General features: G+C 42.8%; 1 long non-coding RNA gene and 3 pseudogenes across 1 annotated transcript; 1 reads left to right on the forward strand and 3 right to left on the reverse strand.

Moving 5' to 3' along the window:
• Positions 1-11,445: 11,445 nt before the first annotated feature.
• On the reverse strand, positions 11,446-18,457 carry LOC148754402 (uncharacterized). The gene is made up of 3 exons (XR_016020112.1): positions 18,312-18,457; positions 13,643-13,752; positions 11,446-11,640 (listed from the first exon to the last, which is right to left on the reverse strand). It is a non-coding gene; the product is annotated as an uncharacterized LOC148754402 (long non-coding RNA).
• Positions 18,458-36,136: 17,679 nt separating this feature from the next.
• LOC148754403 (large ribosomal subunit protein bL33m-like) lies at positions 36,137-47,827 on the forward strand (annotated as a pseudogene).
• On the reverse strand, positions 39,846-41,361 carry LOC148754404 (high mobility group protein B1 pseudogene; annotated as a pseudogene).
• Positions 47,828-49,568: 1,741 nt separating the features above from the next.
• Positions 49,569-102,464, reverse strand: LOC148754405 (ribokinase-like; annotated as a pseudogene).
• Between the last annotated feature and the right edge of the window lie 41,715 nt (positions 102,465-144,179).

Genomic DNA, 144,179 nt, shown 5'->3' on the forward strand with positions numbered 1-144,179 from the left:
GAGTAAGATTAGGGGTGGGGATTGAAAGCTGTCAGGTTTGAAATTTTTCAATGACAACATATTCATGTATAATTTATGTATTTAGAATTTAAAATTTTAAAGGAAAAAGCCATGGAAGCATTCGGATTGGTTCAACTTGGTCATGTGACTCTTCCTAGCCCAATCCTAGTGGCCCAGGGGCCCCTGGGTTCTATGACTGACCCCACCTGGGTTACACACTCACCCCTGTGAACACTGGAGCAATGCACAGTGATTCAGCTCCTTCCATCATTACATGTTGGAGTGGGAACAGAGCAGTTCCTCAAAAGAAGGGGCTGCTGTTCTGGGCAAACAAAACAATACATCTCCTCCATAATGAAAGCACTTGGGCCAGCGAATGTGGTTTTCTATATGTCATCCAAGGCTGAAATACTTGGTTTAATATATTTCTGTTACTCACAGTAGGGTAAAGATTTGTTCTGCTCACTTTTATATCCCCAGAATCCCTGAGGTAGGTGCTCAGCTGAAAGATAGTGATTAAATGGAGACATCACTACTACAGTTTATGATTGTTTCATAGTAATCTACGAAGGGACAGCTGACAAATGCAACTCCTCCCAACGCTCTCGGAAAGGGGCAGAAGGGAGAAAAGGAAGAGGAGGGCAAATCACCAGCTCTGGACTCCTGCCAAGGCCAGGGACCTTCAGGACACACACCTGGGACAGTGTGACAATGACCTGGGTGAGGCGTGGGGTTGGACGGGGGGCGTCTTCAGCCCAGTCGCTCCCATGCTCATGATTAAGTGGTGCTTTCCAGGCTCCTGAGAGTTGGCACATCTTCCCTTAGCCGATGGGATAGCCTTGCAGGTCGAATGTGGGAGATGTGGCCACAATGGAAGGAAGATGGCAACAAGGGCCAGGTCACCTGAGGATGGGTGACCTTTGGGGGAGTCACCTAACTCATCTGAACCCTTTCCTGTTCTGCAAAGTGAGGCACATATCAAAGTCTCTCTCCTTACCCAGTGGTGAACATGTCCCTCTACCGTCCATTATGTTGTAAAGAGAGGCATCAGCCAAAACCCTGAGACGGCTCGTGAGGGACCCCACCCTGGAGAAAGAAGAAGCAGAGCCCTGAGTATTGAGCCTTGGGAAGTAACCCTAGCAGGGGAGGAAAGGGTCATAAAGGGCACAGTGAAAGAATAAAGGTTGATCCAAGTGGAAGAACAATTGGGATCTTGAGGTCAGGAAAGCCAAGATGCAAAGGGTTCCAGGAAGGGGGCACCTGCAGTGTTAACACTCCTGCTGTTGGAAGGAAGCCTGTGGGGCTTTGGAAAGAGAATGGTTCTAGAAAACAGGTGAGGCTGGAAGCCAGCCCGCAGACAGCAAAGAGAAACCTACAGGCCTCTCTTCTCCACCACCCGTCAGGTCAGTGGTCAGGCGCTCCCTAAGAGCTCCTCTGCCACCCTGACCTCCCCAACTGGTTCCCCCCAGACGTCAAGGGAAATGTTCTAGAGGGAACAGGATGTGTTTTCCTGCAAAATCATTTGTCTCATAAGATGATTTACATACTGGTGGGGACACAAATGCCACTCCCTGCCCATTTCCTCCCTAGAGAAAGTGTTCCCATCACAGCTTTCCCCTCAAGGGAGGAGGCAGCTGTGTGGGCCCAGTCCCAACCCCAGGAGAACACTTCCTGACCGGGGGAGTCAGATGTTAGTGAGGGCTCCCGGAAGTAAGAAGGCTCCTTTCTGACCTCTCCCCACTCTCCAGGGCTTTTCTGGAAGGGAGCTCCCAGCTCCAGGTTTGGCAAACAGCCAACTCCTATGATTTCCCAGGACCCTGGGCACCTACCTTGGTCTTTATTACACTTTCTTGGAGTTCAATTACTGAAGATTCAGCTGCTAGAAGAGAGGCTTGAGGTGGTGTTAGGTGAAAAATAGTAACAAATACTTATTTTGTTATGACTTAGTATGTGCCATACATTGCTCTAAGCAATTTATTGTAAATTCACGTAGTCTTCACATCAGTGTAGTGAACTTGGTTCTATTTTTTCCATTGTCAACATGAGAAATCAAGGTTCAGAGAGGTTAAGTAACTTGCTCAAGGTCACACAGCTGGATTGACACAGAACCAGGATTTGAACTCGGCCTCCTAAATCAGGATTCTAAATACTGTGTTACAAGAGGAAGAGTTAGAAGGTTGGAAGCCTGTTCTAACCTGGAAGGCGGTGCTGTAGTCCAGAAATATTGGCATGACATTTAAGGCCCCTTGGGATGTGGTTCCAGCCACACTGCCATCCCTCCTTGCCTCTTCCCATGATCCACTACCGAGAGTCCAGGAACCTGTCCCAGCTGGTCTGCATGGACTGTTTCCTCTGCCCAGACAGCTCTTCCCCATTTCTCTGTCTGAATCGTCTCTTTATCCACTAAAAGCCTCTGAAAAGCCCTTCCAGCATCTGTAAGGGCTCTTAGTCAGTCGGACTATCTTCATTTTTCCCCAATGTGGCTCTTACCAAATTGTCCTCTAATTATTGGCTAATGTAAGTCTCTAGATTTTAGATTTCACTGCTCAGACAGGCTGGGTGTGTGTTATTCATTTCAGAATCCTCAGCACTAAGCCCAGCACCTGATATGCGAATACTCAGCAGGTATCTGTTATGTACAGTGAACAAAGCATGTTACAAAAAATATGTATGAAATGCTAAATGTTGTATTGTCCATACTGTAAATATATCACAACCCAGATATATCCCAAAATGTTAACAGTGATTTTCACAGAATTTGGGGGTTACAGGTGATTTTTATTTCTTTGTTTGTATATCTGCATTTTCCAAAATTTCTGTAATGAACACGTATTGCTTTTGTAATACAAATGAAAAGAAATTGTTTAAAAATTGTGTATGAATGAATAATAGCTACTATTTATTGAGCACTTACCACATAAAAAATGAAGAGCTTTGTGTGTTGGACTCTGTCTCACCACACTTCTCTTTGGTAAATACTATTGGTATCATTACCATTTTCCAGATGAGATAACCAAGGTCCAGAGAGGTCAAGAAACTCACTCAAGGAGACAGAATTAGTGAATAGTGGAGTTGAACTTGGAGCTGAGCTTGTTGGACTCCAGAGCCTGTACTGCAATCTCTCTGCAACCAGCTTCTGGATGGAAGATGGATAGATGGGTAAGTGTCTCTCTGTTTGAAAAATCAACTTTTTATTGTGAAATGATTTCAAACTCAGAACAGATGTAAGAATTGTATAATGAACTTCAGAAGATCCTTCTTCCAGATTCAGCATCATTAATGTTTTGCTGCGTGTGCTTTACCGCTTACTTTCTCTCTTGTCTTGATCTACCTTATACATATTATTTTTATAACAGCTTTATTGAGATATGATTCATATTCCAGACTCCACCTGTTTAAGATGCATAATTCAATGGCTTTTAGTGTATTCGTAGATAATGTGCAACTACCACCACAGTCAATTTTAGAACATTCCATCACCTCAAACGAAACCCTGTACCCTTTAGCTATCTCCGCTCTATACCCCACTCACCCCAACCCCAAACCATAAATCTATTCTCTGTCTCTATAGATTTACGTATTCTGGACATCACATAGAAATGGAATCATATAATACACCATTTTGGTGATTCACTTCTATTACTTAGCGTGTTTTCAAAGTTGATCCATATGTAGCGTGTATCAGAACTTCATACCTTTTTATAGCCAATGACTGACATTGAAATACATAGATATATGCTAGATTTCACTATCTGTTCATCAGTTGATGAACATTTGAGTGTTTCTAAGATGGCTGTTATGAATTACGCTGCTGTGAATATTTGTGTACAAGTTTTTGTGTGGACTTATTTTCATTTCTTTTGGATATATACCTTGGAATGGAATTGCTGAGTCATATAACTATATGCTTAACTGTTTGAGAATAATAATGTAATTATTATTATTATTATTATTTCTGAATCATTTGAAAGTAAATTAAGACATGCCCCTTTATCCCTAGAAGATCTTGAGAGAAAATAAACCAAAGACATTCTTTTTCATAACCACGTTTCAGTGATCAAATTTAGGAAATTGAATATCGATACAATACAACGATCTATTATGTAGCCATATTTAACGTTTGCCAATTATGTTCTTTAAGGCAGTTTTTTTGTTGTTTTCCTGATCCAAGATGCAATCCAGGATTACACATTGCATTTACTTGTCATGTCTATTTAGTCTCCTCCAGCCTGGACCAGTTTCTCCAGCCTTCTTTCTCTTTCTGTTGTTTTCTGCTGTTCCTCAGTGTAGGCTGAATCTGATGTGGGGAAGGTTAAGTCCACTGTCCATGTGGCGGGCAGGGAGGTGAAGTTGTGCAGCTGCCGACTAGAGGAGACGTGGCTGGGCGCACACCCAGACCCCTTCTAATCCAGGGAGGGGCTGAGGGGATGCTCTGAAGTTGAAGGGACCGAGTTGGTCCTGGACCCAGGGAGGGGGAACGGCTGTGGAAAATTCCCCACCTGGAGGACTTACTGGGAAGTGCCATGAGAAAGAAAAGAGGCTCGGTGGGGCTTCTTCCACACCCTTTCCCAAGAACAGCGGGGAGAGAGCGAGAGGGTTGTCTCAGGGCCAAATGCTTCTGGTTTGGGCTTCACTGAGGGCCCCTGAGGCCTCCACTAGCCTGAGATCCTCCTGGGAATGGCTGTAGTGAGAGACATCGGGATGTCCGGGAAGGGCGGGTGGGGGGAGCCCAGCAGATCCAGTGCTAGGAAGGAGCTGCCTCTTTCTGGGAAGGATTTTGATGCAACATCCCACCCCTTTTCTCCCCCTCCTGTGCACACTGCACTCCTACTTCCGGCAGCCCCAGCTTGATTCTCTGGAAGGCACTGGGGAGGAGATTGTGGCCTGATTCTAATCAGAGGCAAGGGATGCAGGTTGGAAGCTGGAAGGCATCTTGCTTCACTTGGCCCTGAGCCGGTTTGCTTAGCAAGGACTCGCAGCCAGAGGCACCCCCCCCCCCCGCCCCAACCTTTGCTAGAGGCCTTCTGGGCTCTCAGTCAACAATATTGAGAAGAGCAGAATTTTTGATCCCACCCTACAACTGCCAAGGGAAGTTCTGCCCGAGGCAGCTGTGGCTCGTTCATTCGTTCATTCATTCATTCAGTGGCTGAAGATCCCTCTGTTCCTCACCCTTCCGTCTTCCTCTTGAGGAAGAGGCTTGGTGGTGCTCCCAGGTGGCAGTCCTGTACCCAGCCTGCTTCTGACTTCAGAGCACCCTCCCTCGGCCTCAGGCCCTTGGGTTCAGGCCACCCAGGGCTGAGCTGACCTCAGCCCAGTTTACAATGTGGTGACAGAAACCACCAGCGGAAGGAGGCTCCAGCCAGAGAGGCGTAAAACGGGGAGAGGAAGAAGGAAAATCTGTACTTCAGGCATGACAGACCTGCAGGAAGGTCATCATCAATGAGCTCATGCTCTGATGATGACATGCTCTGTTCTGTCCCCACAGGCTTTTGGAAATTGGAGAAGTTACTAAAAATCCATGTTTCTACTTTTCTTGACAAAATAAGAGATCTAGCAACCCTGAGCCTGAGTTCCACATGGCAGCCATGGCTGTCAGGAAACCTTATTGTGGAAGCTCTCTTCACGAGTTCCATTACTTGCCTGCTCCCCACGGGTACCTATGATCTTATTCAGGGCTCACCATCACCCTGTGAGGCCAGGAACATTAACCCCATTTTACACATGAAGAAAGCAAAGGGAGAGGTCCATAGCCTCGCCCAAGGTCACAGCCAGGGAGAGGTAGAGCTGACACCCTCACCCCGATTATCTGCCTCCAGGTCCATGCTCTTTGCTCCCCCTCAGCTTTTTCCTGCTCAGAGAGCTGGTTCTCCCAGAAACAGGATGGCCTGGATGAACCGCAGGTGTGGGCAGCACGTCAAAACTTGGCTACCCCAGGCTGAGGCCTCTTAGGCCACCCCAGTCCTGAGCTGGGCTAACCAGCTCTCGGCTGAGGCGCCACACGGAGCAGGGAGTGCTCGGTCAGGCTCCGGGTACCTTGGCCTGGGGACACTGACCTCTGGTCAGTCTAGCTGGTGTCGCCTTCCTGGCTTCTCTCCCTTTTGCCAAGCAGTCTCCCTCTCAAATTTTGCTCCATTTGGCCTTCCTGCCACACACTGGCGCAAACTGATGGCACAACAGTCTGTCAATCACAGCACAGTCCAGTCCAGTCAGGCTCCTCGAGTCTGGCCAGTCATCCATTCTCCTCCTGGCAAAGGCTTGCTGACCCTTTTCCTGCATGGGCTTGTCCAGTACTCTCTCGTAGTTTCTAGGAATGAATGCAAGGCACACCTTAGGGTCAAAGTGCCGGAGGAAGCAGGGTAAGTGCTTTCTAAGAATAGCTCAGCTATGTATGGTACTCTATAGTTTATAAAACCCTTCCAGATCCATGTGTATTATTTGGTTTTGACAACTTTATGAGCCAGACAGAGCAGCAATTGACATATATATATCATCTAGGAAAGGGCACAGAATTCTGAGTTCCAGTCTCAATCCTGCTACTTACCTTGAGCGCGTTCACTTCATCCTTTTTGGCTTGTATTTCCTCATTGATTAAAAAAGAGAATAATCTCTTCCAGACAAGGCTACTCTGCTTTAACCCTATGTAGTGCTCTTCACATCGACCGCCACGTGATGGGTCCCCTGGAACTGTGCAACGGGTGAAACTCCTCATGTACATGTCATAAGGATTAAGTGACAGACTTTATGTGCTCACACAAGGTGACTAACAAATACTTGTCAAGCAAACGAGTTGCTCACTCAGTCATGATGGGTTCTGAGGGGAGCTCACAGGAAGAAGGAAGTAGTAGTGGCTCCCTGTGGCTGCTCTTCTCTGCATTTCCTGCCCATTTTTCTGTCTCTTGTCAAGTTGCCCTTTGACCTAGGCCTCTGGGCCCCCAGCCGGCTGGATGCACAGACTTATCTGTGGGGCCTGGAAAGCTGGGTAATGACCAGCCTTCCGCTGACTCGCACTTTCCTGCTGGGGCTGGAAGCTACAACATCCAGATGGCTAATTGCTTTGTGCCTGTTTCTGCAAATCACAGTGATTCACTGTCCCTGCTGAAAACATGCTCTCTTTTCAAAGATTTAATGGTTTCCAAAATTAATTTAGCCTCATCTGTTATCCCCCTGCCCTTCTGCACTATTCCCTCCCCCCAACACCCTCCTGCGCCCAGGATGGAGCTTTCTGCTCCAAAACCCCACTGTCCCTCTGCAGGGCATAGTGGAGAGAGGTGGGCAGCACAGATCCCTTTCTGGGGTCACCTGAACAGCTGCCGAGTGTGGAGTTTGGGGGTAGAAAAGTCCAGGAGGGAAGGGCTGATGTTGGTGGCACGCTTATCTCCCTCCCTCCTACCCGCTTTTCGCCCCCCAGAGCACGTCTGACACTGCTCAGATGAAAAACTCCAAGAAATTCTCATTTGCACGGCTTTGTTTATAAAACTTCCAAGATTCATCTGTGTTTTACATTTGAGGGATATGGTTCATTTTGTTTGCTTTCGACAGCCCATTATGGGTCCATGAGACCTGGAGGGAGAACCCTGCCTGACAGGCCAGAAGTTTACGACTTTACCTCCATCTGATTCTAACTTGTTTCTTGACCACCTGTGGACCTCTGCTCATCCCCAGTAACAGAAAGGTGATAGAATTCCTCCCTCTACTGTCTATTCACTTATTTATTAAACATTTATTGAGACTCTCTCAGTAGTGGGCTTGCGCTGGGGCCTGGAGCGGCAGTGGTAAAAAAGCACCACAATCCTGGCCCTTCAGAAGAAAAGGCCTTAGGCCCGAAGCCGGGTCCACTGCATGTTGTCATTGGTGGCTTCTTGCTCTAGTTCTATTTAGCAGTTTTAGCAAAATCTTTGCCCCAAAGCTGTATCTTAACTGGCCTTATTTTCTACTGATCTTCCAACCCTGCAAGTCCTCAAATTCTGGATTCCTTTTACCCTTCATCCCCTCTTACAAAGCAGCCAGTTCTTTTCTAACCCCTTTTCTGTCTTGTAGAATGTTGTCAAAGGTAGACAGCAATGAGCAAGGCACTCTACTAAACATTCTGTTTCACAGCCTCTTCAGCAAATCTACAAGTTCGCTGGGGACTAAGCCTTCCAAATGTTCACAAATGACAGTTTTTCAAATGTTGCACCACCACAACACAGAGGTCACCATTTTTCCAGCCTCCAGTAAAACTGTCCTCACCATTCTCTGGCCAACACCAAAGCCAATATCCCATATTATGGCCATTTCCTTCTTTATTTTGGCATGGCAGTACCTCAATTCTGTGTCGCAATTTCTGTTCACAACGATTTTCCGTTAGAGCATTGATGCTGTTACTTCATTCTAGCTTCTGTTGTGGTAGATGAGAAACCTATCATCAGGCTGATTGTTGTTCTTTTTAGGTAATCAGTTATTACTCTTGCTTCAACTTCTTCTTTACTGAGGTTCTCTAGTTTCATTATAATGCATCTGTATTTCCTCATTCCTGAAAAATTCTCAACTGTCATCTTTTAGAAAACTGCCTTTTTACTACCTTCTCCACTTTCCCCAGAATTCTTTTTTGTTTCTGTTTTTGTTTTTCCTTTTTTTAAAAATGTGTGCCATTTATTTTAAGGAATGGAACACAGACACATCCCCAAACTGGGGGTGGGGTGGAGACATCCCCAGAATTCTTGTTATAAGAATGTTGGCATGTCTTTTTGATCCCACCTCTTATATCTTTAGATATGATCTAGGAAACTTTCTTACTTCTATTTTCCAAATTATTAATTCTCTTTATCTGTGTGTATTCTTATTTTATAGTCACCTGTTCCTGTTTCATATGTAATATTCCCTAGTTTACTTCTTTAACGGTTTTTAACATATTTATTTTAAGTTCCTTTTACAATGCTCTTTATCTAATTCCTGGGTATGTGTCCTTCAACTTTGGAAGTTGTAGATGGTCTTTCATGGTGATACACTTCTGTATATATTCTGTATTTCTTGTGTTTTAGTTCATATTGACTAGAAATTATTTTCTGTGGGCATTTTCTTCTGAATGTGCTCTGGATTGAGGAGGCCTCCTTATGGAGAAATTAGTGAATATCTTTGCCCAGATACTTTCAAATACACTGATTCTGGAAAAATGATGTCTTACAATATTGTTTAGGTTATTGGTTTTGCACTATTTGGAAATTACAAATTTAGACCCCACACCTGTGCACACAGACTGGAACTGAAGGTTTCATTCTTCTACACGCAACTCTGATTCTACCCCAAGCCATAGGAGGAGATACTGTGGTCTTAATTCATGGATGGGTCATGTGTTCCTGACTCCTGCCTTTATGCAAAGGATCAACTTCCTAAGAGAAAGTGTTTGTCAGGTAAATGTTTTGAATATTTGCAGGTATTGAAATTGTCTTTATTCTTCTCTTGCATTTATTTGATAGTTTGAATGGAAGTAGAATTTTGGGGTAAAATTATCTTCCCTCAGAATTTTAGAACTATTGTTTCTAGGACCCACTATTGCTTTGCGATATCAACTGTATTTCTGATTCCCAGGAATTTTTTATTAACTCATTTATTTTTCTTCCCGAATCTCCTCTTTTAGAATTTCGTTATTTCCCTGTTATTATGGAATTTCATGATACCTCAGTGAATGTTTTCCATTCTTTATTTTGCTAGGCACTTAATGGTCCTTTCAGTCTGCAGTCTTAGGAATTCCACTTCTAGGAAAGTGGGCTTTAGGCTTTGGAAAGTGACAAAGATGAGATGGGTATAAAGCTTCAAGAGCTGTAGCTTGAGGCTTCCAATATCACTTGCCAGGTGATGGGCCAAAGTGGCCAGAGGCCAATCCCTAAACCCCACCACCCCTTTTAGAAAAACTGCTTTCTATCTTTAGCAAAGTATATAGAAAAAAATCAAATATAACCTTTTTTAAAAAAAAATTTTTTTTTGTTTTTAATTGGGGAAGGGGAACAGGACTTGATTGGGGAAGAGTGTGTACTTCCGGGACTTTTTTCCAAGTCAAGTTGTTGTCCTTTCAATCTTAGCTGTGGAGGGTGCCGTTCAGCTTCAAATTGTTGTCCTTTCTGTCTTAGTTGTGGAGGGCGCAGCTCAGCTCCAGGTCCAGTTGCCGTTGTTAGTTGCAGGGGGCGCAGCCCACCATCCCTTGCGGGAAGTAACCGGCAACCTTGTGGTTGAGAGGACGGTCTCCAACCAACTGACCCATCTGGGAGCTCAGCGGCAGCTCAGCTCAAGGTGCTGTGTTCAATCTTAGTTGTAGGGGTTGCTGCCCACCATCCCTTGCAGGAGTCGAGGAATCGAACTGGCAACCTTGTAGTTGAGAGCCCGTGCTCCAACCAACTGAGCCATCCGGGAGGCAGCTCAGCTCAAGGTACTGCGTTCAATCTTAGTTGCAGGGGTTGGGGTTGGGTAGGGGGAGCCCACCATTCCTTGCGGGACTTGAGGAGTTGAACCAGCAACCTTGTGGTTGAGAGCCCACTGGCCCATGTAGGAATCGAACCGGCAGCCTTCGGAGTTAGGAGCACGGAGCTCCAATCACCTGAGCCACCGGGCCGGCCAAATAGAACCTTTTATATTAAAAAATACCTCGTATATAAAAGCCCTCCCTATTTGTTTGTAGTCTCCTTTCATAGATACTTTCAATTCTTTTAGCTGTTTTCTTCTGTAAGTTCTGTTTTAAAAAAACATTCTTATGGTTATACTGATATTTCATGACACTACATGGGAACAGCTCTGCTATGGTAGCCTTGCACATATCCAAACAGGCCACAGAGACTAAGGTTGAACCACAGCTAACCTGAGTCTTGGCATAATGCCTAAGGATCGTCCCAGAACAGGGGAGGATGGGAGACTTGTAAGCCGCTGCTAAGACGCTATCTGCGGCTGACTTGTGTCTTCCCTGGCAGGCCCTTAAGAGATTGGTTTCTCCTTGCCTTTAGGTTCTGATGAGATAAGGGGCTTTCTGCCTTGCCCCCATCCTCAGGGCTTTAGGTAATTCTTTTTTTCTCTCTTGACTTTCAAACATTGAAATTTATTCTTGACGTTCTCTAGTTTCACTGTCAAGTTTTTATAGTATCTCGTTTCTGGAAAACTCTCAAATATTCTTTGAAAAAAATTACTTTGTATCATTCTTTCCATTTTTTCCCAGCATTCTTATTATAGGACGAGTACTTCATTCACTTGGCTCAATTTACTGCTGAACAATGGCATTGCATAACTACGTTCCCTCCGACTATGTTTTTTCCTGCAGTTAACAGTTGCCATAGTTTTTCTTTTGCTTAGTTTCTTTTCAATAACTATTGCAAATAGGTATTTTCAAAATGTTCTATATGTATCTGTTAAACATCTAGTGATATTTTTTCTAAATACCAAGAATGTATCAAATAATCTTTCGACTCATCCTGCCCCCCACCACCTACCTTCTATAGTCTCTGTTATCTTGCTTCAATTTGGAAGCCTTGCTCTGTACACCTGGGGCACAGGTGTCATCTTAGGACGTCCTTTTATCCGTCTTCTCTTTTGGGTTGCTCCTTTGTTTTCTGAAGTCCCTTTGTTCCTTGTTCTTGGCTGAGTCTTTCATTTCACTGAATCACATCCTTCAGTATGTTCCTAAGAAAAGGTGTGTGGGAGGTAACATTTTTGAGTTCTTACATATCTGAAAATATCTTTATTCCACACTTATCCTTTTTGGATAAGTATAGAATTCTAGGCATAATAATTTTCACTCAGAACTCTGGTTTCCCAACACTGCTGTCCTCCAGCATTCTCTCCTGCTGTTGAGATGTCCGATGCCATAGCGTCACACTCCTTCACACATGATGTGATATTTCTCGCTGGAGGCTGTGAGGTGATTTCTTTTATCCTGGCATTCTTAAAATCAAAATTATTGCTTTGGTATTTTCCCCTTCATTCTACTGGACATTTAGTGGGTACTTTCAATTCGAAAGATTTATTTATGTCCTTCATTTCTGGGAAATTTACTTAAGTGATTATTATTTAAAAGAAAATAATTTCCTGTCCTTTGTTCTCTCTGTTTTCTGAAACTGCATATAGGTGCTGGAACTCCTTGAATAATCCTCAAGCAATCTCATCTCTCCTATTTTTCATCTATCTTTCTAGTCTACTTTCGTTTTTTTTGGGGGAGGGAACAGGACGTTATTGGGGAACAGTGTATACTTCCAGGACTTTTTTCCAAGTCAAGTTGTTGTCCTTTTCAGTCTTAGTTGTGGAGGGCGCAGCTCAGCTCCAGGTCCAGTTGCCAGTTGCTGGTTGCAGGGGGCGCAGCCCACCATCCTTTGCAGGAGTCTAACCAGCAGCCTTGGGCCTGAGAGGACATGCTCCAGCCAACTGAGCCATCTGAGAGTTCAGGGGGACTCAGCTCAAGGTGCCATGTTCAACCTTAGTTGCAGGGGGTGCTGCCCACCATCCCTTGCGGGAGTCGAAGAATTGAACTGGCAACCTTGTGGTTGAGAGCCCAGTGGCCCATGTGGACTCTTACCGGCACCCTTTGGAGTTAGGAGCATGGAGCTCTAACCACCTGAGCCACCGGGCCGGCCCCTCTATTCTGCTTTCTGGAAGATTTCTTCCAATTTTATTTTCCTACTCTTTTGTTGATTCCTTTTTTGTTTGCTATCATGTTTTAAAATTTCTATTGCTGTTGTTCATTCTCTGACTATTTCTTTTTCATGCCATCCTATACTTTTTCATGCGTGTGCATCTTCTTTTAGATTTCTGAGGCTATTAGTTAAATGTATACATAAAAATACAAAGAATTTTCTTCTTCTTACATTATCTCTGTTTTCTGTAAGTTCATTTCCTTCCTTCCTTCCTTCCTTCCTTCCTTCCTTCCTTCCTTCCTTCCTTCCTTCTCTTTCTCTTCTCTGTCTCTCTGTCTCTCTGTCTCTCTGTCTCTGTTTCATTACGTTGGTTTCTTCCCTGGGGGATACGTTTTGTGGTGATCCTGGGCCAGCCAGTCCTGTGTGGCAGGCAGTGATCATTAACATGATTGGCAGCTGTGTGTGTGGACAGGGATTTGATTGGTGGGCTTCACACTCAGGCCATTTCATTGGGAGACCATGAAAAGTCAACACTTAAGAGGACTTTTCTTTGGGGCTAGTAAATTTTTCCAGAGAAGCTCTTCCAATCTTCTTTCCAGGGGACATATATACCTGACAACCCCTTTCTGGGAGTGGGTAAGGAAAGGAGTCTGGCAGAGGGCCCTACTATTCACATGTGGACTTCCACTTAATTCCCCTGTTTTCACCCAGGCAGCTGCCCACTACTGTTGCCGGAATCTTTGAATTTGGGATGCTCTGGTTCGATTTCTCTAAAGAAAAAAATCTCCAATGTATGGCAGGGACACAATTGCCTGACTCTGTGGGATTGGGAGGGAATCTAGAGTTGTAATTTCTTCATATATTTCTTTCAACCTCTTCCCGAGAGTGTAAGCCATCCTTTAAACTCACTTCTTGCAGAACTTGCTACTTACTCCCCAGCCCCCTGCCTCTCTGTAGCTTATTGGGGGAGAATCTGCTGACTCCTCACCATCGGTTCCCTTTCCAGGCTCTTCCACGTCTTAGTTTTCTCTACTCAATTAATTCATTTACTGTACCTCCAGCCACTTTCAATCATCCAAAGACTGAACTCTCTTGTCCACTGATGTCCTCAATTCCATTCTCTGTATTCTCATGGGTCTATACTTTAAAAAAAATTTTGTGGGACCTGTGGAGGGAGAGGAGATAAAGGCATATGATCAATTTGTTATCTCTAACTGGAAGTCCTTACTTTAAAAAAAAGTTTTCAGATTTTATAAATAGCACACACTTTATATAAAATTTGAGCAGTACATTAAAGCAAACACTTAAGGACTGACCATCCAGAAATAATCAATATTGACATTTTGGTGTATGGTACAATCACCCACTTTAAAAAAAAAATAAGCTTTTTAATTTAGAATAGTTTTTTGAAAAATTATAATGGTACAGAGTTCTCATATACCCCACACCCAGTTACCCAGCGTTTTCTATTAGTAACATCTTACATTATGTTGATTGACAAATATATTTATAGTAGGTGTTTTGTCACCATAAAGGATTTATTTGGGAAAAAGAAAAGGTTGCAAGCCAATGCATGTAGACATGGCAAGCCACGTGCACACTCTGTCCTGCATACCATGGCGGGGCATTTATAGGAGGGTAAAGGAAGTTAAGGGAAGGGGAAGTTAGAGCCATAGAGCTTTATTAAATAGAGTTCTTCCTGTAGGGTTCTCGTGATTGCGTAGGTGAGAACTTCCATAAGCCCTGGCTCCTCCTGTAGAATTTTCCCGACTGATTATGTTTGCTTAAAGTTCCAGTTAGTCTTTATCAGTTAGTATGGTTACGTTTGTGATAATGAACCAATGTTGATACACTGTTACTGTTTTCAGATTTCCTTAGTCTTCCCCCAATGTCTTTTTCCTGTCGCAGGATCACATCCAAGATACACACATTATTTAGTTGTCGTGTCTCCTTCAACTCCTCTTGGCTGTGACAATTTCTCAGATTTTCCTTGTTTTTAATGACGTTAACATCTTGGGGGAGTACTGGTCAGATCTTTTGTAGAATGTTCCTCAGTTGGGATTTGTCTGATGTTTTTCTCATGATGAGACTTGGATTTTGGGGGGAGGAAGACTACAGAGATAAAAGCACCATTCTCATATCACACTATCAAATTCACTGATTACTTCTGATGTTGAACTTGACCACCTGGCTAAGGTGGTATTTGACAGATTTCTGCCCTGTAAAGCTCCCCCTGGTCCTTTCCATATTGTAATTTTTGGAAGGCAGTTGCTATAGGCAGCCCACATTTAAGGATGAGGGAGTTATTCCCCACCGCCCTGAAGGCAGAGTATCTACACAAATTATTTGGAATTCTTCTGCATGGGAGATTGATCTATTCTCCCTCATTTATTTCTTCGATTATTTATTCATATCAGTATAGATATATGGATATTTATTTTATACTTGAAGTTTTAATACAACAATACTTTACTTCTTTTCTTGCTCAAATTGTTCCAGCTTTGGCTATTGGGCAGCTCTTTCATTTGGCTCCTTTGTTCTTTTGTGTTCTTTCCCCCCATCGTTGTGGCGTTTTTGAGCACTTCCTTACTTTCTGGCACTATAAGGTACTCCTAGATGATCCGGTATATTTTCAGCCCCAGTTCTTGAGATTTATCATTTCTCCAAGGCTACCTAGTCTTTTTATTGGAGAATGGCATTAGAAACCAAGATCTGGGCTCTAAGCGTGCTTATTGCTACTGGGATGTCTAGATCCTCTCGGTTGACGCATGCATAGCAACGAAATAGATGTCTGTATAAGTAACTGACACATGTACACATATTTATAAATATTTGCATATGTTACCATCTGTAGCTATATTAAGTTCAATATAAATACATGGATCTAATACACGGATCATTCTAGCCTTCTCTTGTTTACCTGTAAACATCTACTCCAACAATAAGAAACCTGCCCCCCACCACCTACCATCTATTCACTTTATTATTCAATTCCAGTATGTATATGTGTACTGTCAACCACACATTTTTTAAAGTAGGAATTCATTTTAATTGTTCCCAAACTACTTATTTCACATGCCCAAGATTCCATATATGGAATGTGTGACTATATCTGTGACTATATGTCACACATGTGTAACTATATATGTGACTATATATGTGACATATATCACTCTGTTCTTACAGTCTCTGCTGTGTCCCAGCCTTCTATTTGCCAAACTAAAATGCCAATTCTTTTTTTTAAAAATAAATTTTATTGGGAAATATTGGGGGACAGTGTATTTCTCCAGGCCCATCAGCTCCAAGTCATTGTCCTTCAATCTAGTTGTGGAGGGCGCAGCTGAGCTCCAACGAAAGCCTGAGTTTCCTATTTTCAATCTTTAGTTGCAGGGGGCGCAGCCCACCACTCCATGCAGGAATTGAACCGGGGAATCTTGTTGTCGAGATCTCGCGTTAACCAACTGACACATTCCTGCCGCCCCTAAAATGCCAAATCTTGCGTCATGTCCTCTCCAGGTTTTGGGTTGGTTGTTTTTCTCTGGCCTCCCTGCTGTTGAAATGTCCTTCTGAAGTCCACTGACAAGAAATGCATCAACCCCAGGCACTCCTGGAGTGACAAACTCTTATCTACCAAAAGTCATCAGACCTGGATGGTTGCCCAGGCAGTGCGAAAGGCCGGGCTTGCCTGTGCTGGGAGAGAGGAGTGTGTTCTCTACCTTCCTCCTCACTAGACAACGTTCTCAAAAGCCACTTTGGCTGCAATGAGAGAGAACAGCAGCCCTTAAATGTTGTGTCCCCATATCACCACACACCACACGCCCAGGGAAACACTGCTATAAATAGCATTATGTCGCCTCACAAGTCCACCACAGCTAGCTAACCCAGATGTGACGGACACCTGGTCAAGAGGAGAGACCAGAAAAATGGATCAAGACGAGGAGAGGAAGAAAGACAGTAGGGAAGGGTGGTGATCATATTAATAATATTTATAATTAATGATTTTAATACTTACATTTGCAAAAAACTTCTCCATGCATGGTCTATTTATTTCATTAAATATAACAACTCAAAAAAGTATACATTTAGTTCATTTCAATGATCTTATGGGTTAAATTGGCTTTTGTGGGTCCTAGTTTCAGGGATAGGCACATGACCCAAGGCCAGCTCTCATGGGCCCAGCGACTGTTGCTAGAACTATTGGAAGCATGTTCTTTTTCTTCTGGGATTGTAAAAGAAGTGTGGGTGCGTGTTCAATATATCTAGTTATTTGTTTGCTTATTTATTTGTTTATATGAACAGAGGAACTGGAGGAAGTACCCCAAAATGAATGTTAACATCAATTTTTGGTGGTAGGATAATTGTTGATATTTATGTTTTTTATACACTTACATATTATATATTTTTCTATAAAGTAGTATATTATATTTATATTAACATACATTTTTCTGTTATAAATTATTGTTTTTAATTAGAATATATTTGTGTTATAAAATATAAATATATGGTAACATATTTATATGTTCATATTATTATATAAATAATAGATTAGCATAATTATTACACTAACATAAGGCAGAAGTGCTTTAACGCCAAATGCCCATTTATTCCTTCCCTTGATTACTGTCTATGCCTTCCTGGCAGGACATATGTCCTTAAGCCCAGGATGATCCAGTTTCCGAGAACAGCTTCTTCAAAGTACATTATTTTACCTTTCAAAGTAAAGTATTTAGGAAAACGAAAATTTTCAAAGTAAAACACTTAAGAACTAAGAGGTTCTGCTGCTTTCGTGCACGTCCCATCAGACCTTAGGCCTGCTCAAAGCACAGAGTGGAAAAGACCGGTGAGGTTCTGCTCTCTTGGAGGCCTGGCTGTGGCAAGGACCAGGCGTGGATATGACAGTCGTACCTGACTTTGTAGTCCTTTTAGAAAGATCTCAGGGGGCTTAAGAGTGGCTTTGGCGCTCCAGGTATCCCTGCCAGAGGAAGAGATCACAATCCCCAACAAAAGAGAAACAGCTCAGTCCCAGCCCAGCCCTTTCCTGGGCTGCCTCCTTCAGTGTCAGTGAGGACTCCTGGGAATTCCACACAGATCAAGCCTGCTCCCCCCCACTGTGGACACGGCCCCTCCCCTCAAAGCATAGCTTAGGCCAGGCTGCAGCATGTAAGCAAGCCCCGTAAACCCTGAAGAGATGCCATTCGTTCTGAAGAAAACCACTTTTTACAATTGCAACCAGCCTGTAGCTTCATATTGCTCTGAATCATGTTGTCTCTTTTCCAGAATAGGTTTAAAGTTTCTCGAAAACTCCTTTGCATAACCCAAAGACCTATTAAAATATTTTCCAAAAAAACAAAAGGGATTATTCCCACAAGAACAATTTGCTTCCACCTCCACAGGAAATAGAGGAACTGGGATTAAAAACCCAAATCCATGCAGTTTAGAAGAGCACTTTGTCCCCCTTTCTCACCACTGCAGTTTTCAAAAATAGTGGAGACCACTTTCTGTACATTCTAGCATGTACCTATTTGGAGATGAGACTGAGTCTGTGAGAGGCCGGGAACCATGGGAGAGACGCAGGGGGAAGGAGGTCAGTGGACACCGACACCCCCCAGTTTTCCCAAGACTGGCACGTTACATCCTGGAATCAGATGGGTGGAGAGAGGCACCTGCTCAGCTAACTGTGCGGTCGTGGGCAGTTCTCCCAACCTCTGAGGCTCGTTGTTTTACCTTTAAAGGAGGTACCCGGAATAGATGACTGTTTAGGCCGCTTCCAGCTCCAGAACTCTCCACAGGTCAGGAGGTCAGAGAGGCAAGGGGCTCGCTCCCCAGGTATAGGTTTCTCAGCAGGTCTCTTCTCTTCCCGAATTGCATCACCACGGTGCTGCCAAGAGTGCTTTCCACCCCCACAGGCGACTACATCTCCCTCCTCCCTCTCCCAGAATCTTAGTTCTGAGATAACACCCTTTTGTTCTCCCTGCCACTCCACACCCAGGGGCGAGGGAATGAGGAAACGCTGGAGAAAGTGCTGCCTATCTGACGAAAGTACTAGGTGAGAGGCTGCCCCTGTGCTCCTCTTGCCTCCCAGGGCCCCCACCCAGTTCAGGCGGCCTTTCTGGGCTTGGCTTCCTGGCAGGGGAGGCTCGCTCGCTAGGAGGGTGGGGAAGGCCCTTGGTGCCTAAGTCTTCATCTTGTGAATTTATTAGGGATTTCTCCAAAGGAATCGTCCAGGGAGGAGGTGGGCATCCTTTAGTGGCTTCCTACCAGACTCACAATCAGGTCCAAACTTCTTAGCGCATCCGGATTCTGCAGAATCTTGTCTCCGCCTTCCCTGCCAACCCCCTTCTTGCTCTCCTCTCCCACACGCACTGAGCTCTAGTTCCGCAGAACCACTACAATCCCCATAACGTGTTACGCATCTTCATACCTTCTTTGCATATGCCTACTTTCCTCTGCCTGGAGTGCCCCCGCCACTTCTCTTCTTAAAGCACCCCTCCTCGTCCTTCAAGACCCTACTCAAAAGTCCGACACCACTTCAAAGCCTTTCTTGCCTCCCCAGACAGGTCGGCGGCCCCGTGCTCCAAAGCACAGGGTTCCTTCCATGGCTCATCACCCAGTAGGATAATTATTAGGATTTGCGTGTTTAGCATCTGCCAGTTGCTGTGTCATTCACCTTTGGAAACCAGGCCAGGCCCTGATAATTCCTCAGGAAATGATTGTGTAAGAATGCACACCATATCTGCTGGATTTGTGGGATTTTGAATAGCAATAAGGGAATGCTTCTGTCACCATGGACATTCCCTGGCCCACAGTGCCACCTCTCCACTCAAGGGTCATATATTTGTGAGTTTGTGTATTTCACATCATTAGTAGGGCACTCCTCAGGTAACTTTACATCTGATTTATTTATTTTACACATTAACCCGTGGGGACAGAGCCAGGAGTGGCAGTTTCCAGGCTCTCGGCCTCACATAGAAAGGTGCTGGCTCAGGTAGTAAATGGCCATCAACTGTGATTGGATGGCCATCCGCTGTGGCTAGTTGGCTGCTCAAGTGTCAAGTGGCTGTTGGCCACTAATATAATTGCTGTGGCTACGCTAGCAGAAAATGGGGGCTAGCAAGAAGATGGTGGCTGAGCTGGCAAGGGCGGATTGCCGTTAGGATGGCGGGTTGCGGACAGTGTGGATCCAGCCTGCAGTGAGAGTATAGTGCTGCCAGCGAGAGATAGTAGTATGACTCCCCCATCTATGGCTCCGTGGGCGTTCCCTTTTTGGCCTCGCCATATCCTGTGTTCTTGTGTGGGGAGCAGGAGCTGAGACCCCGCAGGCTGCTCAGCACGACAAACCCTATGGGTGGTTCTTATAGTTACCACCATAAGATAAAGAAATTAAGATAACAAGAGATTAAAGTTTACAGTTTACATGCATGGTTAGAGTACATGCATGACAAAGCTGGGACTTGAACCCAGGTATTCTGGCTGCAAGATCCACAAGATCTCTGCGGACACCAGAGATTCTCAGTAAGTGGTCTTCAAATCAGCCGATCAGCATCACCGGCAGTCTGCTTAAGAAACGCACACGTTGGGCCCCACCCCACCTCAGGTCTACTGAATCCGAAACTCCTAGGGGGGCCCAGCAACCTGTGTGTTCACCAGCCCTGCAGGTGATTCTGTTGGAGAGGAGAGCCCTGGCCTGCGCCATAGCTGCTCCAGTGGCTGCCCAGAGCCAGAGGAGGGCGCTCCAAGGCAAACTTTCACCCATAGGCAGTCATGGCAGCTGGGATGGGAATCCAGCAGGGAGGGTAGAAGGGAAGAAAACACAGTTAGGAGCCAGAGTTCTAGTTCTAGTTCTGTTCTGCAATCATTGGCTGAGTGATTCTGAGTCCCTCTGGACCGAGTTCTCTCATCTGTAAAATGAAGATGTTGACTAAATGATCTCATCTCTAATTTCCCTTTACGTTCTGTTATTCAGCCTGCCTTCTTTGGAATAGTATGTTGTCTATGCTAGGAATGGAATGGCAACAGAGTATGAGGGCTCATTTTTAATGGATTTTTGCCATTCTTGGAAATTGATAGCCCCCAAATTCTAAATCCTTGGACCAGCTATCTTCTATCTTCTTCCTCAGGGGCAGAAAGTCAAGCAAACATTTGAGTTGATGCATGAAACTTTATTAGGCAAAAAAAAAAAAAAAAAAAAAAAAAAAAAAAAGAAAGAAAGAAAGAAAAAGAAAAGAAAGAAATCATCTGATGATATTTATTTGGACCTCCCTCCACTGCCTGAGGCTCTTCACCCGGGCCTTTTCCTGATCCTCTCCTGTCACCTGCTTCCCCTGTGACTATGCCAGACCCTCTTGCTCACAGGACCTTCTCCCTTGTGAGCTCAAGGGCTTTTCCTGCCCCCTCCCCGTGGGATTGCCCAATTCACAGGCTCTTGCTTACCAATCTTTCATCTGAGAGAGTGGCAGGGCTTGGTGCCCTCATGGGGAAAAAAAACCACGGACACACTGAAGTCCTGTCCTACTGGTTTCATGTGGACCTGTGGGCTCTCCCAGGAACCCACCCAATATTGGGTGGGGCTGTGCCCATAGGGTACCTGGTCGGGCCCAGCATTTAACTGGCAGCTAGAAAACCTCCTGTGTGTACCAGACTGAAAAGAAGGAAGCAACATTTCTTGTCCCTTTGAGATGATTATGAACGTTTGAGGCAAGTTGCACTGTAAAAGTGGAGCCCCGAATCAGAAAGGTGGAACAGAAGACCTGGGTTTCAGCAAGAGAACATGGCTGACCTCTCAAGTCTGGAGGGGCTGTGAGAACGTGGACAGTTTTAGAAGTTGGTCAAAGAAGATGTTGCCTTCAGCAAAACCACGTGCAGCTAAAAGCTCCAAGCGTCTGTCAAATCAGTATCGAGCGCAGAGGCAGACGTTCCGCACAAAGGTTTCTGGAGTCCAGGAAAAGCCTGAAAGTGCAGGACATCGGGTGTCACCGGCAGCCCTTGGGTTAAACGCCAAAGTAGGTGGTTATTAAACGAGGTCCTCGGGAGAGCAGGAGCCAATGTCAACTCTTCATCAGCTGAAGTTCCCTGAGGCTCACACTTACTAAAGCTGCCAGTGACCAGGGAAGCTGGTTACCTCCTAGAATGAGCTTCAGTGGAACTACACATTCATAAAGAAAATGTATGTGGCAAACTCACAAATTGTATATATTAAATATCTCTAGCTTTTTGTATGTCAATCATACCTCAATAAAGTGGTTTAAAAATATATGTATGTGAGTTTGTATGCAGTTATAGTTTTTAATATACCCTTTAAATCAACAATATAGTATCAGTAGTTACTGATTTCAGTAGGTACTCTGGACCCCCATGTTAACGCTCTCTTTTGATTGTCACTCTCTTCTCAGCCCCCCACAATGGGCCTTGTAGTTGAGGTCAACCTGGAGCCTGCTGACCTGCCTCAGTGAACCTGGGACTTCCCGGGATCCAGGGGGCTTGAAGGCCTGGGGAAGACCCAGGAGGAGATGAGTTCTCTGGGGACTGCTCCAGAATGCGTCCCTCTCCCCCACAGTCTGCTCCTGTCCCAGCTCAGCCTGAGACTGGCCCACTTTCCTACAAGACTTGGATTAAAGAATTCTTCTGTATACGTTCAGAATGGATTTCAACCTCACTCCTCAGAATTTCCTAAGCATCCTACTCTCCAGCTTATATGACTTCACAGACCACTGAGCGCTAATATCTGGTGCCGTCTTCCATCCAAAGATTGGCCAAGTCTGAACACTTTGGTCCTTTAGCTGCTCCGGAAGGTTGTGCAGTAGAGAGGACATGTGGGCTGTAGTCTGAACGAGCTGATGCAATCTAGCTGCGGGCCCTTTGGCAAGTCATTTTGCTTCTCTGGGCCTCAATTTTATTATCTGTAAAACGGGAATGTTGCTTCAGATACTCTCTGAGGTCTTCCAGCCCTACCATTCTGAGATTCTGGAGCCCACCTTGGGCAAAACGGAAGTCTCAGAGGTCCTGACCATCACCCCACACATGCCCAGGTAGAGGGAGAAGGGAGTCCATGCAGTGTCATGACAGTGGGTAGCACTTTGGGCCAGACGAGTACTTGCTCTTCATGGACTTGGATTTGAGGTGTGCCTGTTGGGTGGGTCTTGATTGGAAGGAGTGAGACAACCTCCCCCACACATCCCCCTGGCTGAGTGGTTGCCTCACAGGCTGTTACTTAACTCTCTTTACCACTTTCCAGGGTGGGGCAGGGAAGGGCAGATGCATAGCTGCTGATGCAATAAGGCAGATGCTCTTTACCACTTTCCAGGGTGGGGCAGGGAAGGGCAGATGCATAGCTGCTGATGCAATAGGCAGATGCGAGCCTGTGTTGTTCTTCGAAGACTGAGCAAAGGTCAGCTGGGCTGGGCCAACCTGGGCTGCAGCTGCAAGTCCCTGCTCTTTGCAGAGTTTCAGCTTTGTCTTCCTCACTCTTCCCCATTGTTGTCTAAATGGTTCATTCTTGTCATCAGAGGCAGTAATTGATACTTTGTGTTAGGATTTACCCACATCCAATGCTTAGATGCTCTTGAATGGTAGGGGCAGAGAACATCCTGGCCTGCTAGGAATGCACTGTGCATGTGCACACATACACACAAACATACACACATACCACACACACGCACACACTACACACACACCACACACACACACACACCACACACCACACCCCCCCACCACACATACCACACACACCACACACACACCACACACTACACACACACCACACACACCACACACACACACACACCCCCCCACCACACACCACACCCCCCCACCACACATACCACACACACCACACACACACACCACACACACACCACACACACACACACCACACCCCCCCACCACACACACACACACACACCACACACCACACCACACCCCCCCACACACCACACACACACAAACATACACACCACACACACACACACACCACACCATATACACCACACACACACACACCACACATACACACACCAGACACACCAGACACACCACACACACACACCACACACACACACCACACACACCACACACACACCACACACACACCACACACCACACACATACCACACACACACACACACACCACACACACCACACACACACCACACACACACACAGTAGGGGCACCCAGAAGTGGGATGATTGTTCTGAGAACCTGCTCTTACCAGACCATGCCTCCCATGAGCTCTTCCAGGAGGAAGTGGATCCAGTCCGAAGGATCAGAGAGCTCACAAGATCTGGAAATTTCCTCTGTATAGCCAAAGCCTCAAAATATACTCTAGGGAGTGCCATTTCTACTCAAGGTCCCACGTATTAAATACAAATGAGACTTTGGACTACCTTTCCCATCTCCCAGGGATCTGGATGCCTAGAACACAATAACTCTTTTAATCTTTTAAGTTAAAAAAAAAAGGGGGGAAGAGAAGGTGCCTCAGCTCTTTGACAAAAGGAAAGCTGCTGAATATTGTACTCAAACTAGCTTGATAATGAGCAACTATAGTTCTATCATAAATTGCAAAGAACTTTGTGTTACAAAATCCATGCTTCAAGGCTACACACTCGCTGCAAACGGCTCAAGAAGAAAGTCTCAATATAGTTAGGCCCTATGTCATTGGTCATCATCATTACTTACTTTGCACTTACTATGTGCCAGGCCCTGTCCTAAGTGATTTACATGAATTATCACATTTCATCCTCATGAGAACCCTATGAGGTTGTCTCTTATTATCCTTATTTGACAGAGGTAGAAACTGAGGCACAGCAGTTTTAGTAACTTGCCCAAGGACATAGAGCTAGTAAGTGGTAGAGTCAACGAGTTAACCTGACTCCCGACTCCAGAACCTATGCTTGTAACCATCTGGAAAACCCACATAAACAAACAGAGACGTTACACGGGATAGAATCCTTCAAATTATAAAAGGATTCACTAGAATGTTCTCTAAATCCCAATTTTCCCTATAACTTCGGTCAATAAAATCCATAATTTTATTTTCTGGAGTTTGTCCAAATTTTAGGAACATATTTTTTGGAGTATAACACATAGACTTTTGCTCTTTGAGAAGGGTTGCTCCTGAACCTTTCATCAAATCAGTTATTTCTGATAATATGATTAATGCTGTTATTAGTTCAAAATGAACTTATTTTCTTACTGGTATTGAATAACTAAATTTAGAAAGGAGCTTTGGGCAAGGTAGTTTATCATTTAGGTATGAATTTTATAATTATACATTTGTTTGTATATGTTTATACATAATCAAATTTAATCAAATGGACAGCCTGAAAAGGGACATTATAGTGTTATCATGGTAGCGCAGGAGTTGGGGGCTTTCTTCTTGCATCAGCCATCAACTTGATTTATAGATGTTTTATCTCATTGACCTGTGTGTCATGGAACTAATTGGTGACTCTGGGAACTGCAAAACACACTTGAAGTAATCTCTTTACTTCATTGTGCGCCAAATTAAACTGGACCCAATTATTCCAAATCATAGAAGACATCTTTTGAAAGGCTTTGCCTCCTTCATTTGAAATGGCTCACTGGAATGGAAATCAAACTTCATGTGGACCCTGATTTTCTCTTTTGGCTGCTCAACATATTACATCAAAACCATCTGAATTTTTTAAAAGCTCTTGCTTCACAGAGAGACAAACATACAGATGGTTGTGATTATCCTTGTTTGGGTAAAGTTGTCCCAGGACCCTGTGGAGTGTCCTGAGGATCTCTCTGCCTGCCTTCCACCTGCTGGTGAGCGCCAGGGCAGCCATGTTGGAACTCAGCCCTGTTCTGGAGGCTGCCACCTTGAGGATGGAGAGGGTCCCTCAGGGACTAACAGCACTATGGGCATCCTTTTGTTTGCCTTCCCCTGTTCTCACTTCTGGAACCATAACCCTGAGGCACAAGTAGTTACAGCCTTTCTCCTTTTGCAGCCTTGTATGGGAGAATTCTGGGATGCTACCCCCCACCCCCCAATTCTTGTGGCTTGATTAAGGTGAAGGCTAGGATGGATGATAGAAATCAAACAGGCTAAATTAATTTACATGAGAAAAAGCACAAAGCTACAGTCTAGAGAGAGAATGGACCTAGGTACAGTTGTTAAGTGGGGCTTTGGGTGAGAAAAACGTCCACTTTAAGAAACTTAGTAAAGATTTACATTATTTTTAAGGCATTTGAAGCTCCACTTACATTTCTTTTGACTTGAACACCACATGAAGATGGACCTTCACATAAGGGAGAAGAAAAAGGCTCAGTCTTATTCAAGTTACATTTCAAATAATTTTCTGAGAGAAGAAAGTCATTTGAGTAAAAAAAAAAATCTAATAAGATGATGACGTACAGTGGGCTTTCCTGAATTTGTATGGCCTTAGAACAGGACTGTGCGATGTAAGGAGTCGTAAAGAGGGGCCTGTGGGATGAAGTATTAGCCCTTTCCCTCCCTTGGATTTGTGGTTAAATGAAGTTTCTTTTGGGGTGATTTCACATGAAGAGGAAACCCCCGTGCTAGAGTAAGGTGACACCAAGCTTCAGTTTCTCTCTTTGGTTTAGTTAGAAAATGGACTAGATTGTTAACATACAGAAGAATTGTTGTGTGGGTTCTCTTGCTCTCAAAGTGCCAAGCTGATGTTCTAATGCTGTTTGATATGCCTCCTGGATGAATGACTCAGCCCTCGCCCCACGGACCCTCCACAGGCTATCCCTCCCTCAGGGTGCAGGTGTGTCCCCACCTTTGTCAGAGGCCAGGAAACTAACCAGAATCTCCTGGCTGTGATACTTAGGCTCTTGCCTTGGAGGCAAAACAGGGTGAAACGCAGGCAGGCAGGCAGGATCCCTAAACCACAGAAGCTCAAGTTAGGTCATCCTTGTGAACTGACAACTTGCTGTCTTTCTGGGTCAACAAACAGAACATAGACCCATTGAAAAATGGCTTTCAAAGACAGAATCTGCATGACTATGGTGACTTGCCATCGAAAGCTCTTCCAAAGCAACCGAGAAAGTTAGTCAGTCCTTTTCACAAGCCAAAAAAGGTACATTCACACCAGTTTATAGCAGGGCAGTTGAGTAGAGGAGTTTAAATCACTTGTCTGGTCGCCAATGAGTACAATGTCTGATTTCTTCTCTCCTCATGAGGCACATGGCAACTGGTAGGTCGGCTTGCTGGGCAGGAACCATCTTTCTGAGCCTCTGGAGAAACTGCAGAGACATGGGATGGCCCCTCGGTGGGACCAGGCTCCCTGGCAGTTAGAAATCAGGTTGAGGGTCAAGTTAGGGGAGGAGGAAGTTGGAATGGAAAATTATCATTCCTTTGAAAATAGTTCTTCATGGGTACGCTGCCGTGACTGTATGACCCTTAACACGGTCATTTCATGTGACCTTAAACGTGGGACCCAGCCCAAGGTGGAGGTAGATGGGCCCTTGGGAATGTGAGTTACTATTTGTTCAGTTTACTTGTAAATGAAATTGCCTGATAAGAAAAATGACATTGCTTTAGAAGGCATTCTGTCATGTTTGCAGTGTATTTAAAATAGTCATTGGGGAAAAGGGCCTAGCATGAAGAATCGGTCAGAAATCTCCAGCCTGAATTTTTCCTAGTGCAGGATGAGAATGGATTTATTTTGGCTGAAATCCTAACTTCTACTGTCAGGGTTCTCCAGAAACTGGATAATGCTACACACAGGAAAAATAAACTGGCACCCCTGAAGACTAGGAACAGTCATCACTTCAGTTATGAGTTAGTGATCCATTCCTCTAGGCTGGTTCATAACAAACGCTGCTTGTTCCCCAACTGGCTTATTTCACATGGGATTTGGACTTAATCCACAAGTGTCTATACTGGTTGCCTCAGGAGGAAAGAGGGGAGTACTAGAATGGGTGCTGAGTGGATTCAGTTCTACCCATTAAAAACATGTCTGAGGCGGCTTCATGGGATCACTCCTACAGACAAGACATTTCTGGACCTGGGTCTTCTCTGGCCACCTACCTCCCTACTGACTGGTTTGTTTCCTGGTTCTTACAGCAGACCTACCTGAGAAGGCCACTGTATTTTCTTGGCTGCATTTCCATGTAGCCTTTTAATCGTCACAGATGAGACAACTTAACATGCTCCTGCCTCCCGGGGTCATGCGTCCTGCTCTGTACCAGCCTCAGGACAAACCCCGTCCTGGGCAGAGGGCTAGAAAGACCTTGGTCCTAGTACTTAGCATCAAGCAATGGTGGTTACTGGCCCTACTCTGGCCTCATGGCCTGGCTCCAGGAACTGGACTCTTACCTTGTCCATTCACTTGACAAATATTTACTATGTGCCAGGCCCCCAAATATGACAGTAACTAGAACAGATGGCAATCCCTACCCTCTAACTTCTTCATTTTAAGGAACTGAGTCTTATCCTCCCATTCGCAAGTATCAACTTTGGTTCCCTGATCAGTAACGTCCAAGGGTTTCCCTGTTTCTTCTAGGACAGTGTTTCTCAACCCTTAATGTGCATACAAATCACCTGGGAATCTCGCTAAGCTGCAATTCTGATTCAGTGGATCTGGGGTGGGGCCTACGATTCTGGGTTCTCAACAAGCTACCAGATGATAACTGCTCCTGCTGCTGAGGCTAAGTTTGCTGCCACTGGGGTGGCAAGGATGGGCCGCCAGCGACATCCTCACCATCTTCGAGTTGGTTAGGAAAGCAGAATCCTAGGCCTCACCCCAGAGTGTCTGCTCAGATCCTTCCCTTTGACAAGATCCCCAGGAGTTGGGAAACAGTGATTCCCAAAGCACAGGAAACATCAGGAGCAGCAGGTGAGAATTATAAAGCACCCGAGGACCCCCCTCCCTCACCCACCGCGTCACATTAGCTGGTGGAGAGCACCCCAGGTGATTCTGATGGATACCAGATCTGAAAACCTCAAAGAGCATTCTCGAAGGGCACTTTCCTAGGTTCACGGGACTGCTCGATGGAAAAAGCCTTAGAGATGATTTGATGATAATTATCTGAGATTGTGTGCTCCTCCCAAGTTATTATCACACAGGTCCCAGGTAAGCTGAGGCCAGGTTCTCGTCCAGGGTCACCTGGTTAATTGGGGTCGGGCCTCCAGTGCACTCATAGTTTTTCCACTACAGCTGCCTCTCCTGCTGCTGCCATCAGCCCAGCTTCCCACCCACCTCAGGAATGCCTCTCCTTGCCCATGACCCAAACCTTCCCCTCCCCTATCTGAGCGTTTCAACCCATTACCTGCAAACTTCCACACCCTCACAGCTGCTTTTCTTCAGCACCCTCAGATGCCATCCTCTCCCCACCCACATCACACACCAGCCAAACCACACGTTTGATTGGTCGATCTCCCCCAAAGCCTGATTCTGTCAGCCTTTTGATAGTGTTTGCTGCTCTTCTTGGGGCAGGTGAGCTATGTGGGCGGGAAGGGTGTTGTCTGCTGGACTCCCATCCATCTTTCAAGGAAGGCAATTAAACGTCCTGCTCTTTGTCTTCTGTTGCAGCTTCATTCCCTAAGTGTTGTCCCTGGAGCTCTTCTGGAATGTATGCGAGCACCTCCTCTTCTTTCCCTGACGGCTTCAAGACTTCCTCATTCTTTCAGATTGGCCACTTTCTCCTCTCCTGTCTCTACCCAGGTAGATGCTGCTTACTGTGCCAAGTTAAATGGACATCCCTGTAATTCATGGTTTAAGTTAGGGGCCTTAACTTGGAGTCCACAAGCGTCTAGCCCAATACTTTTCAATCTTGAGAGTACACTAGCATCTCCTAGGGAGTTAAAGACAAACAAGCAAGCAAACAAACAAAACAACATCATCCAGACTGCACTCAGATCAATTAAAAACTCGGGGTGGGAGGCAGGCATGAGGTTTGCACAAAAGTCCCCAGGTGATTCCAATGTGCAGTCAAGGTTGAGAACACTGGAAAGTCCAGGTGAAATTGTTTCTGGATGGGCATATGTGTATTTCCTGGCGAAGCTAAGACATAGTTTTTAGCAGATTCTCAAAGGCTTCCATGACACCTTTCTTGTTCTTTCTCCCCCTCAAAAAGGCTCAGTGACTGGGCTAAGATAATGAATATGCGGGAGGAACTTACCAATTATTAAGGAAACACCAAATACGTGTGTTAACTAAATAAATAGGCATTAGCACGCAGAGCAGAGGAAGTGCCTATTATTGCTTCCCACATGAAGGGAACCTTGGGAGTGCTGTGTTTGGTGGGATGGAGAGTCACTGCCTCTCTTCCAATTAGCCAGGAAAATGGTGTGATTTCAGATGCTGCCACTAGAGATCTGATCACATCACTTAACTCCCCCACTGCCCACAGAACCAAAGGCCTAACCCCCAGCTATAACATCCTGGTTCCTTTCCTACCTCGCCCCAGTCATCCCTTCTAGCTCATCTCCCTCACTTTTCACACACTCTAGCCCTAGGAGGATGCTCACTGTTCATTTTTAAGACTCTTCTGTGCCTTTATTTCTATTCTTTCCCCAGTTCCTCCCACTCTTCCTGTCTATGGTGACTTGGGGGTGGGGGGAGGTAGGATGAAAGAGACACAGAAAGGCTGGAGGGGCAGGGTTCCCAGAGTACAGAAGGTGCTCAGTTCGTATTTGTCAAAGTGCGTGGGACCGCGTCCTGGTGTTAGGAGCTCCTGTCTGCGGGGATGATATACAGAGATTCAGAAACTCTGGCCCTCAAGGGACTTAGATGCCAGGGGGCGGGGAGGTGATCCCAGGAGTGCAAGAAGTATAGTAGGTGCTCGGAGAGGAGTGTGTGGAGGGGAGATGTGGGTGGGGTGGGTGGGGAGTGGAGATGGGGCTGAATTAAGAGTCTGAGGTCAGGTTATGGAAGGCAATTGAATGCCTTCCTGAAGATACCTCCTGCAGATTGAACCTGGTTGTTGCCCTTTGGTCTTGCTAGCTTTCAGTCTTGCTCTCTCAGGAAGTTTTTGCTGTAATGTTAAGCTGTTGAGGCAGAGGACTCAATTATGAAACTGGCCTATCTCCCTGGAGGTGCCTGAGCTTATGAAGGTGTCAGCTTTTTGCAGGGAGCCCAGCCTTCTGCACAGTCTGGAAACTCTGTGTTTCCCCACTGTCCGTATTCCTGGGACAGGTCACGAGCGCAGGATCACGACTGTGGACAAGAACAGTCGGGTGGGACATAGGTATGACAGTGGGCTGGACAGCAGAGGAGGATGGGGGCAGCCTCCAGATCCTTGGGCTGGAATTCCAGGGCTAAGGCCCGGGGCTACAGTGTGGACCAACACAGGACTGTGTCTGAAGCCCGCAAGAGTCGGCATTCAATAAATGTTGTCTCTTCCTCCATCTTCTTTCCTGGGCCGAGAATCCAGGTGTCATGCGGGAGACCCTGCTCGCTGCGCCATTTGTCGTGCGGGGAGGCCTGCAGGGTCTCTGGTCCCGCTCCCCATACAAGAACGCAGGATATGGTGAGGCCAAAAGGAACACCCACGGAGCCATAGGTAGGGGAGTCATACCACTACGGTCTCACTGGAGGCTGGGTTCACTGGACGTGCGACCTGCTGTCCGTTTTGTCTGCAACCCACCGACAACTTCTCTTTCACTCTCACTCTCCGTAGCCGAAGCAGTTATATTATCGGCTAATTGGCTAACTGGCTACAGCTGACGGCCAATCAGCCACAGCTGACGGCCATCTACTACCCGAGCCAGCACTCCTGCACGTGAGGCCGAGAGCCTGTAAACTACTTTCTGGGGCTCTTAGCTCCCACACCAGGTTAACCAGCTGTAACTGTTCCTTCCTTCAGTAGCCCCCCTCCCACAAAGAGGATGGGTGCCCCTCCCCCAAGGAGCACACCCTTTCCACTTGGGCTGCCAGGACACTCTAATTATTCTATACTTCAATAAGGCGTAGAGGGCTCATTATGGAAATTAGGTAAATAAAACCCAAATCACGAATTACATCTGTATTAATAAACGTTTTAATTAACACTTACCAACTGCCAACAATGTGCTCGGTGTAAATATCAGGTGGATGCAGGTTGAAGTAATGAGAGTAGGAAGCCACTGCTTCCTTTTTACTCCAAGAATTTCAAGAACAGTTCCGTATACTAACTCTTTTCAAAATAAGTTTATGAATTCTTCTGAACCCTGAAACTATGGACAATACACGCATGCTTATCATTGTTTGCCATTGAAATGTAAATATTTATTAATAACTTGCCATTTGAATGAGACCTCTCATCTCAGAGTCATTCATTCATCCATTGAACCAATAATTAATAGCTGTGGCAGGCATTGTTCTAGGCGTCAGGATACAGCAGTGAGTAAGACAAAGTTCCTGACCTTAAGAAGTTTACATTCTGGTGGACAATCAGGCAATCAGCAAGTACAAATAATATGAAATGGTGGTAAGTCCTATAGAAAATATAACGCAGGGTAAAGAGAATAGGGTATGTGTGTGTGTGTGTGTGTGTGTGTGTGTGTGTGTGTTGCTTTTTTACATAGAGTGACCACCGATGGCCTCATTGATTAGGTGACATTTGAGTGAAGGATTTACTGATGGCTTAGATTTAGGATGTGAGAGAAAGAGGTGTCAAATTGGCTCCCAGGCTTTTTATTTGAGCAACTGGAAAAATGGAATTGACATATACTGACATAGGGGAAGCCGGGAGGGTGGGGGATACAGAGGAAGTTTGGGAATTTTGAACATGTGATGTCACGTAGGCCGTTAAATACACCAGTGGCGTTCAGAGGAAAGGTTGGGGACTGGAGATATAAATTCGGAAGTCTTCAGTCTGTAGATTTTTTTAAAACCAGGAGCATAGGTTGTGACCATCAAGAGAATGAGTGTGGACAGAAAAGAGATCCAAGGCCTGAGCCCTGGACACACCTCCACTGAGAGGTCTGTGAGGTGAAAATGGAGAACGAATTGCTCGCTAGGTACGAGGAAAACAAAGATAGTGGACACCTGGACATCACATGAAGAAAGAGTTTCAAGGAGGAGAGAGTGAGCAACTGTGTAAAATGACAGTAGATGATGCTGGGTAAAATGAGGCCCAAGAGTTGACCATGGGATTTGGTACCATGGAGATCGCTGGGGCTGTACCGGAGTGGTTCTGTGGGGAGGAGGAGCAGTGGGGGCACAGGTTTGATGACAGACTCAGGGAGAGATGCTGTCTTAGTCTGTTTGGGCTGCTATAACAGAACACCATAAACGGGGCGGCTCAGAAACAACAGAAATTTATTTCTCAAAGCTCCAGAGGCTGGAAGTCAGAGTGCCAGCATGTTCCAAGGTTCTGGTGAAGACCTTCCTCCAGATGGCAGACTGCCAACTTCTTGTAGTATCTGCATATGGGGAGAAGGGGTGAGGGAGCTCTTTGGGGTTTTTAGATTTTTATAGGTACGATCCCATGCATGAGGGCTCTGCCCTCCTGACCTAATCACCCCCCTACAGACCCACTTCCGAAACCATCACTTTGGGAATTACATTTCAACATATGAATTTTGGGGGGACACAGCATTCAGTCCATGGCAGATACGCTATGATCTTGGTCCTAAATTATTTCTGAAAGGCTGTTTGCTGTCTCTGAGGCAGTCCAGGTCCCAAGTGGTCTTCCAGGCTATTCCTGCTGTTGCTGATAAGGTGCTTGCAGGGTGGTCTCCTGCCTGGACCAGGCCTCTGCATGGAAACAGTGTGGGAAGGAAGTACATAGTGGGAAGTATGGCAGGAAGCTCCAGGGCCCTGTGGGTGGGGTTCGTAAACCGCAAACTAGAATCCAGAGCAGTGGGGATGGAAGACCATTGTATAGTGCAGAGCTTCTGTGACCTGTGGAGTCCAAGGTTCTGAGAACGTCCCTCAACACATGAAGCTTTATTGAAATCTGTGATAAAGATTTCATTTGAATGACAGTTCCATGGTATAAAATAAGCTTGAAATCCACTAAAATCTAGTCCAGTGCATCAGATTGTTGTTTCTACCTATCACCATTTACAGAAAGGAACCAGAGTACTTTGGAGAAAGCACTGATTTGGGAAAATTTGACCATCAGAAAAAAAAAATGACCATGGTTGATTATAAAACGATGAATAAAAATCCATTACAGTGATACTAAAAATCAAATTACAAAAAGGGGAAAAACCCCTTTGTCACCATTGGAAATGGCTCGTGCCAATTTCTTACTTATATATGGGTAATTAAAGAGGAAAAAAAAGTAACATTTATCCTGCCTTTTTAGGAGGAATAATAATTCAGCCTCAGTTAATGATAGAAAGCTCTTTTTTACAGAAGAAAACTAGCTAATAAGTGAAGAAGGATTATGTTAGAAAATAGCCATTGTGCAAACCAAATATAATTACTGAGTCAAAAAACCCCCCACAAAACATCAATGAATGCTAAAGCTATGAGGAAAGGTTGTTGGGGAACAGGATATTTCCATATGCCAAAGTATCACCCCACAGAAAACTGCAAAGGGAAAACAAAATCTACTTTTACAGTGGAGAGGTCTAGAGATCATCCAACTTAGCACTAGCAGTGGGACCAACCTCACATTCTGGACCTCCTGATATGTTGCAGTATGAAGTTGAGAGTATCACCTATGACGTCCTCTTGTCAAAATGTTTTAAGTGGAATCTACTCAAGCCTTTAGATTTGTCTTCCAATTTACAGAAAATACAGGGAAGAGAAGAACAAATAAAATGACACCATAATAAAACAATCAGACAAATCCAAAACATGGGACACGCCACAAGAAACTAACTCAGTTTCTTTAAAAATTCAGTGTCATTAAAAAAAAAAGAGAGTTTTTGTTTTAGATTTGAAAGAAATTAAAGATTTATCACAACTAAATGTAATATATGAACCTTCACTGGATATTGCTTTTGAAGAATCCAGCTATAAAAGATAATTTGAATATGGTTTAGATATTAGGAAAATATTATTAGTTTTTTAAAGGAATGAAAATAGCACATATTGTAGTTATAATGATCTTATTTTTGAGAGATACATACTAAATAGGGGTGAAATGTTGTGATCTACAATTTATTTTCACACAGTTTAGCAAAAAACACTGACTATATATACTTATATGTATTTAAATTCAATATACATCAATATACATAGATACAGAATGTTAAATTAGTTGACTTAGGTATATGGTTTGTTTACTGTACTATCCTTTCAGCTTTTTGATATGTTTAAAATGCTTTTTACTCGACAGTTGGGGTTGAGGGGCAGGGTGGATATTGTATGGACTCTTGGCCTCAACCCTGACATATGGGTCTTTCAAAAGACCTCAGGTGACTGATGTACCCTCAGGGATGAGAACCACTGATCAATGCCCACATTGAACACGAAACTGAGGTCTAAAGAGTTGAAATGACTTTCCAAGGAGAACAAAGACTAGAATTCATGTTCCTAGGCTTCCAGTCCTGTGTTCTTTTCTTGTAAGGCCTCTAACAGAATTTCCTAGATTAGAAACCTTACCCTCCTGAACACCTGAAGTTCTTGTTTGCCAAGCAGGTGAACTGCCCAAGGTAAGGAAGGATTTGGGTACCTACAGAATGCTCGGTTGTTGGAGTCAGGTTAGGGGAGGTGAGGATGAAAATTATTACAGGAGAAAAAAAACAATGGCGATACTAAGGGCAAGGACAGTCCTAATTTTAAAAATTGAGTTGAATTACACTGGAGAGCTAAATTTTCTGTTATTTTCAGTGAGGATAATTCATTACAATGAACCTTATTTTACATGTCTGTAAGACATAATATATTGATAAAATCACAGATTAATAAAAAATTCTACAAGTCCTGATTATTAGCTGGAAAGAGTTTTCGGATGAAGTCTGTGGTGTTGAAGGAGCCCTGGTTCCTTTCAGAAACAGAAAGAATTGAAGATGGCAAAGTGGTTGGTCCCAAAGTCTAGTGGGAAGGGCATGAGTTTTTGCAGTCAGACAAGATCTGGGTTCAAATTCTGACTCTGTCACCAGTTTTGTGACATTAAGCAAGTTATGTGAGAACGCCCAATGTCAGTTATGCGTCCCTATTGCCCGGCACTACGCTAGGTTCTTAGAGAGCAGTTACCAGGACGCACAAGGTTCTGCTCTCCGAGAAACCCAACATTTAATTAAGAAATAGGGATATTCAGGTGGGCTTCCTAACTCTGAAAGGACTTAGAGTCGAATCCTACCCTGTGGGAGTTGGGTGGGCGGAGGCAAAAGAACGAATATTTTAAGGAAATATGCAGGAGCCTGATAGCCTGGAATGGCTCAGGAAACAGAATTCCTGTGCCTTTAACGTAGGTGGTTGCGATTATTTAGTGAAACTATGGAAAGCACCTAACTCTGAATCAGATGCAGGAATCAGGGCCGGGCGCGAAGCCTGAATGTTAACAAAGCCTCCCTCCAAAGGGAAGGGGATTCAAACATTCCCTAACCACGAAAACAACACACCTGGCGTGTAAAGAACACAGGTAAGAAGCGAGGGAGGGAAGCGAAGTTTACATCGGAGAGGGCGTGGCTGCAGGCTACTCCGGACGTCCTCTTCCGGACTTGGCCCGCGCCCCGGAAGCAGTTGTTGTTGAGGGACTCTGGGCCCGTTACGGATATTGTGGCGCGTACTGTCGCAATGTTGCTGTCCGCGGTCTCCTGTAAGTGGGGAATGGGAGGCGGCGGCGGCGGCGGCAGGGCCTGCGGCGAGGGCGGGAGTTCGTAGCAGGCAGGTCCCAGGACCATGCGGGGTTGGGTGTGCGCGTCGGCCGGGAAGTTGCTGCTGCGGCCCTGCCTGGCTTCAGGACTACAGCGTCCGGCATGCCCCGCGCCTCACTTTGGGGCGAGTGGATCTTGGGGTCTGCTGGGCTAGTTGTGGGCGGGCATCCGATTGTGGTTCGCAGGGACCACAGAGTCTGGACTGCAGGAGTGGGGCGCTTTTCCCACCCTTGGTAGAGACGTGTCAGAATCACTGGGCGTGCGAACTAGGAAAAACCTTAGACCTTGTAGTCGACTGGTTTCCAACTCTAACGATAAGAAAACGGCTTCCGCGAGAGGGGCAGTGATTTGCCCTAGGTCACACAGCTGGGCTGTGAAAAGGAGTGTTCTGACGCCCAAGACAGTGCTCTTCCCTGCACCAGTTGACTTCCCGGTTAGATTTAGTTTCCCTTCTCCACCTGATGTGATGGTTGCGGTTTGCATAGGTTAACTTGTCAAACGAGACTTGTACCACCAGTGCGAGTAATTTGCACCTTAGAAGGGAAACAAATGGAGCAGCTGTTACTCAAGAAAGATTTAAAAGGTAACCAGTCCAACTGAAAAGAGATTATGCAAAGCATTACATCCAGAATTGTGTTGGTCTGATTGGATCTTTTTATCTTCCTTCTATAAAATCCTAAGGAGATTTCCAACGTGTTTCCCCGAAAATGAGACCTAGCCGCACAATCAGCTCTAATGCGTCTTTTGAAGCAAAAATTAATATAAGATCTGGTCCTATTTTACTATAATATAAGACCAGGTCTAATATAATATAATATAATAGTATAGTATAGTATAGTATATGTAATTAATGTAACATAAGATAATACCGAGTATAATATAATACCGGGTCTTATGTAATACAATACCCAGTCTATATAATATAAGACCAAGTCTTATATTAATTTTTGCTCCAAAAGATTCATTGGAGCTGACTGTCCAGCTAGGTCTTATTTTCCGGGAAACAGAGTAATAGCTAGGGCATAGTTACTTGAGTGACAACCATGGCATACTTCATGATGTAAATGTTTTTTGGTTATTAATGACATTTATATGAACTTTCATTAAGAAAGATACTAAATTGATTTTTTCTTTCCTCTTCCCATATTTCCTTGCTACAAAAAAGTTGCCAAGAGCAAGTCAAAGTAAGTAAAAGTTTTCTTTTCAACTTGTTTTAAATTAATTCGTTAAAAGTCCAGCCGCTGCCAGTACATCTGTATATTAAACTAAGCCTTGATTTGGCCTTGATTTTTCTGAAAGTTGGCTTGAGGGCTACTTACTTGATGAATCATTTTGGCCCTATGAACTCTTTGAAAAAGTATTTTTCCTCCTGTCCAACTGACCTACTTAAGTGAGCATTCAAATAATTCACTTAAAGGAGCTCTTGCTATCTTATTCCTAAAGAAACCATCAGGGTCCCCGTGTTCTCTTTGGATTACCATTATATTTCTTTTTATTCAAATTGAGGACCAAAGGCCATTTGTCTGGAGCTCACTACAAGAATCTTGCAGAACAAGCTGTGATTTGATTAAACCATAGAGCCTATTTTAATGAGTTTTTTAATCCTTTGCATTCATGGTATAAGCATTTAAAAAATAGCAAAGATTAAAGAATCTATGATGTACCAGAAAGACTGTAAATACCCAATTGGTATCTTAAAATAAATTTTATAGATAGTAAATAAAGTAAGATTTGTTTGTGTTTAAAATAGGAACATTCTAAAGCAGCCTTTGCTTACCATCCAAAGGCTGGTAAGACATATCACAAATCCTTAAAATTAGTTTTTTTTTTTAGATTAAAGTTAATGAAAAATATATATACTGGAGTCCCCAACAAAATCTTTTACTGATTCATATAGCTTTTCCCACAATCTAGTTATTTATGTTAGAATCCTCCACCTCTAGGTTCTGTATGAATCTCCCATGTCTTCGATTTCTCTAGAGCTACTCCCTGCCTCTCATTTCTTTGTATATTTCTTATGACATTTGTTACATATTTTGCCTTATACAACTTCTGTACACAGCTCACCTTCCATACTATACCGTTAGTTTCTTGAGGGTGCACACGCAGTGTTAATAGAGTTTTGCAGGTCCCATTGTGCTTTCCACAGAGTAAGCATGTAATAGATTTTTGTTAAAGCTTTTTGAATGAATGACTAATTATTGTCTCTCTTAATCAACAAATATTGTATGCCTCTTATGTATGAGGCACTGTGCTGAACATCGAAAGGGATGCGAAGATGTGTAGATACTTAGGTGCTTCCAATTCTTGTTGGAATTAGATGACACATAAATATGGTCCGCATAGTGACACAAAACACATGAAAAAAATACCAAACAGTACAAGGTATTAAAAGGTCCAGTGAGGCAAAACATGACTTTGTGCTTCGGAAAACTATAACTTAAAGGAAATATGAAGAGGAACAAGATTTTGCATGTTAGCAATGTAAAGCTTCCAATCCCTTAATTTTGTCCCTGAGTTTACTCTTTTCTTTTTTAAAACCTCTGAAATTATTAGTTTATTAGTTTATCCAGGACTCAGGTGTTCAGTATTCCTCCTGAAATTACATAAACAAATGCAAATGGAAAGAATCCAAATCAAAATTATATAACAAAACAGCATTCCATCATAAAAGCATGTAAAATTACAAGAATGCCATTGTAAAATACTGGCACTTTAAGAGAATGATCATCTCAAAAACCACAAAATTGCCACATTGTCCCCTGAACGGCTCAGCAGATAAATATATGACCCTAATGAAAGAGTTTGAGTTTTGTAAGAAAAATCAAGTTCAAATAAATTGGACAATTCATACTGAGATACAATGTTTAAGTGTCGTCTTCCCTCATGTCTCTTTAATGTACAAAGGGCAAACCACAATATAGGAAAATATGCTGGATTTTTAATGTTGTGTACCATTTTAAAAGTTGGCCCAATTAATTAAAAATACCTTTAAAGGAGTCTCATTTCTAAGTCTATCCATATTCAGATAAATAGAAGACATTTACAGCCAGCACTTTTGTTTTTTTAATCAGAGCCTTGCCAGGACTAATGTCAACAAAAAGTTTAATACGGCAGTCTTGTATTTTAAGCTCACGCTTTTGGGGATACATTCTCAGGTCTTCTTTAATGTGGGAAGTGCAAATATAGCTGCCATTGCATGGTAATGGGAGTTAAAAAATGTAGAGTCCTCACGTAAAGATTAGAACATACTTTATTAGTCCTTCAAGGACAGACTTTCAAAATGTTTGATTCTGATAATCTCATGCTGTGAGTAGACTGGTTACTTTTTACTTGTAGATGTAACTGGGCAATGTGAAATTTGATATCAACTGCTCAAGATTTTAGAGTTTCAGTTATGGATGAAAACTGTCTCAATTCAAACTCTCTTACTACCCTCATCATGAGTATGCAGGGTGTGTAGACAAAAGCTTTCTATTAGCTATCTATATGAAAAGATAAACACTGTAATAAATCACATGATCCAAAATGGGCAAAAGCAAAAGACTAGTTTCCCCTCAAGAAGAAAATTTCAGACCTCTGAAAAGGACAACAAATACTAATAAAAAAATTATATTTACTTAGAAACATTCAGAATGTCAACAAAACAGCTGCAATATTTTTTGCAGTTGCAGAGTTGTATTTAGTTACCAGAGCAATGATTTTGTATAAGCTGCATCAGAGACAACTGAAGATGGAAAAACTACCATCCCCATATATAACTAATTTGTGCTGTGCACCAACCGGGACTGGCTTTAAATTTCCATGCCAATTTACAACCCCCGTACGGTAGCAGGCAAGGTTAGTGGCTACTGGAAATGCCACCAGAACAGGGCTGTCTGAAACACATTCGGTGGTGTGTTAACTGTACAAAAAGAGACACTGTACAGTTTAAGAACAAATGTTACACAACCTTACATTTCACCTTTTTTCTTTAAAAGGAGTGAGTTGTGTACGGGAGGTTAAATGCTTTACAGACAAGAAAAACACTGCACTGGAACCAACTTATTCCATCGTCTTCTTCATCCTCCTCTTCCTCATCCTCTTCATTTTCCTCCTCTTCCTCTTCTTTTTCTTGCTCTTTTCAGCCTTGATAACTCCCTTTGTGGCCGCAGCAGGCTTTCCTTTAGCTCGATATGCAGCAATATCCTTTTCCTTCAGCTCAGCAGCCTTCTTCTCTTAAGGCCGCTTGTCATCTGCAGCGGTGTTACTGCACGTATCGCCCAGCTCCTTTGCAGCATCCCCAGTGGATGGGACGGGATGCTCGCCTTTGATTTTTGGGAGATACTCAAACAAAACAAGAAAAAGCCTGGTTGGGTGCATTGGATCCTTGAACTTCTTTTTTGTTTCTCCTTTAGGAGGATATAAGTTTTCATTTCTCTTTCCTAACGGGCCTTGTCTGTCTTTGCCTTGTCTTCAGATTTTCCTTTTTCCTTAGCAGACATGGTCTTCCCCCTCTGAGCACTTAGAAAACTCTGAGAAGTAACTGAAGCGTCTGGGTGCTTCTTCGTGTGCTCCTCCCGGCAGGTTTGCACAAAGAATGTGTGTGGTGACAGTTTGCCTCTCTGCCTCTGAGTTTCTCCTTTGCCCGTGTTTATTGTCCTCAGTGGGCACAGAGCTGCTCCGTACCCGTCCGGCCTACACTTGTCCCTGCGCTGTCTCTGTGGAGCCCAATGTACTGCAATGGCTGTCTCTGATATTACTCTTACTGCTCATCCCTGGAACATAGAGCTCTTTTAGACAGCCGTCTTCATGTTTCCTGACTGGTCAGTTAGGGGTAACAGTACTTTTGTATTTTCCTCCCTCCTGCCTTCTGCTGCTTCTGAGAGGTGGGTGTGTCAAGAATCCTTCTCACAACGTAGTTTAATTGTTCTTGTTGCTGTGGTTAGGTCATTACCAAGGCACTGCGTACAATGGAACAAACCTTGGGAATCAGCCACTGGAATTGTTATTTATGGAGAACGTAACCTGTCTTAGAACTGAATCTTCTTAGGGCCAAGTGGTGTCCCACAACTAATACACTGCACAGGGCTCTCACACTGTGCCATCCCCTGTAACTGATGTCAGTCTATTTCTTCAGCTGTAACAGCTGACCCTTAAATCCTAGGACTATTCTGGTGAAAATGGTGAGCCAAGCGGGGCAGGTTTCTCCTTCAACACTAAGAGAAGCCGACTACGAGAGAAACTGACTCTGCTGCATTATGATCCAGTTGGTAAGATTCAGAGAAGTTACTCTGTCATAAAGTCAGATGCTTTCAAGGCCTATTACTCTTTCCAGACTGATGCTGACTATCTGGTGGCAGTTGTGTGGCCCTTTTGACAGTGTATCATTCATACAGCACATGTGTATTGAATGTTGACTCCGGTGCCACTTACTATGCCAGGTGCTGGGATGGACTAAGACATAAGACAGGCTCAGGACCTGTACTCTTGGCACTTACAGTCTGATTTGGAAGGGAGAGAAAAAAAGGACAAGTTATGCTAAGTGCTACGAGAGAAGCAAGCTGGATGCTGAGATACAGGATAAAGTTGGAGTGGGTGTAGCTCAACTTTATTTTGTCCTTCAGATAGGATAGATCAGGGAAATTCTCTCTAGTAGGAGATCGTTAACCAAAGATCTGAAGGTGAGAAAAGCCATGTAAGGAGAATAGGCGATCTTGTTCTGGAACCAGAGAAGCGTGTCTTGAGAAGGGGAGGGAGTATTCTTCTGTGGGATCATCTGTCCCACAGTGGCAAGTAATTAGGTCCAGATTTGAGAAAAGGAAGTATGGTGTCTCTATATTAGTGCAGGCAGGTAGGAAATTTCATTTTCTATTTTGAACCATCTGCTAAAATACTATCATAAATGGTAACTTTAAACGGTCCCAGTAATAAAAGTGCTTGTCCAGAAGGGCAGGTGTGCCCAAGACCAGATTGGCTGCTTACAAACAAGAGTCAGCACCTGATTGCTATTGGTGGAAACCTATCCTGTTTGGATTTCATGAGCAGATTTATGCAAAATAAACTAACAAACAAATTACTTATTTTAAAACTTTGGGCCATTCTTTTCATTTTTCTGCCCTTGCTTTGCTAATTACAAATAGCCCTTGGTTATTGCTTGTTAATGAGGGCTGTACTGGAACTTCTGGGTTGGTGAATATGTGGAGATTCTGGGAGAGTGGCATGCTGGGAGAAGAAGGCCTAGAAGCTCTGGTCTTTTCCCATGCGTTGCCCTTGCGTCTCTTCCATCTGGCTGTTCCTGAGTTACTGTCTCCAGGTAGATAGTGTCAGAACTGAAATGAATTATGAGACACCCAGTTGGTGATCAGAATTGAAATTGGTACCAGAGTCTTCTTTCCCGAAATCCATCCATCATGTAATGAAAGATAGGCATTTAACCTCATAATCAACTTTCTCATTAACTAAGAACAAGAACTCATAGACTCTACTTCTGGCCAAGATGGGTATAGGGACCAAATTTACCTTCCCACCTGAAACAACAACTTAAAAAGGACAATATAGGCAACAAAAGACAGTGATCCCTGACACAAAGGAAACAAATTAGTGCTTGTGAATACTCAGAACAGGAAAATTCTGTCTTCTTTGCTCACCTACACAAGTCTTCATGTCTTCAGATGCTATGAATCCATCCTAACACAAGCACCTGTATTCTCCAGGCGAGCTGTATCCCATTTTATAGATGAGGAATCTGATGCCAAGGATCTTAATCAAGGACACGCAGCTAAAATATGTGACAGAGTAAAGATTTGAGCTCAGGACTGTCTGAATCCAAACCTCGGGCTCTGAACCAGTCTGTGTAGGGACATGTTATTGACAGATTCCACAGGAGGCTAAAGCTTACTTAACGCTTCAGGACCTCGGGCTGGGCATTAGTGTGAATCCTGGCTGCCAGCTACGTTGATAGATGCCTTCAGGGTTTGTTAAGAAGGTCTTACAACCACTGTTCCTTATGCTGCATTTGTCAATGTCTAAGAAATATAAAAATAAAGCACCTTCAAAAGAAAAGGGCTATACCAGTGTGAGGAGGCATTTTAAAAAGGCTCTGAGACACACAGTTGTCAGCTTAAAATTGTGTGAGTTCCATTCTTTAAGAAGATAAAATAAAATTTCCTGCTACTTTTATGGTGTTAAGATTTCCGGTCATTCTTTACTGTAATAAAAAGGGAATTCTAGGTTTGTACCTGGTGATTAGGAGTCTGAATTTCAGGATGATACTACTAATACTAATGGTGAAAAGTTACGATAAGGTGTGTGTCTTAGTCCGTTTGGGTTGCTATAACAAAATACCTCAGGCTGGGTGGCTTATAAACAACAGAAATTTATTTCTCAGAGTTCTGGGGCCTTGCAAGTCCAAGATCAAGGAACCAGCACGGTCGCTTTCAGTTGAGGGCCCTATTTCTGGTTCATGGTCTGTGCCTTCTTTCTGTGTCCTCACGGTGCAAGGGCAAGCAAGCTCAGTGGGGGTTTCTTTTCTAAGAGCGTTAATCCCATTTATGAAGACTCCACCATCATGGCCAAAGCACCTCCCAAAGGCCCCACCTCCTAATACCATCATCTTTGGGGGCTTAGGATTTCAAATACAAATTTGGGGTCAGGGGAACACAATCAATCAGACCGTGGCAATATGATGCTGGATTGCTATGGTGTTTTTCTCCCTCTGATTTCTTTGCGTCAGTTGGTGAAACTCAGTGGTGAACTTTATAATAAAGTACAGGCATACCTCGGAGACATTCCAGGTTCGGTTCAAGACCACTGCAATAAAGAGAATATGGCAATAAAAGCGAGTCATGCGAATTTTGGGGTTTCCCAGTGCATGTGAAAGTTATGTTTATACTGTAGTCTATTAAGAGTACAATAGCATTGTGTCGAATAAAAACAAGGTACATGCCCTAATTTAAAATAATTTATTGCTAAAAAATGCTAACCCTCATCTGAGTATTCAGGGAGTTGTAATCTTTTTGCTGGTAGAGGGTCTTGTCTTCCATCGGTAAAAAACACCAATTATCTGCAAAGTGCAGTAAAGTGAAGTGCAATAAAATGAGGTATGCCTATTGTTTTCCTAGCATTTTAGTTTCTGTAGAGTTTTTAAGGAACTTGTATATTAAAAAATGATGATTAAATAACCTCTATGATATTCTAAGTATGAACGTATTGAATTCTTCATCCTTACTTAGACCTGAGGAACAGTTGGCCCTCGGTACCCTTGGGTTCCACATCCATGGATTCACCCAACTGTGGATTGAAAATATTTGAAAAAAAAGTTATATGTTGGCTGACATGTACCATGTAGTTAGGCCTCTTGGTGGTGTCGGTACTGAACGTGTATGGTAATTTTTTCCTTTTCATTCCCTAAACAATACAGTATAACAACTATTTGCATAGCATTTATATTGTATTAAGTATTATAAATAATCCAGAGATGATTTCAAAGTATACGGGAGGATGCGCGTAGGTTATATGCAAACACTACGGCATTTTATAGAAGGGACTGGAGCGTCTGTGGATTTTGCTGTCTGGGGTGGGGGTGGTGGTGTCCTGGAACCAATCCCCATGGATATCCAGGGACTCTGTTCCTAGGAACTTAGTATTTGTTAGATGGATTTTAAGTTTTGAGATTGGGGAAGGATACAACCATAAACAGTTCTGACCATAAATTGAAAGTGGCAGAAGAGATTCATACATAAATTTTAAATAGACGATTAGAACTTTTCTGATAAGGAGTGGTCTGAGCTTTGACAGTACAACTTTGTTTTTTCTGAAGAAGAGAATGTTCTGGGACAGCACACTGGCTGCCTGCCCACCTGCTGCGTGCCCTGCAGGCTTGCGTGCTGATGTCTGTCTTGGGGCCTGCCCATTGCTCAGGGTACCAAACAGCTTGGCAGTTCTCCCAGCAAATTTTACTGCTATGAGTAAATGGTTAGTTTAAGGGTAACGTTTTGTTAGTTTGCTTTATGAAGGAAATCAGGTAAGGAAACACAGAAAAATTCCCAGTTATTTGAGCTTTTCATGGTATATCCCGTTGTTTCCCTGAAAATATGGTAGCCACACAATCAGCTCTAATGCGTCTTTTGGAGCAAAAATTAATATAAGACCCAGTATTATATTTATATTATTATATTATATTATATTATATTATATTATATTATATTATATTATATTATATTATATTATATTATATTATATATGATATGATATTATACCTGGTCTTACCGGGTCATTCTAACTTTTGCTCCAAAAAGTGCATTAGAGCTGTTTGTCCGGCTACGTCTTATTTTCAGGGAAACACGGGACTCTGGCTAGAACTAGCCTCTGTCCTTCCAAACTTGTTTTCTTCGTATAAAACTAGATACGAATTTCTGAGGTGAAGGATTAAAGACTGAAGCATGAGCTTATTAAACTTTTTTAAATATATGAAGGTTTATCATAATAAAATGAAAGCTTGTCAGTTTTAATTCCTTGGATGACCAACCAAGACAATATAGACGGTAAAGCAGAATTGATTTAGGTTAAGATTGGAAGGAAAGAGCTTGACAGATTCATTCCTGTATGAGTTAAGCAGCAACTATTTTGACCAAATTACATTACGTTGTGATTGTGGATAGTGGAGTGTCACTTCCACTCAATTTGCACGTAGTGAGTATTCATTGTATATCTGGCAACAACCCTGTGATGGGGGTGGAGTTATCCTCTCAGGGACAGAAACTGAATGTAGAGCTTTTTGAAGAAATTTGCCCAGGGATTCAGCAGATAAACGGTGGAGCCAAAGTTTGAACCCAACCTTTCTGATGCCAGGCCCCCTATTCTTTTATTACATGGAGCCGAATCTTCCTATTTTTTCTTAATGGGGACCCTCCCCTGTGGTCAGCCTAGCATTCAAAGCCATGAAGCCCACTCTCATTCCTGCCTCTCACCACCATTCCTCTCCACTAGATGCCCAAGGACTCTTCTTCAACTTTTGTAAACTCCACACTGCCGAGCACAGTTCGTGGACTTAAGTGTTCTTTGAATTAAGGGAACAAATGCAGTGAATAAATCAAAACTTTTTCATAAAATAAAGCCTTGCTTTACTAATTTGCTCCTGTTCAGGGTCATTTAAATAATCTTCTGATTGGTTACCAGTGAAACAAGTTCCTTTTGTCATCCATCTTTTTAGTTCTATGTAGCAAACATGGGGGAAATATTTCTTGCAATGAATAATAGTATCTGATAGGGAACTATTTTGGTTCTTTACTGCCATTTTATAATGCTTTGTAGTGCTCCTTGGACTTCAAAGGAGCATCATTCCTACTTATATGTAATATTAGATGATTTGACATATTAAGAATAGCCCTATGTAATATATATATTTTATTAATACAGATAAAATCCTGTTGACTGGTTAATGGTTCTTAAATCTAACTACCCATTAGAATCATGAGGGTTTTAAAAAATGTAGACTTCTAGTCCCTTTCTAGATCTACTGTTAACAGAATTAGGGTAGGAGTGGAGGTAAGCAGCAGGAATTTATTTCAGTTAGCTTCCTAGCTAATTATTAATTATAGACAGTTTGGGAATCTCATATACAGAGTATCCATATTGATTATAGAAGAAAAAGAAAAAACTAAGCTAAAATCTCTTTGTGTGGTAGGGACAAGTGAGTTGTTATGTCATAGTCATTTGAGTTCCTGGATCTTCCTAGGTGCATTTTTTTTTTTTTTTTTTTTTTTGGCAAAGAATTCGGGTGGTGTGGTGGGGGTAGGGAGAGGAGAGGGGGAAGAGCAAGAGAGAGAGAGAGGTGTGTGTGTGAAGTTAATGGAGAACTATAGGGCATTATGGGAACTAGGAAAACCTTACTGTCTAGCATCTACTTTCAAATCTTTCATCCGGCAGTTGTTTTGTTTCAGAGAACTAAACTCTCGTATTTATAATAATGAGATTGTAGTTATATTAATTCTATTACCAAACTAGAAAATCATATTTGGGTATGTGAAACCATCTCTGGAAAGCGCAGGTTTAATGTGTATGTATTCTTTCATGCAAGCTGCCTTTTCTTCCATGGTCTGCTCAGTTCTTACTCCTTTCTCTGGAGTCCAGCTCCAATCTGTCCTTGCTTACCTCCTATGAGAATGGATGGTAACTGGGTGAAGACATGGAATGTTTCCCATTTTTTGCCCATAATTTTCTTTTTTAATTTGAATATTTCCCCATTGGTTGAAATGTGACCTTGTGGGGACCAAGGATGCCACGGATTGGCTGGTGACCTTCCCTTGTTTTCCTTACCATTTTCTCAGTCTTTGGCCTCTGGGATTGAGGAACTGAGTTTGCAAGTCAGCTCCATCCTCGTGTCAAAGGAGCGTAAGAGAAAGGGGAAGACTCACGGTCCGATGCGTATTTTTATTAGAAAATGGTGATGATACTTTCTAGTTTTCTGCCATAATCTTCTTTTCTCCTCCTACAGTGAAAACCAAAGTCCTCTTTGTGGAACAGAAACAATGCCCCTCTAAACAATGGATTGAAAATGAATTTGATTTATAAATGAGAAGACTGAGGGCGGGATACCGATTCGATAAATTCTGCAGCATGTAATAAAAGAAGAGGAAATGACATGGAATCTCTGCCTCCTGTGATTTGAAGGCCATTGTGAAGGAAAACAATGCAGTGAAAGAAAGTTCTTCATATTAGGACATACATCATTGCATCACATTTATTTATCTTTCTGAATATTTTTATAGCCCTTAATAAAAAATATTAAAATAGCCTGAACTATTGTCCCCCAGTGATGGTTTTCCCCCACTATTTGAAATGGAAAACACAACTGCATAACTAAAAAATAACCATTGTTTCATGTAATGAAAGAAAATTTTCCATAATGAGACTTGTGCAAGAGTTTCCAGGCTGGCTCCTCCTGTACTTCATAGAAAAGGCAGAGTCACACTCCAGAATGATCTTGAAAAAACTCCCATGTAATAACAGATGGCAGAGGTGAGCAGGAGTGAGAAGGGAGCCCGCCTTGTGACACAAGAAGCCACGAACTTCTGTTTTTGATTTGTGCTTATAAGGGAAAATGCCTTTGGTCCATATTCTCAAACTCAGGTCACGAAAGCAGTATCTGGGATTTTCTAGGACAGCTTTGGCGCACTTCTTTATCTCCTTTTTTTTTTTTTAAGTAAGTGGCACTATAATGATGTTACTTCCATAAAACTCCAGCTAGAGCTCTGTGGCAGGGAGTTATCATGCAGCTAACCAGCTGGAAATTCCACTGATAATCCCTACTCGTTCCAATAAGGACTCCTTCCTACCCAGGTCTATACACTTTCTTACTCAAGCTATTGTTTCCCACAACTTTTCAAAGTTGCCTGGTTTTCTTACTTGTCAGATTTCTGGCTAAGGTAAGAAGGATCGGTAGCTCTGCTGGTTCATATCCTACCCATTTAAAGCATTTATGTGGGAAAATGAGAGTGCCCTCCATAACCACAGCATTAGAAAACTCAATACTGTTCCCTGACAGTAACAGGTGTTCCCTCCCTGTGGCCCAATCATTGTCTCCAGAGAAATGCAAGAGCAGCTCTCTGGAAATGGTATTAGATGTAGGCAGTTGTTGAGTCTTAGAGGCTTGTGGTATTGAGCTCTTTATCAACTATTTTCTGGCATGTTTTGTTAAAGCTCTGGTTCAAAGCAATAATAGGTGAGATCTTGGCTATTTTCAGATTGAAACTATACATAAGGGTCTTGGGTTACAAGAAAAATCTTTCCCCTGATCCTACTAGCTAAGCCCAATGTAAAGGATCTGTGACATGCATGGATTGCCTTTTTTTTTTTTTTAAACGTAAAATCTGGCTGAACAAATGACTTTTCGATTCAGCACATGGGCTGAAATGTGGCCCACAGGTGGTGTTTACGTTTTTAAAAAATGAGTTGCTGATACTTAAACATTGAAACATTTCAATAAATATCCAAAACTTCTGGCTTCTCTTGCAAAACCAGAAGCTTTGACAACACGAAAGCCAGAGCTGAGTATCAGCTGCCCCCCTTAGAAACTGCTTGAGTGGTTCAGTGCATATGTCCCCTTCTCTTGTTTAACAGTCTCTGTTCTGACTTTGTCTGTATGGCGTGCATAGATAAGGGCGCCCCCAAAAATGTATACACATTTTAAGAAGGAAAAAACTATTAAAATTGTAATACTATATACCGATAACAAAAGATGAATGTAAGTCACATACGGTAGTATTCATGATCTGTTGGAAATTGAGTTTGCTGGTTCTCTGAATAGCGGTAATGTTTGTGCAGGTCCTGGTCATGGAGTCCTTAATTCTGGTTAGCTCTTGCATGAAAAGTAAAGAAGTAATCATTTTAAAGAAGTAAAGGAACATAATATTTGCAAAGAAAGGAGAAGAGGACATTTTATAGTATGCGGTTTGTTAAGAGTGGCCACCCCCAACTACATTTTATTTCCAGGCATATTTATTTTGGAGTTAACAGCAATCAAAACAGATCAAGTGGCAGGTCTTTTTGTGTGGGTACGATGACTGTGTCCCTGCAGTCTGGACGCTGACTGCTGCGATGAAATTGGATCTCTTGAGCATTTCTTCCAAGGACAGATTTGGGTAGTAAGCCAGGTAGAAGGCCAGCTCCCACAAAACTGTCACCAGCGCCCTGTAAATAAAAGCACAGTTGTGGAGATAAGCATGTAGTCCTCTTTTGCCCCAACTTGTATTTTTAAAATATTTAAGTATGCTTTTATTTTAGACCAGTTTTAGATGTACGGAAAAGTTAACAAGGATATGACGAGAGTTTCCATGTCCCCCACACCCAGTTCTGTAAACACATTACTGTGGTTACATGTGTCACTACTAATGAAATAATAGCGATATATTATTAACTGAACTCCATACTTGATTTGGACTTCACTAGTTTTGCCTAATGTCATTTTTCTGTTCTAAGATCTCATCCAGGATACCATATTACACTTAGTTGTCGAGTCTCCTTAGACCGCTGTAGGCTGCGACTGTTTCTCAGGCGTTATTTTTGATGGCCCTGATAGTTTTGAGGACTGGTCAAGTAAGTGTTTTGTCGAATGTACCTCCGTCTGGGATTTGTTAGTTTTTCTCATGTTTACACTGTAATTATGGTTTTGGGGGGAGGAACCATAGAGGTGAAGTGTCATTCTTATCATGTCGGGTACATATTATCAACATGACTTGTTGCTTATGGTGTTAATTTCATTCATTGGCCAAGGCAGTCTTTGCCAGGCTTCTCCACTGGGAAGTTACTTTTGTCCCTCTTCATACTGTACTCTCTGGAAGCAAGTCACTAAGTGTGGTCCACACTTATGAGGTAGAGAGTTATGCTCTACCTCCCTGAGGATGGTGTGTCTACATCAATTATTCGGAATGCTCTGTGGGAGATTTGTCTCTTCTCCTTCATTTATTTATTCAACTACTTATTTAGATCAGTATGAACTCATGGATATTTTTCTTTTTGGGCTACAATCCAATACTACATTATTTATTTTGTTGTTCAAATTGTTCCAGCTTTGGCCATTGGGAGTTCTTCCAGTTAGCTCTTGTATTCCTTTGCTATACCCTGATTATTTTGTTTTTTGAATGCTTTTCTTATTTTTCCTATACTATAAGATGCTCCAGGCTCGTCTTGTATATTCTCTGCGCTAGCCCTAGAATTTGCCATTCTCCATTAAAAATTATGTAAAATGGTGAGGGCCATTCAGGTTTTATTTTCTAACTAAATATAGGGTCATATAAGGTTTCTTTCCATTTTCCCTGAAGCTTTAAAGGACTGAGTTGGTGAAGACTATATAGGGACCCATGAAACAAAAATACCAAAGAAAGACTGTTCACCTCTGCCTTCAGGCAGGGCAATACTTAGTCATATGTTCATCTAACAAAATGTATTTTAAATAAATGTGATAACACAATTTCACTTGAAAAATCATTCTGATAGTTAACAGTTTTCAGGGTCATTTTCCAGTTTTTCCCAGTTCGCTGGCTTTTTAGACCCAAGAGCTTTCATAACAAATCTTGAGGCTGTGCTTCAGTCTTTATAAATGCCTTGGCATGATAGAGCATTTCAGTTGCGGTCGAAGTGTTGAATGAGCTGTGTGCCTAGCGTGATGGGTGCTAGAAAAGGAGTAAAATCCATTGTGGATTAAATGCTAAATAGTGTGGCAGTATTTATAAATGCTGTTGGATTTTAAGAAAGGGTTTGAGCAAAGCTCCTCCTAAAGAAAGGAGTCCTCGTGGAATGATTCACAGATTTATAGAGAGAAGGAAGGCCTCAAAGAACAAAGACCCAGGAGGAAGAAGGAACAGAGTGAGCTTGATGAGACAGTGAATGGCTTTAAGGAGAATGACATTTTCCCTTGTTTACACAGATAAATCAATCAGTATTAACTTGCCAGGAGTCACAGTAATGAGGTGTGAGTTCAACACTTCCCTTCCTCCCAGAAATGTTTTCTGAGTGCCTGAAATGTGTCAGGGACTATGCTAGGTGCTTTGCAGTTGTTCGTCAAGTCTTTCTTGAAGAAAACCAATAGAGAAAGAGATGGACACGGTTCCTTGCCTCCCTGTGTTTACAGCATAGCAATGTGATAAGAGAAAGGCCTGAAACCAGAGAAATTCTGAGCTGCATGGAAAGTATATTATGAAAACATGGAAAATGCCACAAGATACGAAGAATTAGGAGCAAACTCTAAGATTCCAAGTCTCTGATCCCTCCTTATACACAAAATTAAATTCCATGTAGATTAAAAGCATGAATGTAAAAATTATAACAGTAACATAATAGGAAAATTTAGATGAATATTTGTATAATCCCAAGCAATAAAACCACAAGTATGTCAATAAATTCAAAATCCGTAATGAGAAAAAAAGATTTTAATTAAAAAAATTTTTTTTTAAAGTTATATTTCCAAAGACACTAAAAACCAAATTAAAAAAAGCACAGATTTGGTAAAAATTCTTGTCAGACACGTGACATATTCCCAGTATTCAAAGAATACCTTCAAATTGCTGGGAAAAAAGACAAATCCAGGATAGAAATGGACAAAAGATATTGGTCTGCAGTTTCAAAAGAGGAAATGTAAATGGTCAATAAATAATAGACACATGAAAAGATAATTATTAGCAGTCAAAATGCAAATTAAAACATTATTTTGCCCATTAGATTGATAAAGAAGGAAGATTGTTAGCAAGAGCAGCAAAGATGGAGGTGGAGAGGCCAAAGGTACTCCCATACATTGTTGGTAGGAATGTGGAAGAGTAAGCAATATTGGTTAAAATAAAAAATGGGTATGTATTTTGACTCAGCAATCCTGCTTCTGAAAAATGTACAAAAGTTCTATAATACTGGGATATATGTACAAAATTACTTATTGCTGCTTTGTTTTCAAAGGTAAAACACTGGAAATAATGTGATTATCTGTCCAACAGGAAACTAGATGACTGAACTTTTGTACATTCGTATTATGGACAAGTATACAGCTGTTAAAGAGCATTGATGAGAAGTCTACAGTTAACGTCAAACTTAGTGGGAAAAACTGAATGCTTTTCCCCGAATCTTTGGAACAAGTCAAGGATTTGTTTTTGCTACTTCTATTCAACATCATATTGGACTGCGTGAGCCAGTGCAATAAGTTAAGAAAAAGAAAAGAAAAGGCATACAGATTTGAAAGGAAGAAGTAGAAAAATCCTAAGAAATCCAGCAAAAAAACTACCAGGAATAGTGGGTTTAGCAAGAAAATAAGATACAACGTCAGTATATAAAAAAATCAGTTGTATTTCTATATATAATAACAATGAACAATAATAAATTAAAATTATCAAAGCAATACCATTTATAATAGCATAAAATATGAAGTATTTATATTTCATATCTCATGACTATGTACAAGATTTATTATACATTCTTATTATGGCAAGTAAGTCAGAGATTAAAGAGAATTTAGATATTAAGATAAACCATGTCTATGAATTAGAAAACTCATTAAGATGTCAATCTCCCTAAAGTGATCTGTAGATTAAATGCAACTCCTATAAAAATTTCAGCCACAATTTTTAGAATTTGGAAAATTAATTCTAAAATGTACATGGAAATACAAAAGACCTAGAATAGACAAAACAATTTTGAAAAAGAACAAAATTGGTCAATGTAAAAACTATCTTATTTCAAGACTTACTAAAAGTTACAGTAATCAGACAGATACTGATATGAGTTAGACGTGTGGATCATGTGAACAGAAAAGAGAACCCGGAAATATATTTATTTTTAACAAGGCAATTCAGCGGAGGAAAGGATAGCCTTTTCAACAAATGGTGCTGGGACAAAAGGATATCCATATGCAAAAACATGAAACTTGACCTCACAAGATACATAAAAATTAAGTCCAAATGGGCCATAGACCTAAATGTAAGCGTTAATACAACAAAAATATAGGAGAAAATCTTTGTAACTTTGTGTTTAGGACACTGAAAGCATGAAACAGAAAAACTATAAATTGGACTTTAATCATAATTAAAAACTTTTGCTCTTCAAAATAATATCAAAGGACAAACCACAGACTGGGAGAAAATATTTGCAAAACATATATAAAGGACTCTTATAACTGAATAATATAACCCAGTAAGGCAAACAACCCAATAAAAAATAGACAAAAGATTTGAACAGAGACTTCATCAAAGAAGATATACAGAGGGCAAATAAGTAACAATGAGATAATACTATGTACCCATTAGAAAGGCTAAAATTAAAAGGGCTGAAAATACTGACTTGGAGTAGATTTGGAAGAACTGGAACTCACATCATTTGTGGAAATACAAAATCATACAAATACTTTGGAAAATAGTTTGGCAGTTTCTTATAACATTTACTTATAACCCAGCAGTTCTACTCTTAGGTATTTAGCCAAGAGAAATGAAAACATATCTACATAAAGACATATGTGAATGTTTATGGCAGCGTTATTTATAATTGTTTCAAATCTGAAACAATCCAAATGTCCTTGAATTGACTAATGGGTGAACAAACTGTGGTACATCCATATAATGGAATACTATTTAGCAATAAAAAGGAATGAACTGTTAATACATAACATGGATGAATCTAGAAAACATTATGCCAAGGGAAAGGAGCCAGACACAAAAGTGTCCACTATATAATATATTGTATGATTTCATTTATATGACATTCTAGAAAAGGCAAAAGTATTGTGACAGAAAGCAGGCCAGGGATTGGAGAATATCAATTGCAAGGGGCTGCACAGGGAAGTTTCTGGGGTGATAAGAAGTTCTATATTATGATTGTTATGGTGGTTAAATGATTGTATACATTGTGAAAACTCATTGAATCATACACTTAGAATGGGTGAAATCTTACTACTTTGTTTCCCTGAAAATAAGACTGAACTGGAAAATAAGCCCTAGACTTATTTTTCATGATGACATCCCCTAACATAAGCCCTAATGCGTCTTTTGGAGCAAAAATTAATGTAAGACCTGGTCTTATTTTCGGGGAAACACAGTACGTCTGAAAATTATATCTCAGTAACTATTTTTTGAAAAGGTTGGGTGTGGGGGGCATTGGGTCGTGCAGGAGCATGCATTTTGAAAACCTTGGCAGTGTTTCTTAGTGACCAGTGGACTCTAAAGTATGTGGTTGGGATAAAAGCAGGCTGATGTGGTCGGCCTCACTGAAGTGTCGTGATTGCCATATTGGAACCTATCAGCTCTTATATGGAGAGCCTTAATGCTACGTCTGTTCTTCCACTCTGAATGTGTCTCTTTCTTCTGGCAGTGTGGACTTTGAAGTCAGATAGATTGGTATTTGCAGCTTAGCTTTGCCACTCAGTAACTTTGCAGCATTGGGAAAAATTAATGTAAATTGTCTGGTGACTTACTTTTTTTATAAATGAAATTAAATTATTAACATCTTCCTCATAGGGACTTTGTGAATCTATCGTTTCCAGCCCCTCAGTTACCAGAACTCTTTAGACCCGTCGCTACTGCACTTACCTCTCTCCTCACTCCCTTGGCCTCCCTTGCTCCGCTGCACACCGTCCGCAGACTGGACATGCTCATTCCATCACTGGCTTCTCTCCCTGCCCTTCTTCCTCCCACCCTGTTCCACCAGGGCCCCCTTGCTCTGTATCTAGTCTGAAAGCCATTGATTGTGCCAGTCTTCTTTACCTTATCTCGCTGTCTGCAAAACTCCTTTCCTTCCTTTCTTTAAAAGGTTCTGTTCCTTTATGTCTTCCCAGAGTGCCCTGTTTTGCCACAGCTACTCGAAACGCTTTAATCATCTACACGTTCAACCTAACAACCCCCATAAAAAGATGTTTTCTATTTCGTGTATGCCTTTGTAGGGGGGCAGGTATAGGTTAATTGTTTAAGTGCACATCAAGGAGGAGATCGGCTTGCAATTAGGTTGGACCATCCACAAAATGGAGAAGCGAGTTATCTGAGGGATAGATTCCACAAATAGATAAATTGTTAAGAGCCACATTGAAATTTATGAGTCTATACTGATATTAAATAAATCAAGGAAAAAAATAATGGAGAAGGAAAAACTCATCCTTAAAGTAGAATTCCAACTAGTAAATATAGAAGTTTGAAAAATCACCAGTTTGTATCCATCGTTGTGATAACCGATTCTGGCAAGCATCGATGGATGCATTAAAACTGCTGGATAAAGGTTTGGTGAGGGCAGGATATTTACGTTTCACAGTATCTCCCCAGCACTCTTACCCTATTAATTACAAAGGGAAAAGAGTAACTGTACGATGGAGGAGCCAGGTGGACACTGCCCTGACAGTGATCAACACACTGATAATGAGACAAACTGACGTCACACGCTCCCGGATGTGGGGCCTTGGCTGGGGCTACCATCGCTTGTGTGGTGTTCCTGCTCAAAGCGCACACCCTAACTCTGGTCACGGGAAGCATCAGGCGAATGTAAATTGAGAAAGTTCTATAAGACATTGAGCTTGTATTTTTCAGAAACATCAATATCCAGAAAGACAAAAAAGGTTGAGGATCTGTTTCATATTAAAGGAGACGAAAGCCATGTAAGAGTTACATGCAATAAATAATCTTGGATGGGCCCCTGGACCAAAAAAATTATATGAAGAATATGATTGCGCTGTGCATATAAGATGATTTCAGTGTTAAGGTTCCTGAATTTGGTAATTATTTTGTTATGTACTTGTTCTCAGGGGATATATCCTGAAGTATTAAAGACGCACAGTCATGATGTCTGCAACTTACTCTCAAGCGATTCATAAAAGCAAACAAAAACATATTTATGTATTTTGAGAGACAGCAATTAAATATGGCAAAATGCTAATTGGTGAAACTGGACAGTGTATCAGAACACTGAAACTTTCCTGTAACTTTTAAAAAGTTAAACATTTCATTAGAAGAATTAAAGTTTTTTTAATGGAAGGAATTTTGCTGAAGAAATTTTAAAAATCAACATCAGTCACTTTGTAAATTTGCAGATTAGTCAATTTCAGCCTCTGAATGATTTCCCCGTTTTTCTTAATTAAGTGGACACCTGCTACAAGTTGGAGTCAAACTGAACTGAGAGCAGCTCTTTCCTGTACGTGGGAATACCCCATCTCATTGAAGCAATTTACTTTGCAATGACAGACTAGGCAGTGACACTGACCCAAAAGGTAAGGGGACTGGGAGGGAAATTTTCTGGCTGTGACAGTGACTGCCGAAAAGTAGGTCTGGGATGTTAGTGACAGGTTGTTGTGATGGCATTGTAGTGCCCCATGCCAGTAACACAACTGCTCACTTCTGTCTTCAGCCAAGAACTTTGATTGGTGCAGTCCCCATGTGTTCAACTCAGGAGAGGCCAGAAATCTTGTCTGCTTCTTTCTCGACGACTCCCCAGAGTTACACATAATCCTCAGAAGAGTATGTGCTCAATTAACGACTGCTGATGGACCTCGATTCTCAGGTGCTCACATCCCCACCATCTCACTTTCATGGAAGTGGGATGGTGGGAGGTGTGGGTTGTGTTCCACCTTCTTCACAGACAGGGCAGCAGTGGTCCTCTGGGCCCAAAAGAAGTAGGGAAGGCCCTGGCTGATGGGCCATCAGCTCAAAATCACGAAGACCAGTAAATGTTATCTTAAAAGTCATACTACATCCAACAGTGGAGAAGCTCTTTGAAATTTAAGCGTGAAAGGGGAGGAAAAGTACTACTGAAGCTTCCCAGAGGAGTAGAAGGGTAAGGGAGTGAACTTTTGTTCTGTGTCAGGAGGCAGCAAAACCCGGTACTTTTATACACACACAAGTCTGACCTCATGTCATCTTTACCCCTGAAACTTGAGGGAACTGTCTTAGAGACATGAATTTGTACAGGGTCACACAGTCAGTGGCGGAGCTGCAGTTTGCACCCAGATCCAGTAGATTCCATGCTCTGTTCACATCACACCACACAGTAAACGGTGGTGGGAGGCAGGCAGGCAGGCAGGCAGGCAAGAAGGAAGGAAATCCAGCTGAAGAGTCTCTCCCTCTTAATGTCTCATACTCCTTTGCACTGCTCTTAGGACACCTACGACATTGTACTATTTCATGTACAAGCTACAGTCGGGGACACTTGGAAAACTCTTTGAGGGCAGAGACCACATCTGTCCCCTCTCTCTCCTATCTTATCACTTAGTGCTTTGAGTTGACCTGACCTATTGGTTCTAGTTCCATTGTGCTCTCTTCTGTGGGGGCCAGATGACCCTCTCTGAAATGACGTTGGACTTTCCTTTTGTGTCACTGAACATGGAGGTTGTGTTGCCACAGCCCAGAGTTCCTTGATAGTCTCACTGTTGAATCTGTTTATACCACAAGGCTCTCAAGTGCCAGTAAACTGCTCGGCTGTGGATTCACATCTTCAGTATAACTATTTTTATAGACAGGTATGATTTTTTTTTTTAGATGGAAAGTGCTTTAAAAGTGGAAGCTGTATTGTATCACTGTGACTTTCCTGGTAAGTAAAGTACTTTCCAATCAATCATTCTTGGAGTAATGAAATCGTTCTCATTGATACAACGTGGTGGTTTTAACCTTTTACTGAAAATTATTTTTGTGCCAAAGGGGTGATGGCATAATAAGAAACCTTCAACAGAAATACCCATGTGGCTACTATTCATTGTCGTCTCACAGTGATTTCCTCTTAAGGAAGAGCCGCTCTTACAGAATGGATGTGGCATTCGAAATTCCTGCGCTCCTGAGGGCCTTGCCACTCGTGGGTTCTGACACGTTTCTGCTCTGTGATGCCCGTGGAGGCAGTGAGAGACTCAGTGAAGTGAAAGGACAGCAAAATGTGCCCTATGGAGTGCCCAAGCCCTCTAGTGGGGTGGGGGGTGGGGGGGTCAGCCTCCCCGCAGGGCTGGTGGGGTAGGGAAGACTCGTGAGCAGCTGGAAAGAGGACCCCAAGGAGAGAGTGTGAGAGGTAGGCACCCCTGAGGGCAGCACCACTACTGGGGTGTGGGGGCGGGGGTGGGACTGCCTCTGCCACTCGGACCTGAGGCAGTGTTGCCCTGGGAGGTTGGTTGCTCGTTTCCCTTCTCCCTTTCAGACCATCCTCTCTGTCCACCTGCCCACTCCCTATTCCTTCCCACTGCGCCAGGCCCGCCCGAAGCCCTTGGCTATGACCATGGGTCCACTCCCTCAAGAATTTACCAGCTCACATTCCAGCCTCTGCGCTCTGACGAGAGATAGACGCACACTGATAAACCTCGTGGCGCTGGCAGTACATGCTTGAAATGCTGGCAGTGAAGTGGCTGAAGGTGCCACCCTCGCAGAGCACACCTACATGTAATCCAAGTCCGATGGTCTGCGTTAGCTCTTTCGCCTGAGGTTCTGCTCAGAGTCAGGCCTTCTGCTCCGTGCTGTGCATCTTACCCCCCGTCATGTCCCAGCAACCCTGTGGAGGCAGGCGGACTTGGGCTGCAGTGGACGGTTATGCGAGCTGGCACACACAGGGTACACAGGGTGAGGGGTGACTGGGTCAGCAGGCCATGCTCCGCTCACTCAGCCGTTGTGCCTCTCCAGAGGGATACCTCCTTCCAATTTGCACAAAGTGCCACAGAGACGGGATTCCAGGAGGTTAAGTAACGTGCCCAAGGTGGAAAAATAAAGGCGGTAAATGGCAGTCAAGAGTTGTACCCAGGACAACAGTCAAATCCAGCCAACAGAGAAGCTATTGGGAGAGAGAGACTGGGCTTTTGGCTACTGCTCAGCTTCCTCTTTCCCCAGGGGGAAAGGCTTATGGTTTCTATAGCTACGAAAAAGGACAGGGATGAGAGAGAAGTCAAAGGCCATGAATCTTCAATGATGTCCCCCTGCGTGGGCTCTCTCCTTTCCTTTGTGTGCTTAGGGCACAATTAGAGGAGAGACTGTGAACAAAGTTGCGTTTGGGGTAGGTGTGGGGGGAAAGGGAGGGTGCAAACGAAGCAAAGGTTTGGGACAGAATCTTCAGATGAACAACCAGAGAGTTCAACCTGGGTAAGGAAGGAAGAGAGGTCAGGACGGGGTCAAGAGGTCAGAAGAAAGCGGGAGCCAAGGAATATGAGAACAAGTATAGGCGGAGGTGAGAGGCTCATTGTGGTCAGAGAGTGGGACGTGAGGCTGACTCTCACAGAACAGAAGCAGTGCCAGGTATTAACCCTGTCCTGGGAGTCACGTGGGAGGGAGGCTGGAGTGGAAGTGAAGAGTCACTGGAGGTGAGGGCACCGAGGAACTATGAGACCTGGTGATGGTTCATCCTCATGGTACCGAAGTCATCCGACATCATGGCAGCTTTGGGGTGGAGAGAAAAATGGTGATGTAGGTGCCAGAGTCTTAGCTAAACAGAGAACGATCAGGAAAGGAGGTCCGGGCTTCCTAACTGAATTGCATAAGCCTCAAAGATGCAGGAATCTTCAGGAGGATAGAAGGGGGTGGGCTGCAAGCTTTGGGATCAGGAGCAGCTTTCACCTGGGAGTTAAGGGTGTAAATGAGCTTGCTTTTGAGGAAGAGGACAGCCAGAGGGCTTACGTGGAAGGTTTCGGGGGGAGAAAAGCACAGCAGTAAAAGCGACTCTTTTAGGTCCCCATGTCTCTCTGACCCTCCTCCTTTGTCTCTGTCACAGGTCCCTCTTCCTCCTCTGGTTCCACAGATATTATGGGCATCTCTGGGTTCTGTCCTTCGCCCGTTGCCCTTCTCATGCCCCACAATTTCTGGGGTTCTCACTCATGATGCAGTGAAAGTTTCAATTGCTGTGAACTCGATGAGTCCTAAGTCACTATTTTTAACCCACACGTTGCTCTATTTTCAGATTGAATCTGCTCGACCAGCCCCATGTCTCTTGGAGGGCAACTTGAACTCAGCATGCCCGAATTGAACTCATAACTACCCGAACTTGGGCCTCTTCTTATCTTTTCAGTTTGTGGCACCTCCACATTGAAAATCTGGGGCTCTTCTGGTTAGTGCCCTGCCGTATACGTCCTTAACCACCAGTTGCCAACTTGAAATGCTCAATGCTTCTCTAACCTGCCCTCTCACCTCCATCTGGTCTCCCCTACTGCCCGACTTTTCACGTCACCTCTAGAGGACCACGTCATTCCTCCTGAACCAGCCTCCCTGCCTCCAGTCTGGCCCCTTCCATTCCGTCCTGTATACTGCTGTACATCCTGGCCACCTCACTTCCATGCCTAAAGCTCTTTGAATGTTTCTCATCTTTCTTAGGATAAAATTTTAGCTCCTTAGCACGGCACATGAGGCTCCCTAGCCCACTTTCCCAGTTTCAAACTCTTCCTCCTGTTCACATGTGGAACCTTGGGTCTTCATTCGTGGAGCTATCTCGGCTTCGACTCCCTAGACTAACTCTTTCTCATCTTCTAGGACCCACTCACATATCTGCTGCCTGGCACTCGATGCAAAGCACAGTGCTTGCCCGACCCCATGAACCTGGGTAGGGACCCTCCTATAATTTGGTCTTTGTTGCTTCCATACCCTCAACGAGTGCAATACTAGGCTCCCGACGGAAACAGGTGCTGACTGAATCAGGGACCGTCAGGAGGACGGGTGCTGAGTGATCGGGCCAGGAGCACACGCTGTCCCAGAATGCCCTGTGGGAGGGATGACAAGGAGACAGTCTAGTGAAAGTCCTGGTTTGCCAAATTCCAGCTGGTAGAAAAGTGGATGAGTTGGAAGGTATTAGTGTGGTGGGAAAAAACACTCCATGTGATGCAAATCCCCAAGGTAAGGACTTGTCAGGCGGCTATAGCAGATCTCAGACAGTCTTGCAGGAATGATGTCAGCATGAAGCTTCATTTGTTAGGAATCTGTACCCACACTGTCCGGGTGATTCATCACCCAAACTGCCGAGAGACCCTAACAGTTAAAGCCCTTGCATTCCTCTTCGATGTCTGAACACATTCCATTTGACAAGTAGATACCACTTTCTTTTCAAAACCTCTGCCTACACAAAACTATTCAAAGCCTACACTGTGGACCTGAATTCCTCCGCCAGGCTTGTGGTTTCAGAGGCCAGGGAAAAGGCAAATGGGATGAAACATGACTAAATCCCCAGTCAATTTCTTCTTCACAAAGGGACATTCGCAAGGGGCTCAGGAAAAGGGGGAGAGAAGAATGTAAACCCTCCGGGTCCCCGCTGCCGTCCACCCCATGCAGTCAAGGCTGCACCAACTGCTGAGGGCGCCACCCGCAGGCTAGCCTCCTGCTTTGCTTCCAGGTTCTAAGAATGCAGTGCCTGCCTTGTTCCCGTTTGCAGAAGGTTGCGGCATGAATATCTGGTTGGGCCTTGGAAAGGTGTAGGGAGCCGGAGCATTAAGGGTTAAGAAAATGTAACTTCAAGCAGAGTTTGGGAGGATCACTAAGGGGAACTCCGATAAGCATAAAGAACAAACAGACACCTGCTACCCTGGGAATGGGAAAATATCTGAAGGTCTAAGAACAGTCAGGGCCAAACTTTGAGAAAACATAACTAATCTGTACTTGCTGCCTTAGCGGCTTTATGTAACCTTCTTGTTTTTGTGTGTATAAAAGAAAGCTGAAAAATAAAGTAGGCGCAGCAGTCTAATTAGAACTGCTCGCCTCTCCGATCCCATCTTTGTCTCTTGTCTATTTTTTTCTCAATCCTCACTCCCCACTTCAGGAACCGTCTCGCGTCGGCAGGCTCCGACAAGTGGCGCCCGAACAGGGACCTGAATACTGGGGAATCAGTGAAGGACACCGCTTGCAAATGAGACGCGTCGAAATAAGGTTGGTGAAAGCGGTGAGATACCATTGTCGGGAGTAAAATAAAATGGACAGGGGAACAGTAAAAGGCTGTTTACCCACATATTAAGGAGCATGCTAAAAACTAGAGGAATTAAAACCAGTGAAGCACAGTTGCTTCGATTCTTAGAGTTTGTAGTACAAATATGTCCCTGTTCCCAGAAGAAGGGACTTTAAACTTAGAAACTTGGGAAAAGGTGAGAGAGCATTTGCATGGGTATTATGATGCTCATGGACCCTCTGAAGTACCAGTAGACACTTTTTCCTTATGGAATTTGGTTAGGGATGTGATCGATCCTAGACATAAAGAAATCAGATACTCTAAAAATGACCAACCCAAACTGCATCCCCCTTGGAAGCAGAGGTGCAAAGATTACAAGCTGCACTCACTTCCCTCTCTGTTCAAATGCAGTTAGTTCAGGCTCGACAGACTGGGCCTTTATTAGAAGCTCAATCAGAATATAGTTAATGTTACAATGAAGCTCTCCTCCAAGTGTAGTTGCAGGGCTAGATCCACTGCCCGAGGCCCCTATCAACAGAAAAAGATTCAAGCCGCCAAGCTGCTAGTACAGGAGCAACTTAAAAGGGGCACACATTGCCCCCTCCAACTCCCCCTGGAATCTCCCATTTTTGTTATTAAGAAAAAATCTGGTAGATAGAGATTATGACAAGATTTACAAAAAGTTATTAAAACCATGAAATTAATGGGAGCCTTGACAGAGGCTTGCCCTGTCCTGCAGCCATACCAAAAAACACATATAAAATAGTTTTGGATTTGAAAGATTGTTTTTATACTATACCTTTAAATCCTGATGACTGCCCTAGATTTGCTTTCAGTGTTCCTTCTGTTAATTTACAATAGCTTTTAAGAGATATCATTGGCTAGTGCTACCACAGGGTATGGCTAATAGCCCTACATTATGTCAAAAATTTGTATCAGCTGCTATAAAACCTACCCAAAGGACATTTTCAGATATTTACACCATCCACTACATGGATGACATACTTCTTGCCCACTCTTGTGAACCAAAGTTGCTTGCTGCTTTTGCTCATTTACAAAAAAAGCTCCACAATTATGGGCTAGTTATAGCCCCAGAAAAAGTTCAACAAGTGCCTCCTTACTCTTATCTGGGATATTGTTTAATGCCTCAGGCCATTGTGCCTCAAAAAATACAAATCCAACAAGATTGTTTAAAAACGTTAAATGATTTCCAAAAGCTACTGGGAGACATTAATTGGATTAGACCTCAGTTGCGGTTGACAACCGGTAAATTACAACCTTTGTTTAAAATATTTACGTGGAAAAGCTGATCCTACTTCTCCCCGCGAGATAACACGGGGAAGAGGCTTTGCTTATATTTCTCCAGGTCCGGAAGAAAAACCTTTGTAAATTCCTGGTCGGTGTTAAACCATACCGTGAACGACAGCCCACAGAAGAGAAGACATCTATAGATACCCATCCACGCCCCAGGCTGGAAAAGCTCTCCACTTTCCGCAGCTGCAAAAGGACTTTCCACTTTAGACCCTGTTAAATGGATAAAGACTTTGGGTAGAGGGTTTGCTGGGGATATTGCTATTCTGTTTATTGTTCTGTTTGTTTTACATAGTCCTCAGATGTGGACAAATAGCCCTCCAACGGGCTGTAAATGAAATAACTACACGTTCTGTGTTTCTCATACTTCAAAAACAAAAAAGGGGGAGATGTAGTCACACAACAGCCTAGCCGACTGTCCCCCCATGTCTTTCCTTAAGGAAAGAAGAGTCTGTAAGACTGTGCCTTTCTGGGACTCTGTTCCATTCTTGTGTTTACACCTCATGTCTCTCTGTCTGGTCCCCAAAAGATGGTTTGCAGCCAAAGACGGGTAAGATATCTCACGGGAGATACAACCTAAGCCAGGCGGAACCGAGTGGGGACCCCCAATGAGCTGCCTTAGAAGATCCAAAGGGAGCCTTTCCTCCCCTTCCCCCTGCCTGGCAAAGGCCATTGCTGTCTCTGGCTTTCCTCTCACCTGATTGTGAGAGAAGTCATGAGGGCAATGAAGATCAGTTCTCTCCACTTATCTCAACAGAGCTGTTACAATATGAGTGACTTGACCCTGAGAAGGTAAGACATCATGGGACTTTATGCTTCGGCTGTTAACAGACAAAGGGTGATTGGAATAAACATTTTTCTGATGAGGTATGAGTCTCACAGACCGTGTAAGAAAAAATGTTACTCTTGATCTTATCCAGTTTCATAAAGAGGTCTTGACACTACAAGAGACCTCTCCTTTAAATACTGATATAGATGAGACGCTCAACAAACTTGTCTCTAGCTTTCACAATGTATTTCCATCATACTCTTCAATGCTTCAATTTATGGCCCCCCTTGTAATTCCACTTGTTGTGATCCTCCTGATACTGTGTTTCCTCCCCTGCATCACAAAAGCTGTGATGGGGATAGTCACAGATATTTATGGAGAAATTCACAAAATAAGGCTCCACATGGCTAATAAACCAAAAGCCACTGCCCCTGTCTGCACCCAAAGGAGATCAGTAGCCAATGACGGGTAATGATCAGTAAGCGTTTTTACAACCTAAGACATAGTTTGTTGTTGTGATGATCGATATCCAATGACGGGTAAGTAAAGGCGTCTAATCTGACCACCTAAGCCAGACACGATCTCAAACAAAATAAAAAAGGGGGATATGTAGGGAGCCGGAGCATTAAGGGTTAAGAAAATGTAACTTCAAGCAGAGTTTGGGAGGATCACTAGGGAACTCCGATAAGCATAAAGAACAAACAGACACCTGCTACCCTGGGAATGGGAAAATATCTGAAGGTCTAAGAACAGTCAGGGCCAAACTTTGAGAAAACATAACTAATCTGAACTCTGCTGCCTCAGCCGCTTTATGTAACCTTCTTGTTTTTGTGTGTATAAAAGAAAGCTGAAAAATAAAGTAGGCGCAGCAGTCTAATTAGAACTGCTCGCCGCTCCCTTGATCCATCTTTGTCTCTTGTCTATTTTTTTCTCAATCCTCACTCCCCACTTCAGGAACCGTTCCTCCGCTGGTATAAGGTTCTGACAGAAAGGAAAAGTCATTCTTTGTCCTTAAAGGGCTAATCAGGAGACTTGCTGTCATTTTCCTCAGGAAGCAGCACTGAGGGAAAACAAACCAACCTGGTTTTAAGTCCTGCCTCCCCCCTTTTGTTAGCTGTCACCTTCTAAGCATGGTAAATTCATTATCTTTACACCTACGGTGAAACCCCTCTGTGGTAGCTGAGAAAAGTGTTTTTCTCAAGTGGGATGCTGCAGTAAGTGGTCTGGCTGAGTTTAAGCCCAGATTTCACCACTCTGGCAAATTACTCCACCTTTTGTGACCGTTTCTCTGTGCCATGCGAACCCACCGCACAGAGCTGTCGTAAATGCTGAATTATTAGGTTTTCGTGTTACTTAATTACGGTTTTGCTTTTTCTTTAACTTTAAACCGCAATTACGTTGGCACCAACCTAACAGATAATGTACGGGAGAAGGCCTAGCACTGTGCCTGGAGCAGGGCGGGTGTGATGGACTAGATGGTATCACCTCGCATGCCCTTTATTTTGCTAACGTTTTTGGAAATGAAAGTCTGTAACCTAGGTCAGAAGGGGCCAGACAAGCGTTCGCAGATACAAAGAGGGTCATGATCCTGTGGCTTGTAGGGCAAGGGTTTATGCTGTGACTGGCTTTACATTCCCAGCTCACAATAGAAGGATGAGGGCATCCAGAGATGCTGTCACAGCCCTGGAAGACGCCGAAGAGGCAGGAGCCAGCGTCCTGTAGCTCTTGATTACAAGGGAGGCCAGCTGCAGAGAGTTCTAGCACTGGCATCTGTGTGTGCTGTGGTCTCTGAAATCCATTCCTCTGTGGTAGGAGAGATACTTTACCAGATCTGTAAAGAGGGTGTGAGTAGATTAAAGAAATGTAGAGAGTATAAAGGTCCCTCTTGTCAGTGCAGCACTGGACAATCTGGTAAATCTCATGCTTTCATTTGGGGCGAGGAACAGAGGAAGAACAGTGAGCGAGGCTTCTGGGAAGGGCTGGAGGACAGCAAGGGAAGAGGGTGACCTGCTGGCAGGAAAGCCGGGCGCCTCCACCAAGAGGGCTGCTCTGATGGAGGACCCCGTTTTCCATCACAGCAAGCCAGCCACGGACAGAGGGCTGCTGCGCAGGGAGAGGAGGTGGTGGAGAGCCTGGAGGGCGGCAGGCAGGCTGAGCAGATGGTGCGGGTACAAGATGATTTTGGAAGACATTTCTCTAGTCGTGCTGCGGGGAACCTGAAGTCGGGGCCTCTCCTGGTTCGTGGTGGACATTAGGCTACCTGATCCACCTTCTTCGTGTGGCTGACCTCACTCAGTGTGAGCAGAAGGAGAAAGGTCCTGGTTAACCGTTCATTCCATCCAGGGCATGCCTTCTCAGCTGGATAGTACCTGCGCACGGGGGACAGTCATTCTTGTAGGGGGTGGGGGAGAAGGGGTTGTGGTGAAAAGAAAAATCTTAGATACAATGGTTTGTGGCTCTCCAAAGGGACACAGCGCATAAACAGAGATGATAGGTAGATAGATAGATAGATAGATAGATAGGAAGAAAGAAAGAATATCTGTGGTATTCAAGTTTCATGGGAGAAGAGGGCAATTAGGGGAAAAAAAATTCTTAAAGGCTCCTTGGGGTGGGTGGGTGGTGACGAATAAAAGGGTGAGAAACAATGAAGCCAGGCCTCTTGTCCCAAAGAACTGCCAGTGGCCCAGTCAGGGTCTCCCAGTGCATTAAGAAGCCCTCGCCAGCAACCTCTGAGTTGTAAGGCATACTCGGCAGGTGTTGGTAGCTCCCTGCTTTGTTTCCACTGAGCCAGAAATTCCTACATCTCCCAGCCAGTTCCTCTTTAGTTTACCTCAGTCGACAGTCTCCATGGCCACCAGTGTGCCATGCCCACGCTCTGGAGTGAGAAGATTAGAACTGAGCTAGCCTGGCCTAGCTTCTTCCCAAGGCAGGGAAGTGCAAAGGCTTCCGCCTAAGCAAGCAAGACGGAGTGGTCTGATAAACATACCCTGAGATACAATGCTGCTTACATAGGACGAGAGCCCCGTTTCACAACTTGGATGGGCTGTCTTCTCTTATCAGAGTATGTTTATGTCATAAGGATGAGATCACACCCTTCCCAACCTCAACCTTCCAGCCTTCCCTAAACAGATTGTTTAAGAACATTATGAACACTGAAAATCCAGGTTTCTTATCATTATTGTATAAGGTCTACTGGTTTTCTAAATAATCTGTAGGAACATGATAAATCGTTATGTCATAAATGGATATTCCGGTTTCTTATTAGCCACCTTAATTACGTTTAAATTTCAATTATTAGGCTGAGATTGTCTGCTTTTAAAGTACTCTGTGATTAAAAGAGCAAGTATTTTCTGCTTTAATATATTTTAAATGACCACTATTTCATATTAATCCAGTATGAAACTGCATGCAGTGAAGTTCCAATGTGCTTTTTATTTCTGTCTTTTAAATAGGTAGTGTTTTCTGGCTCAACAGTTTATGAGCTATTTGATTTAAAAAAACCCAGCTTTATTGAGATAGAATTCACATACCATATTATCTGCCTGTTTAAAGTATACAATTCTGTGTCCTTTAGTACATTCATAGGGTTGAGCAACCATCATCACCACAGTCTAATTTTAGAATTTTTTCGCCCTAAAGAAACCAAATTTATCAACAGTTACTCCTCATTCCTCCCCACCACCCCAGACCTGGGAACCACTAATCTGCTTTCTGTCTCTATGGATTTGTTCAAATCCACATTTTTGAGCAAAATCATCTCATATTCTAATTCCATAATTAACTGAGAACTTACTATTCATGATTAACTGATCATTGAATCCTAATTAACCACTTCGGTTCCTGCCTAATCTCTTGATTTCAGCTAGCACCTCGTGTGAAAGGTGAAGCTGATATTGCCCAGAACTGTTGTGTGTTATTAAAACTGCATCCCCATAAGCACGAAGGCAAGGGCTTTAGCTTCCCTCCTGCCCGCATATGTGCACTAAGTTCCCTATAAAGTTGTCAAGTTATAGCCTAAACGTACCAGGAACTTGCTGTTGAAGAATTCCTATGGTGAAGTGGCTTGTAAAGGCTAACCCCTGAGGCGAAATCCACCCACTTTCTTTTCAAGCACAGACATATTAACTGGTCTGGTTAGTAAACCTTGATTTCTGTAGATTTGGTTTGCTTGAGGGATTTTCTTTCTGGTCCTCTTTGCAATGATTCCTGTGTGTCAGCGGACATTTAGCGTGCTTTTTGAAGGTCACGACTTCCTCACACAGGGCTGACATGGCTGAAATGGACGGCTGGTGTGTGACAAATTCTGGGGCATGAGACCCTCAGTGTCCACATACATATCCGTCTTGGACGACCATCACAAAGCTTTCCATAAAAAACAGTATGTCTGAAAAACGGATGTATTTTTGTAGCCCCTTGTAGCCACTAATCAGGCATGGTTTTCCTGTCTTAACACCAGATAAATTAATGGGCTGAAATGGCAGAATCTACACACATCCACTAAAATGATGAATCAGTCATTGTATAGACAAAAAGGTGGAACTCCTAGGGGAATGATAAATACAGGCGTTCGCCCCACTCTCTGCCCTGACATCATGCTCGGACTCCCAGAATCCAGTCTGCAGAACGACACGTCTTTCACTTTTTCTCAGTACTTTCTGGTTTACAGAGTATGTTCGTAAGCGTGCTTCCCTTCGCATCTCATTACAATCCTGTGAAGTAGGCAGAGTGGGTCTTTCATTTTCCAGGTGAGAAATCAAGTGTAAGAACGTGCCCAAGGTCAAATGGCTAGGTGGTAGGAATGGGGCCCCTCAGCTGAAGGCCACTCTCCATTAACGCAGTGCTCTGGGGAGGCCAAACAGGTACTCCAACTTGACTCACAAAGATCTGGAAACTTCTTGTCTGGAACACCTTTAACAGCTGGGGCACATCTCTGACTACCCTCAATGAGAGCAATACTTCATCTTCTAAGTCTGTGGTTCTCAAACTCCAGGGTGCTTCGGAACTGCCTGGAGGGTTTGTGAAGCTGATGGCTGGGCTCCACCCCCAAAGTTTCTGATCCCTTCAACTGCGGTGGGGCCCGGGATTTGTGTTTCTCATGCAATCCCAGGTGATGCTGATGGTGCCACCTTGGAGAACCACTATCCTAAGGAATTTATTTCTGGAAAGAGTGAATCATTTAAAATTAAGTCTAGCGATTAAGGTGGGGGATCAGCAGCCTACTTACACCATGGGCCAAAAACAATGGGCAACTATAAAGAACAACACCAGCGCTGAAGGAAATTCAAATAAAGAGGCCCCCGGCAGGTTCTGACCAATGGCAGTTTGATTGGACTAAAAATGAAGGTTCCCAATGTAACTCCTTTAAAAGGGAGTGCAGTCTTGGATGTGTGCTCAAGAATTCCTCTCCTGAGTGTGTAGGAACACCTTGCACAGTGGAACATGTGTGAGATGTTCTTTATCAACCTTTTATTTTCCAGCTTTAGAAAAAGAAAAGCCACGGAAGAGACACCCACATTAGAGAGAATCAGTATTAAGGAAGAATGAATAGCTATTGCCAGCAGCCGAACTAGTCATCTGTATAACAGGGGTCCTTTCTTCTGATGCTGCAAACACGAGGGGAAAACGTTGACTTTTCCTACCCTGACTTTTCTGGAAAAGGTGAAAAGGTCTAATTTTGGATGCCAAAGAGAAACACGGAACATTTTATGGGAAAAGACTTCCAGCAGCAAAGAAAAATGAATTACATTAAGCACTTAAGCTGGGAGTCAATCCTTTGTGTCACAGCAGGGAAAAAAAGAGGTGGAGGCCTGCCTAAATATTGCTTCAGATTTATTTTCAATTCTACATTACATTAAACTCTCCTTGTCCTCTTAAATTTAAAGCTACCGCTGACACAGATTGCTGTGCCTTCTCTCCTTTGACATCAGTATTTCTGTGAATGGCTGCATTTCCATCTGGAATGAGGTTTATAGGGCTAAAGCCTCTTTCATTTAGATGGATGTATAAACAGACAGGGATCATTGGGGGGTTGAATATAAATCAATGGTGGGGAGCAATATATGTTCAGGGCAGCGTTTCACTGCCCCAAAGGACTGTAAGTGGTCTTACAGTGACACTGGTCTTACAGTTTTCAGCGTTTTGATTGAAATTCAACTACTGAGGACAGGAATTTGGGATAAGGCGAAGCTCCGTGTTTTGCACATTGCTTGAGTTTAGAAGAGGAGACTTTTATGCTTTAGTTACAATCATTTAATGTGAAAAATGTTCTGAATCAAAATGGTCCCATGAAAGCAGCTATATCACAATGTGTTTTGGTTGAAAGTGGCTGTGCCCAGCAGCCATATCATGATGTCCTACTTTGTCCCCAGTCTAGGCCCAGTTTGACCAGTGGTAGGCCAGCCTGAAGAACATGTAAGGGTCTGTTGTCAACTTGGGATTCTGCTTGGCCCCTGCTCTGGCGACCTGGGCGTGGCTGGGCAACGAAGCCAGGAGCCCAGGGGTTCAGGGGCAGGGCTGACATGCGCTCAGCAGGCGCCACTCTCAGTCACAACCTTCACTGCTCCTCTGTGTGGAGCAGCCTGTATACAGAAATTGCCTCCGGAGACTTAAAACTGGTTACAAACCCCATTCTAGCCAAAATGTCTGTGGTGGATTAATTATTCTATAATTTAAAGAATTCCATTATTAATGAAAGAAAAGTAGAATCCTAAATATGAGCTAAAACTGGAATAAAAAAGGCCCATTCTTCAGGCCATATTAATGGAAGCTTTGTATATAAATAACTTTATACATTGGTGATTAAGATTGCACTTAAAACTAAAATGTCTGTTAGTGATTCACTGGGTTCTAAAGCCTGGCCTTCTGTGGTCAGCGACCTTTTTTCTTTGTGACTCCACTGTTGTAGACAGAAAACAGTTAATCCAATATGACTTCGTATCTCACAGAAGATTCTACTAAAACATTTTCTGCCAAATGTTCATCTTCCAACAGCTGCTTTTTCATTTCAGTGAGAGGTACTTGAAATAAAATCATTGTTCTCTGTGAAAATTGCATGCTAATAATATAGAGCCACCAGATTATTAAACGGCAAAGGCATTTGATAACATTAGCACCAACCACAGGTTCCACTTCTGCTCATACACAAAATTTTGAGTAATTAGTCATTGCACAATATTGTATTTATATCCTTTTTTGCTTGAGCTGTTAGGCCACAAAATCAGCCGGCAGTTGCTGTTATAAAAGGGTTCTCTGGGTTATTTATAATGTTTCTGCTTCCGTCCAGTTGCTGCTTCACTCTTGGGTCTTGGGCCAGGTCTACACTGTGAAAATGAAGGAAGGAACTCAGCAATCGTTCTGTGAATTTAACTGCTGAAAGCTGGTGTGGAAGATTCACAACACACTGTGTGTGCATTGGCTGGAATACCTGGGCTTGCTCTCTGCACAACTCAGGTGCATCACACACTGGCTCATTTGTCACTTCATCGGGGAGTAGCGTGTAGTTACGTGAAGGCAGGAGGAAGCCAGGGTCTCAGGCACAGGTGATAGTGTGAGATATCTGAACTTGCATTATTTTGCAGAAGAGTTTCCTTCAAATGTTGCTTCCTTTAAGTGAAGGATACATTTCTGCTCCAAATGCTTCTCTGTTACGTGGATGAGTCATTCCCCAAAATGGGGGTGGCTGGCAACCAGGCAGGCCCCATGGGAGGACACACAGGACTCACCTGAACATCATTTCATTTTATTTTTTGTAAATTTCTTCCTGTTCTGCAGAATCACTGATGATATGACTGTTTCTAATTGCAGTAGGTCTTAGCTCTTAGGTGGGTCAGGGCTCAAAAAAATCCTGAGGACCACTGAGACTGGTAGATGATCTATTTGTTTTGACCGTGAAATAAGCATCCTTTTAGTTCCCCCACCATTTTTGAAAGGGCATGAACTACCTACCTATGTCCTCTGACTCAAGCTCCTAAACCCACTTCTCAACATTTCTGTTGCCTCCTCCCGAGTCCAGGCTGCCATCCTCTCTCACCAGATCGACGCCCCCGTCTTGGGATGGTTCTCGCCGCCTCCAGTACCATAATCTGCAATTCTTCACACCACAGCAATGTTTGTCTTTTTATAAAGTACATATCTGATCAGATCTACCCCAATGGTTTCCCGCTGCCCCTAGGAGAGAATGAAGTTCCCCAGCTGTGGCAAATAAAGCCCTCACAACCCATCCCTCATATGGCTTCTCCAGTCTTCCTTGTATTCGAAGCTCTTTCCAAACAGAACGACTTGAAAAGGCACAAACATGACAGGACATGACATGCTGTCTTGATGCTGGGCTGTTGCAGGAGCTGCTGCCTCTGCCTGGGTGAGCTTTCACCACGCTGGCTTAGCCTTCAGCTCACCTCCTTCCCTTGCCCTCTCAATGCAGGGTCCTTGGGCCCCTCGGGCCAGGTGGGTCCCTCGCTGCACTCCCACAGGGTCCCAGGTGATCACCATCACAGCACTTCTTCTGACTGTGTGGGTTCCATGCTCTTCTAGACTTAAGCTGTCTGGGTCAGGGGCTGTGTTATCACACGTGTGTCCCTCTTATACCAGTGCATGCGTGCTGTGGGGACAGAGCCCCAGAGAGCAGATTCCACGCTCGCGGCCTCATGTGGAAAGGTGCTGGCTCGGGTAGTAGATGGCCGTCACCTGTGGCTAGTTGGCCGTCAGCGGTAACCAGTTAGCCAATTAGCCACTGATATCACTGCTGCGGCTGTGGTAGTGAGTAGAATCGGGAGTCGAGTCGGTGAGTCGGTCAGTTGGCAGGCAGAGAAGCGGACAGCAGACTGCAGATTGTGTCTGGCTGCAGCCGCCAGTGAGACGACAGTGGTATGACTCCCCTACTGATGGCTCCGTGGGTGTTCCTTTTTGGCCTCACCACATCCTGCGTTCTTGTATGGGGAGCGGGAGCTGAGACCCTGCAGGCCGCCCCGTATGACAAATGGCGCAGCGAGCAGGATCTCCCGCACAACACCTGCTCTTTGACATGCAGAAAATTCAATTAACGTGTGCTGAGTAAATGAGTACACAGTGGGATGCGCCTCACCCCATTCTGCCAGTGAAAAAGACCCCTCTGGTAAGAGGGGTCCTTTCCATTTCTTAAAGGGCTGTTTTCAGCTCTAGAGGCCACTTCTGTTTCATCAACCATGGAACTACCAGGATGCTCCAAGAACAAAGTGACAGGCAGCCTAAGGACCCTGGCTGTGAACAAACCCTATTTCAGTCTTCTCTCTCTAGCAGTTTGAAAGCTGATGAAGAGTATCCCACACAGAGTGGACACATCATTTGAGAAGTCAGCAGGTAAACATAGCAGCCCCTTTAAGTCCTGGCACTCGAGGCTGTAACTCAGGGACATCTCCACCTCTGTCCACTTGGAGAACTCGCTGCTCTCTACAGTTCTTTATGGCTTGGGAAGAGGGAGAAGAGAATGAGAACCCAATTAATTAAAAAAAAAAGACAAAGAGTAGAAAAAAGGGGTTCCAGAAGGAGAGGATCAAGAAAATAGGGGAGAGGCAATAAATAGTTAAGGTGTTTCAGAATTGATGAAACACAAAGAGAGATTCAGGAAGAATTAAAGAGTCATGAGCAGTATAAGTAAGAGTAAATTCAGATTCCTGGGTTCATTGTAGTAAAACTGCAGAGTGGCAAAGACCAAGAATTTCTCTGATGTAGGTGATGTAGGCTGAATCTCCATAGCACTAAGCACCTCTGGCAGAAAGGTCATACTGTGTTTGTAATGTTTTATTCTTAAAACTACTGAAGCAAAAATAACAAAATGTTAAGAATTAACAAAGCTAGGTGGTGGCTCTATGGGTGTTCATATTATTATTTGTACTTTCCAGTATAATTGAAATATTTCATAATTTATAAAACGGAAGGAAGAAGAAAGGAAGGAAGGAAGGAAGTTTGACTGGCCTTTGGACTACAGAGCAAAGGAGTAAATGTAAGTATTTGATGCAAATTATATTCACTTACAAAGTAATCTATACAATTAGATTCCCACAAGACTAAGTAGAAGAAAACGATTTTCCTAACTCGGTACAGGATAGCCATGGGGAAGTTGTTTTCTAGCAAATGTTACCATGATCTTTCTTTTCTCAGTTTTGGTTGGTTTTGATCAAGGACGGAAAAGGATATAAAACTTTCAGTTTTTAGAGAATCTTCTCAGGGGAGATGTACTTCACCTAACCTCTGGGACTCCCTCTATCCCCAAATCACATAGCTTTTTCAGGGGTTGTACTGTAGTATAGAGCTTTCATAAATTTTTAAAGAAATGGAAATAGGAAGAGGGAAGTGAGAGTGTAGACTAGTTGCCCTTACAGTCTGCTCCCACAGTAGTACGTTCTGCGTGTACGCGTGTACACATGTGCCCGCGTGCGCACAGCATTCATGCCACTAGCAGTTTAGTCACGGAGAGCACATCAACAGAGATAAAACACAAAGTATACACGTCACTGACCTGCAACATGCATCGTCTCACACAAAGGGCAGACATGTTCAGCAAGCTATGATCCACACCTGTTTTCTCATTTCCTTGTTCACCCATCAGCAGCAGCGGCATTGAGGGCAGTGGGCATGGTTCCAACTCACTAGGCTCTATAGTTTGGCTCCACATGGTTTTCTCACCTCCTCCTCCTGTCAGGCCTACCCAGGAAATGCTGCCACACAATGGAAACCACTTAGAAGGCCTCCAGTATGGCCCTGGCAGCCCTCCCGAGAACACTAGTGTAGCATTGGAGGTGAACGGCCAGGAGCAGACCGCTGGCTCACTGCCATGGGAGCACACTGATGGCCAGGACACTTACGGAGTGGGGAGAAGTGGCTTCGGTGTGGGCAGCTAAGAGGAAACGGAGTCTTAATTGCAGATGGGTGAGCAAGCTGCCACAGCCTCATACCATCCCTTCTTACTGGGAGAGGGACTATTTCCTGCCCCTTCCATTTGGTACTGTCTAGGTCCAGAACACGCTCAATCTCCATTTAGATTTTGCCGAGGTTTAAAAAGTTGTTCTTTCTCTACATCCTACCTCCACCCTCGCACACTTCTCGTCTATTTCCATTGCTTTTCTTTTAGTCTCTGGCCATATTGGAGTTCCAAGCAGGGCCAGGGGCCCCAGGACCCCTTGGGAGTCCCTAGGATGTGCAGGCTGAGGCGTACGACGTGCGTGTCCAGCTCTGGCTGTGGGACCGTGCTTTAGGAAATGGAAAACAGCTTCGTCCTCTGCCCTGTTTCAGTTCCTCAAAGTGAAGATGACATTTCTGGTAAGCAGTTACAATTAGATTTTTAGAGTCCTGGGTTTTCAACGGATCACATGCAGGATTAAGAAAGATAATTTAAAATATTTAATTCTGCCTGATTAGCTAGTAAATGAGGTGATCTGCTGATGTGGAAGTAATGTAATAGAGCTAATTTGCCCCCTGGGCATGACAGATGTCTTGTGCCTTGTCAGTCAGTCTCTTTAGCCATTACCTTGTCCTCAGTCCTCTCTTTCTAGTCAGAGAACTTTTGTGTTGTCTTCATCTTTTCTAGGTAGCACCAGAGTTAGCAGAGTTTGCACAGAGATCATGTCCATTTATTAACATCATTCCTCAGGTTAAGGTGGCTGTTGCAAAGCCTCGTTTGGGTTTACTTACTTTTATGGTGCCAATTTCAGAGACATCATTTGCCCTCTGTAACTCAATGTTTTTGGTCTGGTCTTTCTATACGTGCAGGTAAAACAATCGAAAGATATGTTTTAAAATATCTCTATGTTTTAAAATAACTGGGTCATTATTTTGTTTTCAAGTCATTAAAAAACAGCATTTGTACCTGAGATTTATTCTTTCCTTTGGCATATGCAACGTAGAATTTAAGGAATGTAAGGAATCCTGTCTCCAGTCCCTGAGAACACGGGCTCAGTGAGGCTAAGTGACTGTCACACACACACAGTACTTTCCCAGAAGGAACTACAACTGTTTCCTTATTTCAGGAGGGCCTGATACCAAGCATTGTACTAAGCGTTGGGGTTGCCACAAAGAAACTCTCTGGGCTGGACCTTGAGGATGAGTAGGAGTTTGCTAGGCAGGGAAGGAGGAGTATTTTTCAAAAACGAGAGAGTTTTGGAATGCTAAGAGGAATCACCTTTTCCCCAGCCTCTCTGGTTAGCAGTTCAGGCCTCTCTTTAAAGAAGTTGAACGAAAAGATGATTTGATTGTAGTCTCTAAAAAGGGTTAATCTCGCTTCTCTAGGTCTGGTCACGCAATGACAAGAATGAATGCGCATGATCTGTGCCAGGACCGGTGATACCTGGGCTGGCCTGATCCTGCCACACTGCTCTCCATGCACTTCAGCTCTTTGCCCTGTATAGGAAGATGCTGGAGTTGAATGGCGGTGGGACCTGGGTTTCCCTTTAGCAATGTACAAACTCTGTGTCATGGTGAGTGATGGAAGTCCTGGTACACACGACTTGGTACCTTTAAATAATCCAGGTGAAGTGAACAATCAGACACACAGGGACCTACTGAGAAATACCACATACTGAATGTTTACTTGTACCAGGCACTGTTTTTAGGGCAATTCAGGGGTTATTGCATACAAGGGAGGCTGCACTGTACTGCACAAAGCAAGCAGTGCCTTTGCAAGATCTGGCAGCTTTTGAAGATCTAGAGAAATGGAGCAATTATAGAAGCTTATATCATAACAAGTGACAAGGAAAGTCAGTGCTGGAATGCCACATAGGAGAGATCGAAGGCTACGCAGACCGCCACCAAATCAAGAGGCAGAATGGTATGGTAGAGAGTAAGTACATGGGTGATAGTCGGGCAGACAGACCTGGAATCAATTCCTGACTCTGCCAACTTCCCAGCTGTATGACTCGAGGCAGGTCATTTGTCTTTGGGAGCACTGTTTCCTCTTCTCCAAGGGGCATCTCCCTGATGAGGGTGGTTCTGAAACATGTGAGAGGATGGATAAGAGTGCAGCACCGTGCCTGGCGCAGAATAGTGCCCTGCTTTTCATGATTAACCAAGAATCCTCATTCCTGAGAATCGGTCAGAATCAGGAATTTCAGGGGTCGAAGATGCCTCTGAGAGCACCCATTCCAGACGCATCCTGTTTGGATGCACAGCCTGAGCCCCAACCCTGCTGAGTCGTTTGCCCACAGCCGTCTGCTAGCTCATGGCTAAATCAGGATAGGAGCTCCCACATCACCTGCCCTTACCCTCTGGGCTCGATGACGACAGTAAACCGTACGCAGAAGTCTTGAGATAGTTCACCCAAGACGTGGTTTAGGCTGAGCATGTTTAGTGCATGTCAGGTTATTTTCTCCTCCCAGAACAGGTGATTTTTCAGTATTCACTTTAGGTCACTTCTGAAGCATGTTCATTTGCTTTCTTTCTTGTGTCAGTCTGCTTGGGCCACCATAACCAGTGAACACAGACTGGGTGGCTTAAACCACAGAAATGTATTCCTCACAGTTCTGGAGGCCGGACGCTGAAGATCAAGGTGCTGGCAAGGAAGGTGTCCTTCATTCTGAGGCCCCTCTCTGGGCATGCGGGTGGCCACCATCTTGCCATATGCTCACATGACCTCTGAGAAAGCTAGTCCTCTGCTGTCTCTTTTAAGGACATTAATCCCATGGGATCAAGGTTCCATCCTTATGACCTCATTTAACCTTCATTACCTCCTCATAGGCCCTAACCGCCAAGTACAGTCACAGTGGGTGTTAGGGCTCCAGCAGATGAATGTGGGAGGGGATACAACATTCAGTCCAAAGGCCTGTGTTACACATGTTCCTCCATCCCTCATGAGCCGGTCCATTCAGGTCTATTTCACAGAGGAGGCAGATGAACGATAGTATGTGAACTATTCGGTACCTAAACATGAGGCATCACCTGTGCCTGGTCCCTTTTACAACTCCTCCCGGGTCATCAGCTAATGAAGACCAAGAAATGTGGCAAAAGTCAATGTTGCTCATTCAATAAATTATTAGTAGTGGAATGAGGGTGGAAGAGTTAAGCTGAGATACATACGCAGACCCATTCCGAAAGAAAACTTGAACATGAGTAAAATTTCTCTGAAGATCTGCTATGCATTTGAGTGACGAACAGAAACAGTGCAGCTTTGACATTTATTCTGATATTTCCAAGGGAAACTGTATCAAATAACATATTTTTGAGGGAAATTGTTTTTTTTAGAAAGATTAAGAAAAAAAGAAAAAAACAACTGTCAAAGCGGGTAGTGAAGTATCCAGACTTAAGGAGGCGTAAGTGCCCTGCATCTGAATGTAACGCTGTCCTGTTTCTTTGGCATCAGGAAACTCCATTCAGAAGTCACCTGAAGTTAGAGGGCACTCAGCCCCGTCACACGGAGGTTCTGGAATGTGTGGGAGGTTCTTCATGAGACCAAGAGTGAACGGTGGCCAGTCACTGGCTCCTTTGTGAGGATAATGGCCAGTACAACCTGGGAGAATGATATCACTTATTTGCTAGATGTGGCTCCAAATAGTTTTCTCCTATGTCCCAAAGTCAGATTTACTCTGGATGTCAAAGTAATCCATGAAGTACACAGGGTGCTGGGAAAACTCAAACACTTCAGAAGAACACAGAGGAGAACGCAGAAGTCTTCCTTTATGACTCCTTCCCCGCATTCTACTCCCCTTCTATGAGTAATGACCCTAGCAATTTGTGGGTTTTTCCCAGATTTTAAAACATGCTTTTGTTTCCAAAAACATGCTTTTATTTTTAGTTATTTAAAATACACGCCACCATACTATTATAATTGGACTTTTTTCTACTGATGATTATGTAGAACTGTCCGATTTGTTTGTGGCTATTACAAAGAAAGCTGGGATACACCTTGGAGATATACTCATATACATGAGCATTTCTGTAGGATAGACGTTTAGAAGGAGATGTACTGGGTCAGAGGGAGACCACATTTTAAAAATTGGTACTGTCTAACTGCCCTCTGAAAACACTGCATGAATTTACATGCCCACCAGAATTATATGAGAACCTGTTTCCCAATTTACTTGGACTTGGACATTACTAATCTTTATTTTTTGCTGACCTGATGGGCAAAAAAGGGATCTTACTATTATCTTGATTTGCATATTTCTGATTTCACATAAAGTTGAACACTGTCTCATTTCTTTATTTTTTTGTATTTCTTCTGTGAATTGCCTATTTACGTTATTCTAGAGAAGTGTTTGATTTTTTTTTGAGTTGTAGAGGCTTCCCATAATTACACATATTAATCTCTGCTGTTGCAAATATTCAGACTTTCTGTTCATAGATATTCTGTTAATAGCTATTCATGCATGAATGTGCATGGAAAAAAATGTGGAAGAATTTACACTAAAAGGATAACTGGTTACATCTAAGTGGTAGGATCATGGGTATTTGACTTTGTTATACCTTTCTACGTTGTCTTCTTCCCCCCTCCCCCAACACTAAGGATATGTTAATTTTATGAGTAGAAGAAAAATAACCCCAGTAGAGTTATTAGTGGGGTAAAGGCTATTCTGAAGCTCTCAAGGCAATTCTAAAAGAGGATTTCCCAAGGGCTTCCAGTAGTGGCAATATCAATAGATACTTAATACTCCTAAGGTCAAAATTTGAAGCAAACAACAGTTACTTCTTGATTAAAATAAATTGATATGACAATCAAAGTTAGCCTTGTTATTTTATAGTTACCTTTTTGGCATCCAAGATTGTATCACTCGTTATTCACAGTATTTTACTGTTCCAACCCTTTTTCAAGTATTGGCAGTCAACAGTAAGGGACACTCAAACATCTTGGCTGTAACAGAAGGTTTTGGACAGAAATGTGCCTCAGAAACTGTACTAATTATTAACAAATGCAAAGAATGTAGATGTTGATCAGAAAGACAGAGGAAGAGAGAGTGCTGTGCTGGGGAAACACAGTTTAAGGAGACTAACACTGGCAGTGTCCATATGAGAGCTGGTGGGTATTCAGTGCTCTCAGGAGACTGTGGCTAAGTGGGAAACAGCACCTCAGCTTGCAGAGTTGAGGAACCCCTCTTAGGACACCTAAATTCATTGATTCTAATTACATCTGGCAATATTAGTTTGGCTTTCCACTGGCCAGGGCATTGGGGGTGGGGAGAGCGTATAGGATATAGGGTACAGGGAAAGGTCACACCAAGGTGGGAATAATGGCCTTTGAGATGCTGGGTTTTCAAAGACTGAACTGTCATTTATGGCACCTCGGAGGTGGAGTAATGGGAGCCTAGCCTTGAAAGCAGCCTGGATGCTGAAGGCCAGACCCCAGGACGAGGGAACTACAAGGAGAGGTTAATTTAGAAAGCTATGGGTAACCCACCAGCCCCAGCAATCACCCCACCCTCATGAGTGCTTCCATGCAAACTTGAACAGAAACTCTCTGCACTTCCTACTGGTACAACCGCTAGTTTAGAGCTGAGTCTCAAGCCCTCAGTTGTCCCTTGGTTGCATCCATGGCTGGGCTGATGCTGCCGAGGGCCTTACCAGCAACTGTGAATACTACAGGACTGAAGTATATAATGGGTAGAAAGACAGGGAAGTAAAGAATAAGTGAGAGAGTCCCGCATGCCCCTGGCTTTTGATTCCTCTCGGCTTACTTATATATATACCCTGAATGATGATTTATTACTAAGTGAGGGATTCTTGAGAAGACAGATTTAGTCTATGGGCTGAATTCTTGTAATTAGAGTCTCAGTGTAGATTCTAGGATGTAACCACTTACATGTAGAAAAGCAATTTATATATAATTTTATAGAGCTCACAGGCCAAGGATAATTAGTGTTACAACCTCTTGTATCACACTAGCACAATAATCTTAAGATAGTACTGTGCTTAAACGTGTAACTCTGACTGTGAAGTGATTATTCAGCGCAATCGTGCGCACAAGGAAGCAAAATCCCTACCCTTCAGGTTGGAAGGCCTGCAGTGAGGACACGGGCGCTGTGTCATTTTGAGGCTGAGATTCAGACAACATAGAGAGATGCGAAAAGAGACACATCTGTCATGTCTTCCAAACTGAGCTGAGGACATCTGCAGCTACTGCTACCATCTCACTCTAGTACAACGGAAAACGGATGCAAAAATAGAAGTGATATATCCAACTATTAACACTGAGGCAAAGCAGGATTGTGCAGAAGCATTGACGTAGAATGGGAAATGGCTCCTTCCACGGCAGGCTGTCTGTTCTCAGGGGACAGTGTGCCAACTAACTAAAGATGTTTCCACACCATCCATGCCATCCCTGATTTACTTATTTAATTTTTTTCCAGCTTTATTGAGGTATGTTGACAAATTAAAATTATACATATATAGGATTCAGAACATGATTTTTTACAAGGTGTACACAATAAGGGATTAGGAGGAGGAGAAAAGCGAAGGTTACAGACCAGCTGAGAGCAAGTAATACCCTCCTGACAAAAGGAGCCCATTTGTTCAGAAGGAAAATGCCTCCCTTGGAGTTCCTCACCTCATCATGTGAATTGTCTCTTTTTTAGTAGACTTATGAAGAAGCCCAACAGTTGTGTGCAAAACAGGCCAGAATTTTAATAATGAGAGTGCTGGATGAGAGGACAAAAGGTAGCACAAAAGCTGAGGAGACTTCCTGCACCCTGAAAATAACTACCCTGCTTCTTGTGTCACCTCCGCTCTACTACGGGGTTGTTGGGAGCCATTTCAGTAGATTCAGTAGAGCAAGTAAGTGCAAGATTCTTCATCACAAGAGTATGCATTCATTAATGAAGTGCCTAGATGGATCTTTTGTTGTTTTTTGACTTTTGTTTTCTAAATTGAGGTATCATTCACAAACCATAATCTACCCTTTAAAAGTATCCATTTCAGTGGTTTTCAGTATATCCACAAGATTGTGTAACGATCACCATTCCAGGACATTTTCATCACCCCAAAGAGGAACCCTTGACCCTGTACCCATTAGCAGTCACTCCCCATTCTCCTCTCTCCGCAGACACTGGCAACCGTCCGTCTACTTGTTTCTATAGATTTACCTATTCTGGCTATTTCATATAAACGGAAGCATATAATATGTGGCCTTTTGTGTCTGGCTTCTTTCACTTAGTATAATGTTTTGGATGTCTTTCAATGCCGTAGTATGTATTAGTCAGTATTCCTTTTTATGGTTGAATAATATTCTATCATGTGTATTAAAGGGGTTCAGAACAGGCCTCCCCAAGATGTGCTACTTTGGCACGTGAATTACTTTGACCTGAAGGCAGTCGTAGACCCTGTGGGCTCACTTGAAACTTTTACCTCTCCCTTAAAGAATTTAAACTTGGGGCCTTACCCATAAGAAGAGTTATTATTTATGACCTATCTATAGGACAGGGCAAACTTCTAATTACTGAACCTCTGAGAATGACATCCCTCTCCTCTGAAGCCCCAGGCACCTCACCTCTTTCTTAGCTCAGAATGTCATATGTACCTCATTTGAACTCTCTGTCTTGGAACCTCTCATGTAGGTGGGGTTCCCATACATACGTTTGCAATTAAATTTGGTTATTTTCTCTTGTTACTCTTCTCATGTCAATTTAATTATTAGACCAGCTGGAAGAACCTAGAAGGGTAGAGGAAATTTTCTTCCACCCCCATAGTATGTAGCACAATTTGTTTATCCATTCATCTGTTGATGAAAATTTGGGATGTTTCTAATTTGGGGCTTTTAGGATAATGCTGCTCTGAACATTCTTGTATAAGTTTTTGTGTGGACATATGTTTTCATTTCTCTGGGTACATACCTATAAGTAGAATTGCTGGGTCATGTTGTAACTCACTCTAAATTTAACTTTTTGAAGCATTTCCCAACTGTTTTCCAAAGTGGCTACACCATTTTACAGTCCTGCCAGCATTGTTTGAGGGTTCCAATTTCTCCACATACTAGGCAGCAGTTGTTATTATCTATTTTTGATTATAGCCATTCTAGTGGGTGTGAAGTGGTATCTCATTATGTTTCGTCATTAAAAAAAAATCAGAGCCATCCATACACACAGTTTAAAAAGACAAGGCTTACAGTGTAAATGCCCTATCTCTCTCCACAACCATTTCCATGAGGCAAATACTTTAAATTCTTTTAGCGGTTTCTTCTGGTATTTATCTTCTATTTCTGGTAATATGCTTCTATTGCTATTTTTAAACGAGTTTTAGATATTATCTCTTGACTTCCAACTATGGAAGATGAGCATTTAGTTCTCTTATCTACCCCCATGTGCACACAAATACACACTTTATCCTTCCATCTTCACAATATGATTATAATCTCCATTTTTGGTGAAATCAATAATTGGCACTCACATTGTTATGACTATGAGTTCCTAGCCATGTGGTATACTAAGATTATATTTACTTAATCATACTTTTTCCCCTTAGACTCCAGATGACCTAGAGGAAAAACTTGGCCTCATATTTTTTTTCATTTCCTCAGTTTTTAACATATTAATTACTATTTTATTCTTAAATTCTGCAAGAAAACTAAAAATCTCCTGTCATATTCAAATATACAGATATTCGATGATTTCTTTCTTTTTTCTTTTTTGTTTGTTTTTGGAAGCATCTCCCGGCGCCCCCCTCCATTCTGCTGCTCTCATCTGAGCTGACTGGGTATGGGCTTGCTGCATAGCTGCTGTCCTGGAACTTTCCTTCATTCCTGACGTCTCTCCGATATTGTATCACCTGTTTCCTGAATCCCAACTCTTCCTGTCTTAGTTTTATCCCTCAGTTTACAATAGCCTATCTTCCAGTAGCTTCTTTATTCCTCTGTTCCTCCATTACTGCATCTTTTGTGTTAAAGAGATATTTTCTAGTGTACCGTTTTAATTTCCTTGTTTCTTTGAGGTTTCTTTGATTGCACTGGTGATTCCAATTAACACCTTAACTTAAAAAAATCTAGTTGTAACTAAATACCAACTTAACTCCAGTAGCATACAAAGTTGTGCTGTGTGGATGCTTCCATGCTACCACGGCAGAACTGAGTAGCTGTGACACAGCACGTACGCATACGGCCTGTGAGGACTAAAACTGGACTCTCTGGCCCAGACAAAACACTTGCTCATCCTGACCCAGTGCCCTGATCTTCCCGATCCCGTTCTATCTCCTGCCTTCAAGCAGTAAGTAATCTGCGCCTCCTCTGAACTCGCACTATCTCACCTTTCCTGGAAGCTAAACATTAGCTGCGGGTGCTAAGAAACCAAAGGAAAGGGCACAAAACAGTGACGACTTCCTTGGTGCACACTGCTGTACTTAAGATGCTCAAAGCCGTCATCCATCACAACCTATGAAATCCAATCCTTTAACATGAAATCACTCTGATACAGTGGTATTACTATTGACTCGAACATTTCTAAGGCGAGTTCTTCATCATGTCGTCCCGTGCCCAAGCAGTACATTTCCACACGAGTGTGCTGTGGTGGGCAGGGGTTGTTTTTGTCTGACTAGCATCGACTTCCCATCCTCTGATAACAGTTCTTTGATTTGTACTTGACACCAGGGAAGGGGGACGTGATGTGGGGTACCGTGTGGGCGGGGAGCGGCCAGGGCCACACGGCAAGGCAAGCAGAGGGGACAGCAAGTGAGCCCCAGTGACGCGGTTTAGCCCCCGCATTCTGCCATACGTGGAACTTTCTAATGATGTGCGCCAAATACCTTTTTCTGTGTAAGTCCGTTTGAGTCGTACTTCTGCTTATGAGCAAGGGGAGTCGTGACTGACACAGACACTGACAGCAAGGCTAAGCCACTTTCTGGGGACCCACCTAGGTCGGACATCTTCATGAGGACCCTTCATTTCATTTTTAGCAAGAGAAGAATACACTCTTTGCTCTAATCATAATTTCTAATAGTTTTGGTCTAATGCAGGATCAATTTCAGAACTAATAAGAAACCTCTCAAATCTAGGTTACTGTCCATCTTGACAAAACAGAAAACAACTAATAGTTTTAGGAATGATTAGATATGAAGAGAATAACAACACTGAGAACAATATATCAAATACCCGATAAAGCACATTTTGAAAGGCAATCATGATGTAATTTCATGTTATAAAAGCATGCCTTGCATTTATTATTTTTCAAAGCATATTTGTATCCAAAACTTCATCAGCTCCCCTTAGGCTTCTTTTTTGATAAATGGCCCACATTTTAAAGTCTTTTCTAAGCATACAAACCAAAACATAGTTTATAAGTAATTATATAGCACGTTCTTATAAATAAAATTCCTAAAATTTTTATTCTCCTTCAACTTCAGTTTCGTGTCCCTGACACGTGCTTACTTTTCCAGTCAGCTCTTCTGAATGCTACGCCACAAACAGATCATTTTTATTTCCCCAGCTTTAGGGGAGCCCTGAGCCTTTTTTCTAACTTGTTTCCTTTTTATCCCTGCTCGGTGGCTGCCGTGACTTGTCCACTTAACTCGCTTGTCCTAACAGCGCCGTACACACGAAGCGTCTGGGGGAGTTGACTGAACCCCCAGCTGTTACTTCGTAGCATTAGGATCCTGAGCAACTTTCTAAATCTGTAAAATGAGTATAATAATAGCACGTACCCTCTACAATCATTGTTGTAAAGATTAAGTGAGATGTATACAAAAGAGACACAGGAAGCGTGTAGTAAATGTTATTACTGTCTGAAAGTGAGCTCCGCTCACCAGTGCTCCTTGCTATTTTATTCCACATGAAGCTTGTAAAATCTGGTGATTTGTTTACGGTCTAAAACCTAAGCCCAATGAGGGCAGAGATTTGTCTTGTTTGTCACTGCAGCCCCAGCATCTAATATATGACTGGCATATAGACAGGTATTCAATAAATATTTATTGAATGAATGAATGAATATAAGTAATACAGGTATAATTTTACTGATATTCCGATTTTATGGATGAGAAAACTGAGGCTTAGAGAAGTTAAGTGACTTGTATAAAGTCCTACAGTGGGTTAGAGCGGGATTAGGATACAGTTCTCCTGCCTGGTTGTTGTTCTCTTACCATGTCACCTCCTAGGGCCTTTACCTCTTGACCCCCAAGTTTAAGTGCAATGTCTTAGTAACTGAATGATGATTTCAAGGGCCAAAAATGATTCTAAAATTTAGAAACCTACCGTGGTATCCACAGCCTTGACCTTCTCTGTGGGGATAAACTTTGGAACAGGGTCTGTCTTGGACAGCATCACACATCCTTCAGCACCTAAGGTGATGATAACGACCTGGCAGCCCCTCTCCAGGAGCACCAGTGCAGCCGTCCCAGCGTCGCAGGGCTGCTGACCGCAAGGCCAGTTAGAATCTCAGCCTGGAAGACACAGTAGTGAGAGGAAACAGTGGTGAGCAAAGTAACCTGGGTCCACATCCAGATTAGATTTGATTTTCTAGAAAATGTCTCCCTTATTTTGCATAACAACCAATGAAATGCAATGGAGAACTCTGATAGATACTGGCTCAGGAAAATAAATAAAAAAGCAATAACAATGACAACAAAAACTAGCTATAAAAGACATCTTGGGACAACAGGGGAAATTTGAATATGGCCTTGATGTCAGATGACAGAATAGAATTACTGAGAATTTTCTTAGGTGTGATAGTGGTCTTGTGGCTACTCTTAGGAGACCTCGCACACTCAGGTATTTAGGGGTGAGGTGTTGTGTTATCTGCAACTTACTCTCAAATGATTCAACAAAACCAAAAACACACACAGGGGAGTGGGGAAGTAACACAGCAAAATGTTAACAACTGTTTAGGTGGAGAGTATATGAGTATTTATTTTATTGCTCTTTCAGCTTCTGTGTACGTACGATAATTTTCATAAGAGTTAGGGAGAAGGGTAGGAAAAGAAAAAGGAGAGGGGCTACTGCCAATGATTTCGTATAGAAATCATGCTGTAAATCAATGATTTGGATAGATGTTATGGGGTATTTCACATGTAAGGACGTAATTCTTCTAGGCCTGTCTTGGGCCCTAATGCCTTTCTCGTATTGCCAGTTAAAGCTTTCCATGTCTGCACACCGCCCATTTCTTTTGTGTTTTGCTGGAGAAGGTGGAAGCAGAGTTGGAGAGGCACTAAAAAGCAGTGCATGACATTCAGAACTGCACCACTCACTATGTGACTTTTCCCAAGTCATGTATGATTTGTACAAGGAGGGGCTTACACAGGATCAGTAGTTCTCTTCCAGAATACACAAAGGTCTCTAGCTGAAGTAGGAGTGAAGGGCTGCAGCTCTGCTTCCACATCCCCCTGGGGCCCCTCCAGCATCTCTGAGGAACCTTGATGGTTCTGAGAATCACTAGACTAGATGAATTATATACTTTTTGACTCAACAAGTTTAAAACCTGTATTCTGTCCTTTCTGTATTACAATTTAACCTTATAGTATCTCTTCCTAAAAGTGGGTCTATCCCTTCCTGTACTGAATATGCCCAGATCAACCCTTTCTGTTGCTTGTAAATCATCCCACAGCGTCTGCTCAATCTAGACGTCCGTTTTTCTCAGTAGCATAGGTTTCATTAACTTGACCACGTGTCATCCCTTCCCATCATTTTTCCAGAGACCCTTTCAGTCTGAGTTGTTTATGCTTTGAGACCATTTTCTTTTTTACAAGTCTTTCATTGATTTTCATTACTGGGTTCACTTATGTCTGATGAGTTGGTCTATTTTTAGGAATACTGACTTCTTGTGGTTTCTAAAAACTTTTAAAGAAACTATTCTTTAATGAAAAATCCTGATTTTAAAAGTAATGCAACAAACACCCATGTACCTACCACCACCTTTACCACCAAAACACTTGATTTTGTTTTCACATTTTTCTTTACAAGGAAACTAACTTCCATGTATATTATTTAGCAATGTGCTTTTCCCCCTTTACATTACTTAATTCATGTTGATGTGTGTAGCTCTACTTTTTTTATTTCAACTGCACACAGTATTCTGTACTGCAAATATACTATAGTTTAAACAAAATCTATTCTATTTCTTGTGGACATTTTGGTTTTTCCATTTCCCCCTTTTACAAGCAAAGAAGTACTGGATATTCTTATCATTTGTATGTCATCTGTCCTTTTTCTCTGGCTGTTTAAAAATACTTTTGTCTTTACTCTTGATTTTATGCAGTTTCATTAAATGTACGTTAGTAGAGAGTTATTTATATTTATCTCACATGGTACTCTTAATACACTTTTGATCTGAGGACTCATGCCCTTTTTTCAATTCTAAAACACCTGCAGTCTTTCCTCTAGTATTGCTTCTCTTCAGTTCCTTCCATTCTCTCTTTCACTCCAATTAGATGTATGTTGGAGCCTGTCAAGTTATCTTTTATCTCTCTAAATTTCTCTTTAATATTTTTCTTTCTGTGCTATTTTCTAGGTGAATTGAGCTTTCCACTTTTAGGTGAATTGATCAAGATTTTCTTTTAATTCACTAATTCTTCATTCCAATCTAATGCTCACCTTTCTAATGAGTGCTTTGAAAAAAATTTCAATGGCTATTTTTCATTTTCAAGACTTCTAATTGATTGGTTTTCGTATTTGCAAATTGTTGCTTCGATTCTTTTTCTTTTACCATTTCTTCTCCTTTTTTCATGAATGACAATCTTAATCATACTTATTTTAAAGTTCTTTTGCGTTATTTTATTATTTGAATTTCGTCTTGTGAAAATTCATCTTTAGATTGTTGATTTTGTTGGAAAACTCTCGCAGCGCTGTGTTTCTTCATTTGCAGGCTTTCTCTGCTACCTGTGAGTGGATCGTCTTCACACTTCATCTCCCATCAGGCTTCTCCCTTCCTTTCTAGGGGTTTTTAGTTGCATCCATCAGGCCCCTGAGGATCTCTAAACCACAACAAGGCGTTATATCGGCAATATGGGGTTCTGATTCTGCTGTTACTGGTGATATGGCCACTCCAGACACTAAGCCAGCAGTTGGCTTGGGTTCCTTCCTGGGAAGAGGCAGTATCTCTGTCCTCCTGTCTCCTCAGCTGGGGAGCCTCATGCAGGTGGTAGTCTCGGGCAGCAGGAGTAGGAGCCTCCTCCACCATTGTTTGTCAGCAGGGGTCCGGAGCCCAGCATCTCTGGTTTCCAGCAGCTCCAGGCTCCCATGAGCGGCAAATGTGTAGTGCCCATTACCCATAGCAGGCAAACTTCCTGCCACTTCTCCCTGCTTCTGGGACTGGAGTACTGCATACCCAGGGCTGACTGCTCTGTGATTCTGTTACTTCTCTGATATGTGGGCTTGACTTGACCTTGTAGATGCCTTCCTTTTCACTTTTATTAAAGACCAGAGTTCGTTCGTTCGTTCATTCATTCATTCATTCATTCATCCATTCATTCATTCAATAAGCATATATTATAGGTGCCAACTGTGTGCCGGGTACAGTATAACATGGTAATTTTCAAAGATAACTGTATTAATATATATAATATCATACATGTTCTTTTCACACTGTTCCAATGACAATCTTTTATTGGGAGGTAGGGGGCCAGGGTGGACTTTGCTTTTATCGATAGAATGGTCCAGAAATGATGCTGTGTGACTTCCAAAACTAAGTCATAAAAACCAACATGTCTTCTGCCTAGTTGTGTCTGTCTGTCTGTCTGTCTGTCTCTCGATATTGGCTCTTGAAACCCAGCTTCCATACTGAGAGGGAGCCCAGGCCCCAAGGAAAGGCCGTGCGTAAGTGTTCTGGCCAAGCATGCGAGGGAGTGAATGAGGTTTCAGGCGATGCCAGTCCTCAGCCTCTGAGTCTTCTAGGTCACATTGCAGAGGAGACACAAGCCACCATGTGTCGGGTGTCAGCTCCTGATGCAAAGTATCCGTGAAGGACAATAAATAATTCCTGTTGTTGTAAATTTGGGGTCATCTGTTGCACAGCAGTAGACAACTATACACATAGGGACAGCCACCGGGGAGGCAGTGGTGAATAAGACAGATGTCCCTGTCCTCACAGGACTGGTAATTAAATGGAGAAGACACAAGTACGGAACACATAACCTGAACTGTGGTCAGTGTTTGAAGAAGAAATATTGTGCTCTGTAAGTATCTCGCAGGGAAACTAAGCCAGTTTTGCAGTTGAGGGCAATGTAACCTCTTATTATGAAATGGTCACTATCTCCTACAATTTCTTTTTCCTAGCACAAAGCCTGGCCATGGTGGTTCTCTCTAAAAACGTTGCATAATGTATTGTGGTTTGTTAAAATTAGTTTCCTTATGGCACTCTTCTTTCTTGTTTACTTTATGTTCTGAGAGATGAAATTAACAAAAGGCAGATCAGGAAATCCTAGAAACCGTCACTCAGCCTTCAAACCACATGGAAAAGTACTGTGATAGTTCATTAATGACTAACTTTCTCTCTGTGTATGTTGCACTGTGTGATCTATCTTGCCTCCCAATATTGGGAGAGAGAGCTTCGGTCTAAAACTGGCCTTAAAAAGGGAGAAATATTGAAATTTTCTTCCTAAAATGCTTCACAACGAATGGCACAATATGAATATATTGATATTTTACACAGAACTATAAATTATGACTCTCAGATGGACTAAGAGGGTGCTCCCCTAATGGAGTGACCCCCGAAGGGTCCTTCCCATGGCACCAGTGGAGAACCTATTAGGGTTGCTATTAATACATCAAATACAGGATGCCCAGCTCAATTTGTATTTCAGATAAACAAATAATTTTATAGTATAAGTACATTAGGATATTACTCATGGTTTATCCGAACTAAAATTACTTGGGTGCCCTGTATTTTTACTTGCTAAATCTGGCAACTCTGATATTAATTAGTCCAGAGAATAGGGAATAATTAAAAGGGAAAACAAAACACCAATAATGTGAGGGCAGGGAGGGCACCCAAATTAGCTGAGGTTTGATAAGTGATAAATTATGGAGATGATTCAGGGAATCTTTTTTCTTTTTTTCCCTAGGACTCACTGATTTCCTTTTTACACACCCCCATCAACTGAAAACTCTGTTTTCACTGGGCCCAAGAATTCATGCGCAACTAAACTGATGTGGTTAGTCCTGCTCCTTTGCTTACCCACTTGCATGGAAGTCTTTGGTTTCTCATGAATGAGCAAAATCTTCCCTTCTTACCTCACTTTCATTGCAGCAGAACACGTCTGAGAGGCTGTAGAACCGGGAGTCCAGGTCGGCAGTGGCAGGAGCTGGATTGAACAATGTTTTCACTACACAGGAGAGGAAGAAGGATTCAGTGGTTGTCATTTTCAATATGGTGCATTTACAGACATTAGGTAAGGGACATCCCCAAGTGCAAGCATTTCCCCCATTAGATTAAAAATCAACTTAGTAATAGATGTAGGAGTCTGAAATCTCAATCTCCACGATAGCACAGTACAATCTCCTTATTTCCATCTGCTCTACTTTTCACTTTACAACATTTCGGCTTCAAGGGCAAGCATCAATATTTACAACCAAGGTGATTACAAAATTATGGCAAAGGGCAATAAGAGGATTAAAGATTTTAGATGTTGGGGCATGAAAGGACATGTATGAATGTGAACGTTCAGGCTGGTGAACATTTTTGTGGGTTACTTTAATTGCTTAGTTGCAAAGCTAGTTCACAAATCCATTTTCCAGGAAAGGCCTTGATAGAAAAGAGATGATAGAAAAGAAACAATGAAAAGCTCAAAATCTTCCTGGTAAGACTAGTAAGTAGGAAGTTCATGTATATATGTATATTTTGAACACCGATGTATATCTTCCAAACATATCGGAATTCTTCATGCAAACATGCACACACAAAAGCTTACATTCTGTGAGCAATCTAACAACATAAAGGAACAGACTGAGAAAGGAGGAGAAACTCAATCAGAGGCTGAGAGCTCGCTCAGACGAGGAGACTATAGGAGGAGGGTGGCTGGGGAGAGCAGAAACAGGGCAAACGAGAATGGGGATGGCCATTACAGCGTCAGAAGGGCATTTTTCAGAGGAGGAAAGTGAGCCTGAGAGATGAGGTCACAGTTTAAGGTCAGACTGAGACTTGAGGAAGCTGGGTCCCGACCGGGTCCTCTAGCTTTAAGTCCAGGGTTTGGTCATCTCTAAAATAGTTGCCTGTCTCGGCCAGGACTCTGTCCACAGCAACCCAAGCCTGAAATCCCAATTCATAATATTTTAAAACAGCCTTAGGTGGGAAAACTCCTCCTTTGTCAAAACACTTACTTATCCACCAGAGTACCCAACTAGATTCCTTGGTCTTCTTTTCCTCTGCCCAGGTCCTCTGACTTAGGTGTTTAGTAACGCCAATGCACTCTGGACCTATAGAGTAAAATCCTCTAGCTGCAGTTCTCAGACTATTCCAGAACAGTGGCTCACAAACTTGGCGGCACGTCAGCATCGCGAGCGAGCTTAATAAAATGCATGATTCCTGGGCTCTGCCTCAAACCCACGGAATCCGAATCTCTCGGGGTAAGATCGGGGGTGCCCACATTGGTAAGTTCTCCAAGTGGCTCTTCCATAGCTGTCCTCGCACCGATCCATCGTACGTCCTCGGGGAGATGCTGGCCAGCGCGTGGCTAAAGCAAACTGTCCTACTGCTTCTTCCCGGGGAGGCGAGGCTACTTTGCTCCTGCACCCTCTTCGTCTTCACATTTTGGTTTGGTCAGTGGATCTTGTTCAGTGGTTTACAAGAGAACACTATTCCCACATTTTCATTATTTTAGAATCTAGAATGTCCACCCATGGAAATTCTATGGTATATTTTTGGCTGCTCCTATTTTGGCACAGGGTTATTGTGTAGCTTAAATTAGAAAATGGATGTAAAAGTCCTGTGTAAACTGTAAAGTGTTGTACAAACGCTAAGGGATTATTACTGTTATTATATTGTCCTGTACACACAGCCTGACAGCCCCGCCTGTCCACCCATCTCTTCTGCCTTCTGTTGGAGTTTGTAACCTGGCAACCATCTCTCTCATTGGTTTTCCTGCATTTGAGGGTCTTAGAGATGTCAATGATGCATAAAGGCCTTCACTGCCCAGCATTCTAACACATCTGTTTCTTTTTAGGTTTTTCAGAACAAATACATTGCTCCCTATTTTCTGCAAGCATCAAATTGGGACACGTTTGCTCACCTATATGATCCTCCAATCTGCATGCAAAAGCATTTGGGCACAGGTTAGAGCAAGCTATCAGTGCAGACCAACCGGGAGAGCCAGTCTTATCAAAGCTCCATTTTATCTCAAAAGATCCCTGATCCAGCAATTCCTTTTCTAAGCTTCTCCTACAGAAATACATAATCATGCAAAGATTGTGGAACAGTGATGTTCATTCAGCTCTGTTTGTAACAGAAAAAAAAAGCAAAGCAAAAAAGAAGCCTAAGCATCAAGCAGAGAAGATTCGTTAAAAAAATGTATGACATATACATCCAATGGAATACTCTGCTGCTGCTAAATAGAAGGAAGCTGATCTGTTTTGTCACAGAAAGATTTCTATAACTTATTTATAAGTGAAGAAGGCACTTTTGTAATAAAATCTATAGTGTGAACCCTGTCTTTTCTTTCAACAAAACAAAACATAGCTATATGTTTATTTATACACTTCCATAGAAGAGAAAAAAGTCTGAGGTCAGTCATTAAACTAATAAGTGATTCATTAGCAAAGGGTGGCGGAATGATAAACGCTGAAGTTTTGCTTTGTCTTGTGCACCTGAAACTAATTAAAAAAAAAAAAAAAAAAGAAAGGGCTGGCGGGAAAGAAATCTGACCGTAGATTACCTGATACACGCCATGCAAAGACAGCGTTCTTAAAACATGTATTATACCTTACATCAAAAATAAGTATACTGTGAATGAAATGATATCATGTCTGGGTTTTCCTCAATAATCTGTAGTTGCAGTGCAGGAGTGGAGAGTAACGAGTTTGGGTATAGATGAAACAAGATTGGTCATGTGTTGATAATTGTTGAAGCTAAATGGTAGTAAATATGGACTTACCACACTAGTCTCTATATGTCCTTATATATTTGAAATTCTCCACAATAAAATCAAACTTTAAAGAAACAATTCCATTGGATTTTAAGCAACAATTGCTGGAATGAGGAATTCCATAAATGTTGATATAAAAATCAATCAAATCTTATTTGCTTGCATTTTACCAAGGGAAAAGCATTCTTACCAACAGTAACTGGATACATAGGCTTAGACTCTGACTAGTAACTAAATTTAGGGGGAAAGTGAAAATGCCATAAAGAAAGGACTCTCTTTCTTGGCTCGTGCTACCATAAATAAGCATACACACTGTACCATGATGGAAAAAAAACATGAAGAATTAGTACAGTAGATGTAGTTAATCAAAGAAGAATGCAAATTTGTAATAGAGAAGATGAGAAAAAAATGATGTCATCTTGGAACCCCAACTAGAGAACACTAGAAGCAAAACTAGAGAACTCAGGCTGTGCCATGGAGTAACGTGGAGATGCAGAGGTGATTGATGGCACCAACAGTAATTGTCAGTCATTGCCATGTAAGGGCGGACTGAACTCCTGGGTGTCTTCACAGCATGTCCGTGGCTGGCATGATAATGTCAGGAACTGGTGAGGCCGAGGGGGGCAGCTGTGTAGGTGGAAAGACAGGAACATGTGGCAGCAGCTTTTAATGATGTCACCATGGAGGGCAGTGGCTGGACAGTTAAGGCCCTCGTAACCTAAGGGGCTCAGAGAAACGCGAATAAAATCACTCTAAGCACAGAAACTGGGAAGGATGGAGGACCCAAAACACTGGCCTGGCAGTTTCTCCCCCTCGGGGTTCTTTTCTGTGACCGGAGCAGCAAGAACATTAAAACTTTGGGCTATTGTCAAAGTCCAGGTGGCCAGTCAAAAAGTTTTGTTTGCCAGATGGAAAAGGACTGAAGTGGCATTCAAAGATATTTTGTATCTTACCTAGAATTTAAGCTTGGCGATTTTACAATCTCAATTATTTATAATTGTTCCTGTAATGTTCCATTTGCTTTGAAATGGATATAAAGGCCAGAAGCAACATGTATAATTTCATCACAAGCAGCTGCAGCGCCAGCTCTGCTGTGGGCCTGTCTCACAGCACCGTGACCGAGTGGCATGTGCGCAGGGCTGCCAGTCATTTCTGATGTTACATGTGCTATCTCTTTAAAATCCCTGCTGTCGTTTTCGTAGACAGCAGTCAGTTTGCAAGACAGGATATACAAAGATGGAGGTGTCTTTTTACTCTATATTTTAGCAACTGATATATAATCTAGTTATACAGCGTCTTTAACTCAATACTAGTTAAGTAGTAGATACGGGAGCTGTACTAATAAACCCGCAGATTATGATGATGGATGATGATTTTAACATCTTTCTTGTAAATGGGATAATGCAGTCTCGTGGGGCAATGGGCAAGGGCAGATCTTTAGACTTCGCCTGCTCTGCTCTGTGATCAGTCCATTCACACCTCATCATCTTAAAGAACTGTGAGAGCTCTCAGTCCAGTTCTCTTGTTTCACAGAGGAAACTGAGGTACAGAGCAAGGAACCGACTTACTCGTCTGATGTCTCCCATTTGCTAAGTGATTGATTCTGAATTCAAAGCCCTGCTTCATGACTCCCAAACCAGTGCTCCTTCCATTGTACTAGTCTCACCTGAGAATGAAGTTGCATTAAATTCTCTCTCTTTCACACACACACACACACACACACACGTACATGTGCACGCACACGCCTACCTTGGTATCGAGTCTAAGCTGCGTCTGACTGGTAAGCACCAAATGGGGGGACCAGCTGAGTTCTGGACAGAGGAACACGTGTGAATGTATGTGTGTGTGCGTCTTTAATGGGTGGGGACATATTGCTGAAAACACTCTAGGGCAGGGGTCAACGACTGTGGCCCGCGGGCCAACTGTGGCCTGCAATCCATTTTTTATTGGCCCGCAGCAAATTCCAAAAATATATTTAGTTTACTTAAATAAACCAGGTGAGGCAATACGTACTTCACCTCGAGTGAGTAGCCCGGCTGTTCTGTATTTTACATTTTATATGGCCCTTGGTAAAAAATGTTGAAAAAAGTTTGGGGATATCCCTGCTCTAGGGTCTCTTCTCTGTGACTTGAGCAGCGAAACACTGAAAATTTAGGCTACATGTTGGATAATGTTACCATTCATGGGATTTTATTTTTCTAGACAGTACTCTTCATAAAGGCTCAGTTACTAGCAGTCAATGGGATGTTGAAGTTTCTTTGTAACTTGGGCTCTGAATCTGAAATCTGGTGAGTTTCTACACTGACTAAAAGTACGACCTTGGTTAAGCAAATTACTTAAGCTCTCCAAGTCTCAGTCTTCTCCCCTTCAGTCTGGGGAGAATAATGTCTGCCATGTTTGTTTTACGGTTTTTCTGGGGATTACATATGAAAGTACTTTACAAGCTGTTAAGTACACATAGATGCAAGGTATTACTTCTAGTATTAGTGTATAAGGTCACGCAGACTTAATACTTAGGCATGCTGGCGCTTCATAAAAATGTGAAATAGGCTAAGTGGTCTTTGGCCCCCTATTACCTAACCCCCTTTCTGCTGCACCTGGTCCTCAGCTCCTCAACTGGAAGAACTGCCTGGCAGGTGATGGAGGAAGCATTTCTGGACCCCACCCAAAGGACAGCTCAAGGTCAGGCTGCCTGCCCATCTGGATAACTCTAGCCTCACCTGTGAAAGGTTGGATCCTCAACTGTGGTTGCTGTACCTTTCTCTCCTCCACAAGCGGGGTAGGTAACAGGTGACTGGGACAGAGAAAACAGTGATCTCTGAGAAGCAAGGGATAGTAGGAAAAAAGAGAAATTACGCTTTGATGTATAAAAGGAAAGACAGGAGCATGAAAGAAGTGGCATGGTGTGTTCAGACCACCAGTCAGGTGCAACGCGGACAATGCTTCTCGTAAGCATTAGGCTTTAGCTGTCACACTCTGAGAAGACGGAACCTATGGGTTTGGGCTCAGAATGCTTTCTGACAGCTTCGAGTTCACTAAAAATACATTCAATGTCTGAGAATTTGCCATGGCATATTGTTTTGCCATGAGGAAAATTTGTTACATCATGACATACATTTAAAAATTCTCCACAAAATCATTTCAGTAACATATTTTCCACTTATTGCTAAGTAGTAAAACACTGTACACCTTGGGAGAAATCACTTATACAGACACAGACACAGACACATACACACTCTTACTGCTTTTTTTAGTTTTGTATCTTGATGATAAAGTTCTACCTGGAAAAGTCACTGTGGTTCTCTATGTTCTTAATATAAATCACAGAACTATTAGTCTGTAATATCAAGAAGCAGCCATGGTCAGAGGGTGGCTAGTTTTTATTTGTATTCATTTATTGTTTTGACCAAATGGTACTGAGATGAGGATATTATCCAAATTTTAATCCAAAGAGGGAAGAAAATTGGGGTTTACTGAAACTCTCTATACCAGCTTGCTATATTTTATTCCATTCTTAGAACAATTCTGTAGGGAAGTATTTCTATATGCATTTAACAGACAAGGCTCAGAAAAATCAGTTAATCTGGAAAGATCACAAAGCTAAGGTACCAATTAGAAATGGGCTTCTAACTCAGAAGATACTCTCCCCACAGGTCAATGGTAAAAAAGCAACAAACTGAAAGAAACTATTTGGATTTTTCAAAGTCTGGTATTTGCTGAGGGTGGGAGAGGGGGAGTGGGTGGGAGAACAGATGAATGAAAATTAGCCAGGGGTTGATAATTGTTGAAGCTGGGTGATGGGTTTTATTGGAAAATTCTGCCTGCTTTTGCTTGTTTTTCTTTTAAAAAAAAATTAAGTATAGTTGGTATACAGTATTATATTAGTTATGTTATTTTCAGGTGTACAATATAATGATTCAACATTTTTATACCATACAGTGTGGTCACCCCACTAATTCTAGTCATTATCTCGTAGTCACCGTACAAATTTATTACAATATTGTTGACTATATTCCCCTTCACCTTTTCCACCCATCCCCCCACCCCCACCCCTCTGGTAACCATCCCTTTGTTCTCAGTTTCTATGAACCTCTTTTTTGTTTTGTTTGTTTGTTTATTTTGTTTTTTTTTAGATTCTGCCTGTTTTTATATGTTTGAAAATTTCCAAAATCAAAGATCAAACAAAACAAAAGAGCTGTTTAAAGGACGTTGACAGCATAGAAAATATTACATATAAATAATCTTTTGTTGTTTATAGAAAAGTTTTACAAAAAGGAGAAAGCACTAATCTTCAATTCCTAGAGATGTTTATCAAAATGTACTTGGGCAGTGATTATACAGGACGTGCTGCCTCTGCTTCTCAGAATGGAAATTATTCCACTACCTAGAGGTTATCTGGGACAATGGGCTGATTGAGAGATTCTAGTTACTACTTGTATTATTTTTGCTAACTAGAGTGGAGATTTCTATTGCGGGATAGCAGAAATGCTACTCATGTTATTTTAACCCTATTTGTTTTCTAACATTATCAAGAAGTAGAAGAAAGAGATGAATCTCAGATTGGAGAAAGAATATTTTACTAGAGAAAGTGTGTTGCTTTGCTGAAAAGGTGAACTTTAATTAAGACAGTGATGAAAGCTTTTAGAGAAAGAATGACAAATACGTAAAATTACCTCCATTGCTGTGAGCCATTCTTAGGGCCTCCAGAGAAGTTGCTGGAGTTACTTCAGCTGGCAGATCATGACTTTGGCTCTTCTAATGACATGGGCGGCCTTCCTCAGGTCTTTGGTATTCAGCAGTAAATTTGCTCCAGCCACTATAACGATGATATTCTGGCCTATAAAGAATTTCTGCGTATTTATATTAAAATAAAGTCAAGCCAAACAATGATATTCTGCAATGTTACAGTCATTCTTATAAAGTCATTATATAAAATGTGTTGTAAATATTAACTTTAACATTTCTAGGCCATTCAGGTTAAATTTCACATTCCTTGTGTATCTTCTTTTACAATATCTCTGTAAGAGTCAGTGTTCTAATCATTTTGAGCAAAATCTAAAAATGATTTCTTTATCAATATTCTTTCCCTCCCAGTATTCTTATATACAAAGAATATTAGCTGAGAAATGGCATATAACATACTTAAAATTTTTCTTTTATGGGAAATAAATGGTACAATGTATGTGGTAAAGATTCTTAATCCTAAATGACAGATGTGATAATGAGTATAAACAGGGATAAACTTGCCTAGTGCTAAAAACGAATGCTCTGTAGTATGCAGTCAGTTCCAGGAGTACCCTAGGGTATTCTGAAAAGTGACTTTGTAAATCAAAACACATTTTATAATATCTAATGATGGAAAATTGTACTAAATGACTTAAGGTAGAGAGAAGAGTTATTTGGCTTCGACTGTACCAGATCAAACAGAAGCAGGACTACAGAATCTTACACACTCATCACTTGGACCCCCTCTCGACACTCTGACTAAAGGCGGGAGGTGTGGTGGTGGATTTTCTCTGAACACAAACCACTTGTGGCTGTTGAACCCTTGACATGTGTCTGGTCTAATTTGAGATATGCTTTCATTGTACAATACAGAGCAGATTTCACAGACTGAATACAAAGAAAAGAAGGTAAAATATCATTAGTTTTTAAGAACTTTTTGATTATGTGTTGAAAGGATATTTTGGACATACTCGGTTAAGTGAATATATGAAGATGAATTTTACCTGTGTCTGTTTACTTTTTAAAATGTGGCTGATAGAAAATTCAAAGTTACGGACATGGCTTGTATTTTATTCTATTGGACGGCACTGATCTAGAGGGATGCGTTGCAGCAATCATGTTTTGTGCCCCAGGCCGCTAGTGCTTCTCTTGTATAGACATGACCTAAAATTCCCTCTGAACACAGAACACATGCTAGCCTATCATCTTACCACAGATGTGTTTGTTGGCCGCAAGGAGGACTTAATAAAGTGGGGATGGGTCAGCATAAACCCAACCTCGGTGCTGGAAAAATTCAAAGTCCCCACACACTGAAAGACAGCATATCTCCTTCCCCTCCTCCTTCAGTGACCTCATTCTCTCTGCTAGAGTCAGCTGCTGCTTCTGGGTTGCTGACTCCCAAGTCTAAATTTCTGGCCTGGCCTTGGCTGATGAGCCACAAGCCCAAGACACAGCTGTCTGGTGGACAGTGCCATGTGGCCAGCTCGTTCATGTCTCAACTTTAACTTGTCAAAACGGAATCCTCTATGTTACCTTGCTACTCACTCCTTCATTGAAAGGAGCTGATTGTCACCTGTCTGGGTATTTGTGTTAGCTCTTCTACTACAGTCTATACTCTCGAGGGCATTACCACACACTATAAACCAGACAAAGTCCACCATAAAGGCACTCAATACACAGTATTAAATTATGTCTTTACACGAACATGCTGTGTTTTGTACAGAGATAAGGAAGAAACAGATCTCGAAAGATATCCCCAGAACACACACAAAAAAGGTTTAAGGAAGGGAAAGGAGCTGCTGTTGGCAGCAATAATCATGAGGTAGCTTAAAATAACTCAACATACTGTTGTTAGAATAAAAACTGTATCTACTGTCTTTAAGTGGAATACGTTTTTGTTGTTGTTATTGCAACTTTGGGATCACTACAATAGAGCTAAAAATACTGTGTCTTCTGTGAGAAATGATCTTGTGAAGCTGCATTATAAATTAAAGACATATTGTGACAATTCCAGGCCCAACCCAGTGCTCACTGATTGCCCAGAATGCACTAGGTTCTGTCCTAGGGGCCCCATGAAATGCTTAGTCCTGAATATTAATTCTGATGTTAAAAATCTTATGTAGGTGTTTTCACGTTTACAATAGTTGGCAGAAATTATGACAACTTTACTTGAGGGTAAAGGGATGTTACTGGTTTCAAAGATTCCAAGGCCTTGTGACAGACTTAGTTGTATATATAGACTTTTTTTTTATGTTTTAAATATATAAATATACTTGTTTTAATCGATTTTATTTTTGAATAAGTAATACATTCTTTTTCCTCCTTTTTATTCTTTTCTGTCTGTTTTTGTGTGTGTGTGTGTGTGTGTGTGTGTTTATTAGTTTCAGGCGTACAACACAAAGTAATACTTAGACGTTTATCATTTATATCCCTCACGCTGTGTGAACCCCCCCTCCTCCCTGTATATATAGACTTTTGAGATTTGATTGCTGTTGAAAGAGCAGACAAAATTGAACACTAACGGTAAGTTAGAAGTAATTAGTTGCTGCCATTTGCTCAGTAAATATTCTATAAATATGATTCATCAACTTTCTTTTGCACCTATTTACATTTATTTATCTAGTGTAACTGAAATGACAGATGAATACTTTACTGCTGTGAGAGACAAATATCAGTTCTGTATTCACATGAAGGGTAATGGGACGGTATAGGATAGAAATATTATTTTGAGGCAACTATAATGCTGTATGCATTGGATGGACAATTTTATATTTGAATGATCAACTTGGGAAGTATAAAAGGAAACACTTATATTTAGATTGGAAAGATCACACTTTCGGCTTTGGAATGGTGGGTATGGTGACATATCCATGGGATTATGGTAAAAATTGATGTTTCTGCTCTAGTTCTGGAAATGAACTGTTTTATGAAATGACACTCTGATATGCAAAACATACCTTCTTTATTAACAATTATAGAAGCAGTTCCTGTAGCAGCATCTTCAGTCCTATATGCAAATTCTAAAAGGAAAAAAGAATTTACAATCACATATATACAGCCTGGCATGGATAATTTACTGTAACAATTTCAATGCACCACTAATCCTTAGAAAACTTTTTAACCTTTAGCCATCTGGAATGATAAAAAAGAAATAAGTAGTTAATGCTAATTTATACTCCTCACTTATACAAAATGAAGAAAATACATCTTTACACTTAGTTGCACCTTTTCTCTACATACTAATAAACAACCCGGCAAACCACAGCACTTCTAGTTTCCCCAAATTATCCAAATCCATAGTGGTATCATGCATTGTACATATGCATTTTTCAACACCACCATATTTCTTCAGTGAAAGAAAAGACAGACTTGAGATGAAAGACTAAAGGTCAAACCTATAAAATGAACTCATTTGGTTGTTTTCATTCTCATAAGCCTTGCTTCTCATGAAGAATTATGGCCTGCATGTAAGTGGAAATGCTGATCAGGCAGCCTTGGCGAAGACCTGTGTTCTAGTCCCAGCTCCAGCTCCACTATGGTGAGTTCCCTCAAATAAGACCAGCCCAGCAATCAGCTCTAATGCGTCTTTTTGGAGCAAAAATTAATATAAGACCTGGTCTTATTTTACTATAAGACCTGGTCTTATCTAACATAATATAATATAAGAACGGGTCTTATATTAATTTTTGTTTCAAAAGATGCATTAGAGCTGAGTGTCCGGCTAGGTCTTATTTTCGGGGAAACACGGTAGCTGTGTGCTCCCGGACAAATTCAGAGCCTCCTTGGGCTTTGGTTTTCTCTTTTGTGAAATGATAGCGTCAGCCTCAGTAGTTTCTAAGGTCGTCTCCAGCTATGATACTCAATGACTTTTCTTAAAATACCTTTTGTGGATATAGCACCTGTTTTTTCTTGTCACTTGCTTTTGAAACATTTCCATGAGATGAAGGTTTGTAACCTCCGATTGTTTTATTCCCATCTGGGAGATGATTGGGAAGAATGAACCATAGGCTATTCAAGCAAGACTACACAAAGCTGCGCATAAAAATTCTCTGGCCACCAGGGGAGGATCTAATAATTCTATTCTGCATTCAACTTTCCTTGTAAACAGATCATAGAAGAATGTTATAAAAGCCAACTTTAAAAGAGATGAAATTTTACCTGTAGAAATATCATTCTGTTTTAAGTTTTCTATATAGTCATTGCCAAAAGAATCTTTGCCAACCTGTACCAAAGAAATGATGAACATTAGTTCTTTTATATTTAGTAAAATGCTACAATGTAGTTTTCAGAATACTTAGCATTTTAAAAGGGCATATCTGCACAGTAATTTATAAACATTAACTAATTAATCTTCTTAATGTAAGTCGCTAGACTTGATTTTAGCCCAAAGAATTGTTATATATTAATGTTCCACTGAAAGCCTGCCTAAAATGGGAGGCACTTAATAACTGACACAAGTTCTATAGGTTCATTCTCGGTTTTGATCTGTTCACGTGGAAATTCCCACTGACCAGAGCTGCCCACCGCCACCAACCTGCAATATTTATGAAGCATCTCAGTTGTTGGTTACTTCATTGTAAATGACAGCATCTTTGTAATGACCTGCCTGGTGGTTTAGAATCTGGTCTTTTCCCCTGACCCTGACGTAGGGCACAGAGGAGGGAATTTTAAAAAGCCCTTGATAACTTGGTATAGTGGAATTTGGTTGTTTTGTACTCCTAGCATCCATTCTGGTAATGATACTTCAGGTTTTGCTTTGGAACCCACTGTTCATAGAGAACACGATTAGGGTGGCACAGTTGTTACACTCAATGAACTTATGTTGACATATCGTTACCAGTCAAACTCTATGGTTTACATTCGGGTTCATTCTGATGTGGTACATTCTATGGGTTTTGACAAATGTATAGACATGTATCCACCATTATATTATCACACAGATGGTTTCACGGGCCTAAAAATCCTTGGTGCCCTGCCTATTCATCACTCTGTGCCCCTTAGTTCCTCGCAACTACTGACCTTTTCACTGTCTCTATAGTTTTGTCTTTGTCAGAATGTCATCTAGTTGGAATCATACAGTATGTAGCCTTTCCAAACTGACTTCCTTCACTTATCAATATGTACCTAAGGTTCTTCCATGTCTTTTTGTAGCTTGTTGGCTCATTGCTTTTTAGCGCTGAATAACATTCTCCGGTATGGATGTACCAGTTTATTTATCCATTCACCACTGAGGGACATCTTGGTTGCTTCCAAATTTTGGCAATTATGAATAAAGCTGCTATAAACATCCATGGGCAGGTTTTTGTGTGAAGGTCCTCCTGTTTTTATTTTTATTCAGTTGTCAACATCTCAATATTAGATTTCACAAAAACAAACAGATTTTCTGGAGGTCCTGAAAATTCAGAGGTTCTGGAACACTGGGCCAACATCTGCAAGGCAACCTCGCTGGCACTGCCCCAAAGATGGGCACATACTCTCTGGTTCCCTCACCGCCCCACCTGGCCCACTGCAATGTATGTGACCTGCTCGGCCCCCGTAGGCTTTCTTAGGCTTGCCACTCTTGAATTGTACTTCTATTTTTCTGTCCTGCAGGTGAGCACTACGTCAATGGATTATGTGTCGATTTAGGTCTCAGCCGCTCCTACTGTGTTCTGCCCTTCCACAAAAAATTGTTCCTCTCTGGATATTTCAAAAGATAGAAACTGAAAGATTTACTTGAGCCATGATCCTCAATGAGTGAAAATAAAATTTCCTGGTGAGCTTTTGGACTGTCTAGATCAGAGGTTGGTTTTTTTTTTTTTCCTATAAAGACCAAGATAAGTAATATTTTAGATATTGTGAACCATATGGTCTCTTTTTGCAACAGTTCACCTCTGTCATTGCAGCAGCCAAAGAAAAACTGTCAACAAATGGATGTAGCTGTGTTCCAATAAAACTTTTTTTACTTTTTTTTTATTATTTACAAAAATACGTAGTAGGCAAGACTTGTCCCAAGGGCCATGTTTGCTGACCCCCGATTTAAATGTCACTTCTGATACCTTCCTCCTCAGAGAACACTTTTTCCTGGGCTCCTTTTCTGGCTGAAATGCTGAATAGACAATAATGTCAAACAGTATATAATAATTTTTTATTAGCAGAATTTCTATCTCTACAAGAGCGTCCACGAACAGTAAGCATTGCTGTGAGGAGAGTTCCCTGGAAGGACCATCCACCAAAGGTTTCCTTCATGGAAGGCTGGCCATTTATCTACTAGGTAAGTGCCAAAATATCCTATTTCTTTGGTCAAAGATTCATACCAGAAATACATTCTTTGTTCTCTCATCTTTTTTTTTTTTTAAATATTATTTAACTCTCTCCCATGAGCAATCAAGATGTTCAGTAGTAATGTTGTGGGGATTAAGAAGAGGCCATCCCTTGGCATGTGGCGCCTGATACAAATTTGAGCACAGAAACTTCTCTCCCCTTTCCTGTTGGTTTTATACTCGTACAGGCAAACTCTGTGTAAGGTGATACATGGTGGTGATGATGTAAACATTAGGAAGTGGTACAGGGATTAGGAAGAATTGTTGGAGGGGAGGAGGAAACCAAACAACATGACTCTGCCCTCAAGAAACTGATAGTATCAGAGGGCAGTAAGACATACGGAGGCAGCCATAAGACCAGGTGGAGGTCATGTGCACAGAGGCGTCCATGGCAGGGATATTGTGCGCAGGGGACCTGCACTTGCAAGCTCGCTGCAGTCGTACCTGAGAGGCTGTAGCAGGGGCCGCCTTCGTCCTGCTCAGAGCATCACCTGATGGCTGGATCCCCTGGTGATGGTTACGGTCCAGGTTTATTCTAATAGTGATTTCCTGGCAAGTCTGTTGGCTGGCCTTTAAACTCTTATTAAGTGAGAAGTGGAACAAAATACTTTGCTTTTGCCATCTTTGATGTTCCCTTGTCAAAAATAAAGATCTGGTAACTAAAAAATAATGGAAAAGTAACAACACTGCTGAGGATTCAGAGAAGTCAGCTCTAGCTCCTTTAACTTTACATTTAGGTTGTAGTGATACATTACAACATATAATAAAAGAAGTGATGAAAAGCCTACGAATGGGAAGACAGTATTTTCCTTTGTGTCATGAAAGCGCCTTCACACTAGCTGTGTGATTTTGGCAAGCCATTTTAACTCTCTAGGACTCAGTGTCCTTATCTGGAAAGTTACAGTAACTTTGCTGTGAGGATAAAATAAAATACTATGCATGAAAGAAAGCACGTTTAAATGGGCAAAGGATTAAGTAAGGGTTTGGTGCTATCATCATCATCGTCAACATCAGGCTGCTTCTTGTGGAGGAAGGGCAGGGCTACTGCTGTCATCCAGTCCTTAAAACTACTTCTGTGCCCACCTGGTTCTCCGACTCTCCCTGTTCTTCCTGTTGCTTCCTATTTTCAAACAGAAGAGCATTTGATCATGGAAGCAAACATATGGGTGCATGAAATTATTTTTAAAATGAGACCGTATTTCTACTATTCTAATAAAAAACATAGCACTTCCATGAATGGTTTGTGGCAACTAATAGTGTTTGATGTATCCCGTTACTTTCATGAGAATGAGATAGCCAAGGGGGAGGGTATCTGTGCCTTGGGAATAATGTTTAAGCTTTAAGTAGGTCTAAATCACATATCAAAATGTGGACAAACAGCAATGGAAATCTAGGTCCTATTTAAAACGATCCTCTTTTTCTTTTCTGCAGTTGCACAGGTGACATGTGCAATATTACACTAACAGAACACCATCTTCCCCATTTCTTCACCCTCAAAGCTTCTTACGCATTCATTTATTCTCCTGGGTTTATTTTTTACTAGGTTGAAGAAGTGAACACCTCCACTCTCCTTCTGCTTACTTCTGACCCAAGGTTAAATCTCTTCCCCAGTAACTGGAAATTGATAACCAGAAGTCCAAGGAGTAGACTCCATGCAAAGATGTCCTTCATTGCCTGCCACTGGGAGCTGAGTGCAAATATCTTGAAAATCACCGTGACTGAAACAAATGAAAGGCCCTTACAATAATATCAACTGTTATAAAGGAATCTGCATGGGAATCTTTGGAGGCTTCCTTATTTTTCCCATCACACACTGGCTATCAAGTTGATATGAAAACTGTAAGTACCTTGGCCATGAGGCAAATGGTGCATAGGGGAGTCAGGAAACCTGGAATGTGATTTCAGTTCTGCCATTACCAAGCTACATTTTGCCGCCAATTGTTCCATCTTAGCCAGGCTGTAGGGTAGGACTGGCGTCAGTTATCTTTGGCAGGCAGGAAACCAGTAGTTCTCAACCCTGGCTGCTTATTAGTCTCTCCTGAGGAGCTTATAAACGTCCTGATGCCCAGGTCACACCTCAGACCCATTCAATCAACCCCTCTGTAGGTGGGAACCATAGAAAGCTTCCTAGGTGATTACAATGAGTGGCCTCCAGTTTGAGGACCACTGGTTGCAGGTGAGGAAGTGTCTGTAAGCTTTGTCTGTGTGGAAGAAATGCAGAGGGAGGGCCCAGTCCTGCCTGGTACTAGGGAGGTAAGTCGACTAAGTACGAGCACGAGAAGTGTGACCTGCAGCATCTGCTGGGGCCGCCGGGCCCGTCAGGGTCCTGCACGGGGACCGAGGAAGGTAAAGCCCAAGAAAATTATTTCTTTGGCTTGTGTTTGCTGACTCCAGTCTCATTTGGATATGGCCCAGGCCTGTTTCCCTTTGCTTCTTTTGCTTCTATCTTTCTAAAACTCGTACTTAGCAAAAATAGTTGGATTTCTGTTTTTCAGAGTGGTCAGTAGAAGCACGATTAACTTGACATTATCCTATTTGACTGTGTTAAAACACAGTGTGAGTTCAATATATTCATGTCTATTCTTGTTCTCGCTTACGAGTGTGAGAACGTAGAAGTTCTTTCCTCTGTCCTCCACTAAATCCAAACTGTACCTGTTTTTCAAGCATCGGCTTAAGGCCTACCTTCCCTAGTCTACCCTTTGTTAATCTTATTTCCAGAACCCACAGTATCTCCTAATGATACTATATAATTAAACATTCAATTGAATACCATCTTATATTGTTTTCCTAAACCATCTTCCTTAAAGTCTAGTCTTCCTAAAGCGTATTGGAGACTGTAGCTTAGCATACCTTTATCCCCTTTTAAGCCTTCTGCATTAAGGTGTTCTGTAAGTATTTCATCACCTTTGATCAAGTACTTGCCTGTCTATTCATTTTCTTTGGGCCTATTTATCATTCTTAAAGGGACATGATTACAAGCACCCATGGCGTATTCTACGTTAAATCCGGATACGAGCTCAGATTCTCCTTCGGTTAAGTCGAATGGAGCTCGGTTGGTTTCTGCTAGGGTAGAGATAAATCATATCATGGCTAGTGGCCATGATGGGAAAATGAGTCAGGTGTGTTCTTGTGTGGTGATTAGGGTGGATAATGAAAAGGACCCACTTAACAGCAAGACAGATAGTAGAATGATCGCTAGGGTTACTTCATATGAGATGGTTTGTGCCACTGCTCGTAGGGCTCCAATTAGAGCATATTTAGAGTTTGAGGCTCAGCCTGATCATAAGATGGAGTATACGGCTAGACTTGATATGGCTAGTATAAATAGGACTCCTAGGTTGAGGTTGATTAGTGGGTGTGGTATGGGTAGGGGGGTTCATATTGTTAGGGCTAGGGTAAGGGCTAAGACTGGTGCGATAATAAATATAGAGATTGATGATGTTAGGGGGCGTAGAGGTTCTTTGGTGAATAGTTTGACGGCATCGGCGATTGGTTGGAGGAGTCCGTAGGGGCCTACGACGTTCGGTCCCTTGCGGAGTTGTATGTAGCCTAATACTTTTCGTTCGATGAGGGTTAGGAATGCCACGGCTAAGAGGATGGGGACAATTAATAGTAGAAGGTTAATTATGAACATGTTGTTAGAGAGAGGAGTTGAACCTCTGGCTATAAAAGTTTAAGTTTTATGCAATTACCGGGCTCTGCCACTCTAACGGGCCCTGTTTCTCGGGCAGGGTTATTTGTGGTTACTAGATTAAGATTAAATCATCTATTAGCTTGAAGGCGCTTTAGTAGAGTGGGCCTTGCTTCTCTTGTCCTTTCGTACTGGGAGAAGCCTAGAACAGATAGAAACCGACCTGGATTACTCCGGTCTGAACTCAGATCACGTAGGACTTTAATCGTTGAACAAACGAACCGTTAATAGCTGTTGCACCATTGGGATGTCCTGATCCAACATCGAGGTCGTAAACCCTAATTGTCGATATGAACTCTTAAATAGGATTGCGCTGTTATCCCTAGGGTAACTTGTTCCGTTGATCAAATTTTGGATCAATAAGTGATGTAATGTTTCGACTGGTTAGTCTAGACTTTAATCACTCGGAGGTTTTTTTATGCTCCGAGGTCACCCCAACCTAAATTGCTGGTCCATATAAAGGGGGGTTGAGCCCTTGTTGGGTGATAGTATATTTTTATTGGACCAGTTAATTAAAGCTCCATAGGGTCTTCTCGTCTTGTTTAAGCATTCCCGCCTCTTCACGGGAAGGTCAATTTCACTGATTGGAAGTAAGAGACAGTAAAACCCTCGTGTGGCCATTCATACAAGTCCCTATTTAGGGAACAAGTGATTATGCTACCTTTGCACGGTCAGGATACCGCGGCCGTTGAACAGATGTCACTGGGCAGGCAGTGCCTCTAATACTTATAATGCTAGAGGTGATGTTTTTGGTAAACAGGCGGGGTTTGTGTTTGCCGAGTTCCTTTTACTTCTTTTAATCTTTCCTTATTGCACTCCTGTGTTGGGCTAACAACTTGCTTTGGGGTCCGGCCTTGGCTTTGGGCTATGCGTGTGTTTGTTGTTAACTATCAGTGGGGTATCCGTTCTGATATAAACTTGTGCTAGGAGAATTAGTTCTCGTTACTCATATTAACAGTATTACTTCTATTTAGTAATAGAATAGTCCAGTTGTATACATTAGGAGTTGGCTTGTTATTTTAGGAATTAAGGTTGTTGGTTTGTTGAGCTTTAACGCTTTCTTAATTGATGGCTGCTTTTAGGCCAACTATGGTGTTGATTGTAGCTTACTCTCTAATAAAGGTTGTACCCTTTGTCTAGTGGGCTGTACCCCTCTAGACTAGTTCTTAAACTTACATAGGAATTATTGGGTTTATTCAGGTAGAGTTTAAGTTTGAACTAATATTCTGCTCTGGACAACCAGCTATCACCAGGCTCGGTAGGCTTTTCACCTCTAACTACAAATCTTCCCACTATTTTGCCACATAGACGGGTTTGCTCTGTGAAGCTGTTTGTAGGTAGCTCGTCTGGTTTCGGGGTAATTAACTTAAGGTCTCTTTGCTAATTTGTTCTAGTTAAATCATTATGCAAAAGGTAAAAGGGGTAATCTTTGCTATTTTATACTTTTAGTTATCTTTCATCATTCCCTTACGGTACTTTCTCTATAGCGCCAAGTGAGTTTTCTATCTCCTATACTTTCACGAAGGTAAATGTTTTGATTTAATTGGTTGTATTAATTAAGCTGAGTTATGGTTGGGCTAGTACTTGTTCAAAGTGTTCATTGTATGTGAAGTCTCCTGGGTGTAAGCCAGGTGCTTTGGCTTAAGCTACACTTTGATGTATCCAAGCGCACTTTCCAGTACGCTTACCTTGTTACGACTTATCTCCTCTCATATTACGGGTACGTGTTAATAGGTTTGGGTGTTACCTCTATATTTGAGGAGGGTGACGGGCGGTGTGTGCGTGCTTCATGGCCTAATTCAATCAAGCTCTTTGTTCTTGATTTACTACTAAATCCACCTTCCGCTCTTTATTTCATTGGAGCTTCCGTATGAAGTTTTAAGTGTTCTTTAAGAAGAAAATGTAGCCCATCTCTTCCCAGCTCATAGGCTACACCTTGACCTAACGTTTTTATGTCTTATGTTTGTGCTTACTGTAGTTCCTTTTTAGGGTTTGCTGAGGATGGCGGTATATAAGCTGAATTGGCAAGAGCTGGTGAGGTCTATCGGGGTTTATCGATTATAGGACAGGCTCCTCTAGAGGGGTATAAAGCACCGCCAAGTCCTTTGAGTTTTAAGCTGTTGCTAGTAGTACTCTGGCGAATAATGTTGTTGTGTTGATTGTTTAGGTTTAGGGCTAAGCATAGTGGGGTATCTAATCCCAGTTTGGGTCTTAGCTATCGTGTGTTCAGAATTCGTAAAGTCACTTTCGTAGTTTATTTTTATTTTAGCTAGGGCTTTTTACGGCTTAGCTAGAATTTAACTTTATTTTTTTTGCACTCTTAAACACGCTTTACGCCGTATTTCTGTTGATTTGGGTTAATCGTGTGACCGCGGTGGCTGGCACGAAATTTACCAACCCTGAGGAGTAGGTATAACTTAGTCGAACTTTCGTTCATGGCTTAATTTTTATCACTGCTGTTTCCCGTGGGGGTGTGGTTAAGCAAGGCGTCATGAGCTACTTTGTAGTGTGCTTGATGCCCGCTCCTTTTAATCAGGTATGATTTAGAGGGCATTCTCACTGGGGCGCGGATACTTGCATGTGTAGTTTTACCTAGAACCAACGGAAAGGCCAGGACCAAGCCTATGTGTTTATGGAGTACTAATACTCATCTAGGCATTTTCAGTGCCTTGCTTTGATTGGTTAAGCTACATTAACAGGGTGGGTTCGGTTTGTAGTGGGCATGAAATTTTATAATTATATTTGGGGCCAATGGGGGTGGGTTTGGTTTGATGTGGGCATAAGATTTTGTAATTATATTTGGAATTGATAGGGGTGGGTTTCAGATCTAGAGGGATGGATGTCTAAGGAAAATTGAATCATTAAAGTAGTAGGTTTGTATCAAATGGCGGGGAGGCATCAGGTTAAATCACTGGGGTCTGGGAGTTTGTTGGGGTTTTGAACCATCGACAGGGGCTCTATCTCAGTTGTGCCAGTCGTGTACTTGTTCTTGTTTTTGGGGTTTGGCAAGATTTTAATAGTTGCATGTGGTGCTAGGATTTAACGGGGGGAGGGGGGGGTTTGGTAAGCCTGCCAACTTAGTGGGGATGGGTGCGCGTTGCGTATACGTTGCGTATACGTTGCGTATACGTTGCGTATACGTTGCGTATACGTTGCGTATACGTTGCGTATACGTTGCGTATACGTTGCGTATACGTTGCGTATACGTTGCGTATACGTTGCGTATACGTTGCGTATACGTTGCGTATACGTTGCGTATACGTTGCGTATACGTTGCGTATACGTTCCTATGTCCTGTAACCATTGACTGAATAGCATCCCACTTGTGGGGTAGGTTCTCCGGGGAACTTGAGGTCTATTTCCTGTTGCTGATCCATTAACTGTTGTCTCTAGAATTTTATGTCATTGTACCATTCATCTTATTTACCCTTTGATTTTGATGTGCTTCCACGCATGGTTCAATTTAAGCTCAGCTACAAGTTGCTTGACTGTGTTAAGGCCTCTGACGGCCATAGCTGAGTCCAAGCATACCCCAAAAAATAAAAGATACCAAAGGCATGACACCACAGTTATGTGTCGGCATGGGCTGATTAGTCACTAACCCATCGAGATGTCTTATTTAAGGGGAAAGAGTGGGCGATTTTAGGTGAGATGGTCCTGAAGAAAGAACCAGATGTCGTTTACTCCCCAGTCCTAGAAACCCCCACGATTTATGGGCCCGGGGCGAGAAGAGGGATCCTTCTCGCAAGGGTTGCTGGTTTCACGTGAGTTGGTAGTCGAGAGATAACCCATTGGAGGTGATACGCATGTTGTCTGGAAATGATTTGACTTAATGGGGTATGTACGATGAACCATTATATGTACTATGTAAGATCAAACATTTACTTTGGTCAAGGATATTCCTGTTGTTAATGATAGTCGTGTGGGAGTTTCAATTAATGTATTATGTAATATCATGATTTTACTGTACTTCTTCATATTCATGGGGTAAATAATTAATGTACGATTATACATGGTATGTACTGTATGATTTATGTACTAATTAATAATATGCACGAATAACATAGGGGGTAGATGTGTACGTGTCGATACTGGGGAGGCACAGGGGGTTGGTTTAACTCCATTCATAAATGGTTCAAGGAATAGTTTAAGTAGAATTTCAGCTTTGGGTGCTGATGGTGGAACTTGGAGTTTCTTCCTTGAGTCTGTGGGGGAGTGTTGTTCCCCTTTTCTGGTTTACAAGACCAGGGTAATGTGATATACTACATAGACTCTTCATTTTAATAGACGATTTTCTGCGATGCTTGCGAGTGGTATTAGGACTAGGATGATTAGGAAGTATAGGATGGAGGCTAGTTGTCCGATGATGATGAATGGGTGTTCAACAGGTTGGCCTCCGATTCAGGTTAGTGTTAGGAGGTCTGCTACCAGGAGTCAGAATAGGCATTGGCTCAGGGGTCGGAATGTCATGCTACGTTGTTTTGATGTGTGGAGTAGGGGGATGACGGCTAGGATGAGGATGGATAGTACTAGGGCTACTACCCCGCCGAGTTTGTTTGGGATTGAGCGTAGGATTGCGTAGGCAAATAGGAAGTATCACTCTGGTTTAATGTGGGGTGGGGTGTTTAGTGGGTTGGCTGGGGTGTAGTTGTCCGGGTCGCCTAGTAGGTCGGGGGCGAATAGTACTAGGGATAGCAGTGCTATTAGTATTAGTACAAGGCCTAGGATATCTTTAATGGTGTAGTAGGGGTGGAATGGGATTATATCTGCGTCTGATGGGATTCCGGTTGGGTTGTTTGAGCCTGTTTCGTGGAGGAAGAGTAGGTGGACTGCGACTATGGCTGAGATAATGAAGGGTAGTAGGAAATGTAGGGCGAAGAATCGGGTGAGTGTGGCTTTGTCTACTGAGAATCCTCCTCAGACTCATTCTACTAGGGTTGTTCCTACATAGGGGATGGCTGAGAGGAGGTTTGTGATGACTGTTGCCCCTCAGAAGGATATTTGGCCTCATGGAAGTACATAGCCCATAAATGCTGTGGCTATGACGGCGAAGAGGAGGATAATTCCGATGTTTCATGTTTCTGAAAATGTATAGGAGCCATAGTAGATCCCTCGTCCTACGTGTAGGAACAGGCAGATAAAGAATATGGAGGCTCCGTTGGCATGGAGGTAGCGTAGGACTCAGCCGTAGTTGACGTCTCGGCAGATATGGGTTACAGAGTAGAAGGCTGTGGCGGTGTCTGATGTGTAGTGTATGGCTAGGAAAAGGCCTGTAATGATTTGTACAGCAAGACAGACCCCTAGGAGGGATCCGAAGTTTCATCAGGAGGAAATACTTGAGGGGGCTGGTAGATCGACGAATGCGTCGTTGATAATTTTGAATAGTGGGTGGGATTTGCGAATGTTGGTCATTAGTGTTTTCATAGTTGAAATACAACGGTGATTTTTCATGTCATTGGTCGTGGTTAGATTCCACGTGAGAATAATGATGACATATATTGTATTCATTTTAAGTACTATTTTTGTTATTAGTTTTGTTGGGTTTTCTTCTAAGCCGTCGCCTATTTATGGAGGGGTGGGTTTAATTGTTAGTGGTGGGGTTGGATGTGGTATTGTGATGAGTTTTGGGGGGTCTTTTTTAGGATTAATAGTGTTTTTGATTTATTTAGGGGGGATGCTAGTGGTGTTTGGTTATACCACGGCCATGGCTACGGAGCAGTATCCCGAGGTGTGGGTCTCTAATAAGGTTGTAATAGGGGCTTTTATTTCTGGTTTGGTTGTTGAGGTCATGTTTGTCTTGTGTGTATTAAATAGCGAGGAGCTAAAAGGCCTGCTTGAGTTAAATGGGATGGGGGATTGGGTTATTTATAGTGTCGAGGATTCTGGGGTGTTTAGTAAGGAGGTAATGGGTGTGGCTGCTTTATATAGTTATGGGATGTGATTGGTGGTTGTTACCGGGTGGTCTTTACTTGTTGGGGTAATTGTTGTTTTAGAGGTTACCCGTGGAGGGTAAGTATGATTAGGCTTAGGGCTAACGTTAGGAGGAAGGAGAGGAAGTACAGTTTGATTTGACCTTTTTGGCTTGATACTAGAGTGGAGGTTTTTATTTGGAGTAGGGAGATTGACTTGGGTAGGGCATTTTCTATTCAAGTCAGGTCTAGAAGTAGGGAAGCTGTTTTTTGGCTGAGGGTTAAGTTTATCAGGGGCATGAAGCGGTGTATTACAGTTGGGAAGTAGCCCAGTAGGTTGGAGAATTTGAAAGGGGCTGAGGGCTGTTTGAATTTTAGGTTTTGTGTTGCTAGGCTTAGGTCTATGGCGATGGTGAAGCCTAGCGCTGTTACAGCCAGGGCGGTTATTTTTAGGTATCAGGGTATAGTTATTTGAGGTACAGTTATAGGGGGAATAGTGTTGGTGATGAAAAAGCCGGCAAAGATGCTTCCTACTAGGAGTCGTTTGATGGAGTTCATTAGATAGGGGTTGTTTTCGTTGATTAGAATGAGTGTGGGGAATCGGGGTTGGCCCAGGAGTGCGAAGAAAATGATTCGGGTGCTGTACACGGCTGTTAGGGAAGTGGCGATTAGGGTAATTAGAAGGGCTCAGGCGTTGGTATATGATGTGTTGGCTGATTCAATGATTAGGTCTTTGGAGTAAAATCCTGTTAGGAAAGGTATTCCTGTAAGTGCTAGGCTACCTACGGTTAGGGCTGTGGTCGTGAAGGGGAGGGTATTATATAGGCCTCCTATTTTTCGAATGTCCTGTTCATCTCCTAGGCTGTGGATGATAGATCCGGAGCACAGGAATAGTATGGCCTTGAAGAATGCATGGGTGCAAATGTGGAGAAATGCTAGATGGGGTTGGTTGATGCCGATTGTTACTATTATGAGGCCTAGCTGGCTGGAGGTGGAGAAGGCTACAATTTTTTTGATATCATTTTGGGTTAGGGCGCAGATTGCTGTGAATAGGGTTGTGATAGCTCCTAAGCATAGTACTACAGATTGGATGGTTTTGTTGTTTTCGATTAGGGGGTAGAATCGGATGAGTAGGAATACCCCTGCTACGACTATTGTGCTGGAGTGGAGTAGGGCTGAGACGGGGGTTGGGCCTTCTATAGCTGATGGTAGTCATGGATGGAGGCCGAATTGGGCTGATTTTCCTGTTGCGGCAAGGACGAGTCCGGCTAGGGGGAGGTTAGTGTTGTTTAGGTTGAGTGAGAAGATTTGTTGTAGGTCCCATGTGTTAGTGTTGAAGAGGAATCAGGCCATGGCCATTAGGAAGCCGACGTCTCCGATTCGGTTGTACAGGATGGCTTGCAGGGCTGCGGTATTGGCGTCTGCCCGTCCATACCATCATCCAATAAGGAGGAATGATATAATGCCCACGCCTTCTCATCCAATGAAGAGTTGGAAAAGGTTATTAGCGGTTACTAGAATGAGTATTGTGATGAGGAATATGAGGAGATATTTAAAGAATCGGTCGATGTAGGGGTCTAGGTGTATATATCACAGGGAGAATTCTATAATGGACCATGTGACGAATAGCGCTACAGGTATGAAGATTATGGAAAAGTAGTCTAGTTTGAAGCTTATTGAGATTTTTAGGGTTTGGATAGACACTCAGTGTCAGTTTATTAGGATTACTTCTTGCCCCGAGTGGATGAATATTATTGTTGGGACGAGGCTAATTATGAATGCTCAGACAATGGTTGTTTTCACGTAGTGTGGGTAGGTGTTGGTTTTGTGGAGGTTGAGGGTGGCGGTGATAATTGGGGTTGTTAAGATTAATAGAGAGGTCAAGATTAGGGGGGTGAATAGGTTTATTACTTTTATTTGGAGTTGCACCAATTTTTTGGTTCCTAAGACCAACGGATAACTACTATCCTTTAAAAGTGTAAGAAAGCCGTACTGTCAGGCACGGAGGCATGAGTTAGCAGTTCTTGCATTCTTTCTTGGTAAATAAGAATTTTCACATTCTGTTATTAGATTCACAATCTAATGTTTTAGTTTAAACTATATTTACAGTACAGGGTTCCTAGGATGATTTTGGGGTTGATGGATAGGAGGAGTAGGGGTGTGAGGTGTATGGCTATGAGGGTGTTTTCTCGTGTAAAGGAGGGAATGAGGTTGTTGATGTGATATGTGTGTTTACCTCGTTGGGTTGTAATAAGTATGTATAGGGAGTATAGGGCTGTGATGACAATGTTGGCTCCCATGAGGATAATTGATATATAAGATCATGAGAATGTGGACATTACTACGAATAGTTCTCCAATTAGGTTGATTGTTGGCGGGAGGGCTAGGTTGGTGAGACTAGCTAATAGTCATCAAGCTGCTATTAGGGGTAGGATAGTTTGTAGGCCCCGGGCCAGAATTATAGTGCGACTGTGGATACGTTCGTAGTTTGAGTTTGCTAGGCAGAACAGTATGGAGGATGTAAGGCCATGTGCGATTATTAGGGCTGTTGCTCCTATGTAGCTTCACGGTGTTTGGATAAGGATGGCTACGATTACCAGTGCCATGTGGCTGACAGAGGAGTATGCAATTAATGATTTTAGGTCTGTTTGACGTAAACAGATGGAACTGGTTATAATTATTCCCCACAATGATAGAATTAGAAATGGGTATGCTATGAAGTCTGTAATGGGGTTTAGTATTATTGTGATTCGTAGTATGCCGTAACCTCCTAGTTTCAGGAGGATGGCGGCTAGGACCATAGAGCCGGCGATTGGTGCTTCTACGTGTGCTTTGGGTAGTCAGAGGTGTAGGCCGTAGAGTGGTATCTTTACTATAAATGCTATTATGCATGCCAGTCATAGGAAAACATTACTTCAGGAGGGGGACAGTGGTTGAAGTCAGTATGTCGACAGTAAGAAGTTTAGGGTTCCCGTAATGTTTTGAATGTAGATTAGTGCTACTAGAAGGGGGAGGGATCCTGCTAGTGTATAAAATAGGAAGTAGAGTCCTGCGTTTAGTCGCTCTGTTTGGTTCCCCCATCGAGTAATAATAATCAGGGTGGGTAGGAGTGTAGCTTCAAAAAGGATGTAGAATAGAATTAGTTCGGTAGCGGTGAATGTCATAATTAGGAAAATTTGCAGGAGGATTAGTATAGTTATGAATAGTTTTTTTTGATTTAGTGATTCGTTGGCTAGGTGGTGTTGACTAGCGATTAGCATGAGTGGTAAAAGCCAGGTGGTTAACATGAGTAGGGGCGTTGAAAGGGAGTCGGAGAAAAATATTAGAGAGGAGTTCAAGCTGTTGTCGGTGAATTGGTTTAGTATTGGTAGGCTCAGTAGACTAATTATTAGGCTGTATACTGTGGGGTTAATTCAGATTATAGTGTGCTTAGATAATCACACGAGGGGGATTAGTATGGTTGTAGGGAGAATAATTTTTAGCATTGTAGTAGGTTGAGGTTTTGTACGTGGTCAATGCCGTAGGTGTTGGACACTATTACGAGTAGGGATAGGCCCAGGGCGGCTTCGCAGGCTGCGAAAACTAGTAGGACAATTGGCATTATACTTGAGGTGGTGAGGTGAGTGTTTAGGATTATTACTGCTACTATAACGAATATGGATAGTATTATGCCCTCTAAGCATAGGAGTGAGGATATTAGGTGGGATCGATATAGTAGCAGACCTAGTAGGGAGATTGTGAAGGCTAGTAGGGTGTTGGTATAGATTAGGGCCATTTGATAATTATGAGTATATTCATAATTTAATGAGTCGAAATCATTTGTTTTATTTAAACTAATTATCATTATTCGGTTCATTCCAGTCCTTTTTGGGATCATTCGTAGGCTAGGCTAATGGCTAGGAGGGAGATTAGAAAGAGAGCTGTGGCAAGCATGACTTCTAGGTTGTTGGCCTGAGAGGCTCATGGTAGAGGCAGGAGGAGAGCGATTTCTAGATCAAACAGTAGGAATGTGATGGCTACTAGGAAGAATTTCATGGAAAATGGTAGGCGGGCGGATCCTATGGGGTCAAACCCGCATTCGTAAGGGCTTGATTTTTCTGAGTATACGTTAGTTTGTGGGAGTCAAAATGCGATAGTTACAAGTAGCAGGGCCAGGAGGGTGTTTGTTAGAAGGGTTAATATGAAGTTTATTATTCTTTTTCGGGGTTTACCGAAACTAATTGATTGGAAGTCAATTGTACTGTTTAATACTAAAAGAATAGGATCCTCATCAATAAATAGATACGTAAAGGAACAGTCATACGACGTCTACAAAATGTCAGTACCAGGCAGCGGCTTCGAATCCGAAGTGATGTTTAGATGTGAAGTGAAATTTTAGTTGACGCAGAAAGCACACGATAAGGAAAGTCGAGCCAATAATGACGTGTAGGCCGTGGAATCCAGTGGCTATAAAGAATGTTGAGCCATATACTCCGTCTGCGATTGTGAAGGAGGTTTCGTGGTACTCTGAGGCTTGTAGGAGGGTGAAGTAGAGTCCGAGGAAAATGGTGATGAACAGGGCCTGGAGTATGTGGCTGCGGTTTCCTTCTATTAGGCTGTGATGGGCTCAGGTAATGGATACCCCTGAGGCTAGTAGGACTGATGTGTTGAGAAGGGGAACTTCTAGGGGGTTAAGAGGGTGAATGCCTGTGGGTGGTCAACATCCGCCTAATTCAGGAGTAGGGGCTAGACTTGAGTGGTAGAAAGCTCAGAAGAACCCTGAGAAGAAGAAGACCTCTGAGACAATGAATAGAATTATTCCATACCGGAGACCTTTCTGTACGATTGGGGTGTGGTGTCCTTGAAAGGTGCTTTCTCGGATGATGTCTCGTCATCATTGATATATGGTTAGTATGTTGGCTAGTAGGCCGAGGGTCAGTAGTAGAGTGGAGTTGAAGTGGAATCACATTACAAGGCCGGATGTTAGGAGTAGGGCGGATAGGGCTCCTGTGAGAGGCCAAGGGCTTGGGTTAACTATATGGTATGCATGAGTTTGGTGGGTCATTAGGTATTGTCATGTAGGTAGAGGCTAACCAGTAGTGTAAAGACATAGGCCTGGATCAGGGCGACGGCGAATTCCAGGATTGTCAGCAGGACGAGAATAATAAATGTGATGAAGGCGGTGGCTGTACTAATACTTAATAGGGCCAGTGTGGCGCCTCCAATCAGGTGAATTAGAAGGTGTCCGGCAGTGATATTGGCTGTCAGCCGTACGGCGAGGGCTATGGGTTGAATAAATAGGCTGATGGTTTCGATGATTACTAGCATGGGAATTAGAGGTAGAGGGGTTCCCTGTGGTAGGAAGTGGGCCAAGGAGGCTTTTGTCTTGTGGCGGAAGCCTAAAATCACAGTTCCGGCCCATAGGGGGATAGCCATGCCTAGGTTTATGGATAGTTGTGTGGTTGGTGTAAAGGAGTGGGGGAGAAGTCCCAGGAGGTTTGTCGAGCCGATAAATAGAATAAGAGACATGAGTATTAGTGTTCAAGTCTGGCCTTTGGGGTTGTGAATGGCTATTATTTGTTTCGATGTCATGTGAATTAGTCATTGTTGGATGGCGACGAGACGGTTGCTAACTAGTCGGTTTGTTGAGGGAAAAAGGATTGTGGGAAATATAATAATTAGAATGACGATGGGAAGACCCATTATCGTTGGGGTAATGAAAGAGGCGAATAAATTTTCGTTCATTTGGTTTCTCAGGGGGTGGTATGTTTTGATGATTTAACTTCTAGGGGCTCTGGGTTGGAGTGGAAGGAGTGCTTTGAGACTTTTAACTGCATTATGATAAATAGGGTGAGAATTATGGAGAGGATGGTAATAAGTCATGTAGATGTGTCTAGTTGTGGCATTTCATTAAGGAGGGGACTAGCCCTCAGTCTTTAACTTAAAAGGTTAACGCTACTTAGCTTCTTAATGACTTTATACTATTGATGATGATCATTTTTCAAAATGCTTTAGTGGGACTAGTTCGAGGACAATTGGCATGAAGCTGTGATTTGATCCACAAATTTCTGAGCATTGGCCGTAGTAGAGACCGGGTCGGGTAGACAGAAGAGTTGTTTGGTTTAGGCGACCTGGGATGGCATCTGTTTTTAGGCCTAAAGAAGGTACGGCTCAGGAGTGAAGGACGTCTTCAGACGAGATTAGTATACGGATAGTCATTTCTATGGGCAGAACAACTCGATTGTCCACTTCTAGTAAACGGAGTTCACCTGGTTTTAAATCGGATGTGGGGATCATATATGAGTCGAAGCTCAAGTCTTCGTAGTCTGTATATTCGTAGCTTCAGTATCATTGATGTCCTATAGTTTTAACGGTCAGGGATGGGTTATTGATTTCGTCTATCATATATAAAATTCGTAGAGATGGGAGAGCGATTATGATAAGGATAATGGCTGGGAGGATCGTTCAGATTGTTTCTACTTCTTGTGCGTCCATCGTGCTAGTGTGGGTAAGATTAGTTGTCAGTATGAGTGAAATGATGTATAGCACTAGGGAGCTGATTAGGAAGACGATTATCAGGGTGTGGTCATGGAAGTGTAGTAGTTCTTCTATGATGGGTGATGTGGCATCTTGGAAGCCTAACTGGAAAGGGTACGCCATAGAGATATAAAGGGGTTTAACCTATAATTTAACTTTGACAAAGTTATGTAAATTTTACTAATATCTCTCTGGTGGAGAAAGACATAATGGATATGATGTTGGCTTGAAACCAATATGAGGGGGTTCGATTCCTTCCTTTCTTATTTTGGGTTTACGTAGGTAGGTTCTTCGAATGTGTGGTAGGGTGGGGGACATCCATGCATTCATTCGAGGTTGGTTGTTGTAAGTTCAACTGTCGATACTTCTCGTTTTGATGCGAAGGCCTCTCATACTATAAACACTATTAGGATTACTGCTGTGAGTGAGATGAATGACCCTATAGAGGATACTGTGTTTCATGTCGTATAGGCGTCTGGGTAGTCGGAGTATCGTCGGGGCATTCCAGATAGCCCTAGGAAGTGTTGAGGGAAGAAGGTCATATTAACCCCTACGAACATGATGAGGAAGTGGATTTTTGCTCAGGTTGAGTCTAGCGTATAGCCAGTGAATAGTGGGAATCAGTGGACGAAGCCGCCTATAATGGCAAATACGGCCCCTATAGATAGGACATAGTGGAAGTGGGCTACGACATAATATGTGTCGTGGAGCACGATATCCAGTGACGAGTTGGCTAGTACAATTCCGGTTAGGCCTCCTACAGTGAATAGAAAAATAAAGCCAAGGGCCCATAGTATAGCGGGTGATCATTTAATGTTTCCTCCGTGCAGAGTTGCTAGTCAGCTAAAGACTTTTACTCCGGTAGGGATAGCAATGATTATGGTAGCTGAGGTAAAGTAGGCTCGTGTGTCAACATCTAGGCCAACTGTGAATATGTGGTGGGCTCATACAATGAAGCCAAGGAAGCCAATTGACATTATAGCCCAAACTATGCCCATGTACCCGAAGGGTTCTTTTTTACCTGAATAATAGGTGACAATGTGGGAGATAATTCCAAACCCAGGTAGGATAAGGATGTACACTTCGGGGTGGCCAAAGAATCAGAATAGGTGCTGATACAGGATAGGGTCTCCTCCTCCAGCAGGGTCAAAGAAAGTGGTGTTTAGGTTGCGGTCAGTTAGCAGTATTGTAATTCCGGCAGCTAGGACGGGGAGGGATAAGAGGAGAAGTACAGCTGTGATTAGGACGGATCATACAAAGAGTGGTGTTTGGTACTGGGAGAGGGCAGGGGGTTTCATGTTGATAATTGTAGTGATAAAATTAATTGCCCCTAAGATAGAGGATACTCCAGCCAAGTGGAGGGAGAAGATGGCTAGGTCTACAGAAGCTCCTGCGTGGGCAAGATTTCCTGCTAGAGGGGGGTAGACAGTTCAGCCAGTTCCGGCACCTGCTTCGACTATAGAGGAGGCCAGCAGGAGTAAGAAGGAGGGGGGCAGGAGTCAGAAACTCATATTGTTTATACGTGGGAATGCTATATCCGGTGCGCCAATTATTAAGGGGACCAGTCAGTTGCCAAACCCCCCAATCATGATTGGTATTACCATAAAGAAAATTATCACGAATGCGTGGGCAGTGACGATCACGTTGTAGATTTGGTCGTCTCCTAGAAGGGCGCCGGGTTGGCCCAGTTCAGCTCGAATGAGCAGGCTTAGGGCGGTACCTACTATTCCTGCTCAGGCACCAAATAGTAAATAGAGGGTGCCGATGTCCTTGTGGTTTGTTGAAAAGAGTCAGCGGTTAATGAACATAGGTAAAATGGCCGAGTAGGCATTAGGCTGTAAATCTAAGTACAGGGGTTTGAGTCCCCTTTTTACCAAGCCCTGTGGTGGATGTTACACGTTGAATTGCAAATTCAAAGAGGCAGCTTCAACCCTGCCGGGGCTTCTCCCGCCTTTTTTCCCTACGCGGCGGGAGAAGTAGATTGAAGCCAGTTGATTAGGGTATTTAGCTGTTAACTAAAATTTCGTGGGTTGGAAGCCCACCAATCTAGAAGGGCTTAGCTTAATTAAAGTGATTGATTTGCATTCAGTTGATGTAAGATAGAGTCTTGCAGTCCTTATAGGCAGGAATTAAACGTATACTCGTTTGCTTAGAGCTTTGAAGGCTCTTGGTCTGTGTTAACCTAAATTCCTAGTTCAGTGTTGATAGCATTGGGGCTAGGGGGAGTGTTAGGGTGGATAGGATGATTATTGGGGATAGATGGGTTGTTCATTTTGTGTTTTCGAATTGTCATTTAATTTTTATGTTGTTGGTGGATGGGAACATTGTTAGGGATGTGGTGTATGTTAGTCGTATATAAAAGTATAGGTTGAGTAGGGCGGTGATGGCTATTAAGGTTGGGAGGATGATACTGTCATTTTTTGTCAGTTCTTGAATGATTATTCATTTGGGTAGAAATCCTGTTAGTGGGGGTAGGCCACCTAATGAGAGTATGATGGCTAGGATGGATGCTGTTAGTAGGGGTATTTTGTTTCACAAGTGTGACAGGGATAGTGTGGTGGTTGATGAGTTGGTCATGAATAGCATGAAGGTTGTGGTTGTTATTAGGATGTATAGGATTAGGTTGAGGAGTGCCATGGTGGGGTTGTAGGTTATGATAGCTGTTATTCAGCCTATGTGGGCGATTGAGGAATATGCTAGAATTTTTCGTAGTTGAGTTTGGTTTAGTCCTCCTCAGCCTCCGACTAGGATAGACAGGATAGACATGGTGAGTAAAATGTCCAGGTTGATTGAATGTGAGATTTGATAGAGGATTGAGAGGGGAGCTAGCTTCTGTCATGTGAGGAGGACGAGGCCTGATGATAAAGGGATACCCTGTGTTACTTCGGGGACTCAGAAGTGGAATGGTGATAGGCCTAGTTTTATGGTGAGGGCTAGGGTTATGATGGCTGAGGCTGTTGGGCTCAGGATGTTTGTGACAGTTCATTGGCCGGAGTGGAGGAGGTTAATAATAATAGATAGTATGAGTAGTATGGAGGCAGTTGCTTGTGTGAGGAAATATTTGGTGGAGGCCTCTGTGGATCGGGGGTTGGAGCGTTTTATTATCATGGGGATAATAGCTAGCATATTTATTTCGAAACCAATTCAGACAAGCAGTCAGTGTGAGCTTGTTATTACGATAAGGGTTCCTAGGATGATGGTGGATGAAATTGTGGCAAAAATAATGGGGTTTATTAGTACGGGAAGGATGTGAACCAACATTTTCGGGGTATGGGCCCGATAGCTTACTTAGCTGACCTTACTTTAGAATATGGTGTAATTTGGTAGCACGGAGATTTTTGAAGTCTTAGGAGCAGGTTCAATTCCTGTGATTCTAGAAATAAGAGGGCTTGAACCTCTATAATTTACTCTATCAAAGTAACTCTTTTGTCAGACATATTTCTTATGTTTGTGGTGGGACACCGGCTGTGATTACAGGTATTGCTACGTGTCATATGCATAGGGCTAGGGTTAGGGGTAGGAAGTTTTTTCATAGGAGGTGTATGAGTTGGTCGTATCGGAAGCGTGGGTATGATGCTCGGACCCATAGGAAGGAGATGGTGAGGAGTAGGGATTTGAGTACGAAGTTGGCGGTATATAGTTCTGGCATGAATGGGTTGTGGAATGCCCCTAGGAATAGAGTGGTTGTAAAAATGTTTATTATAATGATATTGGCGTATTCTGCTAGGAAAAAGAGGGCGAATGGGCCTCCGGCGTATTCTACGTTAAATCCGGATACGAGCTCAGATTCTCCTTCGGTTAAGTCGAATGGAGCTCGGTTGGTTTCTGCTAGGGTAGAGATAAATCATATCATGGCTAGTGGCCATGATGGGAAAATGAGTCAGGTGTGTTCTTGTGTGGTGATTAGGGTGGATAATGAAAAGGACCCACTTAACAGCAAGACAGATAGTAGAATGATCGCTAGGGTTACTTCATATGAGATGGTTTGTGCCACTGCTCGTAGGGCTCCAATTAGAGCATATTTAGAGTTTGAGGCTCAGCCTGATCATAAGATGGAGTATACGGCTAGACTTGATATGGCTAGTATAAATAGGACTCCTAGGTTGAGGTTGATTAGTGGGTGTGGTATGGGTAGGGGGGTTCATATTGTTAGGGCTAGGGTAAGGGCTAAGACTGGTGCGATAATAAATATAGAGATTGATGATGTTAGGGGGCGTAGAGGTTCTTTGGTGAATAGTTTGACGGCATCGGCGATTGGTTGGAGGAGTCCGTAGGGGCCTACGACGTTCGGTCCCTTGCGGAGTTGTATGTAGCCTAATACTTTTCGTTCGATGAGGGTTAGGAATGCCACGGCTAAGAGGATGGGGACAATTAATAGTAGAAGGTTAATTATGAACATGTTGTTAGAGAGAGGAGTTGAACCTCTGGCTATAAAAGTTTAAGTTTTATGCAATTACCGGGCTCTGCCACTCTAACGGGCCCTGTTTCTCGGGCAGGGTTATTTGTGGTTACTAGATTAAGATTAAATCATCTATTAGCTTGAAGGCGCTTTAGTAGAGTGGGCCTTGCTTCTCTTGTCCTTTCGTACTGGGAGAAGCCTAGAACAGATAGAAACCGACCTGGATTACTCCGGTCTGAACTCAGATCACGTAGGACTTTAATCGTTGAACAAACGAACCGTTAATAGCTGTTGCACCATTGGGATGTCCTGATCCAACATCGAGGTCGTAAACCCTAATTGTCGATATGAACTCTTAAATAGGATTGCGCTGTTATCCCTAGGGTAACTTGTTCCGTTGATCAAATTTTGGATCAATAAGTGATGTAATGTTTCGACTGGTTAGTCTAGACTTTAATCACTCGGAGGTTTTTTTATGCTCCGAGGTCACCCCAACCTAAATTGCTGGTCCATATAAAGGGGGGTTGAGCCCTTGTTGGGTGATAGTATATTTTTATTGGACCAGTTAATTAAAGCTCCATAGGGTCTTCTCGTCTTGTTTAAGCATTCCCGCCTCTTCACGGGAAGGTCAATTTCACTGATTGGAAGTAAGAGACAGTAAAACCCTCGTGTGGCCATTCATACAAGTCCCTATTTAGGGAACAAGTGATTATGCTACCTTTGCACGGTCAGGATACCGCGGCCGTTGAACAGATGTCACTGGGCAGGCAGTGCCTCTAATACTTATAATGCTAGAGGTGATGTTTTTGGTAAACAGGCGGGGTTTGTGTTTGCCGAGTTCCTTTTACTTCTTTTAATCTTTCCTTATTGCACTCCTGTGTTGGGCTAACAACTTGCTTTGGGGTCCGGCCTTGGCTTTGGGCTATGCGTGTGTTTGTTGTTAACTATCAGTGGGGTATCCGTTCTGATATAAACTTGTGCTAGGAGAATTAGTTCTCGTTACTCATATTAACAGTATTACTTCTATTTAGTAATAGAATAGTCCAGTTGTATACATTAGGAGTTGGCTTGTTATTTTAGGAATTAAGGTTGTTGGTTTGTTGAGCTTTAACGCTTTCTTAATTGATGGCTGCTTTTAGGCCAACTATGGTGTTGATTGTAGCTTACTCTCTAATAAAGGTTGTACCCTTTGTCTAGTGGGCTGTACCCCTCTAGACTAGTTCTTAAACTTACATAGGAATTATTGGGTTTATTCAGGTAGAGTTTAAGTTTGAACTAATATTCTGCTCTGGACAACCAGCTATCACCAGGCTCGGTAGGCTTTTCACCTCTAACTACAAATCTTCCCACTATTTTGCCACATAGACGGGTTTGCTCTGTGAAGCTGTTTGTAGGTAGCTCGTCTGGTTTCGGGGTAATTAACTTAAGGTCTCTTTGCTAATTTGTTCTAGTTAAATCATTATGCAAAAGGTAAAAGGGGTAATCTTTGCTATTTTATACTTTTAGTTATCTTTCATCATTCCCTTACGGTACTTTCTCTATAGCGCCAAGTGAGTTTTCTATCTCCTATACTTTCACGAAGGTAAATGTTTTGATTTAATTGGTTGTATTAATTAAGCTGAGTTATGGTTGGGCTAGTACTTGTTCAAAGTGTTCATTGTATGTGAAGTCTCCTGGGTGTAAGCCAGGTGCTTTGGCTTAAGCTACACTTTGATGTATCCAAGCGCACTTTCCAGTACGCTTACCTTGTTACGACTTATCTCCTCTCATATTACGGGTACGTGTTAATAGGTTTGGGTGTTACCTCTATATTTGAGGAGGGTGACGGGCGGTGTGTGCGTGCTTCATGGCCTAATTCAATCAAGCTCTTTGTTCTTGATTTACTACTAAATCCACCTTCCGCTCTTTATTTCATTGGAGCTTCCGTATGAAGTTTTAAGTGTTCTTTAAGAAGAAAATGTAGCCCATCTCTTCCCAGCTCATAGGCTACACCTTGACCTAACGTTTTTATGTCTTATGTTTGTGCTTACTGTAGTTCCTTTTTAGGGTTTGCTGAGGATGGCGGTATATAAGCTGAATTGGCAAGAGCTGGTGAGGTCTATCGGGGTTTATCGATTATAGGACAGGCTCCTCTAGAGGGGTATAAAGCACCGCCAAGTCCTTTGAGTTTTAAGCTGTTGCTAGTAGTACTCTGGCGAATAATGTTGTTGTGTTGATTGTTTAGGTTTAGGGCTAAGCATAGTGGGGTATCTAATCCCAGTTTGGGTCTTAGCTATCGTGTGTTCAGAATTCGTAAAGTCACTTTCGTAGTTTATTTTTATTTTAGCTAGGGCTTTTTACGGCTTAGCTAGAATTTAACTTTATTTTTTTTGCACTCTTAAACACGCTTTACGCCGTATTTCTGTTGATTTGGGTTAATCGTGTGACCGCGGTGGCTGGCACGAAATTTACCAACCCTGAGGAGTAGGTATAACTTAGTCGAACTTTCGTTCATGGCTTAATTTTTATCACTGCTGTTTCCCGTGGGGGTGTGGTTAAGCAAGGCGTCATGAGCTACTTTGTAGTGTGCTTGATGCCCGCTCCTTTTAATCAGGTATGATTTAGAGGGCATTCTCACTGGGGCGCGGATACTTGCATGTGTAGTTTTACCTAGAACCAACGGAAAGGCCAGGACCAAGCCTATGTGTTTATGGAGTACTAATACTCATCTAGGCATTTTCAGTGCCTTGCTTTGATTGGTTAAGCTACATTAACAGGGTGGGTTCGGTTTGTAGTGGGCATGAAATTTTATAATTATATTTGGGGCCAATGGGGGTGGGTTTGGTTTGATGTGGGCATAAGATTTTGTAATTATATTTGGAATTGATAGGGGTGGGTTTCAGATCTAGAGGGATGGATGTCTAAGGAAAATTGAATCATTAAAGTAGTAGGTTTGTATCAAATGGCGGGGAGGCATCAGGTTAAATCACTGGGGTCTGGGAGTTTGTTGGGGTTTTGAACCATCGACAGGGGCTCTATCTCAGTTGTGCCAGTCGTGTACTTGTTCTTGTTTTTGGGGTTTGGCAAGATTTTAATAGTTGCATGTGGTGCTAGGATTTAACGGGGGGAGGGGGGGGTTTGGTAAGCCTGCCAACTTAGTGGGGATGGGTGCGCGTTGCGTATACGTTGCGTATACGTTGCGTATACGTTGCGTATACGTTGCGTATACGTTGCGTATACGTTGCGTATACGTTGCGTATACGTTGCGTATACGTTGCGTATACGTTGCGTATACGTTGCGTATACGTTGCGTATACGTTGCGTATACGTTGCGTATACGTTGCGTATACGTTGCGTATACGTTCCTATGTCCTGTAACCATTGACTGAATAGCATCCCACTTGTGGGGTAGGTTCTCCGGGGAACTTGAGGTCTATTTCCTGTTGCTGACCCATTAACTGTTGTCTCTAGAATTTTATGTCATTGTACCATTCATCTTATTTACCCTTTGATTTTGATGTGCTTCCACGCATGGTTCAATTTAAGCTCAGCTACAAGTTGCTTGACTGTGTTAAGGCCTCTGACGGCCATAGCTGAGTCCAAGCATACCCCAAAAAATAAAAGATACCAAAGGCATGACACCACAGTTATGTGTCGGCATGGGCTGATTAGTCATTAACCCATCGAGATGTCTTATTTAAGGGGAAAGAGTGGGCGATTTTAGGTGAGATGGTCCTGAAGAAAGAACCAGATGTCGTTTACTCCCCAGTCCTAGAAACCCCCACGATTTATGGGCCCGGGGCGAGAAGAGGGATCCTTCTCGCAAGGGTTGCTGGTTTCACGTGAGTTGGTAGTCGAGAGATAACCCATTGGAGGTGATACGCATGTTGTCTGGAAATGATTTGACTTAATGGGGTATGTACGATGAACCATTATATGTACTATGTAAGATCAAACATTTACTTTGGTCAAGGATATTCCTGTTGTTAATGATAGTCGTGTGGGAGTTTCAATTAATGTATTATGTAATATCATGATTTTACTGTACTTCTTCATATTCATGGGGTAAATAATTAATGTACGATTATACATGGTATGTACTGTATGATTTATGTACTAATTAATAATATGCACGAATAACATAGGGGGTAGATGTGTACGTGTCGATACTGGGGAGGCACAGGGGGTTGGTTTAACTCCATTCATAAATGGTTCAAGGAATAGTTTAAGTAGAATTTCAGCTTTGGGTGCTGATGGTGGAACTTGGAGTTTCTTCCTTGAGTCTGTGGGGGAGTGTTGTTCCCCTTTTCTGGTTTACAAGACCAGGGTAATGTGATATACTACATAGACTCTTCATTTTAATAGACGATTTTCTGCGATGCTTGCGAGTGGTATTAGGACTAGGATGATTAGGAAGTATAGGATGGAGGCTAGTTGTCCGATGATGATGAATGGGTGTTCAACAGGTTGGCCTCCGATTCAGGTTAGTGTTAGGAGGTCTGCTACCAGGAGTCAGAATAGGCATTGGCTCAGGGGTCGGAATGTCATGCTACGTTGTTTTGATGTGTGGAGTAGGGGGATGACGGCTAGGATGAGGATGGATAGTACTAGGGCTACTACCCCGCCGAGTTTGTTTGGGATTGAGCGTAGGATTGCGTAGGCAAATAGGAAGTATCACTCTGGTTTAATGTGGGGTGGGGTGTTTAGTGGGTTGGCTGGGGTGTAGTTGTCCGGGTCGCCTAGTAGGTCGGGGGCGAATAGTACTAGGGATAGCAGTGCTATTAGTATTAGTACAAGGCCTAGGATATCTTTAATGGTGTAGTAGGGGTGGAATGGGATTATATCTGCGTCTGATGGGATTCCGGTTGGGTTGTTTGAGCCTGTTTCGTGGAGGAAGAGTAGGTGGACTGCGACTATGGCTGAGATAATGAAGGGTAGTAGGAAATGTAGGGCGAAGAATCGGGTGAGTGTGGCTTTGTCTACTGAGAATCCTCCTCAGACTCATTCTACTAGGGTTGTTCCTACATAGGGGATGGCTGAGAGGAGGTTTGTGATGACTGTTGCCCCTCAGAAGGATATTTGGCCTCATGGAAGTACATAGCCCATAAATGCTGTGGCTATGACGGCGAAGAGGAGGATAATTCCGATGTTTCATGTTTCTGAAAATGTATAGGAGCCATAGTAGATCCCTCGTCCTACGTGTAGGAACAGGCAGATAAAGAATATGGAGGCTCCGTTGGCATGGAGGTAGCGTAGGACTCAGCCGTAGTTGACGTCTCGGCAGATATGGGTTACAGAGTAGAAGGCTGTGGCGGTGTCTGATGTGTAGTGTATGGCTAGGAAAAGGCCTGTAATGATTTGTACAGCAAGACAGACCCCTAGGAGGGATCCGAAGTTTCATCAGGAGGAAATACTTGAGGGGGCTGGTAGATCGACGAATGCGTCGTTGATAATTTTGAATAGTGGGTGGGATTTGCGAATGTTGGTCATTAGTGTTTTCATAGTTGAAATACAACGGTGATTTTTCATGTCATTGGTCGTGGTTAGATTCCACGTGAGAATAATGATGACATATATTGTATTCATTTTAAGTACTATTTTTGTTATTAGTTTTGTTGGGTTTTCTTCTAAGCCGTCGCCTATTTATGGAGGGGTGGGTTTAATTGTTAGTGGTGGGGTTGGATGTGGTATTGTGATGAGTTTTGGGGGGTCTTTTTTAGGATTAATAGTGTTTTTGATTTATTTAGGGGGGATGCTAGTGGTGTTTGGTTATACCACGGCCATGGCTACGGAGCAGTATCCCGAGGTGTGGGTCTCTAATAAGGTTGTAATAGGGGCTTTTATTTCTGGTTTGGTTGTTGAGGTCATGTTTGTCTTGTGTGTATTAAATAGCGAGGAGCTAAAAGGCCTGCTTGAGTTAAATGGGATGGGGGATTGGGTTATTTATAGTGTCGAGGATTCTGGGGTGTTTAGTAAGGAGGTAATGGGTGTGGCTGCTTTATATAGTTATGGGATGTGATTGGTGGTTGTTACCGGGTGGTCTTTACTTGTTGGGGTAATTGTTGTTTTAGAGGTTACCCGTGGAGGGTAAGTATGATTAGGCTTAGGGCTAACGTTAGGAGGAAGGAGAGGAAGTACAGTTTGATTTGACCTTTTTGGCTTGATACTAGAGTGGAGGTTTTTATTTGGAGTAGGGAGATTGACTTGGGTAGGGCATTTTCTATTCAAGTCAGGTCTAGAAGTAGGGAAGCTGTTTTTTGGCTGAGGGTTAAGTTTATCAGGGGCATGAAGCGGTGTATTACAGTTGGGAAGTAGCCCAGTAGGTTGGAGAATTTGAAAGGGGCTGAGGGCTGTTTGAATTTTAGGTTTTGTGTTGCTAGGCTTAGGTCTATGGCGATGGTGAAGCCTAGCGCTGTTACAGCCAGGGCGGTTATTTTTAGGTATCAGGGTATAGTTATTTGAGGTACAGTTATAGGGGGAATAGTGTTGGTGATGAAAAAGCCGGCAAAGATGCTTCCTACTAGGAGTCGTTTGATGGAGTTCATTAGATAGGGGTTGTTTTCGTTGATTAGAATGAGTGTGGGGAATCGGGGTTGGCCCAGGAGTGCGAAGAAAATGATTCGGGTGCTGTACACGGCTGTTAGGGAAGTGGCGATTAGGGTAATTAGAAGGGCTCAGGCGTTGGTATATGATGTGTTGGCTGATTCAATGATTAGGTCTTTGGAGTAAAATCCTGTTAGGAAAGGTATTCCTGTAAGTGCTAGGCTACCTACGGTTAGGGCTGTGGTCGTGAAGGGGAGGGTATTATATAGGCCTCCTATTTTTCGAATGTCCTGTTCATCTCCTAGGCTGTGGATGATAGATCCGGAGCACAGGAATAGTATGGCCTTGAAGAATGCATGGGTGCAAATGTGGAGAAATGCTAGATGGGGTTGGTTGATGCCGATTGTTACTATTATGAGGCCTAGCTGGCTGGAGGTGGAGAAGGCTACAATTTTTTTGATATCATTTTGGGTTAGGGCGCAGATTGCTGTGAATAGGGTTGTGATAGCTCCTAAGCATAGTACTACAGATTGGATGGTTTTGTTGTTTTCGATTAGGGGGTAGAATCGGATGAGTAGGAATACCCCTGCTACGACTATTGTGCTGGAGTGGAGTAGGGCTGAGACGGGGGTTGGGCCTTCTATAGCTGATGGTAGTCATGGATGGAGGCCGAATTGGGCTGATTTTCCTGTTGCGGCAAGGACGAGTCCGGCTAGGGGGAGGTTAGTGTTGTTTAGGTTGAGTGAGAAGATTTGTTGTAGGTCCCATGTGTTAGTGTTGAAGAGGAATCAGGCCATGGCCATTAGGAAGCCGACGTCTCCGATTCGGTTGTACAGGATGGCTTGCAGGGCTGCGGTATTGGCGTCTGCCCGTCCATACCATCATCCAATAAGGAGGAATGATATAATGCCCACGCCTTCTCATCCAATGAAGAGTTGGAAAAGGTTATTAGCGGTTACTAGAATGAGTATTGTGATGAGGAATATGAGGAGATATTTAAAGAATCGGTCGATGTAGGGGTCTAGGTGTATATATCACAGGGAGAATTCTATAATGGACCATGTGACGAATAGCGCTACAGGTATGAAGATTATGGAAAAGTAGTCTAGTTTGAAGCTTATTGAGATTTTTAGGGTTTGGATAGACACTCAGTGTCAGTTTATTAGGATTACTTCTTGCCCCGAGTGGATGAATATTATTGTTGGGACGAGGCTAATTATGAATGCTCAGACAATGGTTGTTTTCACGTAGTGTGGGTAGGTGTTGGTTTTGTGGAGGTTGAGGGTGGCGGTGATAATTGGGGTTGTTAAGATTAATAGAGAGGTCAAGATTAGGGGGGTGAATAGGTTTATTACTTTTATTTGGAGTTGCACCAATTTTTTGGTTCCTAAGACCAACGGATAACTACTATCCTTTAAAAGTGTAAGAAAGCCGTACTGTCAGGCACGGAGGCATGAGTTAGCAGTTCTTGCATTCTTTCTTGGTAAATAAGAATTTTCACATTCTGTTATTAGATTCACAATCTAATGTTTTAGTTTAAACTATATTTACAGTACAGGGTTCCTAGGATGATTTTGGGGTTGATGGATAGGAGGAGTAGGGGTGTGAGGTGTATGGCTATGAGGGTGTTTTCTCGTGTAAAGGAGGGAATGAGGTTGTTGATGTGATATGTGTGTTTACCTCGTTGGGTTGTAATAAGTATGTATAGGGAGTATAGGGCTGTGATGACAATGTTGGCTCCCATGAGGATAATTGATATATAAGATCATGAGAATGTGGACATTACTACGAATAGTTCTCCAATTAGGTTGATTGTTGGCGGGAGGGCTAGGTTGGTGAGACTAGCTAATAGTCATCAAGCTGCTATTAGGGGTAGGATAGTTTGTAGGCCCCGGGCCAGAATTATAGTGCGACTGTGGATACGTTCGTAGTTTGAGTTTGCTAGGCAGAACAGTATGGAGGATGTAAGGCCATGTGCGATTATTAGGGCTGTTGCTCCTATGTAGCTTCACGGTGTTTGGATAAGGATGGCTACGATTACCAGTGCCATGTGGCTGACAGAGGAGTATGCAATTAATGATTTTAGGTCTGTTTGACGTAAACAGATGGAACTGGTTATAATTATTCCCCACAATGATAGAATTAGAAATGGGTATGCTATGAAGTCTGTAATGGGGTTTAGTATTATTGTGATTCGTAGTATGCCGTAACCTCCTAGTTTCAGGAGGATGGCGGCTAGGACCATAGAGCCGGCGATTGGTGCTTCTACGTGTGCTTTGGGTAGTCAGAGGTGTAGGCCGTAGAGTGGTATCTTTACTATAAATGCTATTATGCATGCCAGTCATAGGAAAACATTACTTCAGGAGGGGGACAGTGGTTGAAGTCAGTATGTCGACAGTAAGAAGTTTAGGGTTCCCGTAATGTTTTGAATGTAGATTAGTGCTACTAGAAGGGGGAGGGATCCTGCTAGTGTATAAAATAGGAAGTAGAGTCCTGCGTTTAGTCGCTCTGTTTGGTTCCCCCATCGAGTAATAATAATCAGGGTGGGTAGGAGTGTAGCTTCAAAAAGGATGTAGAATAGAATTAGTTCGGTAGCGGTGAATGTCATAATTAGGAAAATTTGCAGGAGGATTAGTATAGTTATGAATAGTTTTTTTTGATTTAGTGATTCGTTGGCTAGGTGGTGTTGACTAGCGATTAGCATGAGTGGTAAAAGCCAGGTGGTTAACATGAGTAGGGGCGTTGAAAGGGAGTCGGAGAAAAATATTAGAGAGGAGTTCAAGCTGTTGTCGGTGAATTGGTTTAGTATTGGTAGGCTCAGTAGACTAATTATTAGGCTGTATACTGTGGGGTTAATTCAGATTATAGTGTGCTTAGATAATCACACGAGGGGGATTAGTATGGTTGTAGGGAGAATAATTTTTAGCATTGTAGTAGGTTGAGGTTTTGTACGTGGTCAATGCCGTAGGTGTTGGACACTATTACGAGTAGGGATAGGCCCAGGGCGGCTTCGCAGGCTGCGAAAACTAGTAGGACAATTGGCATTATACTTGAGGTGGTGAGGTGAGTGTTTAGGATTATTACTGCTACTATAACGAATATGGATAGTATTATGCCCTCTAAGCATAGGAGTGAGGATATTAGGTGGGATCGATATAGTAGCAGACCTAGTAGGGAGATTGTGAAGGCTAGTAGGGTGTTGGTATAGATTAGGGCCATTTGATAATTATGAGTATATTCATAATTTAATGAGTCGAAATCATTTGTTTTATTTAAACTAATTATCATTATTCGGTTCATTCCAGTCCTTTTTGGGATCATTCGTAGGCTAGGCTAATGGCTAGGAGGGAGATTAGAAAGAGAGCTGTGGCAAGCATGACTTCTAGGTTGTTGGCCTGAGAGGCTCATGGTAGAGGCAGGAGGAGAGCGATTTCTAGATCAAACAGTAGGAATGTGATGGCTACTAGGAAGAATTTCATGGAAAATGGTAGGCGGGCGGATCCTATGGGGTCAAACCCGCATTCGTAAGGGCTTGATTTTTCTGAGTATACGTTAGTTTGTGGGAGTCAAAATGCGATAGTTACAAGTAGCAGGGCCAGGAGGGTGTTTGTTAGAAGGGTTAATATGAAGTTTATTATTCTTTTTCGGGGTTTACCGAAACTAATTGATTGGAAGTCAATTGTACTGTTTAATACTAAAAGAATAGGATCCTCATCAATAAATAGATACGTAAAGGAACAGTCATACGACGTCTACAAAATGTCAGTACCAGGCAGCGGCTTCGAATCCGAAGTGATGTTTAGATGTGAAGTGAAATTTTAGTTGACGCAGAAAGCACACGATAAGGAAAGTCGAGCCAATAATGACGTGTAGGCCGTGGAATCCAGTGGCTATAAAGAATGTTGAGCCATATACTCCGTCTGCGATTGTGAAGGAGGTTTCGTGGTACTCTGAGGCTTGTAGGAGGGTGAAGTAGAGTCCGAGGAAAATGGTGATGAACAGGGCCTGGAGTATGTGGCTGCGGTTTCCTTCTATTAGGCTGTGATGGGCTCAGGTAATGGATACCCCTGAGGCTAGTAGGACTGATGTGTTGAGAAGGGGAACTTCTAGGGGGTTAAGAGGGTGAATGCCTGTGGGTGGTCAACATCCGCCTAATTCAGGAGTAGGGGCTAGACTTGAGTGGTAGAAAGCTCAGAAGAACCCTGAGAAGAAGAAGACCTCTGAGACAATGAATAGAATTATTCCATACCGGAGACCTTTCTGTACGATTGGGGTGTGGTGTCCTTGAAAGGTGCTTTCTCGGATGATGTCTCGTCATCATTGATATATGGTTAGTATGTTGGCTAGTAGGCCGAGGGTCAGTAGTAGAGTGGAGTTGAAGTGGAATCACATTACAAGGCCGGATGTTAGGAGTAGGGCGGATAGGGCTCCTGTGAGAGGCCAAGGGCTTGGGTTAACTATATGGTATGCATGAGTTTGGTGGGTCATTAGGTATTGTCATGTAGGTAGAGGCTAACCAGTAGTGTAAAGACATAGGCCTGGATCAGGGCGACGGCGAATTCCAGGATTGTCAGCAGGACGAGAATAATAAATGTGATGAAGGCGGTGGCTGTACTAATACTTAATAGGGCCAGTGTGGCGCCTCCAATCAGGTGAATTAGAAGGTGTCCGGCAGTGATATTGGCTGTCAGCCGTACGGCGAGGGCTATGGGTTGAATAAATAGGCTGATGGTTTCGATGATTACTAGCATGGGAATTAGAGGTAGAGGGGTTCCCTGTGGTAGGAAGTGGGCCAAGGAGGCTTTTGTCTTGTGGCGGAAGCCTAAAATCACAGTTCCGGCCCATAGGGGGATAGCCATGCCTAGGTTTATGGATAGTTGTGTGGTTGGTGTAAAGGAGTGGGGGAGAAGTCCCAGGAGGTTTGTCGAGCCGATAAATAGAATAAGAGACATGAGTATTAGTGTTCAAGTCTGGCCTTTGGGGTTGTGAATGGCTATTATTTGTTTCGATGTCATGTGAATTAGTCATTGTTGGATGGCGACGAGACGGTTGCTAACTAGTCGGTTTGTTGAGGGAAAAAGGATTGTGGGAAATATAATAATTAGAATGACGATGGGAAGACCCATTATCGTTGGGGTAATGAAAGAGGCGAATAAATTTTCGTTCATTTGGTTTCTCAGGGGGTGGTATGTTTTGATGATTTAACTTCTAGGGGCTCTGGGTTGGAGTGGAAGGAGTGCTTTGAGACTTTTAACTGCATTATGATAAATAGGGTGAGAATTATGGAGAGGATGGTAATAAGTCATGTAGATGTGTCTAGTTGTGGCATTTCATTAAGGAGGGGACTAGCCCTCAGTCTTTAACTTAAAAGGTTAACGCTACTTAGCTTCTTAATGACTTTATACTATTGATGATGATCATTTTTCAAAATGCTTTAGTGGGACTAGTTCGAGGACAATTGGCATGAAGCTGTGATTTGATCCACAAATTTCTGAGCATTGGCCGTAGTAGAGACCGGGTCGGGTAGACAGAAGAGTTGTTTGGTTTAGGCGACCTGGGATGGCATCTGTTTTTAGGCCTAAAGAAGGTACGGCTCAGGAGTGAAGGACGTCTTCAGACGAGATTAGTATACGGATAGTCATTTCTATGGGCAGAACAACTCGATTGTCCACTTCTAGTAAACGGAGTTCACCTGGTTTTAAATCGGATGTGGGGATCATATATGAGTCGAAGCTCAAGTCTTCGTAGTCTGTATATTCGTAGCTTCAGTATCATTGATGTCCTATAGTTTTAACGGTCAGGGATGGGTTATTGATTTCGTCTATCATATATAAAATTCGTAGAGATGGGAGAGCGATTATGATAAGGATAATGGCTGGGAGGATCGTTCAGATTGTTTCTACTTCTTGTGCGTCCATCGTGCTAGTGTGGGTAAGATTAGTTGTCAGTATGAGTGAAATGATGTATAGCACTAGGGAGCTGATTAGGAAGACGATTATCAGGGTGTGGTCATGGAAGTGTAGTAGTTCTTCTATGATGGGTGATGTGGCATCTTGGAAGCCTAACTGGAAAGGGTACGCCATAGAGATATAAAGGGGTTTAACCTATAATTTAACTTTGACAAAGTTATGTAAATTTTACTAATATCTCTCTGGTGGAGAAAGACATAATGGATATGATGTTGGCTTGAAACCAATATGAGGGGGTTCGATTCCTTCCTTTCTTATTTTGGGTTTACGTAGGTAGGTTCTTCGAATGTGTGGTAGGGTGGGGGACATCCATGCATTCATTCGAGGTTGGTTGTTGTAAGTTCAACTGTCGATACTTCTCGTTTTGATGCGAAGGCCTCTCATACTATAAACACTATTAGGATTACTGCTGTGAGTGAGATGAATGACCCTATAGAGGATACTGTGTTTCATGTCGTATAGGCGTCTGGGTAGTCGGAGTATCGTCGGGGCATTCCAGATAGCCCTAGGAAGTGTTGAGGGAAGAAGGTCATATTAACCCCTACGAACATGATGAGGAAGTGGATTTTTGCTCAGGTTGAGTCTAGCGTATAGCCAGTGAATAGTGGGAATCAGTGGACGAAGCCGCCTATAATGGCAAATACGGCCCCTATAGATAGGACATAGTGGAAGTGGGCTACGACATAATATGTGTCGTGGAGCACGATATCCAGTGACGAGTTGGCTAGTACAATTCCGGTTAGGCCTCCTACAGTGAATAGAAAAATAAAGCCAAGGGCCCATAGTATAGCGGGTGATCATTTAATGTTTCCTCCGTGCAGAGTTGCTAGTCAGCTAAAGACTTTTACTCCGGTAGGGATAGCAATGATTATGGTAGCTGAGGTAAAGTAGGCTCGTGTGTCAACATCTAGGCCAACTGTGAATATGTGGTGGGCTCATACAATGAAGCCAAGGAAGCCAATTGACATTATAGCCCAAACTATGCCCATGTACCCGAAGGGTTCTTTTTTACCTGAATAATAGGTGACAATGTGGGAGATAATTCCAAACCCAGGTAGGATAAGGATGTACACTTCGGGGTGGCCAAAGAATCAGAATAGGTGCTGATACAGGATAGGGTCTCCTCCTCCAGCAGGGTCAAAGAAAGTGGTGTTTAGGTTGCGGTCAGTTAGCAGTATTGTAATTCCGGCAGCTAGGACGGGGAGGGATAAGAGGAGAAGTACAGCTGTGATTAGGACGGATCATACAAAGAGTGGTGTTTGGTACTGGGAGAGGGCAGGGGGTTTCATGTTGATAATTGTAGTGATAAAATTAATTGCCCCTAAGATAGAGGATACTCCAGCCAAGTGGAGGGAGAAGATGGCTAGGTCTACAGAAGCTCCTGCGTGGGCAAGATTTCCTGCTAGAGGGGGGTAGACAGTTCAGCCAGTTCCGGCACCTGCTTCGACTATAGAGGAGGCCAGCAGGAGTAAGAAGGAGGGGGGCAGGAGTCAGAAACTCATATTGTTTATACGTGGGAATGCTATATCCGGTGCGCCAATTATTAAGGGGACCAGTCAGTTGCCAAACCCCCCAATCATGATTGGTATTACCATAAAGAAAATTATCACGAATGCGTGGGCAGTGACGATCACGTTGTAGATTTGGTCGTCTCCTAGAAGGGCGCCGGGTTGGCCCAGTTCAGCTCGAATGAGCAGGCTTAGGGCGGTACCTACTATTCCTGCTCAGGCACCAAATAGTAAATAGAGGGTGCCGATGTCCTTGTGGTTTGTTGAAAAGAGTCAGCGGTTAATGAACATAGGTAAAATGGCCGAGTAGGCATTAGGCTGTAAATCTAAGTACAGGGGTTTGAGTCCCCTTTTTACCAAGCCCTGTGGTGGATGTTACACGTTGAATTGCAAATTCAAAGAGGCAGCTTCAACCCTGCCGGGGCTTCTCCCGCCTTTTTTCCCTACGCGGCGGGAGAAGTAGATTGAAGCCAGTTGATTAGGGTATTTAGCTGTTAACTAAAATTTCGTGGGTTGGAAGCCCACCAATCTAGAAGGGCTTAGCTTAATTAAAGTGATTGATTTGCATTCAGTTGATGTAAGATAGAGTCTTGCAGTCCTTATAGGCAGGAATTAAACGTATACTCGTTTGCTTAGAGCTTTGAAGGCTCTTGGTCTGTGTTAACCTAAATTCCTAGTTCAGTGTTGATAGCATTGGGGCTAGGGGGAGTGTTAGGGTGGATAGGATGATTATTGGGGATAGATGGGTTGTTCATTTTGTGTTTTCGAATTGTCATTTAATTTTTATGTTGTTGGTGGATGGGAACATTGTTAGGGATGTGGTGTATGTTAGTCGTATATAAAAGTATAGGTTGAGTAGGGCGGTGATGGCTATTAAGGTTGGGAGGATGATACTGTCATTTTTTGTCAGTTCTTGAATGATTATTCATTTGGGTAGAAATCCTGTTAGTGGGGGTAGGCCACCTAATGAGAGTATGATGGCTAGGATGGATGCTGTTAGTAGGGGTATTTTGTTTCACAAGTGTGACAGGGATAGTGTGGTGGTTGATGAGTTGGTCATGAATAGCATGAAGGTTGTGGTTGTTATTAGGATGTATAGGATTAGGTTGAGGAGTGCCATGGTGGGGTTGTAGGTTATGATAGCTGTTATTCAGCCTATGTGGGCGATTGAGGAATATGCTAGAATTTTTCGTAGTTGAGTTTGGTTTAGTCCTCCTCAGCCTCCGACTAGGATAGACAGGATAGACATGGTGAGTAAAATGTCCAGGTTGATTGAATGTGAGATTTGATAGAGGATTGAGAGGGGAGCTAGCTTCTGTCATGTGAGGAGGACGAGGCCTGATGATAAAGGGATACCCTGTGTTACTTCGGGGACTCAGAAGTGGAATGGTGATAGGCCTAGTTTTATGGTGAGGGCTAGGGTTATGATGGCTGAGGCTGTTGGGCTCAGGATGTTTGTGACAGTTCATTGGCCGGAGTGGAGGAGGTTAATAATAATAGATAGTATGAGTAGTATGGAGGCAGTTGCTTGTGTGAGGAAATATTTGGTGGAGGCCTCTGTGGATCGGGGGTTGGAGCGTTTTATTATCATGGGGATAATAGCTAGCATATTTATTTCGAAACCAATTCAGACAAGCAGTCAGTGTGAGCTTGTTATTACGATAAGGGTTCCTAGGATGATGGTGGATGAAATTGTGGCAAAAATAATGGGGTTTATTAGTACGGGAAGGATGTGAACCAACATTTTCGGGGTATGGGCCCGATAGCTTACTTAGCTGACCTTACTTTAGAATATGGTGTAATTTGGTAGCACGGAGATTTTTGAAGTCTTAGGAGCAGGTTCAATTCCTGTGATTCTAGAAATAAGAGGGCTTGAACCTCTATAATTTACTCTATCAAAGTAACTCTTTTGTCAGACATATTTCTTATGTTTGTGGTGGGACACCGGCTGTGATTACAGGTATTGCTACGTGTCATATGCATAGGGCTAGGGTTAGGGGTAGGAAGTTTTTTCATAGGAGGTGTATGAGTTGGTCGTATCGGAAGCGTGGGTATGATGCTCGGACCCATAGGAAGGAGATGGTGAGGAGTAGGGATTTGAGTACGAAGTTGGCGGTATATAGTTCTGGCATGAATGGGTTGTGGAATGCCCCTAGGAATAGAGTGGTTGTAAAAATGTTTATTATAATGATATTGGCGTATTCTGCTAGGAAAAAGAGGGCGAATGGGCCTCCGGCGTATTCTACGTTAAATCCGGATACGAGCTCAGATTCTCCTTCGGTTAAGTCGAATGGAGCTCGGTTGGTTTCTGCTAGGGTAGAGATAAATCATATCATGGCTAGTGGCCATGATGGGAAAATGAGTCAGGTGTGTTCTTGTGTGGTGATTAGGGTGGATAATGAAAAGGACCCACTTAACAGCAAGACAGATAGTAGAATGATCGCTAGGGTTACTTCATATGAGATGGTTTGTGCCACTGCTCGTAGGGCTCCAATTAGAGCATATTTAGAGTTTGAGGCTCAGCCTGATCATAAGATGGAGTATACGGCTAGACTTGATATGGCTAGTATAAATAGGACTCCTAGGTTGAGGTTGATTAGTGGGTGTGGTATGGGTAGGGGGGTTCATATTGTTAGGGCTAGGGTAAGGGCTAAGACTGGTGCGATAATAAATATAGAGATTGATGATGTTAGGGGGCGTAGAGGTTCTTTGGTGAATAGTTTGACGGCATCGGCGATTGGTTGGAGGAGTCCGTAGGGGCCTACGACGTTCGGTCCCTTGCGGAGTTGTATGTAGCCTAATACTTTTCGTTCGATGAGGGTTAGGAATGCCACGGCTAAGAGGATGGGGACAATTAATAGTAGAAGGTTAATTATGAACATGTTGTTAGAGAGAGGAGTTGAACCTCTGGCTATAAAAGTTTAAGTTTTATGCAATTACCGGGCTCTGCCACTCTAACGGGCCCTGTTTCTCGGGCAGGGTTATTTGTGGTTACTAGATTAAGATTAAATCATCTATTAGCTTGAAGGCGCTTTAGTAGAGTGGGCCTTGCTTCTCTTGTCCTTTCGTACTGGGAGAAGCCTAGAACAGATAGAAACCGACCTGGATTACTCCGGTCTGAACTCAGATCACGTAGGACTTTAATCGTTGAACAAACGAACCGTTAATAGCTGTTGCACCATTGGGATGTCCTGATCCAACATCGAGGTCGTAAACCCTAATTGTCGATATGAACTCTTAAATAGGATTGCGCTGTTATCCCTAGGGTAACTTGTTCCGTTGATCAAATTTTGGATCAATAAGTGATGTAATGTTTCGACTGGTTAGTCTAGACTTTAATCACTCGGAGGTTTTTTTATGCTCCGAGGTCACCCCAACCTAAATTGCTGGTCCATATAAAGGGGGGTTGAGCCCTTGTTGGGTGATAGTATATTTTTATTGGACCAGTTAATTAAAGCTCCATAGGGTCTTCTCGTCTTGTTTAAGCATTCCCGCCTCTTCACGGGAAGGTCAATTTCACTGATTGGAAGTAAGAGACAGTAAAACCCTCGTGTGGCCATTCATACAAGTCCCTATTTAGGGAACAAGTGATTATGCTACCTTTGCACGGTCAGGATACCGCGGCCGTTGAACAGATGTCACTGGGCAGGCAGTGCCTCTAATACTTATAATGCTAGAGGTGATGTTTTTGGTAAACAGGCGGGGTTTGTGTTTGCCGAGTTCCTTTTACTTCTTTTAATCTTTCCTTATTGCACTCCTGTGTTGGGCTAACAACTTGCTTTGGGGTCCGGCCTTGGCTTTGGGCTATGCGTGTGTTTGTTGTTAACTATCAGTGGGGTATCCGTTCTGATATAAACTTGTGCTAGGAGAATTAGTTCTCGTTACTCATATTAACAGTATTACTTCTATTTAGTAATAGAATAGTCCAGTTGTATACATTAGGAGTTGGCTTGTTATTTTAGGAATTAAGGTTGTTGGTTTGTTGAGCTTTAACGCTTTCTTAATTGATGGCTGCTTTTAGGCCAACTATG

Source organism: Rhinolophus sinicus, unplaced genomic scaffold (assembly GCF_057876585.1).
Source record: "Rhinolophus sinicus isolate RSI-liver-muscle unplaced genomic scaffold, RSI-T2T HiC_scaffold_19, whole genome shotgun sequence".
Taxonomy (NCBI): domain Eukaryota; kingdom Metazoa; phylum Chordata; class Mammalia; order Chiroptera; family Rhinolophidae; genus Rhinolophus; species Rhinolophus sinicus.